At 37.2% G+C, this 116,982-nt stretch overlaps 1 protein-coding gene and 1 long non-coding RNA gene across 6 annotated transcripts; one reads left to right on the top strand and one right to left on the bottom strand.

Annotated features, from left to right (window-relative positions):
- The first annotated feature begins 23,322 nt into the window (after nucleotides 1-23,322).
- On the top strand, nucleotides 23,323-28,309 carry LOC129924778 (uncharacterized). Of its 2 annotated transcripts, XR_008776700.1 has the most exons (4): nucleotides 23,323-23,886; nucleotides 26,001-26,126; nucleotides 26,477-26,545; nucleotides 26,904-28,309. It is a non-coding gene; the product is annotated as an uncharacterized LOC129924778 (long non-coding RNA). The 2 variants fall into 2 exon arrangements; XR_008776699.1 differs by lacking the exon at nucleotides 23,323-23,886 and having other exon boundaries at nucleotides 25,231-26,126.
- Nucleotides 28,310-33,905: 5,596 nt separating this feature from the next.
- On the bottom strand, nucleotides 33,906-115,280 carry LOC106052775 (G protein-activated inward rectifier potassium channel 4-like). Of its 4 annotated transcripts, none has more exons than XM_013208219.2 (4): nucleotides 114,491-115,280; nucleotides 79,726-79,995; nucleotides 61,032-62,293; nucleotides 33,906-38,387 (listed from the first exon to the last, which is right to left on the bottom strand). In XM_013208219.2, exons 2-4 carry the CDS (start codon nucleotides 79,822-79,824, stop codon nucleotides 38,267-38,269), a joined length of 1,482 nt encoding a protein of 493 aa, XP_013063673.2. In that variant the 5' UTR covers nucleotides 79,825-79,995; nucleotides 114,491-115,280; the 3' UTR covers nucleotides 33,906-38,266. The 4 variants fall into 4 exon arrangements, with proteins under 4 accessions (XP_013063673.2, XP_055877592.1, XP_055877595.1 ...); XM_056021617.1 differs by having other exon boundaries at nucleotides 38,250-38,387; nucleotides 60,868-62,293; nucleotides 114,491-115,274; XM_056021620.1 differs by lacking the exon at nucleotides 79,726-79,995 and having other exon boundaries at nucleotides 38,250-38,387; nucleotides 60,868-62,293; nucleotides 114,491-115,272.
- Nucleotides 115,281-116,982: the final 1,702 nt, after the last annotated feature.

Below are 116,982 nucleotides of genomic sequence, written 5' to 3'. Positions count from 1 at the left end.
TCTTCAAAATGAAGGTACAGATTTCATGTACCATGAAGTATCATCTCAAAAGTTGACATTTTCTATTCTGAAGCATCATCTCAAAAGTTGACATTTTCTATTCTGAAGCATCATCTCAAAAGTTGACATTTTCTATTCTGAAGTATATTGTAGGATCGAGGAGTGGCTAAGACCTACATTGTGACATGCTGACTATTGCTGACAGTAGTGGTTTAGCATCCATGACGGGAAGGGTTCAATGAACCTCTGCCCACGATTATTAGGGGCTCACAGCCTGTGGTATAGCAACAATGGCGCAAAGGGGTTCATTGCACTTGGGCCCATGACTTTTGACTAGTTGGGCCCAACGTGAGAACTAACGGATGACACTACAGAAAAAAAATTTAAATGAAAAAAATTCTTTAAAAAAAATCAAAGCTTATATTAATGAATATCATTTAGTTTGGATTAGTCATGTAATTAAATTTGTAATAGATTTTGACTAACAATGATTAATCTGTGCGATTAGAAATATTTTTTTTTACAATTGTTTTTGTTTAGCGCAATTTGATGTTTTTAGCGTTCTCAATATGCTATGATTCTATCACTTGTCTGGACAAGTTAGAAAGGGGGAGAAAGAACGGGGTAAATGTATTTAAAAAAAAAAAAAGGAACGACCTGAATTCGAACTTGTGGGCTTAAACCTTCTCAGGCTGCTCAAGCCAACGCGGTAACCACTCTGCTAGCGAAGAGTCTATGAACATGGAAGATTATATAAGTTATCTTTTGTTTCTATTTCATGTTTGTGTTCACTAAGCCTCAGACGGCAGCCTAATATAAAGGGAACTAATTCAGCTTATACAACCATTTCAGTCAAGTACTATTTATTTCCCTTGTTTGAGATACAAAACAAAGTAATTTATTACCAATAGCTAATTAACTAATTGGTTAATATTTTAATGGGCCGTCTTGAATCCAATACGGAGAGCATAGTTTGTAGTAGCCTCAAATAATTTGGCCCGCTAGGTGGTCATCAAGGAATGATGCTCTAACAACAAGATTCAGATATTTTGATGTCCTAAAGTTTTTAACCCAAATAAGTTTGTGTTACTCATAGGAAATAGAAAGCCTGGAAGCCTACAGCACTTAGACTTAGAGGAAAATTAGAAGCATTCGATTCTATCGTTCTGCTTATTGTCGAGTACACAATTGTAAGCGCAGTCAGCAGTATGTTTCTAATGTTTGAAAGTGAGCAGCAAGATCTACATAAGGTAGAAAGTATTGGAATGTTTTTTGGTGAATGCACTACTACATTTGGATTACTCATTCGTTCTGTCACACATTACATTTGTCTTATTTTTGGGGGGAGGGGGCCCCGCAAAGATATTATTGAACCCGGGCCTACGGGTACATTGCTATGCCACTTGCTGACAGTAGTATTTGAAGCAGAGAGGAAGAAAGTGATATGGTCAGCAGACGTCAGGAGAGTGAGAGGAGTAGAGTGAACTGGTCACTAATATAAATATAATAAAATTGAAATACTGCTGTTTAGTTGTCTACCAGCAGTTTGGTGCTACAAGTCAACGACCGTTAATAACGCAAAGGTAAGTGAGTGAAATAATTTATTTTATCAACTATATTTCAACAAACGTAAACACTCTGAAGCTTTGATACATTTCTAAAACAGAAATATTTTTGTATTGAACTTGACACAATCAATTTACCTTTATCCTGCAAGACAAACACAAATATCGCACCACGATTGAAAAGCGATGTTCTTCCTAAAAGTTTGCATTTCAGGATATCATAACACTTAGCCAGGCAAACACAGACTCGATTTTTTTTTAAAGTCCTCTCGCTTTACAAGTGTCACATCTTGGTGTTAGCAATCGTGAATGCGAAAAGCTAATCTGCACATATGCCAACTATAGTACACCAATTAAACATACATTTAGCTAAAGTATTTAACTGAGAGCGTTGCACAAGGCAGCCTGGGCGTAATGCTGCACATCAGTTTGTAAAACTGTTATTGAATTAAACCAAATTAGAAACAACAAAGCTATTAGAAGGGAATCAATCCAAAAACAGTTCTCAGATAAAAAGCTGGAAAGTACTAATGAGTTACCACAATGGGCAACTCACTAATGATTTAATGCTAGATCAATTACTGTTGTAACACAGAGCTATACCCAACCCTGAGTAAAATTCAAGAGACGGCGACCCTTAAGGAGCTTGCAGCACACAGTTTTACACCTTGGCAGACCCCGAGAAGCCGCATCGGCATTTCCATTTGATATTATTGAAATGAAACTTGTTTTTTGTTATCACCTATTTTATGACCTTTTTTTTCCACATGACCGCATCTAAGAGTCGTGTAGACAGTGCAGTTCGATCTCGTATGTAGCATCCAGCGCCGCATTAAGTGATTGTTCTATTTCTATATATTATGTTATGACGCTATGAAACCATATAAGCTGAAAGAGCATGAGCATAATTTCACTCTGACAAAATATAAATTGAAATATTTTTGAAGACTGAAAAAACACTGAGAGATAAATTTCAGAATTGCAACATTAGCTATAGCTAGGCAAAATCGGAAAACATGGCTAATGGTATACGAGACCAAAACGTTGGAAAACCCTTGAGCCATAGTCTCTAAAGTTGCGTCCCTTGTAGTAGGAACTTTTTATTTTTATCGGTTATTCTCTCCCTTTTCATTATCTTTATTTCCACCTCCAGGATCATATCTGTCTTGATCTCCGGCCTCTTCATTAGAACGTGAGCCTCTCTTCAATTAGACCAAACCCCTCCATCCCACACTTCCACACACGCTGTTACTTTCACACTCTCATCCCAACAGCAGGAGAGCAGCTTTCAGTGACCAAATCGATGGTATCGGTGCCTCAAGAGGTTCCGGAAACACGACTTTGTAGTTAGGTCTGGTCAAAGAATGCCGTCGCCATTTTTATTTCTTTGGGAAAAGAAAATCAGTGAAGGGAAAACGTCTGGGCTGCCCAAGCTTTAGGGTCACTCAAAAAGTAAAAGTAAAGTTCCCCTTTCAGACCTTGTGGTCTATAGGGCAGATGATGTAAAGGTCACCTGTTTCTGACGCCTGCGGTTAACGAGGGTGTCATGTTGCTAGCACAACGACCAACCGCCTTTACTTTTCCCTAACTGATGTCAGGTACTCATTAGAGCTGGGTGGACTCAGAGTTGCCCAAAGATCCCGAAATTGAAAATCCCAGTCTTCACCAGGATTCGAACCCAGGACCTCCGGTTCGGAAGCCAAGCGCCCTATAGATCGCAAGGTCTGAAAGGAACTTCACTTTTTTTTTAACTAGAGTAAGAGATTTGGCTCGTCACTGACTCTTCTGTTAAGTAAGAAAACGGTAAACTCCACTTAATCACATATCTAAGTCAAAGGCATTTAGATCTGGAATTGTGCCACAAACATCACAGTGTGAATACATAATGACAAGGACACTTAGATCAAGAATGCGCCCCAAACATCACAGTGTGAATACATAATGACAATGACATTTAGATCAATAATTGTGCCCCAAACATCACAGTGTGAATACATAATGACAATGACATTTAGATCAAGCATTGTGCCCCAAACATCACAGTGTGAACACATAAGTTCAATGGCATTTAGATTTAGAATTGTGCACCAAACATCACAGTGTGAACACCTAAGTTCAATGGCATTTAGATTTAGAATTGTGCACCTAACATCACAGTGTGAACACATAAGTTCAATGGCATTTAGATTTAGAATTGTGCACCTAACGTTAAACAGATCGTCAATATATTTCTACATCTGTTCCCTGGCAGTGGCGCTGTTATTTCAGCCTTCATATCCCACTAACTGCCATTGATTTCATAAGCAAATATACAACGGCCAAAAATACTTTTTTTTTTTTCTGTCGGAAATTTAGGAATCAATAGTTGGTAATAGCACGTGATATAGTTCGCCTGGTTTTGACTATGTTCGCGTGTGTTTGTCAGAAGAGATTGTGTGTGTGTGATTGCTGTGTGTGTGTTTTATATTTAAAATGTCAAAAAAAGGTATTCCGCCCCCCCCCCGCCCCTCTTTCAGCACAAACCCATTTTGAACCACGCTCTTTCATTGAGTAACCCACTGATGTCCAACCTAAAAGGCCCGAGGGTCAAATGTGTGTCCGAAATGTAGGCCTATATGTTATGATTTGTTACATTTAAGGCAGCGGGGAATGCTTACTCCCAGTTACCTATCCTCCAAATGCCTCAAAATGAGATTGGACTAGTGGCAACGCCACAGCTGACTCCTTGGTCTATCTGGGAGGGCTAACACTACCTACCAAGCAGGCTGTGAGTTTCCATCAAGCTCTGGCTACAATCCCCAAAAAATGGAAAAGTGGTTCGAGTGCTGGGACAAGTCCCAAACAGCCCACGGAGTCTGGGAGAACATATTTCGCACCGCAATGGCCAAACTTCGACTCACGGAGCCCCCGCTTCGGGAAAGAAGTGGAAAGCGTGTCTCATTCTTTTTGACTGTCCCAGACTTGCTGATCTCCGCCTCGACAGGTCTGGGAAACCAAAAATTCTCACCCACATTTAGGTGACATTTACGTACTATGCAAAACTGGAGGGTATCTGTTTTGTTTCTGACATGGTGCCCATTGCCTTAGTAAAGTAAGTAAAGTTCCCCTTTTGCAAGCGACGATTTGAACCCTTGAAGCCCTCACTCAAATGGAGTTTAATGATAGATTGAACCAGTGAGAACTGAAGATACTGTACGAGAATGGTGGCGTATAATACAAATTCAATCATAATAATTATAAATAGTAATAATTAGAAACACAAAACAAAAGGATAAACATTTCAAGTAATAATAACAATTTAATTTTAAAAAAATAACCACGAAATGAGTAAATCTACCAAGACATTACCAGAGTGACCCATTAAAAGATAAAATGCCATTTTTAATCATAAATCCATAAATAACGCATTGTTTTAGACACACAATCAAAATGCTACAACCAAATATATCAAGAAATAAAATATAAAGAGTTTTGCTGATTTATCCATAAAACCTAACCGATCTGACATGAAAAGTGGTGGCACGCCAGCTCTCTCGCAGAGAACTACGATAAAGTTGTTTACATGCTAATAGAAATTGACAGAGTTGGCAGCTCTTTGTTCATTTGATACTTCCAGTTGTCAAGAAAGGTAAATCAACTATTGTGGCAACAATATCATGAAACGAGACATTTACTGCAACAACTACGACTGGAATGACGTATTTACACCCTCTGGCCTTGACGTCCTGACCTCCTACAATGAACATGTTGTAGAAAACATTACAATGGACCTCATTCACCAATCGTAAACAAACAACATTTAGCCACGTGATTCTCTAGCTCTTCTACACAAATTACGAACTAATTTTAAATACACAATTGATATCACGTGACCCTTTTTTTTTACGTTGTTTTATCAATATTAACAATGGACTAAATGTTGTTTGTTTACGATTGATGAATGAGGTCCATTGTAGATGTTTGTGGAGTTGCATTAAAACTTCTTATGGCAGTGGTACCAAACGGGAAAATGGATGGGGGAAATAGGGCCTATAAATATCCGACATCCGAGTCACTTTAAAAAAAACATTCATTCTAATGGAACTATGTCTTTGTAGCTTCATAATACTTTCTTGGCAGACGTTTTGAGCTAACGCCGCATTAGGGGCCGTAAGCTGGGCATCCCCATGAATCGTATTGCGGATTATTGGATTTAGTTTTGAAGTCTTCAGTTTTTGAAAAGATTGAGCTAAAATCACGAGGTCAAATAAAGGTGTAGAGGTCAAGGTGATATAAACACTGCATGGTTGTATTCTACACCTGATGTTGGTGGCACGAGCTAGGATTTCAAAACCAGCAATTGTAATACGTACACATACCAACAAGAACAAATTATTAATAGCATTCCTTCAATTCCTTGGAAGATTACCACAACTATAAAGAGTGCGATACTACTTACTTTATTGTCCGTATTTGTCTTACAATTTGTGCATTACACCAAACAAAAAACATTATAACTATAAGAAACCAAAGTGTACATTCACACCAGACTCACTCCTAATTTACATGTGACAAAGTTTATATCAGATAGTTCCTATTTAATGATTTGATTGCCAGGGGAACAAAAGAGTGTTTGTGTCTGTTTGTCTTTGCTATCGGTGTCTTGTATCTCTTTTGTGATGGTAAAAACACAGAATCCTGACACAAAGGGTGATTCTTTATTTCGAGGATCTTGTTAGCTTTTTATAGATGTTTGTCTCAAACAGCTGCCCAAATGGGGTTTGTTTTTGCCAATGATTTTACCAGCAGCATTTAGGACTCTATAAAGTTTATTTTTATTTTTAATACTCAGATTGCCATACCAGGCAGTGATATTGAAACTTAAAATATTGCAGATGTGAGCGTGATAAAACATAGCCAAGGCCTTTTCGCTAACATTAAACGAGGACAGTTTTCTTAGTAATCGTAATCTTTGCTGCCCTTTTTTTGCTGATATAATCAGTATTTGCAGTAAAATTTAGTTTTTTGTCTAGGATAGTACCAAGGTATTTAAAAGTTTGCACTATTTCAATAGTCTCTCCAGCTACAGAAACAATATCATTTTCCTTCTTTTCCCTACAAAAATCGATTATCATTTCTTTGGGTTTTTTTACATTTAATAATAAAAAAATTATCTTTACAGTATTCTTCAATGTGTTCTATTTCTCTGAAATACTCATTTACGTCTGAGCTCACTGAGAGCAGGGCAAGAAGAGCCGCATCATCAGCGAATTTTGTGAAGGAGCAAAAACTGTCATAAGAAAATGGCCGTTGTCAGACTTGAGCGGACTTGCGTACATTTTCTTTTTAATTAATCTTGATACTGGCAGTGCAAAGAATTTGAAACAGATCGCTGTCCAACTATCCCACAATATAGGTAGATCGGAAATTGAAAAAAAAAAGAAAATATGAAAATCTAAGTTTAGAGATTAAGTGACTATGGAAGCTATCTATAGTAACAATTTAAACTGTTGGTTATATCAACAGAGGGGATAATGACAACTGAACTCTCAGATAAATTCGAAGCCCTAAGCATTCCTTAGAGGATCTTTATTACCTGCCAAAAGGCAGTATACTACTGCTACAGTCCTGCCACATCATCACAAAATTTCTCAGTGGACTGTGTTAAGGGCATTACTGTGAATTTTGTTTCCTTTTAACGAAGCTCAACCCTGGCAGCGCCTGAGAGAAATTCCATAATAATAATGTTAAAAAAAGCACAAGTGTTTCGATATCAAACTTACAAACCAATAATTGAATACCAATGATTAATATCACAAAAGGAATACGTCACATAACATCGTTAGCTCTAGAATTACAATAAAAATAATCTTTTATACATACAAAACTCTTTTAAAATAGTTTTTTTTTTTTTAAACAGGACGACATCACGTGACAACATCAGACAGACGATAACATGGAAGGCAGAGCGGTTAAAAAACAAGGGAAGTAATCCAGATATATCATTTTATGCTTTACATAGACTGTGAAATTGTTAATAAACCTGACAACCAACGTCTCATGATAAATGTTTAAACTGATTTCTATCACCGACATTCTTAGCAATAAATGTCTTCCCATCATTCCTGTGTTTTGGCAGACATGAGCTTATTTGTATGGCTTCATCATTGGCCTTTTATTTTCATAGGTGAGTACATTCTTTGAACAACCTGCAGTGATGCCAGTTGCATTGAGTGGGTTAACGCCATCATAGTAGTTGAATGAGACAAACTACAACTATGTGTAGGTATATGTTTCACCCATTTCTCTCTTATTTCAGACATGTCATGTCATTAGTATATCCTACAAGTATTAAGTATTAGTTCACCATACAATTAGTGATACCATATACAGCCTGTATAGATGTTCCACGAACTACTGGAATAATTAACTAATAAGCCACCACGTGAATTAATCTCTCTTTAAAAAATAAGCAAAAAAGTGTTCCGCTAAATACTCAGAATGTGCGAAGTGTTCCGCTAAATAACCCTAACCCTAACCGCTAAATACTCAGCATGTGCGAAGTGTTCCGCTAAATACTCAGAATGTGCCAAGTGTTCCGCTAAATACTCAGCATGCGCGAAGTGTTCCGCTAAATACTCAGAATGTGCCAAGTTTTCCGCTAAATACTCAGCATGTGCCAAGTGTTCCGCTAAATACTCAGCATGCGCGAAGTGTTCCGCTAAATACTCAGCATGCGCGAAGTGTTCCGCTATATACTCAGCATGTGCCAAGTGTTCCGCTAAATACTCAGCATGTGCGAAGTGTTCCGCTAAATACTCAGCATGCGCGAAGTGTTCCGCTAAATACTCAGCATGCGCGAAGTGTTCTGCTATATACTCAGCATGTGCGAAGTGTTCCGCTAAATGCTCAGCATGTGCGAAGTGGTAAGGAAGACGGTTGGGAATCACTGCAGCAGAGCAAGAAACAACCCACTAGCTTTCTACTAGAGCACACATTATTTTATGTAATATTAAAAGTGGTGTCCAAAATAACTATCAATGATTAACGAACTCAACTAAATACGTGTTCACTACGACGCTTCACTCAATGCAAGTTTGCTTCGATAGTTGTTTTTTTATGGAATAAATTATATTGAGTACATGTTTGAAACATGTTCGCCTTTCTATGTGATAATACAGATTTAAAACTCAACATTTAATTAGCTAATGCACTTCCTATGACGCACGTTACGTTGTGTGTGTGTGTGTTTGTGTGTGTGTGATAACCCCAACCGTCTAAATATGCTGTCATACTTGTATGTATTAGTGCTGTATCAGTGCCGCTGGGTGAGCGGGAGAGGCTGGCGTTAGACTGATGCATTCGATAGACTAAATGCTAAATTGGTCATAGTCTAGTCATCGATTAGTAAACGGGATAGACATCTATGACCGATAACTGGGATGGACTGGGAAATATGAGAGAACTACTTGTGTATCTAGAAGTTAGAGAGAGATAGACTTATTGATTGCTATATAATGAATAATACTTGTATAGGGATAATACGTCCACATAGACATAGATAGATAGATAAATAGATGAATAGGTATATAGATAGATAGATAGATAGATAGACAGATACATAGATAGACAGATACATAGATAGATAGATAGAAAGATAGATAGATAGATAGATAGATAGATAGATAGATAGATAGATAGCTGCTAGATAGATAGATAGATAGATAGATAGATAGATAGATAGATAGATAGATAGATACCGGCAGATAAATCATTAACTTTAAAAAGTAAAAGAGAGAGAGAGAGAAAGAGAGAGAAGCAGAGAGAGAGAGAGAAAAAGAGAGAGAGAGAGAGAGAGCTTATAGCATGCTCAGAATAAATAAATATAGCTCCGAATTTACGACAGTGGGTCTACAAAGGGCGTTGCCCTCCACAAACTCAAAAACATACAATTTTGAAACTAAAATATGCATATTATACTATATTATATATATTTTTCAAAGGAAAGTGAAATTAAATTTACAAGAAATCTATTTCTTTCTTCCAAAATATAGCATGCTTTTATTACCGGATATAGCCTAAGTATTTTCATTCATAAGTGGATCTTTATTAGAATTTCGAAAATCGTAGGGGCTTCCACAAAAATCCTCCTCTACTTAATTTCGGGCCTGTGTTCATGATTCCATTTCATCCCGAGCTTGTTAGTGCGTTCATCATAGAATGTCTTCCTTCAGGGTTTGTTATTGAGTTCATCATAGGATGTCTTCGTTCGGAGTTTGTTGTTGTGCTCATCATAGAATGTCTTCCTTCGGAGTTTGTTATTGTGTTCATCATAGAATGTCTTCCTTCGGAGTTGTTATTGTGTTCATCATAGAATGTCTTCCTTCGGAGTTTGTTATTGTGCTCATCATAGAATGTCTTCCTTCGGAGTTTGTTATTGTGTTCATCATAGAATGTCTTCGTTCGGAGTTTGTTATTGTGTTCATCATAGAATGTCTTCCTTCAGAGTTTGTTATTGAGTTTATCATAGAATGTCTTCCTTCGGAGTTGTTATTGTGTTTATCATAGGATGTCTTCCTTCGGAGTTTGTTATTGTGTTTATCATAGGATGTCTTCCTTCGGAGTTTGTTATTGTGCTCATCATAGAATGTCTTCCTTCGGAGTTTGTTATTATGCTCATCATAGAATGTCTTCCTTCGGAGTTTGTTATTGTGCTCATCATAGAATGTCTTCCTTCGGAGTTTGTTATTGTGCTCATCATAGAATCTCTTCCTTCGGAGTTTGTTATTGTGTTAAATCAAAACTTCTTATCATGCGTCTCTGATAGCCTGTGACAACTAATCCAGCACCTATGCTTTTCTTACACAGAGAAGACTACGCTGGCTCGGTCATGTCACTCGCATGCCAGATGAAAGAATACCTAAAGACATACTATACGCTGAGCTCCAGAATCGTCTTGATCAGTCACACCAGATTCTCAAGACGAAACCAAAGCCATTGATTCACCTGGGCGCATCCATTGTCTTCCAAGACACAAGGAGCCATATATCAAAAGAAAGGGTATTTAATCCACTACAAGACGGAACGGCAGTCAGAATCCAACTTAATTCTAAGTGGAAACCAGGAGCAGAAGTTTCGAATCATTCTAAGCCTAGATCATATAATGTCAAAAGTGGAAATAAGGTCTACAGAAGAAACAGAAAACACATCAGAAAGTCTTCTTAGAAAGCAAACAGATTTGACAATAATTATGACTTTCCAGATGACATCTCAGAACAACTAGAACCACCTTCGATGAAGTCCAGTAGGGAATCGGCGCCGGAGGCGCCATTATCCCGTTGATGGTTAGAAAGGCTTTTATCCAACCACCAGGCCTGGACATGGGGTTCTTCACCCCTGTCCTGTCTGAGGGCACCCAACGGTAGGCGGCCATATTGGTTGACTGACTGGTAAAACCGGGCCGTGCCGTGTACACAGCGCGCCGTAACCGGTCCTGGCCCACTCGCTATAAGTGGCCGGGAACAGCGCTAACTGCGGGGAGCTTGTCTCATATTCCTATACTGCAACCGCCACTATTCCGTGCGAGGGCCGCCACTCCAGCCAACGGGTCACTGATGACGGCCCCCTTTGTGGAACGGCGTGGCGGACTTTTTGGACTGGGTTGCAGGTTACTTGTTCCATCCCCACCCCGAGTGAGATAAAAAAAACAAAAGCTCACCCAGGGAGACCTGCTAGAAGGCCTGGTTCGCTACTCGTACTTAGCCTGTCCAGATCCACCTCTGGATGTTTCCACCGGAGGGCCACGCTGAGGCGACGGGTAGCTGGAAATCCTCCGGACTAGAACCACCAGATCTAGAGAGTCCAAGATTACAAACAACACTAGATGTAGAGCCGCCAATACACACTGCTTCTTCTAATACCTCTAAACCACATGAACCTTACGTAACGCGCTCAGGCAGAATAGTTAACAAACCCAAGAGACTTGATTTGTGATTATCGGAATTAACTTTTAGTTGACTAGTTAGTTAGTTATTCTGATAAATAGATTTTCTGAATTAAAGAAGAGAGATGTAAAATGTTGGTATTATATGTAGGCCTACATTTGCACACTAGCGCGTCAGTGCAACACCGCTTGTGTTTACGTAATAAATGGAGTTCCTAATATGTCTTCCCTCTTAAACACTAGTTTGTTATTTGTGTAATACAAATATTCTACACTGAGTCTATTCATAAAGAACAGGCCTGGCCTTAGGCCGATTGCTCTAAACTGAGCCCCGCGCCGAGTAATTTACAATAAGCTTATCACTATCAGTCACAGGATTTTAAAGATGAAGGACTTAAAAGTTTTAACACATTTGGTGTTAAGTACCATTAAGGTAACTTTAATTAACCCACTGGCGTCTTTCCTATGCATGTTGTATAATAAATGTTAATATAATGATCTTATTAATAGTAATAGTTGCTATTCTAAAAAAATATCAGAAGAGGGGCCTTGCAAGCAGAGGAGAAGCGGGGGGGGGGGGGGAGAAACTGATGTGTAGGCGACATCGTTCCGACCACAGCTAATGTCCAGGCATTTATCCAATTTCCATGAAATGATCCTTAGTCGCTTTGTGACTAAAGGAGGCCATAGTGCTGAGTCTATTTCTAACGACTATTTGTACGTAGTTAGTGCTGAGTCTATTTCTAAAGAGTATTTGTACGTAGTTAGTGCTGAGTCTGTTTCTAACGAGTATTGTATGTAGTTAGTGCTGAGTCTGTTCCTAAAGACTATTTGTAAGTAGTTAGTGCTGAGTATATCCATTGTTCGAGATGCTCATGACTCTATCCAGAGGTAAAAAATAAAATAAATGTAAGATGCAAGCTCCATAATATCGATCGTTCTCCTTCTTCCTCTCCTCTCATGGTTTGGGGGTTGGGAGGGTTGAGACGAGAGGCACGCAATAAAAACAATTTGCAACTTCTTATAACTATGCTCTGTTTATTTATTTTAATTTACATACAGAAAAAAGGAGAGGGAAGAAAAGAAAGCCAACCAGACACAGACCTATATATAAAACTACATTTTAGGTCTACGGAACCAGACTAACTGATAAAAGAAAATTAAAAAAAAACTTAAAAAAAATAAAAAAATTAAAAAAAACAATACAAAGGTTAGGCCCTATATTAAGCGTACTTGTATCATTAAGTTTGGATTAGTTATGTAGTTAAATTTGTAATAGATTTAGACTAACAATGAAAAAGCATTTATAAAAAACTAAAAAAAAAATGGGGAATTCGAACTCATGGTTCAAGCTTTCTCTGGCTTCTTAAGCCAACACGGTAACCACTCTGCTAGCGGAGAGCTTATGAACATGGAAGATTGTAAAAGTATCTATTGTTTCTATGGTCGCGTCCTATTTTTCAGGTTTGTGTTCACCAAGACTCGAGTGACCGAACTATAAAGGTGTTGTTTGAGATACCAAACAAAATAATTAACTATCAATAGTTAATGAACTAATTGGCTATTTTTTTAGAAACTGATTATTTTTTGTCAGGTAAAAGAAATAATTGTGCAAAATTTCAGCTTGATCTGAGATAGGGTGTTGGAGAAATAACGTGTACAAACTTTTTACCAGACAGAGAATATATTGGCCTGTATATATATATATATATAAGCTTTGTAATAATAAATAAATACAATAAATCACGGTTTCCTCCCACGCACTCAACGCCACTGGTCAAGAGGGTAACTAGAGTTGCTTTGACTTAAAAAAAAAAGGAATATCTGTTTTCCCATTTTCAGTAGAACTCGTCCCGGCAAAATAAAATCAATAATCTATCAACAACCGCTAGTTTAAAACAAAATCTGGCTATCCTGTAAAAGAGAGTTCCTTACTTTATATGTATAAAGCTATATCTACATTTTTGTTGCTGAGTCTACTGATACGTGACTTAGCCACAAAGTTTTTAAGTGAAATATATTGATCACATTCCAAGCAGGAGCAGCTCACTCTGGTAAGAGCAATACACAAGTCAATGTAATTGTTGGCCTTGCTTTTGGATCAATATGCAGCCAAACGTCCTCCACGCAGTGTTTGATGACTTCAAATGTCAGAGTTAGTCTGGGAACGAAGTGTTGGATCTTACTGAAAGACTAAGCTGTCTTGGGCCATGAACTCAACGATTAACTGCTTGACAGGACACGCAACGGGGCCGCAGTGATAGTGGTCTAAATCTACTGAGGAAGCATAATTTCTTTTGAAGGGACATTGGCCTTTACTTCATAGAGATACAGATTTTGTTGAAAAACACACTAATTTCTTCGTCTACTCAATCGAGATCAGGAAGTCAAGGGAGCATACACTGGAAGAGGACGCGAAATAACTTTGTAATAACTTTGCTATGCACCGGCATTAATGCGCACCAGCGCACTATTCAACACAGTACAAAGATGTGACTGTTTAAAAAGAGAAAGAACCCTTCTTCCGCCAAAAAGAATTCTAGTGGACAGGGAACTAGAGAAAGAAAGGCGTCCTTCGTCTTGCCTGATACTTGGCGTTCGGACTTGAAGCAACACTGGAAAGTATGTTGTTGGTCTGGACAAGTTTAGGAATTGGCAACTTTCTATTTGATACATTTTACCTTTGTTGAAACTGTGGACAACTTTTCTGGCAATTTAAGATTTAGCTGCGAAAAGTCAGAGATATTATAGCCAGTATTGCTGTTTGTTTTCCTGCGTCTAAAAAAATCAAAGCCTACTATTATTAAATATTATCCTGCAGCTTATCCTTATATTTTTTTAGAGAACATCTAGTCTACAAAACCTGAAATTCTACGGCAAGTATAAATGTTATGGGACAGTTGTTTTTATAAAGATATATAGATAAATATCAAGATGAAAGGTCTCTGCTTATTTTTAAGTTATGGATCTGTGCGTAAATCAAGGAAGGGATCTCTGTGTAAATGATCAAGTTATGGATCTGTGAGTATTATCAAGGAGAATAATACTTTGCACATAATCTCTCTACATAGTTTACTTGTTATTGTTAGTAGGCACTTCAGAACGCTATTGACAAAGTAGATCTAATTATCATAATAACGTAATGGCATGGATGTTTTGGCAAGAGATAACCTCAAACGGAGTTTAGTCTCATCAAAGTGTCAGGCAGAGCACAGATTGAGAGAATCAGCTTCTATTTCCAGATGAAATCAATCACTGCAGAGCTATTGAACAGGCTGCTAGACCAATTTCTACGATTTCACGTGCGCTGACATTTCCTCACGTTCTTCTCATTCGCATTCATGGTACTCACGCGGACCTCTAGCCAAGGAGCTCAACCTTTTCTGTTGGTTTGGAGACTTTTTTTTTGTTGTTTTTTGTTGTTTAGGCGGGAGAGTGACGTTATTTTTGGGAAAGAGGCATGGGGGAAAAAAGTATTTTTTGATTACGTGAGATTGACATGATGGGAATGGCATTAGGACAAGTCTGTGTTTGTGTGTGTGTGTGTGTGTGTGCTCTTCATTAACATAATCTCGTGTGTATCTCGTGTGTATTTAAAAGCAAAAGAACGTGTAGGGATCAATGGTGACTGTAAGCAAGTCACTTTTCATACTGAACACAGCACAACAGAACCTTACAGCACAACAGAACCTTACAGCACAACAGAACCTTACAGCACAACAGAACCTTACAGGCACCGGGTACACGATACGTGGCTAAACACACACACACACACATACAAACCTGCCCAGTTGACCAAAGTCGTGAAAGGAGAGTGTTGTTGGCGGACGTTGACGTATAGAACCATTAACTGCTGGTAGACAACTAAACCACTGTAGGCGTATTATATTTTAACTTACAAACCTTGAAATAACTTAAAAATTATTTTTTTTTTTACTTTTGTTAATCTAGTCGTGCTAGTTAATTAGAGACCTAAACTCTGCAAAGTCATTGGTTTTCTTGGCTGACTCAGGCAACCCATTTCATGCACTACATAGCAAGATTTTTGGTGTAACCTATTTTGTGTTCTATAAAAAGTGCATGCCGTCCCCTTTAACCCTATACCAAATAAAACATTTTCTGATCACAAGCTATTGAAGCTTAATCATAACAAGGTAGTGAAATAGTAGTTTGCAAAATGAAGAAATCCGTCGTAATGTGGACAAGATAATTGTGCAGGGAGAGAGTTAAGCATAGAAGAATCAAGTTTTTTAAGCACTCCTGTTTGAAACATTTATTTAGTTGGCAATTTTAAAGTTCAATTTAGCGTCCTTGATATTGTTGAGTTGATCGCGAACATCTCCACTATTGGCACTTGTAAAGAAGGAGCAGTTGTACGAATTCTTCCTAACATATGGAATAAGAAATGTGCTTTTATATTTGTACATTTAATTCCATTTTACCTATTCTCTTACATTTTGTAAAAGACAAAAAAAAAAATGAAATGTTACACCCTGAGCGGCTGTACAGTTTTGCGCTGACATAATCTCGACCCCGAGGATAGGTGTGTCTGTGTCTGTTATAAGCCAGATTTTAAAAACGTTTATATGTAGAATAGTTCACTATGTTGTTTATGTTATAGAAATGTTTAGAAACATAAGCATATTGGTAAGTGTTTATAAGAATTTTAGACTGCGTATATGGCTCGGAGACATGCACACTATACAGAAAACAACTAAGACTTCTTCAGCGCTTCCACCAAAAATGCTTGCATCATGGACATACGGTGGCAAGACCGCACTACAAACAGCGTTGTCCTTGCGAACGCCGACATGGACAGTATAGAGGGACTTCTTATGGTCCGACAGTTACGCTGGGTGGGGCACGTATCCCGAATGGGAGACGAACGTATGCCAAAGGCAGTCTTTTTTTTTGGTGAACTAAAAGGTGGTCGACGTAACAGAGGCACCCCACGGAAACGCTTCAAAGACCAGCTTAGGCGTCAACTTTCCTTGGCTGACATAGAAGAGAGCACCTGGTGGCATGCGGCCTCAGAGCGAGATAGCTGAAGGTCACTCACGAAGGCCGCGGTTACACATGTGAGACCAAAAGAAAATCCGCTGATGAGGACAAACGCAGACAGCGAAAAGAAAATCTAAATCGACCATCTGCGGACAATGGTTATGCTTGCCCTGGATGTGGCAAATTATATAGGTCACAGCTGGGGCTGCGTAGCCACGGGAAATACTGCACTCCTCACTAATCTTCGGACTCGAAGACAATCCTTATTATTAGACTGCGTGAGAATGCCTGTCCCAGTCAACATATCATTGTTGGCATGTAACGATTGTCTAGCTGGGTAGAGAGGTGCTTGAACAAACTATTTACTTGAGGTGATACCCGCGAGTCCTTAAATGTCCACAACCAAACAACAGAACTAATAGTATAGAATAAAATAATCCGGCTTTTAAACACAAAACTGTTTTACAAAAATTCACTACAAGCCGTCATTTCGTCTTTCGTCCGTTATTTTCTTTAACCTATTTCCGTTCCAACTTTTTAACGTACTGTCGCGTCACTAAGGAAACAGGCTACCCAATGAAACTCAACTTCTACGCGTCTTGCTATTGAGTCATTACACAACAGTTTAGGATGCCCTCTCTTTACTGGTAGTATTTTGATTGATCAGAAAATAAAGGCATGAAATATTGATGATAAATACATTTTATAACGGGTCATTGGAGATATGGTCCTTTAAATTAATACCCGAGACAAACGCCAACTTTCTCATTTCTGCATTTTCAGAAAGCCACATTATTTACGTATGCACACATCTTCTGTTTATCGACTTTTCCCAGAATGCATTAGCTAAGTAGTCTAGAGTTTTATCCTGCGTTCATTCCTTCCCCTTGTGTGCCGGCTTAGTGAGACGGAGGAATAGAAGGGTTGGTGAGTAGTATTAAAGAGGGCCATATGTGTCTGGAACAATGGAACAGACAAACATACCACTCATACGCGCACAAACTTTTTGGAGTCTTGTTCACGCTTTGATGGTTTAGAAACATTTAATTGTTGGTTAGTGTCATTTTATACACTGATTTCATCTTAATCTATGTTAATATAGTTATCTTGTGGATTGAGACAACATTATCTGGATTGAGACAACATGATCTGGATTGAGACAACATTATCTGTATTGAGACAACATTTTCTGTATTGAGACAACATGATCTGGATTGAGACAACATTATCTGTATTGAGACAACATTATCTGTATTGAGACAACATGATCTGTATTGAGACAACATTATCTGGATTGAGACAACATTATCTGGATTGAGACAACATGATCTGGATTGAGACATTTTCTGTATTGAGACAACATGATCTGGATTGAGACAACATTATCTGTATTGAGACAACATGATCTGTATTGAGACAACATTATCTGGATTGAGACAACATTATCTGGATTGAGACAACATGATCTGGATTGAGACAACCACTAGCGGATCCAGAACTTTGGAGTGGGGGGGGGGGCGATTTTTTTCCAAACCCTAACCCTAACGCCCAGTAAACCCTAACACTATACATAAACGTGCGTACAGCACACACACACACACACACACACACACACACACACACACACACACACACATATATATATATATATATATATATATATATATATATATATATATATATATATATATATATATATATATATATATAAGCATAAATAAGCAGTATTTCTCAGTATTTTCATGCATTCTTCACTGCAGAAACGCATACTCCTGACATCTACAGCTCTTTATCCATCAGTGGATTTTCACTGCAGAAACGCCTGCTCCTGACATCTACAGCTCACTATTCATCAGTGAGTTTCGGGGCGTAGCCCCGACGCATAAAGTGTTTTCATGCATTCTTCACTGAAGAAACGCATTTTCCTGACATCTACAGCTCATTATTAATCAGTGGAGTTCGGGGCGAAGCCCCGACGCCAAAAAGCGTTTTCTTGCATTTTTTACTGCAGAAACGCCTGCTCCTGACAACTACAGCTCACTATTCATCAGTGAGTTTCGGGGCGAAGCCCCGACGCTAAAAGCGTTTTCTTGCATTCTTCATTGAAGAAACGCATTCTCCTGACATCTACAGCTCACTATTCATCAGTGAGTTTCAGAGCGAAGCCCCGACGCTAAAAGCGTTTTCTTGCATTCTTCGCTGAAGAAACGCATTCTCCTTACCTAAAGCTCATTATTCATCCTGTTAAAAAAAGGACCTTTTGAATAATATTGTACTTGAAATATATTCTAATTTGAATGTATACGCCCTTAATACATTGCAAATAAAACCGATTTGTTCCTTGAAAAGATCAGATACCCCACATATTTAGATTAAGGCTTTGAGGATCGCCGCCGAAAAAAAATTCGATAAATAATATTCAATAAAATTCAAGCATAGATTGTGAGTTAAAGTCCCAAATTTAACTAGAAAAATATTAGATTGAGTAGAGGTTGGAAAAAAGGCTACTCATCTAAATCGTGACTCTTATAATGAAAATTTTGTTTGAATTCTAACTTTTCCAAAGCAAAGTCTTTCTTAAAATAATTATGATAAATTCATGTGAAATTACATAAACTCTGTCTGGAAATGGGAGGGGCGGTAGAATGAAAACGATTTATCCTCGCTCCTTTTTATAATTTCTGCTAATAATTGCATTTGGCATTAAAGAATAAGGGTGGGGCCACTCGATACGAGAATTTAATTTATAGCATATATAAATTATATTAGTGGCTGATTTTTTTTTTACATTTTGTAATTTCTTAACTATAATACAAAAAGAAAAATTATTGCTTTGTCCGAGGAGGGAAAGGAGATGGCATGTATCGCCCCTTCCACCTTTTTCCTTTTATATTTACTAATCATAAAATTTGAGATTAGAGTGTGGTGCGACATAATATACAAATGGTTTCACATATCAATTATATAGAAATTCAACTATTTTTGTTCACAAACTATGATTCCTCCATAAAAATATGACCGCCCCCCCCCCACTCAGAGGGCTAGAGCGGGGAGGGCAGTACATGCAATCGCCCCCCCCCCTTTACCCCATCGAATCGGCCAAGATACCTGAAGTAGAGCGACATAATATCAAATTTATATATCAATGCAACTAATCTTGCTCACAAACTATGATTTCTCCATAAAAGTAGGACCGCCCCCCCCACTCAAAGGGTTTAGGTGGGAAGGGCAGTAGAGGTTTCGCCCCCCCCCCTTCCACACACACCAATCGGACAACAGGGGAACGACATAATATAAAGATCGGTTAAAATACCAATAACAAGTTTTAATCACATAGATATTTAATTGATTCTTTTGGCAAGCTGTGATTTCTACAAATAAATTGGACCGCCCCCCCCACTCAAAAGTTTATGGTTGGGGGGGGCGGCGGATTGATGCTATCGCCCCCTTCCGACCCCACCTAATCGGCCAACATACTAGAGAGGGGGGCGAAATAATCTAAACATAGTTTGAAATATAAATAATTAGTATATATTATTAACATAAGTAATAAATTTGTATACAAATTGTGTGACTTCTATACTAAAATTCGTCCCCCGGGGGGGGGGGGGTCGGCCGAGTGGGGGGGGCGATCGCCCCTACCGCCCCCCCCCCTGGATCCGCCAGTGGAGACAACATTATCTGGATTGAGACAACATTATCTGTATTGAGACAACATGATCTGGATTGAGACAACATTATCTGGATTGAGACAACATTATCTGTATTGAGACAACATGATCTGGATTGAGACAACATTATCTGGATTGAGACAACATGATCTGGATTGAGACAACATTATCTGGATTGATACAACATTATCTGTATTGAGACAACATGATCTGGATTGAGACAACATTATCTGGATTGAGACAACATGATCTGTATTGAGACAACATTATCTGGATTGAGACAACATGATCTGGATTGAGACAACATTATCTGGATTGAGACAACATTTTCTGTATTAAGACAACATGATCTGGATTGAGACAACATTATCTGGATTGAGACAACATTTTCTGGATTGAGACAACATTATCTGTATTGAGACAACATTATCTGGATTGAGACAACATTACTTGGATTGAGACATTATGGTCATAAGTAATGGAAACAAATTCTCTTCAAGTCACACTGTCAACATTGTATAGAAGGAAAGAAAATGTTAAAAAATTCGTAGACATTCGTTTTTACGATAAAAAATGTTTACATTTCTGAAGAGATATTTTGATATTCTAACTTTGCCAGATCTAACAGATCAGTAACCAGCCCGATCACAGGAGATAAAAAAAATGTAGCCACTAATTACAGTCAACGTAAGATGGAACTTGTATCCAATTTTAACTAATTTTTTATACTGAGGCTTTTGTTTCTGTTTTGGGAATCACTTAACATTAGACACATTCAGGCAGACTGCACATCATGGAAACAACATATCAGACAGACAAATCTTCAGACTACATATCAGACAGACAAATCTTCAGACTACATATCAGACAGACAAATCTTCAGACTACATATCAGACAGACAAATCTTCAGACTACATATCAGACAGACATAACTTCAGACTACATATCAGACAGACAAAACTTCAGACTACATATCAGACAGACAAATCTTCAGACTACATATCACACAGACAAAACTTCAGACTACATATCAGACAGACAAATCTTCAGACTACATATCAGACAGACAAATCTTCAGACTACATATCAGACAGACAAAACTTCAGACTACATATCAGACAGACAAATCTTCAGACTACATATCAGACAACATAACTTCAGACTACATATCAGACAGACAAATCTTCAGACTACATATCAGACAGACACAACTTCAGACTACATATCAGACAGACAAAACTTCAGACTACACATCACACAGACAAAACTTCAGTCTACACATCAGACAGACAAATCTTCAGACTACATATCAGACAGACAAATCTTCAGACTACATATCAGACAGACAAAACTTCAGACTACTTATCAGACAAAACTTCAGACTACTTATCTGACAGACAAATCTTCAGACTACATATCAGACAGACAAAACTTCAGACTACATATCACACAGACAAAACTTCAGACTACATATCAGACAAAACTTCATACTACATATCAGACAAAACTTCAGACTACATATCACACAGACAAAACTTCAGACTACATATCAGACAAAATTTCAGACTACTTATCTGACAGACAAATCTTCAGACTACATAGCAGACAGACAAAACTTCAGACTACATATCACACAGACAAAACTTCAGACTACATAGCAGACAAAACTTCAGACTACATATCACACAGACAAAACTTCAGACTACATATCAGACAAAATTCAGACTATTTATCTGACAGACAGACAACACATCATACTACTCAGAAACAAAACGCAATAAACAAAAACTTGACTCGGACCCATAGCAGGCGTGAGCAGTCCACCAGAAAGTGTACTCATGTTTTGTTTACACTTATTAAGAAGCCGAAACCGTAACACTGTAAGGAATGCCAGGACACTCTTCAAGTCCAACTTTTGAGAAGTTTCCATTCTCTTTAACTTCCTGTCTCTTGATTCCCAAACATTTCTAGCAGCTTATTTACACTCCAGCTTTTCTCCCGCCTCCAATGACAACTCGGTAACACAAACACATTCCACTGTATCTAAATCCAGCAATGGTGATCATAAATAAACAAACAGTTTCTATCAATAGTTTCCTTCTATTAGCATCGTTACATTTTCAACAGAGACTTGGAAGTTTACCAAAAAACATTGACATTGACCAATACCAAACTGTTTTATCCTTTGGAGTTACGTTTTAAAATTTTTTTCGTTTTATATTGTTCATAGTAATATTGTTACTGTGTCCGAAAATTAAAGAGTCTAGGATTAGAATTGATTGTCAATTATGAAATAAGTGCTTATTTTATCCATATTGCCAACCTTTAAACTGTATCCGTTAGTTTCCAGTTTTTTGGTTGATACAATTGAAATCCAAATAAATGTATAGATGCCTGCTTAATGTCTAAGAATTCGCAGGCACCCCCCCCCTTTACCCCCCCCCCCAAAAAAAAACAACAAACAAACCCAACATACTAATTAACATTTTCTTGTTTACTTTCATTGTTTAAAATGCAGGCATCATTTATTTTCTGTTCTGACCAAAGGCTCTGTGAATGTTTAATTTAGGAATCTCGTTGTTCACATGCAGAGCTAAACATTAAAAACTTCTACCAACATAAGTGAAACGGTTCAAACTTTATACCATAGACTTATATAAAGGCCTACTACTATACTATACTATAGCCATAGACATGCATAAATATAGACTGGCCGATTAAAGAGTTTTATGAAAAAATTTGTGACTTGCAATTTTGTGTAATTTATTATACAGCATTTTTGAGCAGTATAAAAGTGAAGTATTCATATCTTTTTCAGCCACACACCTATATATTGTAAATAAGGAGGCAGCGTAGTTTTGTTTAATCTCTAAGAATGAAGATCATGCAATTTTTCCATAGACATAAATAAATAAAGACTGGCCAATTAAAGAGTTTTATGAAACGAAAATTTGTGACTTGCAATTTTGTGTACTTTATTATACAGCATTTATGAGCAGTATAAAAGTGCTTTTTTAACTTTGATACACACCTATATATATATTGTAAATAAGGAGGCAGTGTAGTTTTGTTTAATCTCTAACAATGAAGATCATGCAACTGTTCATAATTCGGAACAACAGCTCCTAGTTTTTACTAGGGGAGTGCCGTCGCACATTTTTTTTCGCGCATGGTGCAATATGGAGAAATTCAGGAGGATGCAAAAGAAGAAATTTACTCCTCCAGTCACTTGGACTGACCTTCAATGAGAGTAAAACTTTCCTACGCTTTATTTTATTAGATCTCTAAAAATTTCATCCATTTTCTCACAATGTTTTGTGATTTATAAAATTTTCCTGAATAAGGGATCGTCACAAAAGTTATTTTTTTAAGGCCACCCCATTAAAATAGCTGTTTTCAGTACTTTCATATTTGGGTATTTTACACAAAATCTGGATTTTTTTTATGTACATGAAATCATTATCATCTGTCCCGCGTAACCAAATCCTCCACTTTTCCCGGTCACCAATGTTCTTAACAAGATATCAAGAGAGAGAGGCTGGTCCATTATTTGCGTAGTCCAGCCAGCTTTTCTTCTGACAAACCTTTTTTCGTTTATTCTCTTGAAGGATTTTTTTTTTAAGTTAGTCTTACAAAATACAATTCCAAACCAACTCATGCAGTTATCGTCTTTTCACAGTATTGAGGAGTCATCCTTTTTGCCAGCCAGAGTGTTAATTGGCAAAAGTAAAAAATTCATTATTTTTTTTTTTTTTAGTAAATATTCACAACTATATCTTTTATATAATAATATATTTTTTAAATAATAATATCTTTTATATAGATATGCTTTAATAGATCTAATAAATGATTAACGCGGTCCTACCAATATGGGTATATTAATACTTAAATCTGGGTATTTTAAATTTCGAATGCGCATTTTTTAAAAACCGAACTTATCTATAGATCAAGATCTCTTATATCTAGAATTATCAAGATCTACAACACCCAGACAGACTATGGACATGGTTCTAGATCTATTTAAAGATATTTAAAAAAAAATAACTCAATAGATCCAATAAAGTCATGATTTCCACTCTATTTTCTCTAGATCTAGACCATACATGAGATAAATATGAATGTTTATAGATCTAGTCTACGTCTAGAACTCTAGAATACTCTAGATCTTATAAGTGACTTAGTCTATAGGTGTAGTGTATTGTATAGTATAGTCGCTAGTGTATTGCCTGTAGATCTAGATCTAGTACCTGTACTTTTTAACTAATATTAGTAGATGTAGATCTATAATAATAATACTTTTTAATAGTAGAAAGTAGATTTATAATCTATCAATTCTATCTAATCTAGATCTAAATCTAGACTTCACTTTCACATCACACGATTATTGATACAGACAGTGAATGAAACGAATGCAGTGATTATATTATAGTTTATACTGATTATAGCTCTACCAGTTGATTATCATCATCATCATAGATAATAATCTAGACTAGTATTCTAGATCTATAAATAATCATAGTCACCGTGATTGGCGTGATAGTGCCCTTTTTAGTCAATGTAGTAAAGTCAAGATAGTGGAACGTAAACTCGAAGGTTTAATGCAATAAATATAAAGTATAAGTAGAGTCTATGAGTTAGATCTAGTATAAGATCTAGTTATTTTGTTTCTTTGTATGTCAATGTCTCAATTAAAATAATTAATATCATCAGCCATATCATTTTAAATATTAAAATAGTAGACATAGATTTCTATATTATAAATAGATAGATTAGATCTATAAAATATAATTTTACAAACTTTAGAAATGATTGATTTTATTTTTAATTGATCACCCTTCTAGACTAGATCTAGCATCTCTAGCTAGACTCTAACTTGTAGTTTGTAGATCTTGGAATTGGATCGAAATTCACCTTCCTAAATTGTCTCTAAAGTCTGTAGCTGATTTGAGAGGCCCAACAAGGCAAGCCGAGTCTATTACTATTAGTACTCTGTCTCTTGATCTATCTAGTAGGCCTACTTAGCTAGTGCATTTGCTATAGTCACTGTAGTCAAATCTTGACAACTAGTCTTCTAGATCTAAGCTTCTAGAATAATTAGATCTAGATCCAGTTTAGATTTAGAATATATAAAAGTATTTTACTAGCTAAAATACTAAATCTACTGATCTAAATTCTAGATAGATATACAATATATAGATCCAGTTTAGATTTGGATTATAAAAATATTTACTAGCTAAAATTCTAAATCTACTGATCTATACTTAATATTTTAGATATTATATGACATCTACAAAAATTATTATTAAGATATAATTATAGATTCTAGACTAGTTATTTATGTACATAAAATATATAAATTAAAGATAAAATTTATGCAGGCCTAGATCCCATAAATTTATAATTGATCCAGATCTATCAGTAAAAGTTACCTTCAATGGGAAGTTTTACCCAATCTAATCTATACAAGACAATTTATAATCCATGCCTCGCCTGCACCCCATAAATTAAATAATAGTTCCCATTCCATGCCATGCCCAGACCCATGAGTTCATGAAAAAATAAATGATGTGGTGTCAAGTTGGATCTATCCCCTGAAATTCAGCACTTTAATATAAAACTCACATATCTAGTTAATTATTTGCTATGACACTCTGATCAACTTGGACTTGTGTGATACATATATATGTTTCTTATCAGATTTAATGAATGAAGTTTTGGTGCATTTTAAGGCTACAAAAGTATCATCAGGTGCATTGTAACCATTGGTATTTTTCCTGGCAACATTTCTATTCTAGTCTGTGATAAATTATAAATTTTAAAAAATGTTTGTAATGTTTCAGTTATTAACAAGTAGAACCATGCCAACCAGTTCTGATGATGTACCAGAATGGCTCAAGGATCATACTTATACTATTTCTACTCTCTGGGCAGACATTAATAATATTGGCATCCATTCAATATTTATTGTAAGTACTACTATACAATTTTTAGTTTAGTTATCTAAAAGATGTTTTATGAAGTGTGATTTTCATGGTCAAGCAACATCCAAATATGGGGGATGGAATTTAACATTTTTCTCTAGTTTTTTTTTTATAACACTCTTACTCTTAAGCAAATTCATCTTTCATGAATGCCTAATATACTTGGCTGTTGTGCAGGCCATTCCTTTACAATAAACTGTTAGATGAAATTAGGCAAAATTATGTCTGATAATTTGTATGTTTGATACAACAATGTATTCAATTTAATAATATTATTTTTTAATTTTAATGTTTTCAAAAGAAATTAGCCATTATGCCTAATTGTATAATTACAGTTATGTTTGGAAATGCAAGAAAAAGGCATGCATTCCTGACAAGTCAATGATTGGTTGCACCTCTTAAAGGTAAGGTACTGCAATTTTTCCCTATGCACTTTTCTCATAAGCTGAAGTACTTGTATTTTTGAAAAACTAGTTTTCCATGAAAATGTAAATCATAATATATGTTATAGTTGCTTTTAGATGAGTGCAATGTTCATCAAATTAACTGAATATCTTCCTTCACCTTTAGTAATAATTCATAACTATTGAGGTCAGGGCCATGTCTACACATTAACACAGTAGCTCCTTTTAGGTACAGACTATTTTTAGAATGGCAAAATTATATAATTATACTTAATAACATATATACGTTTAGCATGGTCAACACATACGTCACAAATATTTATTTTTTTTAAATCCTTTTATTTATTTTTATAACTAGATAACTTTCTGTTATGAGAAAAGATGAGATTCTTGGACTCCTGCATAACACCACCAGAAAGGAAAATCCCATCATGTTGCAAAATAAAAGCCTTGGACCGATTTTAATTTAAGATATATATATTATGATGTAAGCTCTATACATATTTATGTATATCCTGTCATTCAGCCAACAGGTTTGGATTTAGTATTTTTTAAATCTGTTTGATATTGTACTTGAAAACTATTAATCTGAGCCCCATTAAAACAATAGGGAGTGCAGTGAATGAGTGGTAAAGCACTTGGCTTCTGAACTGAGGGTTCCTGGGTTCGATTAAGACTGGGATTTTCAATTTCAGAATTCAAAAGGCTAAGGATACATGGCAATAGTAAGGAATAAGTAAAGGCAGTTTGGGGAGTCATGGGTTTGAATCTCTGTGAAGACTCAGATTTAATTTTTTTTAGATTTTTGGGTGCCCCTGAGTCCACCTAACTCTAATGGGTAGCTGACTTTCGTTTTGGAAAGTAAAGATGGTTGGTTGTTGTGCTGGCCACATGATGCACTGGCCAAAGAATCAAATGACCTTAACATCATCTGCCCTATAGATTGTGAGGTCTGAAATGGGATTTTTTTTCAAAAGGTGGTTGGTTGTTGTGCTGGGTACATGACACCCTCACTAACCATGGGGCACAGAAACTGATAAACTTTATATCATCTGCCCCATAGATTGCATGATATGTAAGGGAAATTTTGCTTTTTAAAAATTAAAATAAGAATCTATCAAAAGTAAACATATAAAATATGGTGCATTCTCCTTAAAACTAAAACCTGGTGCGAAGGTTTAAAATGTTGGCAAAAAAAAGCAACATCATATATTCTTAATTCCCTTTGCAAAACTTACTGAGAAGAACATGCATGTTGTTCCATCATAAGTTTCTTGACAGAGGAAATCTTGTTTATATTAGATTTGAATTAAGCAAATTAAGAAAAAAATTATAATCATTATTTCAAATGGTTGTATCTAAACCTTGTGAACTAAGTTTCAGTTATAAGTATATTGAGATTAATGGATAATCATGAAATTGTTAAATAATTGCTGCTATCATTCCATTGACTAAAGAACCATAATTATTTTTTTTTTAAATTAATTTCAAAATGATTTTTTTCAAGCATAGAGTTCACATAGATCTTGAGTGAAATTTTTTTTTTATTTGACTAATGCTTCAATTTTATTGTATCATATTAGTTGTTAATTTTTATTACCCAGAATATTTTTAAAAAATGAGTACACTATTTTCATGTAATAATGTAACTTGGTATTCACACAATGCTCAAAATACACTATAATCTTTAGGCCATACAGATTTGTATAAATTAACTTGTTTAAATACATTGTAAATGTATATTGTTTGGATAAGAATAAAGTTTTTCTGAGACAATTATTGTTCAAGATTTGTTGATGCTCCTGCTTAATCAATTATATATATATTGCTATAACTTAGCCAAATAACCTCAACGAAAGGATTATAAAATAACAAAATAGAATGTTTAATAACCAAATAGGGAACTAGATCTAGAATTACACTAATCACAGCACAAGCGTCGTTTTCATCTCTAATCATTGGCCATCTTGACTTCTTCTCTTATTTCATGTCTCTGTCCTGTGTCTCATGGTGCGCAGTCTCACACCTAATGACAGCGTGCATTGTAGAGTCATAACACTGCCCCCTCCTTAAAACTGTTCGTCTCGAACAAAGTTTGCCCCGCCATGATAACGATGAAGCCGATCCACGTGAACAACCTTGAAGCTAGACCGTGGAGTCTTCTGAATTCGGTAGACCACATCGTTGATCCTTTTAACGACACGAAAGGGACCTTCCCAGTCTCTTTGGAGTTTTGGGGATCTACCTTTTCTTCTCTGGGGGTTATATAGCCATACCAGATCGTTTTCCTGAAACCCCGAGGTATTTGCACGTCTATCGTATCTAGTCTTCATTAGATCGCAGTTATTCTTCATTGTCCCACGAGCCAGAGAATGGGTTTCCTCCAGACGCCGTCTAAGATCGTTGACATACTCAGTAGCAAGGACTGGTGTGTCTCTCGGAAGTCCAAATAGCAGATCACTTGGTAAACGAAGTTCCCGGCCGAACAACATCTTTGCAGGGGTATATGTAGTAGAGCAATGGATGGAACTCCTGTAGGACATCAGGAACACTGGAATGTATGCATCCCAGTTGTCCTGTCGATCATCGGTGACCTTCGACAAGTATTGTTCTAAGGTACGATTGAACCGCTCTACCATTCCATCTGACTGCGGGTGTAGTGGTGTAGTGCGAGTTTTATTGATGCCTCCTTGTTGCCGCTCACCTTCAGCTCTCTACCTCTGAGTTCCTGCCTAAGTTCCTGTAATGACAGTTGACTAAGTGTTTTCTTAGACGCCATCTAGTATTAAAACGTTGATCAACTAAAAACAAAACTTATGTTGATTTACCCGAAAATGGACTCGTTCGATGTCCCATACATAGATCTAGACCATCTTCTCCCCTTTCGTTGAGGATCCCACTTCTGACACCAATTGCTATAACTTAGCCAAATAACCTCAACGAAAGGATTATAAAATAACAAAATAGAATGTTTAATAACCAAATAGGGAACTAGATCTAGAATTACACTAATCACAGCACAAGCGTCGTTTTCATCTCTAATCATCGGCCATCTTGACTTCTTCTCTTATTTCATGTCTCTGTCCTGTGTCTCATGGTGCGCAGTCTCACACCTAATGACAGCGTGCATTGTAGAGTCATAAATATATATATTAGTTTTAACACGTCTGATAATAAATGACAGTACAAGTTAGTGAATGAAAATTTGTCATTATTTCAGCTGCTTTAGGCCTACATCAATGTGACGTGCCAGTACTTTGATTGTGTCATATAACAATTTAAAGCAACATTTTGAAATGAATAATCTGTAGAATTGACAGTAAATACATTTAAGTGATGGGCTGTGATCTGCGTGAATTGAGAGCTGATCATGTATTGAATTTGTGTTTTTGATCTTTACTTCAAGTAAATGTTAATGAGCAATTAATTTTTAATGAATAAATAATTTAAAAAGAAACATAAACATTTACTTTAGTTTAATAATTTTTTTTCATCAGAACAGAATTTCCAACTTTGCATTCTTAAAATAAAATATAATTTATTTAGAGTAGAGTCAGAACACAAAATCATAGTTTTAAAATATTAAGTAAATGAAGCTAAGCTGTGATCTCTTATAAACATTTGTATATAGACTATACACAATTTAATTATTATTTTTCATCAAATTGCAGGAACTAGTACATGTACTTATGCCTATTTGACAATAAAAAACCTTAGTCAATGAAATAGTAATACTAGTAAATGAGATAAAAGTAAACTAAATATCATCAATGCTATTGAAGCCACACTTGTTGTTTTTTTTTATCTTGTTTGGTGGACTGCAATTAAAGTTGCTATTAATTTCACTGATCGTCTTAGCTGAAGTGCCAGTGTCGTCTCTTTGAATCCTAAGCTTATTTTCTTGGTAACTGGAAGTCCAGATATTTGGAGTTTCATTTTAAACACCTATACTTTCCGAAATGGCATTCCGATAGGCTAAACCATTTGCCTAACATGTCATATGCACGTAAAGAGGTACCACAGAAATGCTTTAAAGACAAGCTTAGGCGCCAACTTACTTTAACTGACATAGAATAAGAAAGCACCTGGTTGCATACAGCTTCAGAACGAGACAGCTGGAGGTTACTTACAAAGGTGTGGTATACACCAATGAAAATTAATTGCCGAGGGTAGACGGTAAAAAAAAAAAAAAACTGATTCTACCACAGGTGGACAATGATTATGCCTGTGCTCAGTGTGGCATAATATGTAGGTCACAGCTGGGGCTGAGTAGCCTCTGGAAACATAGCATTCCTCATAAGTCTTAGGAATCAAAGACAAGCCTATCATTTTTGTAGCATAGTTTGTAGCTTCTGTAAATGCATGAAATGCCATCACAAATGACACATGTCCTCTGTGAGTTTGATGGATTATAAACATCTTACTTCTTTGCCTTATATTAAATGGTCCTTCTCTCTGTTCCTCTAGGTACTTGCGTTTATCTAAATATCATTGATATATCGTAACATGTCATCAAAATAAAAGCTAGAATCTCTGCAACTCGTGTTACGTGTACAAGTCAGAAGTGAAGTCATCAATAACACTTGCCATTAAAAAAATAACAATTTAGATTAGTCAAATTAGTGACTGATTATTCGATTCATTTAGGCCTATAAATTTTTTATTTGAATATATAATGATCCTTTCCACTTTGTGACTTTACTAGTATACTTTGGAGTAGACTTGTTGAGCTAAAGTCGGAAGTACACATCGAGTTTTACTCATTACTGTGATCTACTAGATCTAGATATTATATAGAAGTAGAGAGAGTATCTCATCAATAGTAATAGATATCTGTCATAATCATATCGTGATCAGTAGGCGGCTGCAGGTTTATAGATCTATTCCATGACAAAAACCCTGGCTAGATTTAGATCTACTGGTCTAGACATCTATATAGATCTAACTAGAATTAAACTAGAAAACTGAATTAGAGAAGTAGCTTTCTGGATCTAAATCTAGAATCTATATTATTAATATTAGATCTAGTTGCGTCGAACGCTTAATTTTTGGTTGTTGTTTTTAATAAATGCACATAAAATACATTGTATTTTGGCAATAAAAATACCCAGTTGGTAGTCAAGTAATTCTAATAATTAATTAATGAATGACTATCAGTATTTGTTTTAGATCTATCAGATTTATATGACTATGACTTATTATTTATACTTATTTTGTATCATTCGTCCAAGAAAATCTAGCTCTAGATCTATTTCAATTTAGATTAGGCTATAGTTGTTTTTTTTTTTTTTTGTCATTTTATTTAGGCTACAATATTACCTAGATGAACTTTTTCTTTGTTTCCCACGAGACGTGTATGCCTATAGCCTAGTCCTTTCGATAATAATAATAATAATAATAAACGATTAGGAATGCGTAGCTTGGAGTGTCAAAACTGTAGGCCTATTAGGCCTCCTATTTTTATTTCGTGCAATTTAGTATATCGTAACAAATACGCATTTAGCGGAACGGTAGACAGGTCTTCATCCAGATTTAGTGTAAATAAACCAAACACAGAAACACTGAAAGATTGTATTTTCGGAATTTAGATTCTATTTTTTTGAAAAAATGTGGCATTTTATAGGGTGGTCGAAAAAAATAACTTTTGTGACGATCTCTTATTCGGGAAAATTGTATCTATTATATCAGATAGTCAGAAAATGGATGAAGTTTTTACACATCTAATCAAATAGAGCGTACGAAAGTTTTACACCCATTGCAAGGGACTGACGGAGTAAATCTCTTCTTTGGCATCATCATGGATTTCTCCACATTGCACCATGCGCAAAAATGATGCGCGACGGCACTTCGACTCTCTTAGGCTTTGTAAAAAACTCGAAGCTGGTGTTCCATTAGTATAGTTCCATGGCCAGTCTATATTTATTTACGTCTATGACTATAGCTCAACCTTCGTGGTCGAAGATGAGCACATTTCTCTTTTCCTATGAACACGAAGATGACTGTAAAGTCCAATCCTTGCTTTAAAAAGACGGCCGCATACGTGGCATGGGTGGGTTAGGTCAGTTGTAGATAGGCCTGCTTCTTCTCTCAGATTTTTTGTTGGTTTTTGATTTTTTAACACTACAAAAAATGTCGTGAAAATTTTTAAAAAGTTGAAACAAGGCGTTGTATTGTAAAGTAGTTATAAGAAGTAAAGTTTTTTTGTTTTTTTTCAACCCTAACCTATGTAACATATAATTTAATTTTTAGATCTAGATCTAGTAATTAAACATCAAAAATAAGAGTACTCTCGTCTCATAATTATTATTTTGCAATTTTTAGATACATAATCTAGAAAGATCTAGGTAATCAATCTAATTAAATGTACATAAGATGATTAAAATCAACAGACATGAATTATTTCAATCTAGGATTTTTGAAAAATTATCTCAATGGAAACAAACAGGAAATGGCTTTGTTTCATATATTTGCGTGAATATCTAGTTCTGTGATTAATATCCCATTCTAAAGAAAATCCGAGAAATGATTTTGCATTATTTCTAAACTTTGAAAACTAAATATCATTACTTTTCTAAGACAGAAAAGATTGATTGGGGCGACTTTCCTTAGAGCTTGAAAAAAGAGTTTACGTACATAAAAATCTATATATATATAGGTCTGTGAATCAATCAGTCGCGGATAAGAATTTGTTTCCGGTTTCCAGTCTAGTATAATATATAAGTCTATGCTTTATACATTTCCAGGATTTATTGCTATAATGTTATTTGTTTTCAAGACAATACTGATGACAAGGATCAGTTTATAGCATTATAAAGTAGACCCATTCCCTAGTGCTTTTAGAGCATGGAATGGGTTGCCTGAGCTAGCCAGGAAAACCAGTGACTTGGCAGAATTTAAGTCATTGGTTAATATGCATGACTAAATGCATGACGCGTAGAACGTAATCATCTTCTTTTTTTGAAGTAACGTCTGTATTATATACGATAAGATGACCATATTATAAATTAGGCCATATAGCACACAGTGGCGTTAACAGATCTATATAGTAGACCTAGGGAGATTATAAAAGGGTTTAAAGCAACGTAAAGAAGGTCATAAAACTTTAGATCTAGATCTATATACTAGGCCCTATTATAACAGAGCACAAAATCTAATAAATACATTCCTGGAAATATAAATATAAAAACTAGAAACGCGAAGGTAAGACTTTTTCGATGCGACGAAACAAATAGGGATCAAAGCAAATAAATTATTAGCCATCTTTAGATAATTTCCATAGCAAGTCCCTCTGACGAGTGATTCTAATGTTTGACATTCTGACAAGTGTGACACTGAATAGAAATAGAAAGAAAAACCAATGAACAGTTATTGTCTTTAATTTGTGTTTTAAATGAAATAGATAAAACTTGTATACATGAGGCTGATGTAAACAATATTGGATGTAATAAACATGTGTAAAAAAAATCACACGCAATGAATGGTGTAATTAACACATGTAATGAAAGATGTAATCAACATTACAAAATACAACAATAGTACATGTTATGAAATGGTCATAATAGTTTTTTTTTTACATACATAATATGAGTAGAAGAAAGGAACAAGTCAGAGTAGAACGCAACAAATGAGACCTGACGGTGTTAAAACAATACATGTAGAGAATACATTATCACACATGATAACTGATGTAACAAATACAGGTCTAGGTATGAAATAGTGATGGTGTTCATTCTAAACCAAATGTATCAATCAGATGTTATATACAGGTGCAAAGAAACGAACATGGCCCGTGTTTCAAATCACAATCTAATGTAGAGACTCAATTAAAATTAGAGCACTGAAGTCCTGGTCATTTAAAGTTCAAACCTGTTCAGTTGATGGTTTCTTTGACATCTGACGTGTGCTTGTTTAAGTTGAATATTCTGAAGTCACAATACATATCTATATGTAAACATACTGGTGGAAGTGGTTACCTGACCCAGCGGCTCGAGTTTGTTCATTCATTACGGACTTGATTTAAAGTCCATATTTACTTCGAGCAACTTACTGGCAACATCTCAGAGGTTACCCCTTCGAACAACTTACTGGCAACATCTCAGAGATATCCCTTCGAGTAATCCACGTGGACTAGCAGCCTCTCAAATATCCCTCCGCATAAAAAAGTGGACTAGTAACCTGTTGTCATCTACCCATTACTCCGCGAAAGCAGAAAATCCAGCAACCTCTCACAGATATTCTTCGGCGAATGCAGAGAATGCTAAAAATATGTTATTCAACTCTTCGCCATCTACTGTCATCGCTTGTTTCGTAGTTTGAAGTCAGCACAGTTTTGACTAGAGCACTCGCGACTTTTTAATAGTGGACATTGAAACACTTTCTTTTTGTATGCTATCAATGTTTTGATATGAGCGTTGTCATTCGATGCAGACTTATATGTAACAGAACTTCTTACGATTAAAATGGAACATAACTAACTTCAATAGTTGTTATACAGCTTAGTGTTGAAAAGGCGCATAATGTGGTAACCAAACTAGCAAGAGACTGGTATCAACTAAAACCCATGGAAACGCCTTGAACAATAAGAAAATGTAAATTTTCAGAAATTATCGCGATATCCTTATATGGTATTTTACCTATCAGATTGAAGCTTGCAAGTTTTTTCAGACCGAGGCTGGGATATATTTATAGTGTTAGCGCATACGAACAAAATTCAGGCTAGAGAGCTAACCACTGGTTTCGCTCTGTACCGTAACATTGGTGGTTGCATGTCTTACGTCAGATTAGGGAGATCTTGCTTAATAACCATCAGTAAAGGGTAAAAAAAAAACAAGAAGCAAAAAAAAAAGACTAACACAAATCAGCCAAGACCAGGTCTTGTTCAATGTTTCATATAGTACCACATACCAGACCAGGTCTTGTTCAATGTTTCATACAGTACCACATACCAGACCAGGTCTTGTTCAATGTTTCATAAAGTACAACATACGTTGATTTAAGGATGGTATAGAGACTTTGTAGGATAACTAAACTTCTTCATATTTGGACACATATTTGGATACTAGATCTAAGTACTTGTCATGGCTAACGGTGTGTTATCTTGTTGTCATGACGACAGACACTACAGTGTGCTCTCCTTGCAATCTGTGTCGTGTATGTAGATTGTTTACAAGTAGGCCGCATCATTTGTTTTTTTGTGTGCGCGAGAGACAAGTGCACATCTTGCGCCGTCACGTGACTGGATGCCATGGATAGCTTTGAATGCCATGGGATGCTGGGAAGGTATCGCCAGTATGTACACCGCGGATAAAGTGAATCCATGTGTTAGGGCTGGCATGGTTACATGTATTGTAGGATTCTCCTTTGTGACTTCCATCCAGACGATGTAATTCTTGCTATTAATAGAACAATGACATCATGTTACTTGCATTTCTATTAGTAGTACATAATGTATAAGTAAAAATCATACAATATTATTCATGAGCATACACGATTTGATGTGTCTGGAATTGATAGTTTCTGTGGTCCAATCTTAACATTGCTATTTCTGGCACTAGGTTGTTGGGACAACTTTAAGAGCATCTACTTTATATTCCTGACATAATACAGTAGGTTTATGGCGTCAATATATGCATGGCGGTGTGCTTGGGACTATAATTTATGCATAAGTTTTTACAAACAAAAATAATATACATATATAAAAATAGATGAACACAAGACTAGAATCACACGTTTTCTGGCATACTCGGCGTAGTTTCTTTTGACAACGCTTATATCAACTCACTCTGTCAGGTAAAAAGTTTGTACACATTTATTTCTTTCACACATAATCTTGGATCAAGCTGAAATTTTGCACAATTATGACTTTTACCTTGTGTTATAAGTAGGCCGTATAGGAATCAATTAAAAAAAATTAACCAAATTAGTTAACTAATGACTAACTATTGGTAATAAATTAGTCGCCTTTATAGGTCGTCGTCTGAAACCTAAAAAAAATAGGTAAAGACTATACAAACAATAGATAACTATACAATCTTCCATGTTCATAAACTCACCACCAGCAGAGTGGTTACCGTGTTGGCTTGAGAAGGCTTCAGCCAAAAGCTCAAATTTTGGTCGTCCCCCCCCCCTTTTTTTTTTTTTTTGATAATTTTTTATAAAGGCTTTTAATTGTTAGTCTAGATCTATTACAAATATAATTACACTACTGACCAAACTAATTGATACAAGTACGCTTAATATAAGCTTTTTTTTTATTATCTTGTCCTCTCTCTCTCTCCTTCGCTTGCTGTCCATTTATATCTCCACTCTGTCTTCGTCAAGCTCAGCCAGACCCTCCCCCCTCAATTCGTTAGCACTCGACACTATATAACAAATGACGTGTGCTCTTCAGTTGCAAACGTGCTTGCATATGTACCGTGCTGTGTCAACTAACCATAACTCCAAAAAGACTTCATCCAAAACAAACAAACACGCACATATTCCCAAAGCAGCTAATACACAAGTGATAAGAACAACTCATTGTACTAGATGCATATGAAATGTCCCATTAGTTGTCTAATGTCTTATTCCCAGAGTTGATCATTCTAATCACGTTTTAACGATGAAATCTCATTAGTCCTTCAGAAGTTTTGTATAATTGTGTTTCTCCAGCTACATTGCACTGAGGAATTGTTTTCAAAGGTAGTCACGGGTCAGTGGGGCTAAGCTCCCGTCGTGTATACACTTCCTCTAATTAGCATGCGTTCTGACAAGTCTAGCCTCTGGTCTGGTCTAAGCCAGGCGAAACTGTTTCTATTACCAGGTGAAGGAGGCTAGCGTTAAGTGACGCCAGTGAGAAGATGGACCGCAGTGGCTACAGCGTGGTCTTTTTCTCCAACCAGAACCAAGTATCGTGCTGAACTGACCAAGTAGCCAATATGTCCATCCTTGTTATATAGAGATGATGATTCCATTATGTCAATGCTTAACAACGCTCGGTCATTACAGTCAATGTAATTCCTCCCAGGGAAAGAGTGTACCGGCTTGAGAACATGTAGCAGACACTGAGTCTAGAACAGCGGTTTTTGATTTGTTGTTCGGGAATCGTGAGAAAAAAAAATTCAATATGTATCACCGAAAAAGTGTCCTTGGTAGAAACCTTTAAAGAACTGGTCAGAGACCCGGACACTCAATCTAAAATGGTCTTGTGTCTTATACCCCTCCGAATGGACACAAGTCAAACAAAGTTTCTTGCAGCGGCCTTACGCATCTCAAAAAAAGGACCAATCATATATTTGAAAAGAAATAATTCGCTGATATTATTGGCTACAGCTAGATGATAGGGTTGGCTACAGCTGGTTGATAGACTACGAATCATTATTTCGAATAGTTGAAGCGGTTGTCTTCCCTTCCAGATCATCGCCTGCTCTATGATGATTCGAAGTGATCAGGCGTGAATGCCAGGCCAGCAAACGTTCAAGTTAGGGGGCAGCACTTCTTCACACCAAGTCATTCGTTGCCCTCGCTTTTTTTTTGTTCTTTGAAAAGATTGCCTCTGCAACGGGTTTATGAACGCATCGTTGAACTCGATGCAATTATGAATGGGCAGAGCTGCGTCTGACTTGAACGAACACTCTTCAGTGTAACGCGATGGAAGTGTTAATTTGATTTTCAGAGTCGTTCACGGACTGCGTGACCATCGGCTGGAAGGCTTGCTCTGCACCCTGAAGAGTTTCCAGTTCTTTAGTCGAATTCTTCTACTTTGAAGAAATTTCTCCACTGCGGCCCTACATTGACTGGACTTGTGATAGAAGACTTGTTACAGAAGGTCGTCTCTTCTTCAAAGGCATCGGAATCCATAGATCTGTAACAGAAGAAAAACATTACATGAGCGAACTAGACAATGATATGTTCCAGAAATGTCCATTTCAATTAGGACATTCTTTTAATTCAATGATCACGGAAAAAGAACATAAATAGCTAAAAATATGTTCTCATCAAACGCTTAAATCTATAGAGTTCTCTAAAGATCTACAGCCACTACTGAAACAAGGCACCTTGGAAACAAGAAAATAAGTATCGCGTTTAATTGCTGGTTGTTAAGCCAGTAAAGAAACTAAATAGATTTTACTCATTGCCCACACCCGGAATTTTGACCAAGATTTTTTAGAATTCTACATTTCTGTTCTCACACTTTTGTCATTAAAAAAAAACAACAACAACTAATTTTGCCCTAGTCTATATAAAACAAAACGATTTGGTTCAAATTGATTCGTTCCATTAAAATATTTTTATATTTACGTGAATTTTTTTTTATAAACTATAGGAAAGTTTCAGGAAATCTAAACAATGTCAAGGACGTTTAATAAACCAAAACAAAGAGTCACAAATGGAGGAGCTTTAGACATTTGATTCTGCAGAGGTGAAAAATGGACAAAAAAACAAACAACTATTGTATCACTTTAAATAAACTTCCTATCGTCTGTACACCGGAGACACCAACAAGCAACCTTTTAGTTGTTTTTTTTTTTCTGATATAGATGAACATCTCTAATAGATGTAAACCTCATTTTAAATTTACCAGCCCAAGTACACTCATGTAGGGGCTATGTCATGTGATACTATGAACTTTTCATTTCTCAACAGTAGCTGATATTTAATAGATGACTCAATACTTGCTGACATAAAAAAAAATCGGGAAAGATATGCTTTTAAAAAATTAATATATTTCTTTATTTAGATCTCAGAAAAAATTACGGACGCAGAATTTTAAAGGGCCAAAAAACAATAACAAAAACAACAACAACAACAACAACCGGTAATTAAGTCTTATTTCATTGGTTTACCTGGCTGATTCCGGCAACCAATTCATAAGAAAGAAGAGCTTTTGAGAAGTTTTAAGTGATTGCCCTAACCACTGGATACCCTACGTCGTCCTCAGTGACTGCAAACCAGTAGGTCAAGGGTTATTAGTTTAGTATTCACCGCTAACATTTATATTAAGGGCCCTTCCCTCACCCCCCTCCACCCTGACGACTCGCTGGGTAGAAGATGAAACCCCTAATGGTTAACATGAAAGAAATGTTCAGTTTTCTAAGTACCCCCATGGACCGAGAGATGATGTGTAGTGGAGTCTGCTGACTCTGTTGAACAGGCAACACTCAACAAAAAAAAAATCAAAGCCAAAGAACAATTTATTATTTCATTTGGCTCAGACGGAGCCCAGAAGAAACAAAAAAAATCTAGCTGGCTAACTCGACCAGCGAAGGGCGATCAGAGAGCGACTTGTCCAGGAGTAATCAAATAGGGGGGCTACATAACTCGTTCGATAGTGCGGTATCGATTAGTGCCATGTCGCGTCGATTCTAAAAGATGGGGGTTAAGGCGAGAAGAGGGCGGACGAGGAAAGGGCGCGAGGGGCGTGCAAAGAATATAAAAAAAAAAATATAAATAAATTAGGGGGAAAAAAATAGCTCCGTGGCGGGAAAGTATGGCGAGAATAAGAGAGTGGCAGAGAGGGTGAGGCGTAATAATGTTAGGTGTCCAGTTCTCATGAACCTAAAGGGGGCGCCCTTCCCTCTCTCAGACACAACATCCAACGTTTAGAACTGAATCAGATAATGGGTTGGACTAACCCCAGACATGAAGTGAAGGACAGATAACGGACAGACTGAGACGGCCAGGAGGGAATGAATAAGAGAAAGAGTTAAAGAGAGGAACTCAATAACAGACACAGAATACAGACAGAAAATCGTTGGAAGAGAAAGATCTAGAAGCCAAAAGAGGTCAACAGGAAGCGGAAATAATGAACACTAAAAGTTTGTCAATAGAAGCAAGGAAAAGAAATGATAAGAGATAGACACAGGAAATAAGCTGAGGCACATGAGAGAAAACTTATTAGACAGAAAATAAGTTATTAGACGAATTAAGTTATTAGACCGAAAATAAGTTATTAGACACAAATTTAAGCTTGTCCGCCACCTAGGCATTATTATGTCCATTTATTTATTTGTTTCGTTAAAATTTTGCAAATGAAATTAGTAACCAAGTAAAATATTTTTTTAAAATATATAAAAAAAAAGCTTATAAGAAGGGAAAGAACACTACAATTACGGCCATTATTATCAACATCTTTATCATTTAAATACTGCAACATTTAATGCCTTTTTTCAATACAAAAAAAAACACAATTAATTAATTACAACTAATTAGTTCACTGATTGATACATTTTTTTGATATTAGACTGCGAGGAAGTCCTAAGCAGTGAAAAGGTTCTAGCCCCACCAGGGACCCACCAGAAAGTTAAAGGAGTTTGTCAGTTCTACCTCAGACATTACGTAACATTCTTGTTTGCGGGTGATCCGGGTCAAGGTCCCATTCAATAACGCAATCTCTCTCTGATAGTGTTGTTTTGTTGTTCAAGTAAGTTTCCGAAATTACATCATAAAAGAAGCCCAAACTTCCTGTAGAACGAGAGGTTGGGAGGCAGAGGGCAGGGTTCGAACGTTGGGCCATCGTGACAATAGTCCAGAGCGCATACAGCCGAGACCATTCGTTATGGAAGGCCTCAACACTGACCTGCAACGTCATAACCTGTGGGCAGTTTAAACCAATCGCTCTTTCTCCACGCCACAGGTCTGTACGACGTGGCAACGAGCTATTGGTCTAAACTGCCCACAGGTCCTGACGTTGCAAGTGAGTGTTGAGGCCTTCTCTATCGCATGGTCTCTATACAACACGACCAGGCAGCCATTGCTTGTTTAGAAAGGTCATGTGCCGACTAGTCTATACAATCTAGATCTATACCAACAAGGAAATCTGTGTGCGTGGCAAAATAAGTCATCAACCCAAGGAACAAGCAGAAGTGGAAGGAATGCTGGGCTGTCCTTCAAACTGACTTCTACACGTCTGCAAAAAAAGAGTTATCTACCCACATTTTCTCTCATTATCCGCAAGCACGTGAACTCGACTCGATGCTAATTACAGATATTGTCTCTGTTCTTGGAGACCTAGTTTTATGAATATTTTTTTCTTCTTACATAACTAGGTCAGCATTTATATAAAAAAGGAGGTCATGTTTATGTTTGTTTGTTGACACACCCTGGCATTAGACTTAATTATTATATGAAGCATTAGTACTTTCACCTTCAGGAGAAAAAAATACAATAGAATATGTAACTTGTAATCGTATGAACCGTATGTTAATGGTAGACCTGGAAGCATTTATAAAGAAGATACTCTAGAACCCAGATTGTTTGTTTAGGACAGAAACAGATGACTCGACACTAAGGACGCGACGTGGCGATTATTTTACACAAGATGAAATCTGGAGATAGATAGCAGACGATAATTTGCCCCATTAAAAATAATTTGTTATATAAAAGAGCCGCCCTGAAGATTCTATTCCTACTAGTAGATGTGTGGCTGTTAGCATTGACATTAATAGCTGACCATCAAACTTGTACATTGACATTCTATGTTTGTATCGATAACACAAAAATAAGTCATCTACTCTAGAAATAACAAAGTAAAAACTAACCTAATGTTTGATTCAATCAGAAATTTTCCTCTGCAACAATACCCCCCCCACCCCACCCGAAAAAAATCGTATTTACGCCCATGTTTAAATGTACTCTTAGAGTATAGAATACTCTAGTTTGGTAACATAGATTCAGACTTGGAAACATTTAATTTGATTTTTGGCACATTTAATGCCATGCCGTGCCCTTTATTGTTTTAAGGATTCTTTCACCTTGCCTAGTAAATACAAACCCCCAATCTGATTAAAAGATAAGTAGTCTACACTAGAATACTGGATCTAACTAGAAATATATATCATTGTTAGAGGTATAGTATTGATGGATCTAGTTAGAGATATAGTATTGATATAGTGTATAGGAAAATTGTATAAGTATAACAATATATACATATTAATATTGTCATAAATGAATTCTAGCTGTTCAGCTAATGATTTCTATTTAAGGCGGAGCGCAAAATGTTCCTCAACGTCTCTTTATATATTCGCCTCTTTACTGAATACACGCGGGAATTCCCACGGACGTGTGTTCAAAACACAGAAGACGGCCAGGCCCCGTTAGGCCAATAGGGAAACACTACAAGATCACCGTTAAGTGCCTAATACCTTTGTTTAATGTACTGGAGGGGAGACAAGAGAGCCCCGTCATGTCACGACCCAAACACTGTTGTGGTTAAGGGCCCCTTGCACTCATTTCCACATTACAGAACAAAAACCTTCCTACAAGTTACAGTACCAGTAAAAAAAAAAAAAAAAAAAGACAAAGCCCAAAGAAACGATAAGAAGATGGAAGAATGGAAAAACAAAAGGAGAAAAAGGGGGGGGGTTCGTACTTAGAAGGGGGGACGAACGGAAGGAAATGATCTGAAGATCACGTGGTGTCCTAAGGTCCAAGCGGACACAGAAAAGATGAAAAAAAAAAAAAGAGAAATTTCCCTTATAAAGTAATCGTACAAACGAATGCAGCTCAAAAAAAAAAAAGTAAAAAAAACAAAACCTTGTTGTAATAACTCTGCCTCCAATGCCCGGTACACAACAAATCAATCAGCAAATGTTAAGGAGGTACACAGCGCAAAGTTCACACTGATGTACCAGGAAGTGGTCCATGAAGATGTGAAGACAAAAGGTCAAGAAGGATAAGTGTCATTGTTTCTGAGGTCGAGAAATCAATTTCCTTGCAACTCTTAGACCCCCCCCCCCCCAAAACCAGAACCATGTATGTGTGTGTCAATGTGTGTGTGGGCTTGATGTTCTTGCAATGACAATGGAGCCAGGGATGTAAGAAAGTGAATCTCTACGTCGGCTCTTTAAAGAGCTAAAACTTAGACAACATTTTTGTTGCAAGCGTTAAGTCGTAGCATACAAACTAACACAAAGGCCTTGTATATATTCCCTATGATAAATACACAATAGAATAACTATAAGGCTTCTTATAATGGACTCTGGCTTCTTTAATCATTGTAACTTTTTCAATGAGTTGATCAAGTTTGTCAAGTCATGATGCACCTTGTCGGTGATTGGCACTCACCTAAATAAATGAAAAATTCACGTAGTGTCTTGGCTGCAACTAAAATACAATAAAACGAAGTTAACTTTCAAACAAGAAACTGACTACTGTCTAGGTCTCACATGTAATAACAGATGGACTACTGTCTAGGTCTCACATGTAATAACAGATGGACTACTGTCTAGGTCTCACATGTAATAACAGATGGACTACTGTCTAGGTCTCACATGTAATAACAGATGGACTACTGTCTAGGTCTCACATGTAATAACAGATGGACTACTGTCTAGGTCTCACATGTAATAACAGATGGACTACTGTCTAGGTCTCACATGTAATAACAGATGGACTACTGTCTAGGTCTCACATGTAATAACAGATGGACTGCTGTCTAGGTCTCACATGTAATAACAGATGGACTGCTTTAGTTCTAGATGTGAACACGCACTGATTTTCTTACACAACTTTGTCACAAAATGGTTGTGACAGAATACTGTAATCAGGATCTACTATTAACTTTGGTGTAAGAAAATGAGTCCCGAATGAGTTTTACTATTTGTTTGTTTCTGTGGCATTTTACGCCTTTTGAAAATGTAATTAGAAAGATAACTCGATAGCTATCCACGGTCACAGGTAACCACCAGACGCAGCAGCGTAATCAGCCTTTTCCATACTTCTGGTGTGTACACTACCTGGGATCAAGGACCCACACCCCCTTTATGATTGCCCCTCATGTGGATCTGCCCAGTACTTTTTTGTCTCCCTATTCTTGGTGTCTATTCTGAAGAGCCTCATGTGGCGCATACACCTAGTCATGGTACTTCCTTTCATCAATCTTCTATGCAAGTAAAAAGTTTATTGTAGTTCTACTGACTTACAGGGATGAATGTATCAGAGCTCATTAGAACGATGGAGCCAAATAGTAGCCTTACAATAACGTTACATTTACTTTCATCAAAAAATTACTCAATAAATAAACCTAAACACAAAAAAAACAAACACCCGAAACCTATGGTGCTGAACATATCAAATATCATATTTTATAGTTGTTGTTTTATAAAGAGAAATAAAGATGAAGTGAATATTTTCCCGAGAAATATTCGAGTGTAAACAATGTCCAGACGTGATATTTGAAGCTGACCATTGCTGAGTTGTTTATAAAGAACTAGTATGTGCTCTAGATGTCGTACTTCAAAGTGCACAAAGAACTGATTAACTCTTTCTCTCCGTAATTATTTACTACAATCTGGTGGAATCAACGTTGGTCTCGTCAGTTAGGAAAGAAAGAGTTAAATACATTCTAACATTATATAGCTCATCAACACTTCATATTTTCTGTACACCGGATACACCAACTAGCAAGCTATTTATAGTCATTCCCCACATATGAAAATTCCGATTAAAAACAAGATATCAAAGACATCTTTTCCTAAGAAATAAAAAAAAAACAACAACTAAATTAAACTTAAGCTCAAGAGATGTACATAAAAAAGTTCTAAATATCAAAATAAATATTTCATGGCATTGTTCCATGTCAAAGCATGATAACATTAACATTTGGTGGCGTTTAACAAAGTGATTCAGATGTTCCTCACTAGATCTGTTCTGAAAAGGTAGATGAACACCTTGGGTAAAATAAGAATAGCAGGCTCTTTGAAAGCAGTTACAATTCGTTCCGATCTAAGTTTTCCTCTTATGTTATGGACCTGGGTGGAGCTTATTGAAAGAATGTCATGAAACTAGCTCCCTCTCTTCTATGGTGCGATCAACTGGGCTGTGCGTAAAACAAATGCAAACAAAAATGAACTCAAAACAATCACAGAACGCAATTTTAAAGCTAGCGAGAACTATTTTCTATCGTTTGTATATTTCCCTTTTACACGCCTCAAATGTTACTTTAACATTGAAGATTATTCATTCGTAGCAACGAGGTATGGCGACGGGCAGGTTTCGAACCCGGGAATATCGAAACGGTAGTTTAAACCGCATACCTCACCACCAGTCAGTTTCTATGTAAGAAATGTGGAACATCATTTTGTCTTTTCTTAGATATACATGACGGACTAAGAAACAAGCATTGAACTATAAGGGAAAACAGAGGAGTAGCCATAACAGGACCAAAATGGATCATTCTAAACCTTCAGTCAAACTGGACCCGTAGATTTCTGGAGCCTTTTGTTTCCATCAACATTTTAAAGCACATTAGATTTGTTTGTTGTTTGTTTATTGTTTGTTTGTTTGTAAAATGTTTGACATGTTTCGGATGTTCCTTCAGAGTTGAAGATAATTACTTCCTAGTCCAAACCTCCCGCAGGACGACGGGGGATGGGAGCGGGCAGGGTTTGAACCCTGGACCATCGATAAATCTGAATGACAGTCCAGTGCGCAAACCGCACGACCAGGCAGCCATCCAGCCATTACGTGAGTCCACCTTGTCTCTGGAGCAAATATAGACAAGAGAAATGGATGGATCTGATTTAGTAGATAACAAACAGAAACACTTGCCTGACGTCAGTTTATGTTATTAAAAGAATGCAAATTTTAAAATGACTACAACGACTACTGTGGTAGAATAAAAGAGAAATAAATATTGATGTGATATAAAACATGTTTTCACTGCAGGGGTTAGACCACTTTGGACATTGATAACTTAAATCGATATATCGACCAAAAAGTCCCTGCAGCATTTCTATAACGATCTTAGAGACTTTCTACAGCAGCTACGTCCAAGTCATACAATTCAAACCAAAAGATCAACATTTCTTTTCAATCAGACCAGCTTGCTGTAAGGATACACCACGGAGTTGTACAACAATGGTGCCGAACCTACAGCCGGAGGGCAATATTCGGGGCGTCCGGCCCACCCAAAACTTCTACCCACAATGCATCATCATGAAACAGAAGAGATTCGGTTAAATTACGCTACAATTTTTTTTTTTTGCGCACTGCGGCCCGTGAGACAAGAGCCGGGAAATTTAATATGGCCGGAAATGGCTTGATACTATTGTTACCAAATGGCCTCCTTCATTCAGTAGGAAAGCGCATCTAAAACATCTTATAGAAATGTGCATATGCATCAGCTTTGGTCGGAAAGATGTCACCAACACAACAGTTCCCCCCTCTCCGTGCAGCTGATGTTTCCCCCCTAAAGAGAGTTGTGAGGTTGAAAAACCTCTCTTCAATATTATTCTAAAGCAAACTACAGTCACCAAATTCTATGACCGTAGCTAAGGGGGTTTTGAATGAAAAAAAAAAACTCCCAATAGATGATTTTGACGATAGAACTTCCCTTTTCGAGATAAAATCTAAAGCAAACTACAGTCACCTAATTCCAAGAGCGTAGTGAAGAGAGGTTACACATTTCTACCAGTGGCTGGGCTCCATTAATAAAGTGCAGTAAATAGTCATCTGCCGAAAGTGAAAAAGACTAAATGTGGCTCAACAAAGATGGCTAAGACGGATTTTAAGAGTCAGTTATAGAGATCGGGTCTCAATCAAGGAACCCTATGCGAATTGGGAGTCGACCCTTTGGTAGGGTTGTGACAGAGCGTCGCATGAGGTTTGCGGGACATGTTCTCCGACAAAATGAATTATGCATAATTAGAGTTGCGATGACATCCTAGTACAACTTGGCGCCACACTTTCATGGAGGTCCTCAGAGCAGGTGGGAAGAGGCTTCATACATTGCCAGTGACAGATTTTTTTGGAAACAGCTTGCATAATCCCCCCCCCTCGAAAAAAATTCCTGGCTACGCCCATGTCACCGCTCCTGATTTTTTTTTCTCATTGTTGACTCCCGAAGTGTTTCCCATCTCTTTGACATAGCTGTAATGCAGAAGAGGTTTCAATGAAGAGTTTTCCCTCTAGTATGTGGGTAGCCAGCCAAGGCTATTGGACCCCCTCCTGCCCGAAGCTTACTATCAGGCACCAGTGTTATAGATCTTGACATGATATTCTCTCAATCCTCACACCACATCCAAAAGATGAAACAAAAGATAGACAAAAACGACAACCTCGTTTCAAACTTGAGTTTCCAAATGAAATACAGTCAGGAGGAAAGGGAGATAAGGCAAACCAGCATCACAGACAAGTTACGCTAATCAGTGCATTGAATAGTTATCTATTGATTCCGAGCTTCAGGTGTAACAGAGTGATAGGAAGATGCAGAGGGAGGGGGGAGAAAGGGAAGATAAGACCAGTTTACTTAGCGCATGAGTGTGTGTCTCTGTGGCGGTGGGGGCAAGAGAGACACTAGATAGAAGCCATAGATTTCCAATACGGAGGAAATAAATAGGCGCGCACAGGAGGTGTCGGAATTCAATCGACTGGGGGATTCAACACAGGATGGAGTTTTGAACTTTAATCGTCCTGACATTAGTTGCGGGAAAAGGCGTGTGAGTGTGTGTGTTAGTGTGTGTGTGTGTCGAGGGTAAGGGAAAATGTCAACGCAAAGAGTCATGCATTCTTTGTAGGCTGGCAGGCAAAAAGTTAGGCAGGCTTGTAGGCAAGGAGTTAGGTAGACTTGTAGCAGGGCCGGCCTTGGATAATTGGAGGCCCTTGGCGACGTAAATATGGTGGCCCCAAATAAAAAAACAAAAATTACCCAAATTATTAAAAACCTGAAGCCCAAATAAAACAAGGTTACAAGGACAGTTTGTGTGGAAATACAAACTCAAAATCGGCCCCCGAAGTGGTCCACCTAGAGTCTTCACCAGGATTCGAACACGGGACTTCCTGTTCCAAGTGCTTTACCCCTCAACCACAGCATCTCCATATATTCATTTAGCGTTCACTTATATTTTTTCAAATAATAATTATAAACCTTATCCATACATTCAAAATTAATAACATGTAACATGTAATAAAGAGAACCCCAAAAAGATTTATTCTTCTAACAAAATTAGATAAATTGGCAACACGAAAAAAAAATTTCTACACCTACTTTAAGCTACAGTTGTGTACAAAAGACTTTCCCCTCGCAAATAAAAATTAATATCTCCATTGTCATTTGTCATACAAACTAGACAAAGATCTAGCTAGATCTAGACCTAGTTTTAGATCTAAATCTAGATTCAAGATCTAAGTTTAGGTCTAGAACTAGATCTAAGTGTACATCTAATTCTAGATCTAGAACTAGATATAGAATCTACTATATCTAGACTAGAACTCGTATGAATTTACACGTCTAATCTTAAAATTATTAGACCTAGGCCAATGTTATGATCATGAATAGTAGGCCTTTTGTTACCGGGTAATACCATTACTAATCATTACTAATGGTGTACTATGAATCCGATTCATTTCTGTGATAATATTGTTTACATAATAAATAAATCGGCACCCCTAAGCTGTCAGAAGATAAGTTATTGCTTTAATAATTAAAATTTTGTTCAAATTATTAATACATTTATTATAAATATATCTAGATCTGGGCTCTATATAGTCTTATTTAGACTGTCAAGTGTAGGCTCCTATAATAAGGATATGTCAAAACTGCGCTCTATTAAAGTAGTTCGTTATTTTTTAAACTTAGCCTAGAACTAAAACGAAGTTCGTATCAAAATTCTTTTTTAAAAACAACATTTGAATCAGTATTCTGTTCAATGAGTTAGTTAATAATTGGAAAATATATTTTATAATGAACCATCGACACTTTTAACCATCGCTTGGGACTCGTAGACAAGCCTTATTATTATTTCCAAAGGACAATCATTAATCAACTTCAACAACGTTTTACAAAGTACTCTTGTAGACAAAAAAAAAAGGCCTCTCTCTGATTGCCCTGAATGAGGCAGCAGGAGGGCATTCATGAAGGTATAGGGACACACTGTGAGGCCTAAAGAAAAGCAAGTGCCGAACACTTAGAAACTTAAATAGACCCCCAGCGGCCTAGCGCATCAGATATGGCAAAATATGCAGGTCGCAACTGGGTTTGCATGGTCAGGTGAAATACTGCACTCAGCCTTGATCTTCAGAATCAATGGTATTGTCTTGTGTGTGTGTGTGTGTATGCGTGTTCTCCATATTGCAGCTATGCAGATGTGTAGCTTATAATGTCAAGTCTAAGTACAGTTCTTTGCAGCCCAAGACCTCATATAGAGACGCACACTTATACATTGAAACCCACTCACCCTGGAAGGCAGAAGAAAATATAAACAAAAAAAAAACGGGGTCTGAGTGCATAAACCTTTTCAAAAGTGTATCACCTAATAAGATTCGTACGTACTCGAGTCCACCATTAGACTTTGCATTGTTCTTATCGCTTGGAACACAATTCGACTAATGAAATAGAAATAACTCCATGAGCAAGTTGAAACAAAATCAAAATGAATTACCCCCCTTGTCGTATTAGGACACGTTGATCGTATTATCAGAAAGACAAAAAAAAAAAAAACAAGAAACATCGCTTCTATAATTCATAAAACTAAATTACATTTCACACATTAAATCATACGGCTGTAAATTAAATTGCTCCCGTCTGCCTTTCCTCACACCTGCTACATTTTTTTTGGGGTGGTAAAAGGTTGAGGCGATAATTACTTAAAAAAAAAAGGAAATTAGATCAAAAGTAAGTTCTTGTCCTTCCAACACTGGCAACCCAGCTCAGCCCAGCCCCAAAACTTTCGTTTTTCAATTTCACATTATGCGTCTAGCACTTTCATGCGTTCAGCATTTCTTTACAAACCAAGAAAGATTCTCTTTAACTCTTTCTCTCCGTAATTATTTAACACATTCTGGTGGAATCGACGCTGGTATCGTCAGATAGGAGAGAAAGAGTAAAGAGTTTAGCGTGTAACAAATCTTATCTTCTAAATAATCAGTTTAACGTCATTTATAAAATTATAGAATAAAAAACATTTGTTTCGGAAACTTATTAGTAATTTAAGTTTAATGAAACAAAACACTAGACTTGTTTTGGAAACTTCAAGTCAACCAATGCGCATTAGCTGCAACCGATTAAGTCGCATTATTTATTTAGAAGATTTGTATTTGGGGAAAACAAATGAGGCGATAGAACTCGAGCCAATCAGGCATCGTGTGTCAGCATCGATCTTCAATAAAACAATCACTGATTGATATTGATCCTAAATAAGACGGTGAACTAAAATAAAAAAAAATGTTACACTTATTCCAGTGATTCCCAAAGTAGTCTACGAAAACTTCCAAGGGGTCTACGAAAGGGAAAACATAAATTGGGGGTCTATGAGATGTCCACGGGGGTCTACGATAATAGATTGTATTTAAGAAGGATGTGACTTTAATTTTTACATCCCATTAATGTAATTCTTTCATACAACAATATATTATGTTTACCTAATCCATTAGATATTTATCCTGCTATTCAAACGAAAAATTGTTGTATTTAATTTCTATACTTATTTAAATAGCTTAATTTTGTCTACATGTAACTAATGTTTCACAAAAAATAATGTAGATTTTACAGCTTTGATTATTTAAAATTGGGAGTCATTCCTTCCTTCTCAAACAAGCGGTTGCCTAAGTGCCCTTTTATGACAATATGAAACTAATTACACTAGAAGATCATTTGAGACAATGCCACCCTGACAAAACAGATGAAGATTTGGAAATCTTTCGAATACTCAAAGATACATTTCAGAATAGACCCACAGAATCTCTTAGACATCATATAGAGAAGATGATGGTTTGTCAGCGGCTTACTCGCTTTCTCTCCTTCTCCTTTTAGTAAAAACAGTTCCGCAGCCCCAATATTTGAGCCACACATGAAAGATCAAGAAATACACGAGAAACTGCTCTTTGCAAAAACTTTTACAATTAAGGCAAATTAATGAATGAATGAACTAATATTTAATGTTTGAAGGACTACTTCATAGAACAAGAAATTCCTATATGAAATATAATATCCATAGCAACGGATAAACTTGCTATAAAAAAACAATAACACATTTCCAGCGTGTTTGGTGATTCCAGTAATAAATATTAATTGTTATTTAATTGGTTTAAATTTGAATTTTATCAATAAAAAAGATAGATCTCTATAACTTACAGTGTCGCTTTAAATTAATTTTTCACTCTTTAACTCACTACAGTTGGAAATTAGTTTTTTTTTAAATGTTGATGAATTTAAAAATGCAATACAAAATATGTAGGGGGTCTACCGAAAATCAGAAAACATGGCAAGGGGTCTACGAGACAAAAAAGTTTGAAAACCACTGCACTTATTCAGTTCATTTTTTGTTCACGGCGTCAATATTCGAAATTCAATAAAGAGAGTACTGAATGTGTCGTCTCATGAACATTCATGTGTGAACATTTTGTGTGCACAGAGTCAAGAGATGGTCCAGTTCAAAACATTCTTACATTTGGTTTGTACAGTCAAGAGATGGTTTAGTTCAAAACATTCTACTCGCAGTACAAACAAGAAACAAAACAAAAAACAGTTTGAAAAAGTCCATGCCCTTATTTCTAACATTCGACCAACTCTGGTCAAAGTTTGGCTAACGGAACTAAATCTATATGCTAATTTCTCCACTTTAAGGACCTGAATACATTAAAAGCAGAACTTCAAAAAGGTTATAGACTTTTTAAAAAATCTCTGGGCCCTTCTCCCCCCCCCCCCAAACAACATCAGTAACCTATTTTAATACAAAACACAAAAAATCATGTTTTTTTTTCATTCTCAAGTTTTTAGCCACTTTTGTTTTCCATCGCGAGCTCGAGAGAGATTCAACGGCTGGTTGTTGCTGTTCTGAAAGTGAACTCATTTTGTTGTTAGAGTTAAACATGCAAACAGTTTCTACATCAACACAAAACATTTCGAGAACAAAAATTAAAAAGTCCCTGTATGAGAAGATGGTCTTGCTGACCACATAACACCCTCGTTAACGGTGGGCAACAGACACAAATAATCTTTGCATAATCTGCCCTATAAATCGCATGGTCAGATCCCATGGTCAGATCCCTCATGTCCAATAATAAATTGCCCAAAGCCAATGCATCATGTGATTACTTATATGTGGCAGTTAATATAGTCTTATGATTTAATTTAGTCATTAATTGACTGACTATTTGGACATGGTCTGTTCTCATTGTCAGCCAGTAGTGTGCTTATATAATATTAACACATTTGTTAAGAGCGATAATAAAAGTATCCAAAGAGAAAGACAGTTATAAAGGTATCATATCAAATTCTAAACCCTTCCACTTAAGGCGAACCTCTGTTATGTAACAATCTGCAGGTATTCATAGTCCAAAACAAAAACCAGTAATACAGACTCTACATTGTTTCGTCAACAGTCCTTAAAATATTATGGAACCATCTACGTCACATGCTATCAGCCAATGAAACAGCGCCTCAGTTCCGTATTTCAAATACAAACATTGACACAACGACAATATCGCATTAAATATCAAGAGACTTAAAACAAAAAAAATTATAGAAAAAAAATGTAACAAGCACATGCTGATATTGTCTCAAAGAATAAGTCCAATATGGCACGCCCATGGCAGGTTGTCCTAGTCCAATATGGCACGCCCATGGCAGGTTGTCCTAGCCCAATATGGCACGCCCATGGCAGGTTGTCCTAGTCCAATATGGCACGCCCATGGCAGGTTGTCCTAGCCCAATATGGCACGCCCATGGCAGGTTGTCCTAGTCCAATATGGCACGCCCATGGCAGGTTGTCCTAGTCCAATATGGCACGCCCATGGCAGGGTTGTCCTAGCCCAATATGGCACGCCCATGGCAGGTTGTCCTAGCCCAATATGGCACGCCCATGGCAGGTTGTCCTAGTCCAATATGGCACGCCCATGGCAGGTTGTCCTAGTCCAATATGGCACGCCCATGGCAGGTTGTCCTAGCCCAATATGGCACGCCCATGGCAGGTTGTCCTAGCCCAATATGGCACGCTCATGGCAGGTTGTCCTAGCCCAATATGGCACGCCCATGGCAGGTTGTCCTAGCCCAATATGGCACGCCCATGGCAGGTTGTCCTAGCCCAATATGGCACGCCCATGGCAGGTTGTCCTAGCCCAATATGGCACGCTCATGGCAGGTTGTCCTAGCCCAATATGGCACGCTCATGGCAGGTTGTCCTAGTCCAATATGGCACGCCCATGGCAGGTTGTCCTAGCCCAATATGGCACGCCCGTGGCAGGTTGTCCTAGCCCAATATGGCACGCCCATGGCAGGTTGTCCTAGCTCAATATGGCACGCCCTTGGCAGGGTTGTCCTAGCCCAATATGGCACGCCCTTGGCAGGGTTGTCCTAGCCCAATATGGCACGCCCATGGCAGGGTTGTCCTAGCCCAATATGGCACGCCCATGGCAGGGTTGTCCTAGCCCAATATGGCACGCCCATGGCAGGTTGTCCTAGCTCAATATGGCACGCCCATGGCAGGTTGTCCTAGTCCAATATGGCACGCCCATGGCAGGTTGTCCTAGTCCAATATGGCACGCCCATGGCAGGTTGTCCTAGCTCAATATGGCACGCCCTTGGCAGGGTTGTCCTAGCCCAATATGGCACGCCCTTGGCAGGGTTGTCCTAGCCCAATATGGCACGCCCATGGCAGGGTTGTCCTAGCCCAATATGGCACGCCCATGGCAGGGTTGTCCTAGCCCAATATGGCACGCCCATGGCAGGTTGTCCTAGCTCAATATGGCACGCCCATGGCAGGTTGTCCTAGTCCAATATGGCACGCCCATGGCAGGTTGTCCTAGTCCAATATGGCACGCCCATGGCAGGTTGTCCTAGCCCAATATTTTTATACATCTTAAGCCCATCATGCATATTCATTGGGAAAGATTTCTCCACGTCTGCGATTGTTGAAAAGTGATTAGAAAACACTCAAGCACAGTGGCCTACACACAAACACTCAGACAAAGTTGACAATTGATTAACCGGAGGAAATCAATATTTGAAAAAGCTGATTATTTGTGAAAATTTATCTAAACCTCGGCATTTTCTTGTTGATGTCTACATAATATAACTGTCTACTGATTAATGTAGTCTCATCTAGATGACTATTTAAAGTGAAAAGTTCCTCTTTCAGACCTTGCGATCTATGGGGCAGATAATGTGAAGGTCATTTGTTTCTTTGGCCAACAGTTAACGATCAGGGTGTCATGTGGCCAGCACAGAGACCAACCACCTTTACTTTCCCCACACCCACCTATAAAGGGGATTAATTCAGCTTATGCCACCACATCAGTCAAGTACAATTTCTTTCCATGTTTGAGATACACAAAAAAACACCAATTAATTACCAATAGTTAATTAACTACTTTTTAAAATTGATTCTTGTGTTGTCAGGTAAAATAATTAATTGTTCAAAAATTTCAGCTTAATCCGAGATTGGGTGTGGGAGAAATAACGTGTACAAACCTTTGACCAGACAGACAGAAAGTATGAGTTGATATATGCTTTGTAAAAATGAATTATGATCATCTTTCAGATAAACGGATGCAAAATCTCGGGATTATGTGAATTGTATTTATATGTTTTTAAAACTGAAAAGTATCAAATATTTTTGTTGGTGAAGAGCGAACTTGCCAGGCCTAAGAATGCTTTACTTTTAATTTGATTTTTTTTTTCACTATCGGAACAGAAAGCGTAAAGAAATGAGCTAGAAAGAAATAATGTTAATATCCAGTCTATGGTTATGTCTGCTCTGGATGCGGCAAAGTATTTAGGTCACAGCTGGGGCTGCTTAACTAGGGAAATACTGCATTCCTCATTAATCTTTGGACTCCAAGCCTTATTATAATATAATATATTATAATATAATATACGACTTACCCAAGATATATATATTTTTTTTTCGGTTTCTTTTATTTTAATTCTGTTTAAAAGAAATAAAGATATAATTTCAAGTATTCTGCTAACAGTGAATCGTATCTATAGTGGCGTGTAAAATCTCTGGATACTTATCAGTGAAGTGTAACATGTCTCGATACTTATCCGTAAGATAAGCAGTGAAAGCTTATCACAGGTGAGGGCGCCCTTTTTTGTAACGTACACGTAACGTATTCATTCCCAGCGCGTGTGTTGATGTCAACTCTCTAAGGGAATGTGTCCATCACAATCGCATTTGCAGTTCCGTTGACGAGGGAATGCTGGGACCTGACACTCAACGAACTCGAAAAGAAAAAAAACTGGGAAGGAGTTAACTATCTGTCAAATTGGTGCAGGATTCATTCGCAGTGATTGCCGCCCAATTTACTTTTGTACACAGAATATCTTAAGCCAAAAGGAGCCATACATACGCGCACTATAGTCAAAAGAGCTTTTCCCTTTATACAATGTGCGTGTGTTTCCAAGGTGATTATGAAGAAAGGGAGCATAAATTGTTAGATGACAAAGAAAGGGAGCATTAATTGTTAGCGCCTCTGTCATAATCTGTTAAGACCGCGAGACGACTCCAAAAAATGCCATAAAAAGGAGGTGTTTTGATAGTGTAAAAAGGCCAATACTTTTTACCTTTACCTTTACCATAACGGAGTCATATATATAATCTTCAATAGTAAAGTAATATTAAACAGATCTTGTTATCATGTAAGATGGTTTACGGGTCTAGGACTGCTTTCCTTGTAAGCAAACTGAGTCCAAGTTTCAACCAATGGTGTACCAGTGACGCACGGGCACACACATTAACCCATGAACACTTCGCATGGGTTGGAAAGTTTGTCTAATTGTTTCCAATCGACCGTCTGGTAATACAGAGCAGGAAGTCCGTTGGCCTGGAGACTGGTCTTTTTTTTTCTTCTTTCGTCTGATCTAAACAGTCCTGGGTCTTGCTTTAGAAGAGAGAGAGAGAGAGAGAGAGAGAGAGAGGAGAGAGAGAGAGAGAGAGAGAGATTCAGTAGGAGAGCGAGTGGTTATAAAAGAAAGCAAGAGGAGTAGAAGAAGAAAGATAAAGTATTTTTACGAAATCTAACCACTTGATATGCAATAATAGTTTTTTTACTGGCTGATTCATGCAACATTGTGACTAGTGCTCTAGTGGCACTTGGAAAGAAATAGTACTTAGAGCTATATGGATTAGTTGCAGTTGGTTAAAGACACAACATTTAACTATCAGCACACAGACTAAAACTTAAAGACATGGTGGGCCCTAAACAAAATGTTTACTGTCTCTTCCTCTCCACACGTTTGCAAAGTGAACTGGAAAGTCGTCTGACAAGATTAACACATATAATTGACCCATCTCTTTAAAAAAAATCATTATTACACAAGAAGGAGCACTTTTTAAACTTTCTTTTATTTTGTCCGGAAAAATTTGCTTTTTAAAAGTTAATGGATCTTTTTTTTTTCCTCCTGTCCTATTTCTCGTGACTTCTTTTGTTGTTGCCAAATTAAATTTCAAGTCTGGAAACTTGAACGCAGGGTGGCGGTGATAGCGAAATATTTACAGAGGCTTTTCTTTGATGGGCCCAGAGAAAGTAATTACTGAGGGAACCGTGTCAATGGTACAGTTTAAAGTACGCTGTAATTAATGAAACCACACAAGAACAGAGGTAAAGATAATTGATTAATTCAGGAAAAGTAAAGCATCTTTAGGCCTGGCAAGTTCAAAATAACGCAAGGGAGGTTACACATAGAAAGAATAGTTCTAATTGTACAACATTTATAGTTATCAAAATTATGGGATAGCTTTTAGCAGACATGATTTAAAATACGTGTAAATAGATAGAAGATCTGAAGTCTAAGAAACCATGCCTATTATAACTAATATCGGCCCACTTGAGAAGAAGTTGACTCATTTCAATTGCCAGAGTCAAAACATAACAAGAGATGGAGGATAACTAAACTGCATTTAAAATTAAAATGAAAATAAGTAACATTGGCTTGCAAGTAAATTGAAAACTTATTATTCGCTCATGGTGTCGAATTTATTAAAGGCTGAAAAAAGTTGGACACTGAACGCTGAGGCTGAAAGAAGAACCCAAGCCTTTGAGAGTAATTGCTACAGAAAATTGCTAGGTATCAGATATCAGGAAAAGATGACAAATGAGTTTGTACTTTTACAAGTCAACGCTCTGGCTGGCACAAAATGAAAGAACTCCTGAACAAATGAAATGACGAGCGCTGAGCTGGTTTGGTCATACTGCAAGAGACGACGCACTGACCAAAGTCATCCAGGAGACGGAACACGAAGAAAGGGTCGCCCAAGAGACAAGCTGGCTGGACAACGTGAAATAATAAAACGGCCACTCTCTTGATGTCCTGCTAAGAACAGCTGCTGACCGAAAATGTGAAGGGATATGGTTACGCGAACCGTCATAGCACCCCCTACAACGCAAGTCGAAGGCAGATGATGTAAACAAAGTGTACACAAATTGAGGTCCATAATAGCCCACTCCAGAGTAGATAACTATTGTTTAAAAATAGAATTAAAATCCATTCTGAACCAAAAATCAACAACATGATGCTGATAGTTAAGTTTGAAGAGACAGACCAGACCAGACTCTTAGAAAACGAAAAATAATGACTTTTAAATTTTGACTTTTAAATGGAGCAACCAATGAAAATGTACAAACTTACAACCTAGAAATTATTTGCATCTAATGGATCCCCAGAGAGAAGTCCTATTCAGTTCAATCACAGCTCCACACATACATAAAGATTACTTTATTTACATTGTAACAATTGGAACGTTAATAATGACCATGGAGACGAAGCCAATTCATGACTTAGTCCGGTGAAGATCGTTTATTGGGCTAATCCCAAGGCTTTTATTTTGTACAATGTTCATGGTACTCAGTTTTCTTGCCTGTTTTCTTCAAAGGAATCAAGTTAACAAGATTTCTGATAGGACCAAAATAATGATGGGGAAAAACAAAGGTCTATTGAATGAAGTTACCTAACATTCTGACATATACTGACATTCTGACATACACTGACATTCTGACATACACTGACATTCTGACATACACTGATATTCTTACATACACTGACATTCTCACATACACTGATATTCTTACATACACTAACATTCTGACATACACTGATATTCTTACATACACTGATATTCTTACATACACTGACATTCTGACATACACTGATATTCTTACATACACTAACATTTTTACATACACTGATATTCTGACATACACTAACATTTTTACATACACTGATATTCTTACATACACTGACATTCTGAATACACTGATATTCTTACATACACTAACATTTTTACATACACTGATATTCTTACATACACTGACATTCTGACATACACTGATATTCTGACATACACTAACATTCTGACATACACTGATATTCTGACATACACTAACATTCTGACATACACTGATATTCTGACATACTGAAATTCTGTCATACACCAAAATCCTGACATTCACTGACTTACAAATAAGACACATCCTATTATAGATATATGACAGTCTGTTATAAATACATCACTATTCTCTTTCTGACGTAGCGCTTTGTCCTAACTGAACACATCTAATATCTATACGGATAGATTGATTCCCTTCCTCATCTCCATTTCACTATCTAGTAGCATCTCAACTCTTTTGGCACCTAAAATTATAAGAGATTTAAACAACTTATTTATAATACTGAGGTCTGCAATAATTAAAAAAAAAAAATGGGGTGAGGGGGGGGGGAGAGATAGAAAGTCATTTGTATTGGTTATGATAATCATGTCTTACTATTTTGCATTATAAGTATGTGGACTTATGTGTTCGTCTTCAGCTCGCTGTGACTGAATGTGTGTTCAAGGTTCTTTAAGAGTGCACCAGTTCACGTATGTAACACGGGCTGCATGTTGTATTGACCGGTCATGAGAAGGGAGAGAATCAATACGAACTAGGTCTGTCGTAAAGCTATGACGTGAGTAATAGAACTTGATCAGGAAGTGAGTGAATAAAAAAAAAAGAACGCTGGCACTAGGAAACACCTACCACATAGGCCTGCTGTAATCTGGATGCATTCTAAGAGTGCTCTTTATTGAATGCCAGCACATGGCCTGCTATACCAATGTAGCAGCACTTTGGAATTTTGATTACATACTTCATATTCATAATATACCTTTACTTTTAGTTTCATATTACGAGGTCAAGGTTTACACTGTCTGTAGGGAACACACTTTATGTCACTGTATTGATACCTCTGGTACTTTGTAATTTCAAAGCAAATGTTTTCTATCTATCTATCTATCTATCTATCTATCTATCTATCTATCTATCTATCTATCTATCTATCTATCTATCTATCTATCTACCTATCTACCTACCTATCTATCTATCTATCTACCTATCTACTTACCTATCTATCTACCTACCTACATACCTATCTACCTACCTATCTACATATCTATCTACCTACCTACCTACCTACCTATCTACCTACCTATCTATCTACCTACCTAACTACCTACCTACCTACATATCTACCTACCTACCTACATATCTACCTACCTACCTATCTATCTACCTACCTATCTATCTATCTATCTATCTACCCACCCAACTACATATCTACCTGCCTACCCGTCCATCCATCTATGTCTGTCTATCTATTCACATTACATTTTATTACAAGTAAATAAACAAATTGAATAAATAAAAAATAAAAACTGCCCATTCCCTCCTTTGTTTTGTGAGTACTTAAGACCTATCCGTTACAGAATGAAAACTCGTTATCTGGATAGTATTAGTAAATAAAAGTCCCATTTAACTTTTTTTTTTTGTTTGGTTCTATTCTTTACAGTTAGATGAAGGTTTAATGCTAACTGTAATATAGTGAGTAGAATGGGTTACGTCGTGTAAGGGAAACCCGTAGCCTAGTTTGTATGGTTGGTCACTCGATGAAGTATACTCCCCCCTCGAGGTTGACTTTGCGGCCCGCAATTCGCAGATTTTGGTCTCAGGGTTGTTGTTACTATTTTCAATTGTTTTAGGCCATTTTTTAGCAGAGAAAAAAAAACCATCCACAACTACCCTAGCTACTAAATAACTTTAATATAATAATCTCAGTTGACCTAATTATTATGATTATCTTTAAAAACGTACTGATCGTGTGTACGTATAGTACTACTCTATTTATCATTATTACAGTATTAAGAAGTAAGACCTCCTTTACAATGTGTTTAGGGAGCCTAGTTTAGCGTGTAGTTTTTCTCGGAAGGGAAAAGCGTTGAAATACTGTACATCGCTGTGTCAATGTGAAGGTCCCAATAAACTTTTTTAGTTTTAGTAAGCACACAAGTATGCTGGGTTATAATGTATACACTTAGAGAGTGTGACATCAAGGCTGATCTCTATCACCAAAGAAAATTATCTCCCCTGTTTCTTACCTTTGTCTTTCAATTCTCTTTGTCAAAGCAAAGTTTCGGACAAATCTTGCGAGCCTAGGTCAGTGCTAGAACTAAGTTTGCTAGAATCAAAATCGTCCCCAAAGTAATCGGTTTGGGCCGCCCCGTGCCTTTTAATCACGTAGTGGCCGTTGTGTTTCAAGTACCTGTCCGACTTGGAGGCCAGCGACGTGTTATCCTCCTCTTCGTCCTCTTCTTCGTCCTCTAAGTCGTCCGGATTCCTGGTGGCGCAGAACGTCTGGTCCGGCGTCTGGCCGGCCGCCGTCATTTCGGCCAGCTCTTTGGCACTGCAGGTGGGAGTGTCCACGGGGATGGTGTTATGGAAGCGGGAGAAGTCGATCTGGTACTGACCGTTCTCCTTCTGAAACGTCACGAGCCTCTCGAAGCGGTGCCCCCAGAGGACCTCCCCGGGGAGGTAAGAGCTACGGGCCTGGGTGGTCATCCCCGTGCTCTCCACTATCCCTTCGAGGATGACGATGAGTTCGAACTGCTCACGGTAAAGGTCCTCAGGAGAGAGCTCCCAGAAGGGGCTGTCCTGGTCGATCTTGTGGACGATGATGACTGGCCAGACGAGGAACAACCGATCCCTGCCTTCCCCGAAGCCGAGGTCCACGTCGAACTGATACAGCGGCAGCACGTCGCCCTCTTTGGTGATTTTCTTCTTGATGAGCACGGCTCGGATGTGCGCCTCCACGATCTGCGACTTGCGCATGTCCCCGACCCGCAGGAGGAGGCACATGTCGCCGTCCTGCTTACAGATGCAAGCGCTCTTACTAAACATGAGCGTCTCTGCCCTTTTTTTAGGGCGGGAAAGCTTTGCGAAGACTATGCCTGTCATGAGGGCCTGGCAGATCACCCCGAAGCAGGACTGGAACATCATGAGTACAATGGCTTCCGGACACTCTTCAGTGGTGTGCCGGAAGCCGTAGCCTATAGTGTGTTGGGTCTCTATGGAGAATAGCAAGGCGGAGGTGAAAGACTTAATTTCCATGACGCAAGGGCGCCAGCTCTGGTTGCCCACATTGTCCAAGTCCCCGTGGGAGAAGCATACCAGCCACCAGATGAGGGCGAAGATGAGCCAGCTAAGAGTGAAGGCCATGGCGAAGAGCATGAGGTTATACCTCCACTTGATGTCCACCAGTGTAGTGAAAATGTCGGCCAGGTACCGCCGCCTCCTCTTGCGTATGTTCGTCTGGGTGATGTTGACCTCGCCGTTCTTGTACACCAGTCTCCGGCGCATGCGCTTGCTGAAGTTGGCGTTGGCTCGCCGGTTGGGCCCTTGCACCCCTCCGCCAGCTCCGCCCCCGCCAACAACACCCCTTGAGCTGTTGCTGATGGTCTTCCGCACGTGTCTCTGGGCGTACTCCATAAACGAGTCTTTCGACTCCCTCTTCGAGGTGTCCACCACCTGTGGAGTGAAACACAAAGAAATTATTAGCGTCTCTGACATATACCCCCATACCTCATGCGAAACTGCTCTGACAAGCTAATATCAACAGTAGCTATACATTTAAAAAACGAAAAAAAAACAACACATAAAAACATGTATAAAAACAACCAAGTATTGCAAACAACACACTACATGGTACATAATGCTCTACCAATTTAAAAAACAAACAAACCGGGAAGACAGCAATACAATACCAATGTTTGCTCTAGTGTTTTAAACAGTATCACTTTTCACGTGCCCCCTGCCCGCTACAGCTTTCTTATTCACTAATATAAGTTAGAGTTACAGATCTTAGCTAGAAAATATACGCAGAGCTTTAAATGTCTTTTAAGTCACTTTTCAATTGTTGAGTCCGAATCATAAAACACTTGCATTCGTTGTTTTTTTTTTATGTATGTTAAAAAATCATCGGTATGTGCTTTGATCTTCTCGAAGCTCAATCCGAATCAATTGTTTTTCTGACGTAATCTTTAGGTCTAAATATTTTATTGGAAAGTGCGACGGAAAAAAAACAACAACAACTTAAACTGCAACTGTCAAAGTTTTAAAAAGCTACGAAATAAAGAAATGCACAAATTTCAAGCCAAATGTTTCCATTTCAGTGCATTCTAAACACAGCGTTCAGGTGTAAAGGTTAGAGACATGCTCTACACACAACACTAATTGGAAGAGGACGTTTATATTCTGAAATTGTTTAATTGGACGTAGATACTCAAACAGCAGCATTAGAATACAAGAGTTCTTAAGAGAACACGTGAAACAAAAAAAAAAAAAGAACAAGCTACGCCCAGGTCACAAACTCCAAATATTCGACTCTGAAACATGGTCTTTCAGCAACATAATATTTCAGTAGCATGGTCTTTCAGCAACACAATACTTCAGTAACATGGTCTTTCAGCAACACAGTACTTCAGTAACATGGTCTTTCAGCAACATGGTCTTTCAGCAACATAATATTTCAGTTACATGGTCTTTCAGCAACACAGTACTTCAGTAACATGGTCTTTCAGCAACACAGTACTTCAGTAACATGGTCTTTCAGCAACACAGTACTTCAGTAACATAATAATTCAGTAACATGATGTTTCAGTAACATAATATTACAGTAACCTGGTGTTTCAGTAACATGGTGTTTCAGTAACATGGTGTTTCAGTAACATGGTGTTTCAGTAACCTGGTGTTTCAGTAACATAATATTTCAGTAACCTGGTGTTTCAGTAACATAATATTTCAGTAACATAGCTGTGCCAAGAATTAAAAAAAAAACAGGTGTTTCAGTAACATAGCTGTGCCAAGAATTAAAAAAAAAAACAGGTGTTTCAGTAACATAGCTGTGCCAAGAATTAAAAAAAACCCAGGTGTTTCAGTAACATAGCTGTGCCAAGAATTTAAAAAAAAAACAGGTGTTTCAGTAACATAGCTGTGCCAAGAATTTAAAAAAAAAAACAAAGTCCGAGAACTCTACTCTAAAGCTGTATTACACTTGAACGATAGAACGAGTGACTTAACCCTACATCAATGTCGTGAACACACTCTCATGACGTTACACAAACATAGGTCTGAAAAAAGTTTGACATGTTTCGGATGTTCCTTCAGAGTTCAAGATGATTAACTTCCTAGTCCAAACCTCCCACAGGACGACGGGGGATGGGAGTGGGCAAGGTTTGAACCCGAGACCATCCATAAGTCCGCACGACAGTCCAGCGCGCAAACCGCACGACCAGGCAGTCATCCATATAACCATATCAACAATGTCACCATAACAGTCTTTCAACGAAAGTCTTGGGACCTAATGTTTCCGAGCTGCGTGTCCTGGTCGAAACTTTGCCATAGTTCCCCTCCCCATTTCCAATTGGTGTCCGCCTTGCATTATGACGCAAGGAAATATCGTCTGCTCACACTTTAGTACACAAAACAGTCTCGACGAGATAGTCTCTTTGACATAATAATAGTTATATTTATTTGCTTACGTCACGGAGTGCTTGCGAGAGAAAGAAAGAGTAAGAGAGAGAGAGAGGGCAAACAAATAACAAGTCTCGGAATCATGAAATCCCAACTGATCATTTAGAGTAGAATTAATTTAGCCAATATTTTATGTGTATCTAAAAAGATTTTGAAGAGGCTACTTATCGACCAATGATGTATCCAATTCTTTAGCAGACGGTAGGGGGGAAAGAAAGTGGATAGTTGACTCTCAGCGAAATAGATCTAGAGACGTTTTAGACTCGGGTTTCCATTAGATCAATCGATTCTGTGGGTCAATACAAAAGATAGACGTGTTCCTCGCTGGAGACTATTGATGATGATCTTTCCTTTGTGGCGTCATTAAGTTCATTGCGAAATCATTTCTCTGGTGTGTTTTGAGGGGGCGAGAACAAGATGTGGGTGTCTAGGGTAGAGTAAGGTCACGTCGCCCAGTTTATGGATACGTGGTGAACTTTATGAGCATACAAATGGGTCACGTGATTTCGAGGCAGGCGCTGGACCTGAGCCTTACTTAAGATAGCATATGAAAACTACTAGTCGCGGTCTGAACCTGAAACTTACTTAAGATAGCATATGAAACCTACTAGGCGCGGTCTGGACCTGAACCTTACTTAAGATTGCATATGAAACCTACTAGTCACAGTCTGGACCTGAACCTTACTTAAGATAGCATACGAAACCTACTAGGCGCGGTCTGAACCTGAACCTTACTTAAGATTGCATATGAAACCTACTAGTCACGGTCTGGACCTGAACCTTACTTAAGATAGCATACGAAACCTACTAGGCGCGGTCTGGACCTGAACCTTACTTAAGATTGCATATGAAACCTACTAGTCACGGTCTGGACCTGAACCTTACTTAAGATAGCATACGAAACCTACTAGGCGCGGTCTGAACCTGAAACTTACTTAAGATTGCATATGAAACCTACTAGTCACGGTCTGGACCTGAACCTTACTTAAGATAGCATACGAAACGTACTAGGCGCAGTCTGGACCTGAACCTTACTTAAGATAGCATACGAAACCTACTAGGCGCGGTCTGAACCTGAAACTTACTTAAGATTGCATATGAAACCTACTAGTCACGGTCTGGACCTGAACCTTACTTAAGATAGCATACGAAACGTACTAGGCGCAGTCTGGACCTGAACCTTACTTAAGATAGCATACGAAACCTACTAGGCGCAGTCTGGACCTATTTGATGACTTTACAATTTTTTAGAGATTAGATGTACTAGCAAACCATTTCATTACGAATTCGAACATTACAATAGTCTGATCCCTTTGGATTGTGAAAATTTATTCAAAATGTCAAAACTAAAATAAGTTACATGTGCATTTAGTTTAGATAGCAAATGATTTTCAAGGGAGACTATACCCACGAGGCAATGCCACGACCCCATGGATTAGGGAACCATTCCTAGCAGGCATCCGATTACAGTTGGAACCAATCGATTCCCCGCATGTATCCGATTTTAACTGAAGTCAATCCACAAATTTCGAAGATCAAAAAACGTTTTAAAATTCATCAACTATCAATTCCTTTAATAAATACACTAATCAACATTCATAATAAAATAAAATTGTGAACATTTTCGTCCGCCCTCCCCTCCCACCCCCCACCCCCTTTTGTTATTTTCTAAAAAAAAATAATTATTAAAAACATTTGCTTCTGATTACATGTTATCACCCCATTCCTCATCCGACATGTATTTCAGATGTTTACAAATTACAGCGCTCAGTAAGGTCAGTTCAATGCATATCTAGCCAGGAAGGGTGGGGAATCTATCAAATCCTGTTAATATTTTGACTTATAGACAAGATTCCCGTTATTTTTTTTTATTATTTCTTTCCATTACAACAAAAAAAAAAAAAAAAACATTAAAAAAAAATATGATTTAAAGAATTCGTCATCATTATCTCCCCTATGTTAGTACAGGCACACATCTTTAGAGTAATTGCGTCACCGACTCCTGGTTTTTCCGGTCAATTTTGTAAACTATTTTTTTTTTTGACTCCACATGCAGTGAGGTACCAGACAGCAGATGTAGCCGTCAAGAAGATAAAGAGTGGAATGGTGCTGAAACATCTTCACTTCTCAAGCTCTGGTAGACCCAAGTACCCCAAGGGGCATTACTCTCATCATTTCTCATTATCGAGATTTCTTACAAGACAGGGAACATGCATTCATTTCACTACTAGCTACTTCAAGGAACTACACATTGATAGAATTTTAGTAAATGGAGGCTCTGGGAATGAATTTAGTGGAGGCCCCTACCCTCTTCAAACTTCAATTTAATGCAATAATTAATCATATTAAATCGAAAAGCACGTCATAATTGTGAGGACTAAAATAGAGTACTTGTAAATGCTTATCTCTTTCCCTGATTGTTTTTATATATAACATAATCGCTGCACCTAAAATGTTATATTTCTTACGTAAAGATTGAGGCCCTGGGCAAATCAGGCCCTGAGAGTAAGCCATCTTCAACTTTCCCTTACCAGCTTGAGATCCGTTGGTCAAAGTCTAAAACATCGTAGGTCTTTACTTTCCTCAAGTTTTTTTTTTTGGTTGGGGGGGGGGGTAAGGAAAGGATAAGAACGATTTCGTTAAATGGGGGGGGGGGCGATTCTTGATTAGCAGCGAGGTGTTAAGAATCAGGTGTTGACAAATGTAACGTTTTTTTTACCCCTCTTACAAAGGCTTCACTAGGAACGTGGTACTTCTTCCAGACCTTGAAAAGTTGTCAGTTTCAAAGTATAATGTTTACAAAAGTCTAGGCAACTCATCCAACTTTAACACGGACGAAATGATAGTTGTCACCTTTTTTTTTTGTTTCAAGAAGTTTTATTACTTATTTATTAGTTATTTGTTATTATTTGAGTGATGCACACTATATATGTATATATCAGTCGATTCCCCGAGTATCCAAGAACAAGATAGAAGCTAGAGAGTGGCTGCCTCAACATTTTAAAAGAACCTAAAGTCGGCATATCGACTATGACGTCACAAAAAGGAGAGGGTCAAAAGACTTAACCCTAAATCTGATTGGTTCAATGTTTTAACCGTTTCTTCCCTTGAACCGTTTACCTTTAAAAAGAAAAAAACTCACTTTGTAGAACTGAAGAGAATGTTTTTACACACGCCCTTCTAATGACAGTCGACCACCAGATTTCAACTGGGACCGTATAACATCCAACACTCGGGAACAAAGTGTTGCTATAACGGTGAGCCCCACTTCCACCACCTGGAGGGTAACACGGCAGAAAGATGTGCAGACGATTGTTTCTAACTAAGATGACGTTGAGAAGATTCCTTGATACCTAGCACCTTAGAGCACTTGGGCTGCCCGATTCGACCTACAGTGCACGTATAATTAACTTTAATTATTTGCTAACTTACCAACTAACTATTGTAAAATTTCATTTTAAACGTTATTCACAGTAATCTGCTCTCTAGTTACATATTGATTTGTCAATTGATTCTTCATTGCTAAATAACGGGCACAGAAATGATGCTCTGGTTTTAAAATGTATAGGTTAGCCTCACTTCCGTATTGTCCACACCGGATGCACCGAATAGCTTTGCTATATTTGGATCTGCCTTTATTTAATGACACTCTCCAAAATATTGAAGTATTATAATAATAGAACAACATAATAGATTGCCATTAGAATAACTATTAACCTCTCACCGAGTCGTTTATTCTGAATAAAGCATTTTATAGCACAAACAATTGGAAATAATTTTTTTTTTTAAAGCCACACAAAATGTGGTTAGAGAATAAAATAATCCATTCATTTAGTGCTGGCAGAAATATAATAGACTTCCATACAGGAAACACTGCTGGGCAAAAACAAACAACAAAAAAAAAAAACACAGAACGTTTGGGCCACGACGTCTTCACAGCAAGAAACAAACGAAAAAGGCAAACAACTCACATAGAATAGCTGTCCGATGTTATTTCCATCTTTTTTATTTCTATTTTTCCAGTCTATAAAATTGACTGCACTTCTATCGTCAACACGTTGGATATTTGATATACAAGTAATGGAGTGTCTATAAGTGTGTTTATAAACTGATGTCCAGGGCAAGCTGCCCTGCCTCGCCGTGGCGTTCCGGTGGAAACGATCGTGAGAGGGGACGATAAGGTCAAAGGGTAGCACAAAAAATACTCTCGTGGGGTTTCTAAGAGGGTGCGAGAGCATTCCTATTGCACTGTGCGGGGTTGTAAGAATTCCCACAACCTTTGTCAACGTCCGTCCCTCAAGGGACCGTTGCATAAATGACGCAAGGTCAGCCAGGTAGATTAAATGAATATGGCGGGGACCCCGGTGTACGTGGCCTCCGGCCGCGTCTCTAGTCCGCTAGTCTGGAGTGTCACTGGAAGTGAACGTCAAACTAAATACGATTTTAACCCAGAGTCTGACCCCCCCCCCCTCCCCGCCAGACAGAACGGTGTATGCGAGGTGTACACCCTTCATTCAGGTCAGTGACAGGGAGCTCTTGTTCGCTTTGCTGGCCTTAGGGTTCTAAGTGCTATGCACAACTCTACGCGACAATTTCAAATAAAATGATGTCGAAGATGCTATTTTTAGAGAAAAGATCTGTATGTTTAATTAAATTAACAAGCAAAAAAAAAAAATAAACTTAAACAAAGAAAACAATACAGAGTGAGGAGATTATACCGTTCAACTACTGCCATATCTCTTAATAATGCTAGTTTTATCCCCGCTTTTATATACGAAACAAAATAAATTAATTACCACTAATTGTTTAACTACTTATTTTTTAAATTGGCTCATGCATGTGTTGTCCCCGACAATGGTTAATTCTACAACTTGATCCGAGAATGGGAAGTGGGAGAAATAAGTGTTAAAGAATCCACACAGACAGACACACATACAGACAGACAGAGTTAGTTAATATAAGCTTTGTAAAAAACAGCAGCAATGACTGTTGACAGAGGAGAGACCTGTGCAGAATGACAAGAGATCATTAAAAATACTTTCTGATTAGCCTATATTTTTGTATTTCATATATTTATACAAGAAAATAGGAAAAAGAAGAGAAAGCGATAAGAAGAATGGACGGATCTGTCATTGAAGAGTTTCTATCAAAGGGAGACAGAGAGGAATAGAGAAAGACGGCCAACAGATCTTATGTGGTGCCCCAACGGGTCCAACAGACTAAGAGATAGTTTAAGGACGTGTTTATGTAGATGTTTTGAGATGTATGTTATTTAAAGTTTAGTTTGTCGCCAAGTTAAATTTCAATAGTTTCTTGAAATTTGTGTGAAGTGAATACAAACGTCTAGAGCTGGAGCAGCAAGTCTGGAGCTACAACACAACGAATCAACATATAACACGCTGAGAGACCAGACAGATCTATAATAAGTATCGCCATCATCAAAGGACATCCTATTCATCAGAGTTGTTGTGAGAAAAAAAAAGTCTTTGAACATAATGACCCCATCACTGTTCAAGTCCTGCCCATACTTGAGTTTAATCAGGATATTTTTTGGTCGGATACGCGCCTGTGTTATGTAAACTACCCAGAAAACTTTGTATATTGTCAACAACTATTAACACCTGTCACGCGGCCGTGTGTGTGTGTGTCTGTGTGTGTGTGCGTGCGTGCGTGTCTGCGCTCGAGATTATCTGCGACTGAGATAACATGTTGTGGGTGAGTCTGGAGGGGGCTTGAGTGCTCACCGCTACAAGACAGAGCCCTGTTTTGCGCACGATTGAAAAGTGCTGTGGGCGTGGAGATGGGACGAGCCCGTGAAATGATCCTGATAGATTGGTGTGGACTGGATTACCAATGCGTGCGTGTGTTTTGAGGGGTGCGAATGGATGTGTGTGTGTAATCAGGAGCTGAAACGGATATGCAATGATTTTTTTGTCTTCTCTCAACAAGATTTGGTTCCTCGCGGCAGGTCACAATAATAATAATAAAATAATTTAAAGTGGAGATTCTCTGTAGATCTGTGTGTGTGTGTGTGTGTGTGTGTGTGTGAGAGAGAGAGAGAGAGAGAGAGAAGGAGTTAGAATTAAAAGAAAAAGAGGAGCGAAAAAAATCTGAGAGAGTATGAGAGAGTGTATGAGAGAGTATGAGAGAGTGTATGAGAGAGAGTATGAGAGAGACAACAGAATATGAAGAAAATGAAGGAAGTTCTGACGCCAGGGATAAAATGCATAAAGCCTTTTAAAGATATGAAACAGCGAGAGAGGGGGGAGGGAGAAAGAGAGAGAGAGAAGAAGAGAAAAAGAAGAAATAAGAAAATGAAAGACGCTTTGAAATCAACGATAAATGAACCGTGTAGAGTCTGATAGAGGTGAAAAACAAAATAAGAGACAGTGACAAAAAAAAGAAGAGAGAGAGCGAAAGAGAGAGAGAGAGAGAGAGAGAGAGCGAAAGAGAGAGAGAGAAAGAGAGAGAGAGAAATGAAAAAAAGGATAAGAAAGACTCGGTCAAAGAAATATCTAAAAAAAGAAAAGAGAAGGAGTCCGAGAGAAACAAACAAACCAAAAGAAGAGATGGAAAGAAAGTGAGAGACCAGATGAATAGTTCTCATCACGTTTATTATGCAATAGTTTGGACAAGACAGAGATTCGATTCTACAACACGATAAACGAATCAGTGAGAACGGAAGCGTGACGTGGAGATGCATGCTGGTATTATTGGCAGCAGACGAGGACAACTTTGTTTAAATATTTAGATAAATTATGCGCCTACTGTTTGGGATCTCTCAACAATGGAACAAACAATATTCATCAATCTATTTTTCTGCTAGTCTTTTTTAAAAAGATCAAAATGTGTTGTGTTTATAATGAAAATCAAAGAATGGAACATTTTGTTTCGTTGCTATCTTAATCGAATATTTTAACAGTATTTTGAATTGTTAAAATCTAGATTTTTGACAATTTAAAATTATTAGAAAATTCAGGGAAAATAACAAAAGCGACGAGAGAAATATTAAGACCGATGTGATGAATAAAATCTGTACCGGAAGTCATATCCTCAAACACTGAATCAATTTTATTGATAGTATTAATATAATCTTCTAGATCATGGCAGTCCCCGATAATAGCCGCTATCAGCTCGTGATTTTCCTATTGCCGACGCATACCATTAAACCAATTAAGCGAACAACTAGATACGAGTACAACGTACACAGACACATTTAAAAGTTCTATTTTTTAAATATAAACTGAACTTTTTATAATCCCTTCTTTAATCAAAGACATCTAAAAATTATTTTAAAATCACTTCAGTCCTAGAGCTTAAAATAATAAAATCACTTCTTCAACCCTTAGCATGTTAAAATTACAAAATCACACCTCAATCCAAGACTACCTCTGAATTATACAATCACTCTTCAAAACCTAAACAAAGTTAAAATTACAAAATCATACCTCAATCCAAGACTACCTTTAAATTATACACTCTCCAGCCCAAGACAATGTTAAAATTACAAAATCATTACTTCAAAGATCATCCTAAGCATTTTAAAATGATGGAATCACTTCTGTGATCCCTAGATATCTAAAAAAAAAATCACTTCCTTAACGCCTAGACGTCTGAAAATAACTTCTTTAATCCAAGACATCTTTAAAAAAAATCACTTATTTAATCTACGACATCTTTAAAAAATCACTTCTGTAATTCTAAACATCTTAAAAAAAACACTTCTTTAATCCTAGATATCTTTAAAAAAAAATCATTTCTTTAATCCTAGATATCTTTAAAAAAAAAATCATTTCTTAAATCCTAGATATCTTTAAAAAAAAAATCATTTCTTTAATCCTAGATATCTTTAAAAAAAAATCATTTCTTTAATCCTAGATATCTTTAAAAAAAAATCATTTCTTAAGTCCTAGATATCTTTAAAAAAAAATCATTTCTTAAGTCCTAGATCTCTTAAACCGTATTTGACGTCTGGCAACATTCCTGGTGGCTGTCAAATCCAAATGTCTCCGTTCATGGACACGGGCTTCCTGTCTGACACGTCCACGTGCATCTAGTGCAACTGCTCTCAGAAGTGTACAGCAGAACACGAATAGCAAGCCCTTTTGGAAAGGTCAAGGCCTTAGACTACAGACGACTTCGACCCAACCAATCAGAAGTCAGTTCATAAATGTTACGAGGTTGCAAGAAGAAGAAAAGTTTTTGAACGTTTGAAGGTAAAAGAAAGAAGAAAAAAAACGATTCTTTTTTATGATAACTTTTATCTTTTATGTTACGGTTAGGGAACTTAGGAACCTGCAGCTACACTGACATCGTTGCTATAGTCAGTATACAAAACTAGCAAGGGCGTAACTCGTTATATTCCGATACACTACATATTTAGTGGACATAGACACACGCTTGGTTGAAGGTGAAGACTGCATTTGTAGGACAGGACGCCCCTGAGTCCACCCAAACCCTAATGGGTACCTGACATACGTTGCGAGAGTAAACGCGATTGGTCGTTGTGCTGGCCACCTGGCACTCTTGTTTACAGTCGGGCGAAGAAACCTCTACACGTGAGAGTTATACCATTTAATTTTCAGCTGACACATATACAATGTGACACATTATGATAAATACTAAGTCTAATATTATATAGATCTAGCTAGATCTACTTGATATAGACTATATAAATATCTGTATATTTTAGATTGTAATGGTTTTTGTATTGTCAGGTGTCACTTACCGACCAAACATTTCTAAATGTCTTATAGCCACCAGCTAGCTTCAGTAAGTACATGGGGACTTATCATCTCTGCATTAGACAACTTCGATCAACTGGAAGAAATGCTTTTGAATTTCGTTTCAGTGCGGGAATTAGTTTTCGTAGACGTCACATCCTCGAAGTTCATAATGAATAAGTTAAAAAAATATACAGATCGAAAATAAATGAAATAAAAACAAAAGGTCATGGGATTTGTTGAACTATATCTTGCTTGGATTCCTATTCGACTCACTCTCTCATCTGTCCCTTGACATTTCCACGTTTTCCGGTCATGGGCTGTTCTAAGCAGGACATTAAAAGAGAGGCCTGTCCTTTCGGTAACTTCTCCAGTGCATTAAATGCGCAAAAGAGGCTTTATAATACTAATAAGCTATTAGCCTTTTATTTATCGAATAGCGATTTGGAGACTAGAGAAGACTTTGGATGACTCTACTGGTTTAGATGAGAACTATTGACAGTGAGCACTTATCATTGAGATCAAAAGAAAAGGGACATTGAAAGATTGGAGCAGATGAAGAAAAGAGAGCTTATAAATCGATCATAAAGGATACATCGGCTTTTCTGTCTCAGTTGCGGCAAAATATATAGGTTTTACCGTTTTTAGGTGGCTGTTCTGGTCTCAGTAACAATTTAAAATTCTGCGCGAAACAAAATGAAGCTACGTTAATATCACGTGATGTCTTGAGCACCAATGGGCGTCAAGAAATTATAATGAAGCAAGGATGTATCCAGAATTTTTGAGTGGGAGAGTGAGAAAAGTGAGGATAATGTGTATATATATATATATATATATATATATATATATATATATATATATATATATATATAGAGAGAGAGAGAGAGAGAGAGAGAGAGAGAGAGAGAGAAATAGCGAGATAGCGACGGACAGAGCAAGAGAGAGAGAGAGAGAAAAAGACAAAGGGAAAGTGGGGGATTGAGAGGAATAGTAAGAGATATAGACAGAGAAACGGGGGCAAAAAAAAAAGACAGACAGAGCTAGAAAAAAAGGGGGGGGGGGTAGACAGAGAGAGGAAAATAGAAAAAAACAGAAAAGCAGACAGAAGAGGTTGGATGAGAGAGAGATTTTGAAATTCCCTTTATTTAACATGTTTTAAGAACCCGGAAGTTGTTTTTGTTTCCTGACCTTTGACTCCACTATTTCTTGTGTTCGCCACTAGTTCCCTGACTTCCTGAACTTCACACCTTTCCTGGTAAGAAGATGCTGATGATGACACTAACTCACCAATAAACTACGCCACAAGGTGAAGGCCGATCGAGCAGCCACCACTAACGGAAGCCATGAAACCGGAAGCCACTCTCGAGTCACAACAGGGATGGTGTACTAAATATCGCTTGGGGAGCGGGGCGCGGGAAAAAGGAGAGTCGTGTTTTCATGAAGGTGGGTTACAGGTGATAAGATTTGTTTTTTTCACCCTGAAAGATATCTAATTACCTTAGTAGCTAAACGTACCCACTTGGCTCGTAGCGAACACATACACAGCGATCACAAGGTCATTTTATAATATACATATGCCAGTGTGAGTGTAGTTGTTTGTGTGCATGTGTGTGTTGTGTGTGTTTAAGCGCTTAAAAACACAACATTAAGGACATGTACAAAGTTGAGATTATCAAAAGACGGAAGAAGAAAAGAGAGAATAACATTGTCGGTCTATTCATAACATTATGTCAGTCTATTCATAACATTAGGTCAGTCTATTCATAACATTAGGTCAGTCTATTCATAACATTAGGTCAGTCTATTCATAACATTAGGTCAGTCTATTCATAACATTAGGTCAGTCTATTCATAACATTAGGTCAGTCTATTCATAACATTAGGTCAGTCTATTCATAACATTAGGTCAGTCTATTCATAACATTAGGTCAGTCTATTCATAACATTAGGTCAGTCTATTCATAACATTAGGTCAGTCTATTCATAACATTAGGTCAGTCTATTCATAACATTAGGTCAGTCTATTCATAACATTAGGTCAGTCTATTCATAACATTAGGTCAGTCTATTCATAACATTAGGTCAGTCTATTCATAACATTAGGTCAGTCTATTCATAACATTAGGTCAGTCTATTCATAACATTAGGTCAGTCTATTCATAACATTAGGTCAGTCTATTCATAACATTAGGTCAGTCTATTCATAACATTAGGTCAGTCTATTCATAACATTAGGTCAGTCTATTCATAACATTAGGTCAGTCTATTCATAACATTAGGTCAGTCTATTCATAACATTAGGTCAGTCTATTCATAACATTAGGTCAGTCTATTCATAACATTAGGTCAGTCTATTCATAACATTAGGTCAGTCTATTCATAACATTAGGTCAGTCTATTCATAACATTAGGTCAGTCTATTCATAACATTAGGTCAGTCTATTCATAACATTAGGTCAGTCTATTCATAACATTAGGTCAGTCTATTCATAACATTAGGTCAGTCTATTCATAACATTAGGTCAGTCTATTCATAACATTATGTCAGCCTATTCATAACATTATGTCAGTCTATTCATAACATTATGTCAGTCCATTTATAACATTAGGTCAGTCTATTCATAACATTATGGCAGTCTATTCATAACATTATGGCAGTCTATTCATAACATTATGGCAGTCTATTCATACATTATGTCAGTCTATTCATAACATTATGTCAGTCTATTCATAACATTATGTCAGTCTATTCATAACATAATGTCAGTCTATTCATAACATTAGGTCAGTCTATTCATAACACTATGTCAGTCTATTCATAACATTATGTCAGTCTATTCATAACATAATGTCAGTCTATTCATAACATTAGGTCAGTCTATTCATAACATTATGTCAGTCTATTCATAACATTAGGTCAGTCTATTCATAACATTAGGTCAGTCTATTCATAACATTATGTCAGTCTATTCATAACATTAGGTCAGTCTATTCATAACATTAGGTCAGTCTATTCATAACATTAGGTCAGTCTATTCATAACATTAGGTCAGTCTATTCATAACATTAGGTCAGTCTATTCATAACATTAGGTCAGTCTATTCATAACATTAGGTCAGTCTATTCATAACATTAGGTCAGTCTATTCATAACATTAGGTCAGTCTATTCATAACATTAGGTCAGTCTATTCATAACATTAGGTCAGTCTATTCATAACATTAGGTCAGTCTATTCATAACATTAGGTCAGTCTATTCATAACATTAGGTCAGTCTATTCATAACATTAGGTCAGTCTATTCATAACATTAGGTCAGTCTATTCATAACATTAGGTCAGTCTATTCATAACATTAGGTCAGTCTATTCATAACATTAGGTCAGTCTATTCATAACATTAGGTCAGTCTATTCATAACATTAGGTCAGTCTATTCATAACATTAGGTCAGTCTATTCATAACATTAGGTCAGTCTATTCATAACATTAGGTCAGTCTATTCATAACATTAGGTCAGTCTATTCATAACATTATGTCAGTCTATTCATAACATTAGGTCAGTCTATTCATAACATTAGGTCAGTCTATTCATAACATTAGGTCAGTCTATTCATAACATTAGGTCAGTCTATTCATAACATTAGGTCAGTCTATTCATAACATTAGGTCAGTCTATTCATAACATTAGGTCAGTCTATTCATAACATTAGGTCAGTCTATTCATAACATTAGGTCAGTCTATTCATAACATTAGGTCAGTCTATTCATAACATTAGGTCAGTCTATTCATAACATTAGGTCAGTCTATTCATAACATTAGGTCAGTCTATTCATAACATTAGGTCAGTCTATTCATAACATTATGTCAGCCTATTCATAACATTATGTCAGTCTATTCATAACATTATGTCAGTCCATTTATAACATTAGGTCAGTCTATTCATAACATTATGGCAGTCTATTCATAACATTATGGCAGTCTATTCATAACATTATGGCAGTCTATTCATACATTATGTCAGTCTATTCATAACATTATGTCAGTCTATTCATAACATTATGTCAGTCTATTCATAACATAATGTCAGTCTATTCATAACATTAGGTCAGTCTATTCATAACACTATGTCAGTCTATTCATAACATTATGTCAGTCTATTCATAACATAATGTCAGTCTATTCATAACATTAGGTCAGTCTATTCATAACATTATGTCAGTCTATTCATAACATTAGGTCAGTCTATTCATAACATTAGGTCAGTCTATTCATAACATTAGGTCAGTCTATTCATAACATTATGGCAGTCTATTCATACATTATGTCAGTCTATTCATAACATTATGTCAGTCTATTCATAACATTATGTCAGTCTATTCATAACATAATGTCAGTCTATTCATAACATTAGGTCAGTCTATTCATAACACTATGTCAGTCTATTCATAACATTATGTCAGTCTATTCATAACATAATGTCAGTCTATTCATAACATTAGGTCAGTCTATTCATAACATTATGTCAGTCTATTCATAACATTAGGTCAGTCTATTCATAACATTAGGTCAGTCTATTCATAACATAATGTCAGTCTATTCATAACATTATGTCAGTCTATTCATAACATAATGTCAGTCTATTCATAACATTAGGTCAGTCTATTCATAACATTATGTCAGTCTATTCATAACATTAGGTCAGTCTATTCATAACATTAGGTCAGTCTATTCATAACATAATGTCAGTCTATTCATAACATTAGGTCAGTCTATTCATAACATAATGTCAGTCTATTCAAGAGATTCAATGTTCTTAAGGTAGTGGTTCTTATGTTTTCAACATTCTGCTCAAAGGATAAAGTTAGTACATGACTTTATCTACATGACTTTGTCTAAAATGACTTTGTATACATTGACTGTTTAAATGAAATTGTTTAAATGACTTTGGATACATGACTGTTTAAATGAAATTGTTTAAATGACTTTGGATACTTGACTGTTTAAATGAAATAGCTTAAATGACTTTGGATACATGACTTTGAATACATGATTGTTTAAATGAAATTGTTTAAATGACTTTGCATACATGACTGTTTAAATGAAATTTTTTAAATGACTTTGGATACTTGACTGTTTAAATGAAATAGCTTAAATGACTTTGGATACATGACTTTGAATACATGATTGTTTAAATGAAATTGTTTAAATGACTTTGCATACATGACTGTTTAAATGAAATTTTTTAAATGACTTTGAATACATGATTGATGAGTGAAATTCACTATTATAAAGATAACAAGCAAAACAAAACAAATATACTTTTATAGCAGTTAATATATTAGTCACGTAATTAAATTTGTAATAGATCTAGACTAACAATAATACATCTGTGCGATTAGAAATAGTTTTACCAATTGTTTTTTATCAGAGTAATTTCATGCTTTTAGCTTTCTCAATACACTATGGTCCTATCTTTTGTCTGGACCAGTTGGGATTGGGTGGAGGGGAGAAAGAAGGTGGTATCTGGGTGTACAAACGTTTTACCAGACAGACTGACAGACTGACAGAGTTGAGATGAGCTTTGTAAACAGAAAATTAAAAGCAGAACTTTGGAAGAATTGAATTAAGTCTGCTGGAGAACATGTTGCAATTAGTAATTACACAGCAACTGTGCTGATGGTCAATATGAAATTAAACAACAACTGTGCAGATAGTCAATTAGTAACCAACCCAAAAAAAACGTGCTGATAGACAGACAATTAGTAATTTCACAACAAATGTGCCAATAGTCAATGAAGCAATTACACAACACCTGTGTAGACAGTCAATAAGTAATCACACAACCGAGCATAGTCTACATATTAGGGTCTGCGTAGAATCTACTAACATCATAACATGTCAGTGACTGAATTTACCCCTAAAAAAAGTAAAGTATCCCCTTTCAGACCTATCTATCTGTAAAGCAGATTTGGCCCCTGGTCACTATTCAAATATACAAGAAAACAACGAGTGAGTATGCATTTTGACAAAAATATATCTGGAAAAGAAAACGTTCTATGAAGGAATGCGCCTTCGAATCAAAACACACACACGCGCGCGCTCAGACACACACAAAACTGTTCACTAAACATTAAGTCCATGTGTACCGTCTGACATGATCACCAATGTAGGCTAAATTACACATCATGGAACATTTGACATCATCTAATAACATACCACGCCAGAGCCTTCCTTTTTTTTTTCTACTGTAGCGCCTATAAAGTTATACAAACTATATCACCGATTATTAAGTCATATAAAAGTTGATAAATATTCTTTTTTATTTCAGTATTTAAAGTAGACATTAGGGAATTAAACTGTAAAAAAAATATATATAAATAAACGAGAAAATGTATATTTAATTCAAACAAAAGGGCCACTTATCAAATAGCATGTATCAAGCCAAGAGCTCAGCATGCGCATAGAGAAGCACCGAAAGATTGTTTTGTTACATGGATTTAGTTAGCGAGCACTCTATTGTTCTAATAAATCTGATTTAAAACTTAGGAGTTATTCGCCTTGTTTCTAAGTTCACTTTAGGAGAGACACAGCGTATATAGAGAACGACCTAATTAAAAAAAAAAAAGGTCAAGCCTACGCGCGATGAATGTCTCCCCCCCCCCCTTTGACGTCATACAGTGTAGGCGACCATGCCCAGTCTTCTCACCTTGCCATTGTCCAGCAGGTCCGGCTCCGGCATCGAGGCCGTGGGTCCGTTCATCGGTCCGTAAGAAGTCTCCATGATCTGTTTCAGGACAGCCTGCATGGGGGGCGGCCACCTCACGTCTCCAGCACCCCGCCCCCACCAGCTCCTCTCGCTTTTAACCTTAATTTACTCCCCTTGGGGCGACGGAGTGCTGAAACGCTTGGCGGGTCGGCCCTAAGCTGACAGGCTACAGAACCACTGCATGGTGTAATGTTGACAATACGAGATTCCCTGGTGACAGACAAGGAATACATCCGGTGGTAAAATAAACATTGGATGACAAATGGTGTTTTTCAATGTTAATACTTTAATCACTCAACAAGTCATTTATTATTAAAACTTTACCAGTCACAAACAATTAGCGATTGCCCACCAGCTAAGCCTTTTTTTATTATTAAATGCATATGTATATTATTTTTTTCGATCATTTATTCATTAATGAAAAACAAATCAAATCGTGGAAAGTACTTAAATAAATAAAAGAAAATAATATGATACACTTTGCAGTATTTATCATTACTTTTCTCCTATTTCATATCAAACAGGAAATGGACAAGACTGCGACAATAATAAATTTAGTAGATCAAAGTCAAAGCCATAGGACGATTTCACTTCAGTAAGAGAAGTTTAAGACTAGGAAGCAGAAGGGAAAAAACCTGAATAGAGTTATAGGCTTTGATGTTAAGTACGCTATACTTTTTAGCCCAAAATGTTGTGGTTTCTCTTTAGGTATGTTTATTATTTGGGCGAATGGATATATCCTAGCGTTACAAGTCGTTTAATACACACAAACATTCCAACTAGCAGTAGAATAAAACATGACACTTCAGTCCTATAGAGCTCAGAATGAAAAAGCAGACACTGACAGATGTTGTTGGTGACCTCCTATGGACATACTATGGTGCATCTCGTACAACACTTGTTCATGTGACTGTAGAGCCATAGTCTCGAGAGACATTGCCGTGTATAACGCAGGATGAGGTGGCATTCACTTTGGTGGTAGAGGAGCCAGACATTTTTCGTTAAAACCTCATTTTAAATGCAGGGAATCGAACACACGGATTAGGCATTCAAGCTGTACTTGTGAACTCATTCCTACCAAATGACTTGATATCACGAATATAATATATGTGTTTGTGTGTGTCTGTGTGTACCTATATATGTGTGAATGTGTGCTTGCGTGTAAAGAAAAAAAACAAAAAAGTGTTTGAGTGTGAGTCATTGTGCCAGTGTTTTTATTGACATCCTTGTATTGACTTTGACTCTACGTTCTGGCGCGAGAAAGCAAACAGTGAGATGGCAGGGATGGACAGAAGATTGTAGAGAAAGCAAAGAAAGAAGAAGGGAGAAAGAAAAAAAAGATAAGATATAAGAAGACGGCAGGTTGGGATCTCGCATCAGGTAGTAGAAACAAGTAGCACCAGGTAGCGGCAGGTAATTATAGAGATGTTTCACGCGGTTATGTTTCCTGCATCGTATCGACGCTGCCCTATGTTCTACGTTCACTGAAGCCTAAAAAAAAATACTAAGATAAGTCATTGAAGAATATAAGCACTTCAAAGGTCAATCAGTCATTCAAAGATATAGACTATTTATGGTTCAATAGTCACTACATCAGCCATACAAAGTTAGCATTAAAAAAACGCACGATGACAGAAACAGTCAAATAGGCGGATGGACAAAGGAATAGAAGAGTTTTTGTTCTTTTTTTTTAAAGCAACAACCTAATATACTAAATCAGTGATTCCCAAATCTTTTCCTTAACGGAACACTTCGCACATTCAGAGTATTTACTGGAACATTTTCCTTATTTTTAGAGGTTAATTCACGTGGCGGCCTACTAGTTAATTATTCCAGTAGTTCGTGGAACACCTATTCAGGCTTAGCGAAACACTAGTGTTCCAAGGAACTCAGTTTGAGAAACATTGTACTAAATATTCAATTTGTAGTTGTACCAATATAAACTCACAGTTTTCATCGTTGGGCGAATGGAGTCGTTAAAACAAAATATCAAAGAGATTTGTAAACAGGTGGATAGTGATGCCTCTAATAGTGATGCCTCTAATAGTGATGCGTCTAATAGTGATGCCTCTAATAGTGATGCCTCTAAGACGTTTGTGGCACGTGACAAGTGGGTCGGAAATTGATATGGCCCCAAGGCCCAAACGTTTGGGCACTAGTGAGTTCAACATAAATGAGCAGGCTACACATTCTACTTTTATTTTTTTTGTTTTCGGCGTCATGATTGAAACAAAAATTTTAAATAAAAAGGTAACAAAGATAGTTTATGTGGAAACACAGTCTCAAAGTCGCTCCCGAAGTGTTACAACCTTGCAGCTTCAAAAACTATGAACTGAAAACTAACAACAACCACAACCGTATCTCCGCCAATAGATAAAGAAGAGACATGTACGCACTATATACTACTTCATTGTTAGGCCGACTGACGATAGGATACCATAGGAATAATAGGAATGTTAATTTGTTATTACAGTGTTAATATTCCAATTGAATAGATTATTGTAACAATCTGAACGATATGGAGACAGACTGTACGTGTTGGTACGAACTTTGCCGAGTGCTAAAGAAACTGACTTAGTCAAGACAGAGAAAAAGAAAGCTGCCCTAAGACAGATACATATAGAATTCTACATGCACGAACTGTGGCAAACTCTGTCGCTCCAGAATTGGCTTGATCAGTCACATCAGATTCTGCCCCGTCTCAAGACCAAGACGAAACCAAAGCCAGTGACTCACCTGGTCGCATCCATTGTCTTTCGAGAGCCATATTATGAACGTGGCCTAACTGATGTTATTGATTGAATATCTAACTGATGGATTTTTTAAATCCCAATATCTCAATAAAGGCCTCAAAAGAGAATAAGTTATTTACAATTGTGCAGAATAGTGATTCCACTTTAGATAGTTAACGATTGTTATCAGGTTTATCAAATATATTCGACTAATTTACATGCTAAATGCATTCTTTCTCTTTTACAATAAAACTAAACAGATTATTTAATATGTAAGTAGCTTATATGACATAAAACACTTAACTTAATAATGCAAATATTGTTTACAATATTATTTTACAAAATAAAAACCCACCGTTTGCAAGAATATTTTTTAAAATTGATAAGAGGTGCCTTTCCAATAAATATAATCTCCAGCGTTTTTATTTTACCATTACTGGTGAATAATTGTAAAAAATGCTGTACATTTATGAAAGAAAAAACTGATTGCATAGTTAATTTTAGAAATTAAACGGTTTGCTTTTACAAAACCCAAATTTAGGTGCTGTATGATATTGGATTTTCAATATTTTTTATAGTTTCTGCGATCTAACCGGGACAGACGAACAGACCGACATAACAAAACTAAAAGAGGCTTTTCCTCTTTCGGTGGTCGCTAAAAGGTTATCGAAACGTTTGTTAAAAAAAAAAACACACACACTTGATGCCCCCTCCCCCCCCCCCAACCATGTGAGCCGAGCCACCGCCCTTGTTTCCGGTACTTTAACCCCGACTATGTACTTAGCCATTATTTCTACTGTAAAATCAATTCATCCTCTGAAATCTTCACATTCCTGACAGCATCGGTACGAGTCCACCCCCCCTCCCCCAAATTTATACACAAAATTCAAACGAAATGCCCTCGTTTTGGACCGTGTGTGTGTGTGAGCACTTCCAGAACGCATGTAAACACACCCTGCCCAGCCCCTCCCCCCCACTCCTCTTTCCAGCTTCCCCCCCCCCTCCCTCGTCGAGGCCACGTTCCCTTGTTGCTCTGCTGTTACGTCATGCAAGCTCTCCACTTACAAAGCGGTCAATAGAACATCTGACAGAGCAGCAGGCCTGTAATCTCTGACACAAAACACGCATCTTCAAGGTCATTCTCGGGTCAGATTTAAACTAGGATTTCTTCTTCACCCCCTTTTTTGTTTTTAGCTTGTCACTTCCAGGCCGTAATAGAACGAGTCGAGTTTCATTCTTATCAACAAGAACAAAGCAAGACAAATGTCATGACATTTAAATAGTCATTAATTTAAAAAAAAATACCGAGTTTCTTTTTTTCTTTGTTAGGGTTGGGGGGGGGAGAGGATTTTAGTTATAGAGATAGATTTGTATGCACATTATGACTTTGACATGTGTAAGCCTTCGTTGTAGCAGTAAGGAAGTGAATCCATGCCTAAGCAAAGGGTGTGGAACACAGGGATAGAGAGCACTCGCTTCATTGGTGGCAGAACGTAGAGAATCAATGAGGTAGTTCCGAATCTCTGACCTACTTTATAAAAAGTCACGTGACTGTGGTCTTATACATGACAATATCTTCCTATGATATGATGTAGATCTAGATTTAGTGGTAGCCTAGATCTAGTAGACCTACTAAATAATCATAAAAAATAGTGAATTATTGTAACATACTTTTTATTACTTAAAGATGTCTAGATCTAGACTAGTTTCATGTTTAAATTACAATGAAATCAATGAGGTCATTAATGTAAACAACACACCCACGTGACTGAGAAGAGATCCGGAACTACCCCATTAATCCATTTATGCCAGTCTCAGGCCGTTGTATGTTAGTATATACGTTCCTATACCTAATGCTTTGCAAGCTGATACGCATATATACAATAACTATTGTAAAATGTGGCTTTGGTCTCGTTTATAACAACTGTTTGAAGTAGCCCGATGTTCTCTTCCACAATGTATGCACATTTATAACTTGTCCGAAGCTGACTTCACCATATCCTCCTTTTGAGATCCACTTGATCTTTTCATCTAACATGAGGCACAAATAATGTGCGAAAAGAATTACACACTCCCTCCTCCAGCTAGCCCCCCCACACACACACACATACACCTGCTGGTGTCTTACCTACACTTAAAAATGACTCCGAGCCACTTTAAGCGCTATATCGACGAGCTGTAATTGTTTGTTTGTTGTTCAATGGTGAACCTGTGCTGTACAAACAAAAGTCAGGCGAATGAAAGTGTGTAACGTTCTAAGACAGACTAGGTAACACAGCAATGTCTCTTTTTGTCAAGAACAGCCTTCAGGTCTTATGAGAAATTCACCTCGCTATTCAAACACCTTTTGTTGACCACTATCAAAAAGAAAACTTGTGATAGAAATAATCACACACACACACATCGGTCTCCTAACAATACAATTGTGTTCCGTATGTAAAAAGAAAATTGTTTTGTTTATTTCTGCCTACTAAAAGTGTACCGGGTACTGTAAACCATGGTTTGACTAGCGTGTCATCCTGAATGACACCATTCACAGGCACTAACTTCAACCCATTGAACGATTTTTTTTTTTACAAAGACTAGGTAATTTAGTAAGCTGCATTTTATTGAAGTTTGCTTTACATGCATTAACTACAGAGCATAAATCTGTTGTATTTAACAAATAATGTTAGACAAGTCTTTGGGGAAAGATGGGGATCGCATTACAAAATCTGTTCAAATGGCCTTGGTTTGGTCTCATCACACAGTATCACGACACAGTACATGACACAGTATCATCACACAGTATCATGACACAGTATCATCACACATTATCACGACACAGTATCATCACACACTATTACAACACAGTATCATCACACAGTATCATGACACAGTATCATGACACAGTATCATGACACAGTATCCGGACGTTGTAAGAGTATTGGGAAGTTGAGAGACGAGTAAGCCTATAGAGAGAAATATAATGAACAGAAATACTACGAGGTTAGTATCAAGCCCGCCGCCAGGGTTGGGAACATAAATAGTCCGGGTAGCAACAGAAGGGAGGTCCCTTCACCTTTTTTTTTTATATGCATCTTTTATTTAGCTTATGGAAGGGATGGGCAGAAGGCTGAGGGGCCCACACATACCCAAATATTTCTATGGTGGGGGGGGGGGGGAAGGCTGTTAGTTATCAAAAATTGCTCTCTAAATCTATTAAGCTGAAGCAGTCCCTGATTTTAGTAAGTGGAGGCCGCTCTTCAGACTTAAATACAAATAATATTAGTTCATCTAAAAAAAAAAAGACAAGTTGGAGAGGAAAATGTACTGATAAATTAAATTAATTTCCCTTATCAAATATATTTAACATGCAAATTTTATTTTGTAAAAAAAAAAATACATCTTTTTAAATGTCGAGGCAAACTTAAAAGTCGAAACCCTGCCCAGCGGCAGTCTTGCACTTTGGTAGAACCGGCCCTGAGTTGCAGTGAGTAACGGGTAAAAAATAAAACTGTGAGAAATAAGAAAAGAATCAAAGGTTCTCTCAACGTGTCTTTGCTAAATATAGACTTTGCCTCAGGGAGACTGGATCAAGGAACGTCAAGTACTGGCCAAAACAAAACAAAAGCGACAAAACAGAAAGAAAAGTCGAACACTACAGCTCATCAGTTGCATGCCTAGTTTTCTGGGCTCAATAATACAATCTGGATCTCTTCAGCCAAACGGTAAGGCAGAGAAATGCCTCACCATATTCTTTATCATCATGGACAATCCTCATACATGACTTTATTTTGAAGGGAGAACTCTATAACTCTTATGAAGCAAGTCTCACCTTTTTTTGTTTTTGTTTATTAGCTTTGCTAGAACGCAATTTTAAAAACAACACTTTAAACAACACAAATAAAGTCACATAGAAAAAGAAGAGAAAGCTATTGGGAGAAATATGGGGGATGATACAAAGAAACCAAAAACGTAAGAAAATGGAAAGAGGAAGATTGTGACACATTTTGAAATCAAATGTGGGAGGTATACAATAAACATAAAAATAGATACGGGCACGACATGGCCTAAATTGTGCCGATGTGCCTGAACTCAAAACTCAAACTCAACTTAAATAAAAGCCAATTTAAAAAATCACAATTTTCTGTACGTTGTAGTCAATAAGAGTTGTTGTTTTTTTTCGGGTACGCAGGCAGACGTATTGATTAACATAAATATACTCCACCAAAAACAATATCATTAAGAACATTTTTTTTATAGGAGATCGAGCCAGCCTGGGACGTTCGAATCGATTCCGATCACGCGGTAGTGGGGGAGAGAGCGATATAAAGTAAACAACTCACAAGTGTAATCGTAATCTGATTGATTTTTTTTTTATCCAGGGGGGTATCGAGATGATTATTGGATGTCGATCTTACTGCAGTTGTCCGTGACTAAGTGAAATATCACCATATGGTTTGGGACACGGCTAATGGAAATTGCAACTATCTTCCTAACGGTTAGATCTGTCGATGAGCTGATTTCTGATTCCGATGCAGCTGAAAATGACATTGAATCAATTTACAAACAGGAGAATAAAAACAAAATCTGTTAAAAGTTTGATCTAGGCGGTTATTTAAGGAAACAAAATTGTAAGGGCCAAATAATAGCTGCACAAATTATTACAACTCTATCACTAAGGTTCTAAAGCCAAGGGGGACATTGACCTGCTTCACCTTGTCCTTGTGGACTCCAAGATGTTATTGGTCTAGTGCTAAAACAAAACGTCTTATCATTGATCTATCGCCGTTTCCCTTTGTGTTTATAGTCCATCTTTTTTCTTCCTCTTTAAACATGCCAATAACAGAAACACAATTTTAAAGAAATGTTCAGACCCCTGACTTAGAACTAATAGTAAATAAAAACACAGCATTTGTCTATATTGGAAGATGGAGTAGTAATAAATATATTTATTCAGTACTAGCATTCAACACCGGCTACGCCCGTTGATTTGTTCCCGGGGTATATAATGTTGTTGTTTTTATTTAAACCAGTATCCCCCCTCCTACTCTATATTTTTTTCTCCTCCGCTTTCAATAAAACGGTACGAACCTTCACCACAACATTTTTACAATTTGCATCCTTTGGATGTTCCGCTCTCCCACAGAGTTTTCTGGCAATCAGTGATCTTGAACAAAAATTCTACTTGGTTGTATTCATTTCTTTCGTTTATTTCGACATTGTCTAAATCTACGGAAAAAAAAGAAATGTGTTGAGTTAAAAATTAGGCCTATAATTTTTGAGCGAACAGGAAGTAGAATATTCTAGTTATTAAAAAAAAAAAGAATGAGAATATTTTTCTTTGTCGGCTTTAAAAAACATATTGGGCCGAAATCGCGAATAAAAGAATGTTTTTAGTAAATTTAACCGCTGCTGTTTCGATCGTGAAAATGTGCTATGCGCCTGGTACGTAAATGCAGGTTCCATTTTTCTATTTTTTCGTTCACCGCAAGTGGGAGAATTAGTGATAGTTGTTTGATTCAGTAAGGGCCCTTGCCTTAATACATATAAATATATGATGAACGTAGATGGGTCTATTTATACTTATTGTTCATAACTGTTAGGAAGCAAGCCTCACCTCTCATGCAATGGATGCCTGGTCGTGTGGTATGCGCTGTCGACTGTCGTCTCCGTGGTCCCGGGTTTGAATGCCCGCCGCTATCCCCTACAGAAATTTTGGGCTAGGATGCAATAATCTTTCATGTTGAAGGAAATTCCGAAGCATGTAAAACAAACAAACACAAAACGCAGACTACGTGTTAAATACCACTTAAGTTTGGGTATCTGGTGAAAGAAAGCTCACGAAACGAAACTGATAGCCCTCCCCAGCTCCACCACCCTAGTGCTGTACATGCTCTGTTCAATACAAATTCATCGTCTGCCATTGGTTGTGTATCACACAGTATACAATTGGGTTGATGTGCTATCAAAGTCCAGTTTATGTTTTTAGATGCTGACTTATGTTCCTGAGTAAGTTTAGAATTCGTTCAGAACTATTACCATTTCCTTACTGTTCATTCCATACGCTGACATTTTAAAACCATTTTCTGAGTCTCCGTGAACGAAGTACAGAAGTATTGATCAGCTTTGTCTTTTAAAAAGCATGTAACATTCTGTGTGCATTTTTTAACAGGAGAAATACATTCTCCAAACTCTCACTTTTATAGGACATTTTTTTAAACATTATTTTGTGGGCAAAGGAACCCTCATGGGAAAAGAAAGGGCTGGAAGTCCAAACCAAACAAGGAGGAGATCAGTAGAAACAAAGATGGCAGGATGGTCATGGAAGGGACGTAGCCCAGAACGGAGTCCGATGGCGAAGTACTGTTGCAGCCCTATGCTCCACTGGGATTCAAAATAAATGGGTACTTTGGCAACAGTTGTCTTTCAAAGGAGCGTCTCTTGTCATTGTTTCTTTTGTATATTTATGTCAAACTATATTTCAATGTTACTCTTTTCAAATGTTTTTTCTTCATGTTCCATTATATGGCTCTCACGTCTCTTCGCTTTCTATTCTTGATCTCTCTCTTATTGTATCTCATTCTTGATCTCTCTCTCTTATTGTATCTCATTCTTGATCTCTCTCTTATTGTATCTCATTCTTGATCTCTCTCTCTTATTGTATCTCATTCTTGATCTCTCTCTCTTATTGTATCTCATTCTTGATCTCTCTCTTATTGTATCTCATTCTTGATCTCTCTCTTATTGTATCTCATTCTTGATCTCTCTCTCTTATTGTATCTCATTCTTGATCTCTCTCTTATTGTATCTCATTCTTGATCTCTCTCTTATTGTATCTCATTCTTGATGTCTCTCTTATTGTATCTCATTCTTGATCTCTCTCTCTCTTATTGTATCTCATTCTTGATCTCTCTCTTATTGTATCTCATTCTTGATCTCTCTCTTATTGTATCTCATTCTTGATCTCTCTCTTATTGTATCTCATTCTTGATCTCTCTCTTATTGTATCTCATTCTTGATCTCTCTCTTATTGTATCTCATTCTTGATCTCTCTCTTATTGTATCTCATTCTTGATCTCTCTCTTATTGTATCTCATTCTTGATCTCTCTCTTATTGTATCTCATTCTTGATCTCTCTCTTATTGTATCTCATTCTTGATCTCTCTCTCTTATTGTATCTCATTCTTGATCTCTCTCTTATTGTATCTCATTCTTGATCTCTCTCTTATTGTATCTCATTCTTGATCTCTCTCTTATTGTATCTCATTCTTGATCTCTCTCTTATTGTATCTCATTCTTGATCTCTCTCTCTTATTGTATCTCATTCTTGATCTCTCTCTCTTATTGTATCTCATTCTTGATCTCTCTCTTATTGTATCTCATTCTTGATCTCTCTCTCTTATTGTATCTCATTCTTGATCTCTCTCTCTTATTGTATCTCATTCTTGATCTCTCTCTTATTGTATCTCATTCTTGATCTCTCTCTTATTGTATCTCATTCTTGATCTCTCTCTCTTATTGTATCTCATTCTTGATCTCTCTCTTATTGTATCTCATTCTTGATCTCTCTCTTATTGTATCTCATTCTTGATCTCTCTCTTATTGTATCTCATTCTTGATCTCTCTCTTATTGTATCTCATTCTTGATCTCTCTCTTATTGTATCTCATTCTTGATCTCTCTCTTATTGTATCTCATTCTTGATCTCTCTCTCTTATTGTATCTCATTCTTGATCTCTCTCTTATTGTATCTCATTCTTGATCTCTCTTTTATTGTATCTCATTCTTGATCTCTCTCTTATTGTATCTCATTCTTGATCTCTCTCTTATTGTACTCATTCTTGATCTCTCTCTTATTGTATCTCATTCTTGATCTCTCTCTTATTGTATCTCATTCTTGATCTCTCTCTTATTGTATCTCATTCTTGATCTCTCTCTTATTGTATCTCATTCTTGATCTCTCTCTTATTGTATCTCATTCTTGATCTCTCTCTTATTGTATCTCATTCTTGATCTCTCTCTTATTGTATCTCATTCTTGATCTCTCTCTTATTGTATCTCATTCTTGATCTCTCTCTCTTATTGTATCTCATTCTTGATCTCTCTCTTATTGTATCTCATTCTTGATCTCTCTCTTATTGTATCTCATTCTTGATCTCTCTCTCTTATTGTATCTCATTCTTGATCTCTCTCTTATTGTATCTCATTCTTGATCTTTCTAATTGTATTTTATTGTTTGAAGAACGTAAATAGGCTCTTACAAATTAAGTTCTCTGATTATCTTAAGCACGAAAACTCCGTATATTGTGTTCTAGTTTGTATTGAGTCAAACATAGCATCTTATCTTGTATAGTGATGATATCTACTGCTAGCGAATTTTAACTTGACATTGACTAAAGCATGATATATTTTGTAACTAGACAGAGCTTGATAATGACGCTTCTTGGACCTTATATAACTGATAGAAATACCAAGTCTATTTTCTTTTCTATAGTTATTATGTTATGTTTGGTTTAAATCACAAATTGTAAGACAAAGCTCCTTATGGATACTAAAGATTCTTATTATTATTATGTTTCGGACGTACCTACAGAGTTGATGATAATCTACTTCCTAGTCCACACCTCCCGCAGGACAACGACGGGGACGGCAGCGGGCAGGGTATGAACTCGAGACGACCGAACGACAGTCTAACGCGCATAGTGTCCGATTAGAAATGCAGCAGGAATGTATGTCTCTGTGGAGGGATAGTAGCAAGGGCGAACAAAATGTAGGTCTGAATGTGTGCAGTTGAAGACTTATCGTGTCGTTTTTTTTTTACGTAAAATGAAAGGCGAGAATAATCCCTGAAATCGACTTCATATGTTTATTTCCGCGTCACAGATCACAGCCATAATGACTGTCGATCGCCGCCGCCATGTTTCCTTGCCAGGGGAGGCAATCTAAACGTTTGCGTGAGTGTGAGTGTGTGTGTGTACGTGAGTGAGTGTGTGTGTGTATGTACGTGAGTGCATGTGGTCCCGGAGATTTAATGACACGACACAACAAATACCTGGAGTCAGAAAGAAATGATTACAGCGGGATGTGGGAAAGGTCATTGCGGTCAGACGGCCAATGTCGTGACGAGATGGGAAGTAGCAAGGAGAAATTTCGTAATGCGGGTGGCCAACATAGTTATAGGTCAAACATGATCTCTACCTACCCCCACCCCGTTAATACAATTCAAGAACACCCTTGAGAGCAACCTCTGACACCTTGTAGACTTGCATGAAGAAAGAACTGGTCAGGATGCATAGATATACTGGAACGGACATATCTCACAGAAGCAAAGGAAAAACTGACCTTAGCTGCTCAACTGGTTGGTCAAACATATATTCGCCTAATAAATAATAAACTAACTCCCCTGCACAGTTCCAATGTACGAACATATTAGCTCCAATGTACGAATGTATTAGCTCCAATGTACGAAAAGCATATTACTTCCAATGTACGAACACACTAGCTCCAATGTACGAATGTATTAGCTCAGCTCCAATGTACGAACACATCTCTTCCGATGAATTAAAGCATATGTTTCAATTTACGAGCAACTGTTTCAATGTACGAACACGTCTGTTCCTATGTGCAGGTGAATCTGTTCCGATGTGCGAACGATGTATGACCGCAGATGACTTCGATTTTGTTTTTACATTCTCTCGTACGGTTTAGCTCAGCCGTCGTTCGTAGCATCGAGTTACCCAAGGCATGCCTGAACTTGTATGTTGTAAGGAGAAAATAGTAACGCCCGAAAAGAAGCTCACCCCATGGGAGGATCAGTACAGATCGCCATTGGAGATTATCATGCTAAAAGCTAATCACACTAATCTGGATTTTAATTTTTGAGATGCAGTTTACTTTCTTTGAGTAAGGGTAAAAAAGATAAAGTGATATGAAGAAAGGAGGTGGCGATATAATGGAAACAAAAGAAAAACGCAAGAGAACTAAATGAGGAAGATTGGGAAAAATTTGGAAATAAATAGTCAAACTAGACAATGTCAAGGACGCCAGTGTTGCCAACTAGTGAATAAAAAAATTGTTTTACAAGTAGAAGAGCCTAGTGCAGAGGTTCTCAACCTGTGGGTCGCGACCCTCTTGAGGGTCGATTGACGATTTGCCAGGGGTCGCCAATGACCATCGAAAAAATGGATTGTTTTGTCTATTCTTCTATTGCTGTGTATGTGAGCAAAGGGGGGGGGGTCGCGGCAGAGTGGGGGATTGTAAAAAGGGGTCGCCGAGCTAAAAAAAAGGTTGAGAACCTCTGGGCCCTAGTGTTATGGAGTGTACGAGCGTGTTTCTTGTGTAACCATGAGAAAAGGTGAGCGGATGGTTTTGGTTGTGTAGGCTGAAGAGTTTCTGATGAAATCACGAGCTGGTCTGTCGTAGTTCAAGTTAATAAATACTGGTGTGAACGTTGAAGACAGGGGAGACCAGACGTGTGGACAGCAAGACGTAGATTTTAAGCCAAATAAAACTTGCTCTTATTTCACCGGTGTTTCTAAATAGATCTACTTTGAAGTTGAATCTATGTATAGTGTTACTAAACGTTCTACTGAGTTTTTGTTTCAACAGGAGGTTTGTTCAAGTTTATTGAAAGTTCTACATTAAGAATAGAATACGCGGGAAGAGTGGTCGAGAGTCCAAGTGCGCTTGAACTTGGCTTGGCTTGGCTAAGCATGAAGGGGGCTCGAGGTTCGACATCCGACTCAAGTTGTGTTTACTGAGCGCCTAAAGGCAGCACGGAAAACCTACTCCCAAATCCCCCTCCCCCCCCAGCTGGTCCACAAATGAGATTGGACCATAGCGCTCTGAGCATGCTATAAGCATGAAAGTAGCGCTATATAAAAGCCATAATTTATTTTATTTTACGGCTACATCGGTTTATTTCTACTATCTGTTTGGTGCAACAAAAAAAAACGACCAAGTAACAACACTTTGAAATTTGATTCTACAATTTCTGAAAAGTGCAAACAAATGATGATATGGTTTAGTCCCATACTTCGCTTATCAATATTTCCGTATTCTGTACACCGAAAACACCAAAAATCTGATGAATGAACTTCCGTGTATGAACATCTCTAATATCCAGCGTTCTGGTAACGAACTACTTTTTTTTTTCGCGCGCAAAAACTCGATACAACAAACTCTAGTTATCGCATACTCTATCCCCATTTAATTATCACTATATCAGGCAGTGAAATATGACCCCAAAGTGGACCACAAGGTGTACTTTTTATCTCCCTTAGATTGAACAGTAATTAAGAAAAACAAATTATACCGCAGTGTTAGCAGTTTTACCCGCCTTTATAAATACAGAGACAAACATCTCCCGCATATATTCATTCTTAGGGGAGGTGTGTAAAAAAAAAGGGGGGGGGGTGGGGTGTGTGCAGAAAAAGTGTACATAGTGTTATATTACAGCTGTGACCACCATTAACACAGTTAACCACAACATTGGGATAATGATGAAACATCAATGCGGCGAACAAAAATATATGCACATTTTTCAGGACCACAATAGAACCGAATAATACTAGTTTATCATACAACTTAATTCAATAAACGCAGTTGCCCCACACATGACGCACAATGTATTTGTTAATGAATTTAACAAAAGTTCGTAAACTTTTGTTCGACTCAAAGACAAATCAACAAATGCTGACCATCAATGCGACGAACAAAAATGTATGCAAATTTTTCAGGAACATAATAATGCCCAATTGTACTAGTTTATTGAACAACTTAATTCAATGTACACAATGTGGGTAACAAGAATGAATAGCCATTAGTAATTACATTTTTTAAAAGTTTAATGTTGTTCCACTCTTATGCTAATAGACAAATGCCGACCAAATGTAAGAGCCGTGATCTACAAGCCTATATAAGAATGACCAACTAAACCTTAGATGGACTCTACTGCCACTATACAAACAATTGAACCTAAACATTAGATGGACTCTACTGCCACTATACAAACAATTGAACCTGTTTGGGATTCCTAAACTCAAGATTTTTTTCAATATAAGAATAAAACGACCCGAAAATGAAGCACTTATTAGATATAGGCAGTTGACAAAAAGACACACTATGAATAAAACAACAAAGTTTGTAGTCATTTTAAGACAGGCTTCTAATAAACTTGAACATTAACTTGCAAACAAACACTCCTATGAAATACTCAGACATTCAGACACAAACTTAAAATGCTCAAAGCCTCAACAGAAAGTTTTCAACCAGGATTCGGTTGTCTGACTACGCCAGAAAAATCAATGATACACTGAAGTCTTCAAATAAGTTCGCACAAATTTAATTATTAATTATTTTTTCGACATCGTTAGTTTGAATCGAAAGCGAACAAAACTGTAAAATAAAGAAGCGTGCACCCACCAGCTATGTCCGATATTTTGAACCCGACACATTTCCAAAATGCTTGAGAAACAAAATATTTTAGAAATACATTTTCTAGTCACTTAATGATTTCCAAGTGTTCCAACTTGTATCTGTTCCTGGCTTCATTCATCTCCCTGTTCAGGCATAATGTTTCCTAGTCAAGACGTTCGGACAAAAGTTCCTTTTTTTTGTGTTCCATTTTGTTTGTTGTAAAGATCAGGTTTACATTGTTTTAAGCAATAAGTTACAGAAACACAGAAAAAGAAGAGAATGCTATATGGAGATCTGTGTTGGCGATATAAGTAAGTCTAATAAAAAAAAAGATTCGGGTTAATTTTGAAATAGACAAACTATACAATGTCAAGGACATCATTTTAACTATCACTGTTGACAACTAAATAATAGCAAGCAAGATATTTAAAATATAAGCTATAATCCATGTCTCTCAATATTGTAAGATTTATTCCCCATTTCTATTTCAAACAAAATTAATTAATTACCACTAATTAATGTATTAATTGGTTAATTTATTTATTGATTCATGTTTTGTTAGAGGCAATAAATAATGGTGCAAAGTTTCAACTTGATCCTAGAATGGTAAGTGGGAGAAATAACCTTGTACAACATTTGTACCAGACAGACAAACGGAGAGAGCCACTATGTGCTTTGTCTAAATTAGAGTCTGTCCTACAAGGGGAAGAGCTTGTGAGTTTTGACAGTTTTACGAGGTGGATATCTTGGAACCCGAAGTCAAAAAGTTTATTCGTCACATCACATTGACTTGCAGGTTTGGTCAGTTTCAATGCGATATTCGCTCAGTTTGTATCTTCAGCTGTTTCTTTGATACTTATAAATGTTCTTTTAATTTTGATTTGTTTCTTCGTCACTTTGATTTAGTCAACCAAAAACAAAACTATTATCGGCCCCAGAAAACAAAATAAAATGCTTTCTGAGTTCCACATCCATTACTCACGATGTATAATTTTGTATTTTATATTTCTAAAAATGTCTACTCCGGATTCTTCCCACCCTGAACAACAAGCCTTAAACAAAATTCCAGCTCTGAATCATTTTTTTAAATACGTTTAGTTCATACAGCTTTAAAAAAAAACACTATATAAGTTTCATTTCAAATTGAGAAACTCTGACCTTTGAACTTCTAGCTCTCTCCCCTTTCACGAGATTTTTTTGTTTGTTTGTTTATTTAAGGATTCCGACTGGGTAAAGTGTAATATCGACTTAATGTCGTGGGTTAATTTCCCTCGCTTAGGCTAATGTCACTTCTCTTCTCAGCCTCCACTTACACACACACACACATAAGCACAGATACCATCCCCTCTACACACATAGACATCATCTCCTAAGAATAAAAAAACATCACACGCAATATTCTTTCCCTCACACCCAGCATGAATGGGTCGGGCGAAACTGGGAGGGGAGGGGGTGGAGCCTTCACCCTCAAACATATTTCGGCTATTGGTACGGAGAAGGGAGCTGAGGCAAGATTTATAAGGCGCGGGATCGATACCTTGTTACCACTGACGTTGAGGCTGTATCAGACAATTATTTCACGTGTGCACAGTGGCCTTTCATTACGATGTTGACATTTCAGGGATGAAATCTTTCTTTTTTTGTGTGTGTTCATGTGCTACATGTAAACTTACAAGACAGGATTTAGATATTTCCGGATGAAATGATCGATTATGGAGCTCCGGGACCAAGTGTAGAAAAAAAATCAATATCCATTACAGCATTCGAACAATTCAAATCAGCAAATTTGAACTACCATTCAAATCAAGTTTTAAGCTTTCAAAAAAAAATCACACAGTCAAGATTTAAGCAAATTTACTTTCCAAGTAGTATTTTTAAAAAAAACACAAGTTTTAAAAATATACTATGCTATGTACCTGGTAGAAGGGAGTATTAGACCTGGAGAAAAGGGGATATCAGACCTGGGAGAAGGGAGTATTTGACCTGGGAGAAGGGAGTATTAGACATGGGAGAAGGGGATATCAGACCTGGGAGAAGGGAGTATTAGACATGGGAGAAGGGGATATCAGACCTGTGAGAAGGGAGTATTAGACCTGGGAGAAGGGAGTATTTGACCTGGGAGAAGGGAGTATTAGACATGGGAGAAGGGGATATCAGATCTGTGAGAAGGGAGTATTAGACCTGGGAGAAGGGAGTATTTGACCTGGGAGAAGGGAGTATTAGACATGGGAGAAGGGGATATCAGACCTGTGAGAAGGGGATATCAGACCTGTGAGAAGGGAGTATTTTACCTGGGAGAAGGGAGTATTAGACATGGGAGAAGGGGATATCAGACCTGTGAGAAGGGAGTATTAGATCTGGGAGAAGGGAGTATTAGATCTGGGAGAAGGGAGTATTAGATGTGGGAGAAGGGTGTATTAGACATGGGAGAAGGGGATATCAGACCTGTGAGAAGGGAGTATTAGACATGGGAGAAGGGAGTATTAGACATGGGAGAAGGGAGTATTAGACATGGGAGAAGGGAGTATTAGACATGGGAGAAGGGAGTATTAGACATGGGAGAAGGGAGTATTAGACATGGGAGAAGGGGATATCAGACCTGTGAGAAGGGAGTATTAGACATGGGAGAAGGGAGTATTAGACATGGGAGAAGGGAGTATTAGACATGGGAGAAGGGAGTATTAGACATGGGAGAAGGGAGTATTAGACATGGGAGAAGGGAGTATTAGACATGGGAGAAGGGAGTATTAGACATGGGAGAAGGGAGTATTAGACATGGGAGAAGGGAGTATTAGACATGGGAGAAGGGAGTATCAGACATGGGAGAAGGGAGTATCAGACATGGGAGAAGGGAGTATTAGACATGGGAGAAGGGAGTATTAGATCTGGGAGAAGGGAGTATTAGACATGGGAGAAGGGAGTATTAGACATGGGAGAAGGGAGTATTAGACCTGGGAGAAGGGAGTATTTGACCTGGGAGAAGGGAGTATTAGACATGGGAGAAGGGGATATCAGACCTGTGAGAAGGGGATATCAGACCTGTGAGAAGGGAGTATTTTACCTGGGAGAAGGGAGTATTAGACATGGGAGAAGGGGATATCAGACCTGTGAGAAGGGAGTATTAGATCTGGGAGAAGGGAGTATTAGATCTGGGAGAAGGGAGTATTAGATGTGGGAGAAGGGTGTATTAGACATGGGAGAAGGGGATATCAGACCTGTGAGAAGGGAGTATTAGACCTGGGAGAAGGGGATATTAGACCTGGGAGAAGGGACTATCTGACCTGTGAGAAGGCAGTATTAGACCTGGGAGAAGGGAGTATTAGACCTGGGAGAAGGGGATATTAGACCTGGGAGAAGGGACTATCTGACCTGTGAGAAGGGAGTATTAGATCTGTGAGAAGGGAGTATTAGACCTGGGAGAAGGGGATATTAGACCTGGGAGAAGGGACTATCAGACCTGTGAGAAGGGAGTATCAGACCTGGTGTCTCGAAGTTAAATTTGACTCAACACTTAGTTCGTGGTTCTGAAACTATTTCATTCATCACTACGTTCGTATTTTGTACACCGGATACACCAAAAAGGTTTGCTATTTTTGACCTTGCTCCATTTTATGAAAATCAAACGGGATCTCGGTATTTCACATTAGTGAAGACAAGGTTACTCTTATCTGTAAGTTGGTGTGTTTGTGAGTTATTTTACAAACTGGCAGCACGTGACCCTATAAGTATTCTATTAGTTTCAACTCTTTAAATAAATACGTCTGTAGAACGGTCAAGACAATTTGTAACAAAGATTATAACTTTAAAGAAATTTCTTTTTTTTTAATGCTTAAATAGTTACATTTTAATTATATTTTTATAAAAAGCATTAATTTTCATTAAAAAAAAAAGGGAAAACGAAAGTATATACATGACATTTTTTTTAATGTCGTAAAAGATGGGTGTTGTGAAGTGTACGTGCGTGTTTTCACTGTAACTATGACGGAAGCAGGGGGGGGGGAAGCAGTGGTGTAGCTGAAGAATTTCTGATGCAATCACGAGGTGGTCTGTTGTAATTCCAGTTAATGCCGGTGTGAAAGTTGAAGAAAGGGGAGATACAATTTTGTTTTAAAAGGAGTTTGTATTTCTTTCAAGTTCTACATCGAGAATTAAACTCGCCTACATAGGATTCATTATAAAGCTGTTTGGAGCTACCGACCAACGACGGAGTACCAACAGTGTGTGTGTGTGTGTCTTGAATATTGTGTGTTGAATATATTGTTTGTATGTACATCTCTATCATTATAGTGATAGTCTTTCTATTTCTCTCTCTACCCCTCTCTCTCTCTTTTTCTACCTCTCTCTCTCTCTCTCTCTCTTTCTACCTCTCTCTCTTTTTCTACCCCTCTCTCTCTCTCCCTCTCTTTAGTAATGTTTAGATTGATAATTGTAATCAAACTGAATTTCTTATTGTTTGAACCAATAAAATGATTTTATCTAAGAGAGGGGGAGAGAGAGAGAGAGAGAGAGAAATAGATTGAGGCGGAGGGGTATACTGTGATGGTTGTACTATTGGTATTCATTTAAATAAAGTTGACCTCAACATCTAATACAAAGAGCAAGATAGTCCCTTTGAAATTAACCACACCACCCACAGTACACTCCACAAAATTAAAAAAAAATCTCTTCAGGGTGACCGGTGTCTCTGTTCTCTCTCTAGTTCTGTAACTCCAGGCTTCAACGTTACTCACCCCCCCCCAACACACACACACACACAAATGTAGTATTTATTCGACTTAATCCATAGATGTCTGCATAGTGGTTTACGTTGTTATGCTTGATGAATGGAATGGGTTGCTTGAATAAGCCAGGAAAGCCGTCTTAGCAGACTAGAATGACACATGAAATGCGTAGGACCTAATTATCTTCTTATTTTAAATAACGTCTGTAATATATAAGATAAGATAAGTATGAAACAATAGATGAATAGCTTTATACTAAAGTGGAAAAAAAAAGTGTTAATTGAATTTTTTAAAATTTTTTCAATACCATTTTGGGGACATTGTGGCGATAATTTAATATTTGATGACAACAATATTTCTCTGAAACAAAAAAAAAACACATCCTTTCCATAATACTTCATTTTAAACAAGAAAATCATTTAAAAATACTTTTAAATTTTTTTTTTATACGAAGTGTACTTGTATCAATAAGTTTGCATCAGTCATGTAATTAAATTTGTAATAGATCTAGACCAACAATAATAATTAAGTGCGATTAGAAATAATTTTTTTTACCAATTGTTTTTGTTGAGCGCTATTACAATCTGCTTTTTCACTACGCTATGATCCTGTCACTGACCTGGACCAGTTGGGGAAATGAAGGGGGGGGGGGTAGGAGAAAGAAAAGGGTTATCTGTGGGAATTTTACCGTAATCGCTTTTCAAAAGTATTTATTTCAAAAAGGGAGGTGGGGGGAAACCACAAGAATTCGATCATTGCTCACGCATCCTCTTCTAGCCAGTATACTAACCACTCTGCTAGTGAGGTGCTTATGACTGTAGAAGATTGTATAGTGATGTTTAGTTTGTTTCCAACTTACTTTAAAGCGGCGACCTATAAAGGGGACTAATTCAGCTTATACCATCACTTCGGACAAGTACCATTCGTTTCCCAAACAAAATAATTAATTACCAATAGATAATTAACTAATTGGTTAATTTGTTAAAATTGATTCTCGTGTTGTCAGTCAGGTACAAGAAATCATTGTGCATCAACGTGTACACACTTTATACCAGAGAGAGAGAGAGACAAAGAGTTGATTTAAGCTTTGTCAAAAGGCAACTAAAAACTAGAATTACGTATAGTGTCGGGCAAACTGAGTCGTGGCCGCCCACCAGGCAATGCCGCCCACCAGGCAATGCCGCCCACCAGGGCAATGCCGCCCGATGAGAGAAATAATAAATGAACTGAACATTTCTCCGTCAAGGATCCTGGGATGGAAATAATCAAACCTGTCACAAAAACACACAGAAAAAAAGAAACAACAGGTCCCGAGCACGCACCTACTGCGTGATTTGTGTCACAACGGGAAATGAGGGACTCTACTTCTGGACAGGTTTCTAGCATGACGTCCTGAGACATTGTACATCTAGAGAAGAATGCATTCTACAACATTTGACAGCGAGACATTCAGAAAGAGAGAGAGAGAGAGAAAGCATTCGTTTGTTTGATAAAGAGAGTTCCGATATAAATATAAAATTCTTGGTCCTGACCACTATAATCACTATTGTTACCAACTTGACCCTTGGACAACTGAGCTATTTTCAAGATCCAAACCGCAGCAGTTAAATTGACTAAAACAGATTTTTTTTTATACGCAATTTCCACCATCTCTGCGTTTGAAAGCCGATATTTTCTAAAGTAGAAAGCAATAATTTCTTTCGCTTAAGCGCGTATAAACACGTTTTTTTGGTGAGTAACTTTCTTTCCGTTGTGTTATTTAGGTCTATTTTTTCACAGATCTAGAAATAATAAAATACTCTGAAAGACATAAAGATAAAGGCACATTGCTCGTCCCATATGCTAGGACAAATTTGTACAAATGCTCCTTCTTCCCTAGTGCTATTAGAGCATGGAATGGGTTGCCTGAGCTAGCCAGGAAAACCAGTGACTTGGCAGAATTTAAGTCATTGGTTAATATGCATGACTAAATGCATGACGCGTAGGACGTAATCATCTTCTTTTTTTGAAGTAACGTCTGTATTATATAAGATAAGATAAGATCTAAATCTTAATGTCATTTCCTCAAGCTGTAGACAACTCTCATAGTGAATGTGAGGGTTTGTTGCGATTATCTAATGTGTTTTGTACATCTGTATGAAAGCGTGTGAGTGTTAGGTGAAATGTACTACAGTTTGAAATGTAAAGATTGTAGTTAAGGATCATGCATAGAACATTTTTAAAACGACCAGGTCTAGACCTACAAATATGCCTCTGTTCTAAAGCAAAAATTAATATATATCTTATCTTATGAAATGCAGACGTTACTTCAAAAAAAAAAAAAGAAGATGATTACATCCTACGCGTGTTGTCAATCTTGTCATGCATGTCAATTAAAGACTTCTGCTTGGAGTGGGGGTGTATAATACTGTTTATGAAGATGGTTTATTCTAAATTAGGTAACTCTCTAGATCTAGAATCTAGATCCATGACTGACACAAATAAAAATAAATATTTAAAGAGTGAACTATGTTGCGTATATCAATGTTTCTATTTTTATAATGTTCCGAAGGAAATTGTTTCATTTGAAAATATTGTGTGAATATGTGTGTGTGTGGGGGGGGGTGAATTTTAGTGCAGGCTACAACTGATGGACCTAAGAAGTGTTTGTGCATACTAGGGGTTGGCGGGCCGTTCAATTGAAGGGTGAAAGAGACTAATGTAAAGGAGATACACCAAAAAGAGAGCTATGTATAGTTTTTTTTTTTCAGACATGTATGAACATCTATATACTGGTTTGACAATAGTAGAATGAAGGTAATTAAACAAATATTTTTAAAAGGTTAATATAATTGCCTGCAACAGATGTGGCAAAATATGCATATCGCAACTGGTTTGCGTGGTCATATGGACATACAGCATTCGTCCTTAATCCTCGGAATCGAAGACAGTGCCTCTTTTTTAGTACTATGTTTTATTCAAAAGCATTTAGAGATCTGCATGAACTTTAGAGATCTGCATGAACTTTAGAGATCTGCTTGAACTTTAAGAGTTATGCAAGAACTTAACTATCGTCAACAAAAAAAAGCTAATTATTTTTCAAACTGACGTTTTGAATTTAAGAACTGTATAGTAATAGGGAATGTCTACCAAGATAAGATCTTGTCAAATGATTAGCATAGCCGTTACAGTTGTCATTTCTCAAATTGCTGGTTGCCAATTGTGCTGTTTTCAAAGTTGACGTTTTAGATTATATGTTTTGCCAACTCCCGCTTCCCCTCTCGTTCCACACACCATAATTCAGGCGAGCACTTTAAACACAGTACGACCTTCACCTCTGAGACCAGGTCTTAGAAACCATCAACCAATCGATAGGTTCGATAACCCCCGGCTGATTGGCCTTGCCGCTCCCTTGCAGAGATTGGCTTTAATGGCTGGAACAAGAAGTCATTTTGACCCGCTTTACACAAGTCACGTGATGGGGACATGTACACAAATCCAGTTAGTTCTTTCCCTTTTTTTTCGATGCACTTCCTGCGGAAGTAAAGAAATTATAGTATTGGCGAATCACGTGATTTACCTTTTTTTTTTTTTCAAATAACTTTATAAAATCCATCGCACACTGGTCTAGTGATGTCAAAACATTGTACCACTAAGTATTGCATACTTATGCGTGATGAGATTGGTGAGCGCGATAGTACACGTTATAATTGTACAATCATTAACACAATCATATAGTCATAGATCAGGTTAACCCCTTCCCCTACGCCAACCTATAATTCATTTGTAAAAAGTCCACATTTTTTCTATATTTGTGTGGACTATTCCAAATCAATGGTACGAAAGAAACCGATCTAAATGATGTTACTGAACTGACCTATACAATTATCACGAGGCTCAACTGGCCTATATAACTGGCAAGCAATACACTTGACTATACAAATGGTGAGTGTATTGAACTGGCCTATTTAGATAGTACCCATGTTGAAAGGGCGCATACAACTGCCAAGAAAGACGAAAAGCAAAACTTGGAGAAAAACTATGGACATGCTTTGAAAACAAAAGACGCTAATTTAAAACAATAACAAATTGATAATAAGTAATCTTAAAATGTACAGCCATTATCAATGTTTCCTATTTTCAATTAAGTTTTCTGCATCAAATTAACACTTGACACTTTTGTTATGAAATGTTTTGAAAAATATATTCTTAAACAACTTGTAGCAAAAGTCAATAACAGCCTAGACCCTCACCAATTTGCATACAAAGCAGCGAGAGGAACTGAGGATGCCATTCTATTGCTTTTGGACCAGCTTTATAAGCATCTCGATATACCCAAAACATATGCACGAGTCCTCTTCGTAGATTTCTCCTCGGCTTTCAATACCATACAGCCACATCTAATGATAAACAAACTGAGTAACTTAAATGTAAGCCCTTACTTGCAAGCATGGGTTCTAAACTTTTTAACCCAACGGCCCCAGTATGTTAAAGTCAACAACACCAAATCGTCAACTCGAGTACTATGTACGGGTGCTCCACAAGGTTGTGTACTTTCTCCTGTGCTATACACTCTTTACACTAATGACATAAGAAGCATCTATGACTCAGTTAAACTCATTAAATTCGCTGATGATACTGCCATAGTCGGTCTTATTTCAGGAGACGAAACTCAGTATCGAAGCTCGATAGAAGAGTTTACAAACTGGTGCACCGACAACTTTCTAGAACTGAATGTAACAAAAACTAAAGAACTTATAATAGATTTTAGAAAGAAAAAACAAACTATACGTGAACTGCAAATAAACACTACATCTATAGAACAAGTAAAGGCATATAAATATCTAGGCATTATCATCAACAACAAGCTTTCATGGGAAGACCACCTTGGAACTCTGACAAAGAAAACAGCCCAGCGACTCTTTTTTCTATACAAACTCAACAGTTTTAAATTAAACAAGAAGATCCTTGAGACATTTTACGGCGCGACAGTACAAAATCTGCTAACATACGGAATAAGTTGTTGGCAAGGCAACGCCTCATCTAAACTGTTGCAACGTCTAGAAAACATCATTAAAAAAGCATCAAAAATTACACTCACAACATTACCACATTTAAAGGAACTTTTTGAACAAACGTGCCTAAGAAAAATCGAAAAAATCTTGGAAGACAACGGCCACCCGCTCCATCAGAACTACGCCAGGTCGTCGCGAAGTGGGCGACTGCTGTCAATCAAAACAAGAACGGAGCGGTACAAAAACTCGTTCGTACCTCACTCGGTCAGACTCTATCACCGCCACTCATTGATCAGGGAACATGAAATGCACCAAGATACCTGTGTGTAGTCGCTGAATGAACTCTTTATGTTGTCTGTTGTATTTATGTGTATTTTTCTGTTGTGTTGTCTTTATATGAGAAACGAGTCCTTGTAATCACAACAAATTTCCGTAAGGATCAATAAAGCAGTCTTAGTCTTAGTCTTAGTCTTAGTCTTTATGCACTGTCGATGACAACACATTAATCAATCTAACAATTAACTAATTAGTTAATCCATTATTAGAAACTAATTAATTTTGTTTTAAATCGAAAATATACTAAATCGGCGACGAGCAACCCGTGACAATAATCACACCTAGTCGCACCCCGATAAAAAAGCTAAAAATTTGAATCCAACAATAGACTACTAAACCTTCTATTTTCATAAGTACTTTAATAGGTCAGTGGCAAAACACGTCTACCATCCAACTCAAATTCAGAAAAAAAAAATTGCTTTTGAAAAGGCAGCATGGAAACTTTTTCCCAGATACCCCCCTCCTCCTCCAACTGGTCCATAAAAGTGATTGGACCATAGCGCTCTGAACATGCTATAAGCATGAAAGTTTCGCTAAACAAGTTCCATCAAAATAAAGGTCAACCAAAATTACCGATAAAATGACAAAATACATAAACTGACTTGACAAATTCCAAATTCATAAAGATAAAGTCCATTAATAATAATAAACTAAATAGTTTACCCTGGTTGGACAACAAAACTAGATAGTATTGCATGCATTTGGTTAAATTTTAAGCCAATAATAATAACTGACAAGACTGATTCAAAATAATTGATGAAAGGTTTTAATACAATGTTTTATTTTTTTAAATTATTTTTTCCCTACGTCACACTTCCTCTCTCTTTCTCCACCTTTGCCCCTCTCTTTAAGCTTACGAGTTGGTGACGTATCTTAATGTAGTGCACTATACATGATGAACAGAGCTACTAGATATATATTCAGAATACATTTGTAAGCAACATTTGTGTCAAACATACAGTGCTTAACTAAGAACTAAAGTTCTTTTTTTTTTGTAACTCAATGCCTTCAGTATTTCTGCCCGTAATGAAAAGTTTTCAGAGATCACGCTTGAATTGTACTCAAACGAGAGAAAGAGAGAGAGAGAGAGAAAGAAAGAGAGAGAGAGGGAGAGACAGAAGACAAGGGCGGTAATTGAAACTCATAACATGCACAGTGTCACGATATTGATATATAACTGTCAGTGTATGGAAACTTAAGCTGATTTATAGCCCTTATTTCTTTTGAAATGGTCCAAATTTTTTTAATGGCTTGATAGATCTAGTCGATGCATATAGATATTTGTACGTGCCCATAGACCTGGCTATGTGTCAGCCAGCAACCCGCCTGTTGATCGATTTCTGGCAAGCTTACAATGCCAATGTAGGAAATAGTTCAAGAATGTTATATGTCTCTTATAATGAATGTCTTATAGTTGCCATTCAGTGTAAGCAGTGCATTTAACTTGTTCATATTTTACTCAATTTTAGATGTCAGCATTAATTTTTACATATATTGTTGAGTTTACACTAGAGTCTCCTATAAAGCTAAATGTTTAGTGATACTATTAAAGTACTTATGATTTAGAAACGTTTATGTACGTTGCAGTACACGCTAGATACCGATCTGTAATGGAGTCCTTTGAAGTACAACTTTCATCGAGTTTATTCCTTCTTCATGTCAATACTAAGTAGCAAGCTTCTGACAGATGTTAGAGATAGGTCAAGAAGAAAAATGTTCACATGCCAGATACACACATTCCCACAGGGTACAACTTGTGTGTAAGATCAAGGCTATGACCTTATGACCTCTTAACTCTAAAAGTTCACGCCGTTTTACGTCACAACTCGAGCTTTAAATTAACTGGAAAGATTTCAACTTGTTTGTTTGTTTTTTACACGCAAAATAAACATTTCAAAATGAAATCAGCGCAATGTTTTTAACAACATGGGCTCAACTCAAGCATCTTATGACTTGTTAGACGATGTGGATCTCAAGGCGTACACCTACTTATTGCTGTGTCTAGGAACAGAGCTTCGTTGTTGTTTAGAATTGTATCTTGGCATCGATTTGTTTTTGATTTCTTTGTAATTGGCCTAGGAGTTCAGTCGAAGACTATTGCATTTCATCTCACGAAAAGGTTAGCTCCATCTGCTTGTCTGAACTAACTCTTCTGTCTAGGAAAGATCCCAGCAGATGTTTGTTTTTTTTTTTTACATTCCTATTACTGATGTCTTGAATCCCAACAAGCTCGGATTAGAGGAGAGACCGAAGGCCGAGAACAGCAGGGAAGCTCCCCCATTTCTTTCTCTGTACTACATCAGAAGTGCAGGTGTCCGCCTTAAAAAAACGACCCACTGAGTAACAGTATGTCGATCGTATCATATTTGTTTGGGGCTTTCTTCCAACCCCGTCAGTGCAATGTACTCGGTCCTTAAGCACCTTAAGCACCCCAATGAGGGTTCTGTTTCGCTTACTTACTGGCCTAAGCGGACTCCTCTAACGATCTTCCACGCGTGCCACATTGAGGCTGAAAAGCATTGCTCTGATATCTAAAACATGTCATGCAACCATTATAGAGTTACCAGAAACCTGCAAACTCATACGAGGTAACAGAGAAGGACAAAACCGTAAAAGAGTAAAAGACAAAATAACAGGCCAATAATGTATTTAATGAAAGCTGCCCGTAAATGTAGTTCTTGTAAAACTAGTAGACCTTAAGACAGCTAACAGCAACAGTACTACATTCTGAAATAATCTGGGACGTTGCTGATTTCAAAACTGTATCCTTAGTACCCAAACTGCTGTGTATGCGATCCGACCTTGGGCTGATACGCAATCTTTCATGTCATCCCACCCAAAGCTCCAGCAGCCACAGGAAGAACTGTTCTATGAGGTGTGCCCTGGTCCTCCGAAGACTGAAATGGCCAACGAGCATCTATTACTATATTAAAAGCATCCTATTTCTCAGGCGGAACAACTTGATCTCATCATTCGAGCCAAAACACTTCATATCTTCGTATCAATTTCAAATGCTCCTTCCTAAAAAATAATTACGTGTTTACGCGTATCCATGTGTTCATCTAGTTGTGCCTGTTTATTAGAAGAACTCTTCTAAGTCATTGATTTTCCTGGCTGATTAAGGCAACCCATTCTGTGGTTTAATGGCACTAGGAAAGAAGGAATTGTACGACTTTGTCCCAGGATAAGGAATAAGAAATGTGCCTCTTTCTTTGTGCCTTTCTGAGCATTGGCTTGGAAGTGCCAGCAAACTTTTCTTTACATTGAACATTGTGGAAATTTGGACACATCAAGCCCAATACCTGGACAGTGGGCACGACCCCAGAAAGGACTGCAAGGACATACATACATATTAGTTTGTTTTTTCTTTAAAGCATGTTTTGAAAAAAAAATAATTAAGCGTACTCGCTCTTTTACTTATTATTTATTTATCTTTATTAATTTTTTATTCCTATTTTATTATTATTTTACATACTTTGCTTTGTCCCGCCCCCCTCCCCCCCCCCCTCAATCAAAAAAAAAAAATCTGCTAGGCTACGAAAACATTTTCTCCCAGACACGTAGGTTTTAGGGGGGGGGGGAAGTTTTTCCGTCTGCGAGACCATTTGTGCTGACCTAAGCACTTTTTAGAATTTGCGTGTAAAGTGTAACTTAGACTTACAAGCTCGTGAGATAAAGGTTCAGCTTTTTTATTTGGCTAAAGGTTAACAAGAATATCATGTGACCATCACAGCGACCAAAACGTGGACAATCTCTCAAGGGAAATGTCCAGTGCAAAGAGGTTACTTTGTGATTTTGTTTTCCTTAGCTACAACACGTAACAACAGTGTAAACCCTAATCACTTGAAGTGCACAAGAAAGTTGGGTACACTCAGGACTATTTCAAAATTAAAGTCCAGACCTACAACAGGATAGGAACTCAAAACCTTTGTCTCGAACTCAAACCCATTGTTTCGAAAACCAAGCTGTTTAAGTACTCGACCACCACACCAACTCGTTTAAGAATTATTAGGTCTACAGTTTCCCGTTTGAATTGAATAAACAAACTTGGACGTTTCTCCACTTAGTTTAAAGTGAACTTCTTATGTCAACTTGAGTGAGACTGTAAAGTTGAGTGAGACTGTAAAGTTGAGTAAGACTGTAAAGTTGAGTAAGACTGTAAAGTTGAGTAACACTTGCATGAATGTAGGCCTACATTTCATTAAGATCGTTGAAATATTTTGTTATTTGTGGTGCACCAAAAATGTACATATCATTAACATCATTGAAATATTTTGTTATGTGTAGTGCACCAAGAATGTACATATCATTAACATCATTGAAATATTTTGTTACGTGTGGTGCACCAAGAATGTACATATCATTAACATCATTGAAATATTTTGTTATGTGTGGTGCACCAAGAATGTACATATCATTTACATCATTGAAATATTTTGTTATGTGTGGTGCACAATGAATGTACTTTTCATTAATATAGTTGAAATATTTTATTACGTGTGGTGCACCATTGTCAAACAAATTTCCTCCAGGATAATAAAGATGATTATTAAATTTTGAATACTTATAGCAGCCAAAACAACAAAACACTCTTCACTGTAGGATATAAGGGTCTACTACTTTATGAAATTAATCTTCTATCAGAGCACTGGCATGCAGTGACTTCACTTGTTTGAGAAAATTATCCCATGGCTACTAGCGTATTGCCCTTCAATCAACTCATTTTTGAAGACATTAAAATCCACGACTCATTAACACTCCTGCGCCTAGGGAATACGAATTGCCATTAACAAGTCCATAACTGTGGTAAGTGATTCGACCGCTGGCCGTGCTAAGTTTTATTTGCTAGATGTGTGTCTGTGTGTGTGCCTGCGCAACAAATATAATATTGATGATACATTCATATTATTTCTGTTCAACTCCCCACCCCCCTTTTTTTTTCGGTCTATAAATACACATGCCATTACCAGAGATACAATCCTTTGTATTTTTGAAAAGAGATAGTCTGGTTATTTATATATTTTTTTACAAAGCTTGTATCAACTTACTTTGTCTGGTACAAATCTTATACACGATATTTCTCCCACTTCCCATTCTCGGATCAAGCTGAACAGTTATTCATTGTTGATGACAACACACGAATCAATAAAAAAAAAAAATTAATATATCTTTATGTATATATATATATATAAATAAATATAAATAAAGGGAGATAAATATTGCAGTATTAAGAGATGTAATAGTAATTGTGCGATTTTTTCCCCTTATACGGGCTTTGTTGTGTTTTTTAAAACCTATTCTTTTATTTAGTATCTAAATGTTAAAGAAATCCCATTTGATGATTTTATATAGGAGATAGTGTAGGTATATTTTGGTGTCTAGATGTCCAGAACACCTATACGTTGATTTTATAAAATAAATGGCCTGGCAATTAATTAGCATCTGAATATCCATAGGTCTTATGTGGCTGTGACTTTTGTTGGGTAAGAATATGTGTGTGTTTGGGAGTAAGAAAGTGTAAAAAAAAAAGGGGGGGAGGGCAGCCCACGCGCTTGTTTATAAGAAATGAAATGCTATTTGTAATTCCCAGGTGAAGTATTTGAACTCTTCACCCACATTTAAGTTCGAGAGATGTTAAGGAATGGGGAGGTGGGCCATGCGGTCTCATTTTGAACCACAACAATAATTTTTTTTTTAAAAGAAGTTCTACTTAACATTTACATTCAGAAATCAATGCGCCATTACGTGTGACGAAATCAAGCTATTCGCGTTTTCTTCCCTTCGAGCCAGTGATCCCATCTGCTGCCTAGATTGAATGATTGTAATATGGTGAAATACATAATCCATACATCTCTATAGTTAAAAATATTTATGAGGGTATCAAGGAGGTCATTGATTCGATCATCCAATTGGATGTTTCTATATGCGATTGGAAGGCGGAGGGGGGTGGGTGTACAAAAAGCTGATGCGGTGGGGTTTCGGTGGTTGCGGGGAATGGAGAATGTGGATTTAAAATAATTTTTATTTTGTAATAAGTATAGTCAAGAGCAATATACATAAAGATAAACAGATAAATAAATAGATAGTCAGACAGTCAGAAGGACCGACCGAGAGAGAAAGAGCAAAAAGGAACATCGTTAACTCTTTCTCTCCTAATTGACGATGCCGACGTTGATTTGACTTCATTAATTTAACTCTTTCTCTCCCAACTGACGATACCAACGTTGATTCTATCAGAACGTGTTAAATAATAACGGAGAGAAAGAGTTAAATTAAGGTTTATCTTTATAAACTTTATTTTGTGTTATATGAAACAATGCATGCATTCCCCTTTAACTCTAGACCAAATGAAACATTTTCTGATAAGAAACAACAAAGTTATTGAAGCTTATTAATAACAGGGTAAAAAAAAAAAGTTCCCCTTTCTGTGGCCTATGGTTAACTCGGGTGTCATGTGGCCAGCACAACGACCAACCGCCTTCACTTTTCCCCAACTAATGTCAGGAACCAATTAGAGCTGGGTGGACTTAGAGGCGCCCGAAGATCCCGAAGTTAAAATCTTCACCAGGATTCGAACCTCGGTCTCCGGTTCGGAAGCCAAGCGCTTTACCGCTCAGCCACCGCGCCTCCAATCATAACACGGTAGTGAAATAGTAATGAGCCAACTGAAGAATTCTGTCGAAATATGGAGAGAAGGCGTTAAAATATAACATCGACACTATTTATAGTTTTCTTATGAATGCTTTAATCCTGTCGAAGAGACTGTCTAGGCTAATTGGATAAACCTAAAAACAAATATTTCAGCTCACTCAAATAACAATATGGCTCTGACACAAATTCCCTGACCTGTGTTGTTCTATATATTCAGAGACACACTTGATAAATGATCACGTGATAATTAACACCTTGTCATACATGCTGCCTGCTGTGTGTGTATGTGTGTTTCGGTGGTGTTTTAGAAGACATTAAGTTGATCTGGATCAGCCCCGCCGTTTAGTCAGATTTTTTTTTTTTAAGTAGACCTGTAGAATAATAGCATGGAAAAGGGAGGTAAATAAATTATAACCAGTTTTTAGAATGGAGTTGTGCCAAGGCAAAGAGCAGGTAATTTAAAGTGTTCCTTCCGTCCAAAGAGAGTTAGGAACTGCCAGTGTCAATAAAATTCCAGCTAAAGTTTTAGGCCTCTTCCTTTTTTGAAATCTAAATTTTTTTTTAGTGCATTGAGCACTAAACAATAGGGACCTTTGTTTTATTGTCCAACAACTAGTGGGGAACTCTTCATTCCGAGTATCATCTTCTGTAGATTGAACACATATACATACAACACTACAACAGACTGATTTATTTAGTCCTGATCATTGAATGTCTAGCATATAACGGATTGATAGATTTGCTTATAGCAGTAGGCCTTTAATATTAAGCCTATATTGTGTGGATAGTCAAGAACTGTCATAATGCGTAAAAACTGTTTTGTGCTTGGTAGGATTGGTAAACACAAGAAAACTAATATTTTTCTCCCCACATCGAAAAAGGTGCCGGTACTCCGTACCGGTGCGCACCGTCACAAAAAAAAAAAAGCACTGTATATACACTGTATATGTATACCGAGAAAGAGAGATGTCTAGATAATCAATCCAAGGCGGACTAGAACTATGTTGTGGAATGTAAAGTGGTGTTAGAATTAGGCCAGAACGTAGACAGTGATGGCGCCTGTAGTTGCGCTCTCTTCTCTGTCTCCGTGACACATAAGCATTAATATCTAATTATGAAGCTGTGCATAAGACAAGATCAATACTCTCTCTCTCTCTCTCTCTCTCTCTCTATCGGAAACAACACACTATAAAACATTTTTTAAAAAGTCTCTTACAACAACGTAGGCAATGTAATTGGAGACGATATTTTAACTCGTTGTGCAACGAAACTTCCGGTTTACACTAAACCCCACAATTTATGTGAGGGAGTTTGTTCATTTTTAATTTCAAAGGTACGCTTAATTCTACAGAGATAGCCCCAAATATTGGCCTTTGTGTATAGATATAATAAAGGTTATAGATCTAGGTCATCAGTAATGTAACGTATATAGATAGGTGGGGGGTCGGTGGCTGAATGACTAAGCGCTTGGCTTTCAAACCTGTGGTCCTGGGTTCGAATCTTGAATTTATAGGGCGCTCCTGAGTCCACACAGCTCTAATTGGGCAAAGTAAATAAAGTTGGTCGTTGTTCCGCGTGACACCATGCTCGTTAACCGTTGGCCAAGGAAAGAGATGGCGTTAATATTATCTGCTCTATAGATTGCAAGGTCTGAAAGGGGAACTTCCCTTATATATATATTTGATAGATAGATAGATAGATAGATAGATAGATAGATAGATAGACAGACAGACAGACAGACAGACAGACAGATAGATAGATAGATAGATAGATAGATAGATAGATAGATAGATAGATAGATAGATAGATAGATAGACAGACAGACAGACAGACAGACAGACAGATAGATAGATAGATAGATAGATAGATAGATAGATAGATAGATAGATAGATAGATAGACAGACAGACAGACAGACAGACAGACAGATAGACAGATAGATAGATAGATAGATAGATAGATAGATAGATAGATAGGTGATATCGCTAAGTAACTATAACCGAAATTGTTGGAAGTTACCGTATCATGCGTTTGTAATTAACAATTTTAATTTTATTCCCACCAGACGACTGAATTTATTCTAATCTTTCTATTACACAACTGATATATAAAACTCCTGTGGGTTTTTACAGATTAAAAAAAAAACGATACAACATTATACATATATATTTAGCTTTCTAAAAATATACGCTTCCTCTTTAAGAAAACATTGCGAAACGAAATATATAAAATAAAATCATCAAGATTTATTGCTTCCGTGGGTCAGTTCGTCTCGCATCCTAATTAATCCATATCCGGTCAAGATGCTGGACCTGACGGTTCTGACCCAAATCTCAGAGCGGCTTGTGTGGAATGGGCAAACACACGCTTGATGACCAATCCCTGGATTTAAAGGGCACATTGCATTGGCGTGAATAGCAAGACATATTTATGGGGAAAAAAATGATACGCGGCGCTCTGACACGTTGAGAAATCGAGAGAGAAAGGCACATAGTCACACTATGACGTAAACCGGTGATGAAATCTTTTGACGTCAACACTTAAAAGGTCACAGTGAATATAGATCTATATCTAAGTACTTTGTTGTATGTTAAGAAAAAAAAAACAATAAATGTTTCCCAATAAATAGATCTAGATCTAGATCATAAGAAGATTTTTTTAAAATATAGTTCTACAACATGGCATACAGAAGATTGAAAAAATAGAATATAATGAATTTTTTTCTATAAATAAAACAGCTTTTCAGCTTAAATTTCAAATAGGTCTAAGTAATTAACATTTACAAATAATCAATACTTCAAGTCACTTTCAACTTTAACATTTTACACCGTAGATTTCAAATTACGTAATTATTTGCTAAAATATACTCACGTAAAAAATCTGGCTATGTTTGAATAATCTAATCCACGGCACCAGACCTGCTCGAGTTCCAGCATTCCCGATATATCCAAACTGAGAATACACCTCACTCAAACTTGGCGAACCAATTTTCCAAACGCTCACGGAGAAACCACCATAAGCAAAATATACAAATTTCCAGAAAAATAAATTCTTAAAACAATAATTTTTAAGAACAGCAAAATTAGAATAACAACAGTTATAATCCGGGTAGAGAATTTGCGAAAAAAAAAATACAGGAACTCTGGCCAGACAATATCACAGTTTGCTGGCTAATGTGTGAAAAATAATTTACTTGGTTTTAATCCGGGCGAGACATTTTGGCTCGCATTTTAGTTTATGCTTGTTAGAATAGAGAGCACACGAATTTCGTTTGAATGTTGGACTATTTACATGTTAACCGGTATATCAGCCACTCAGACTACGACAATAGCCAGGGCATTGCTTGGGATCAATCAATGGGCGAGCAAGCAGCTAGTCTGCTAACATTGCGTGGCAAATCAGTCAGCATTTTTTGTCGTGTTATTTTTTTTATCCGAGTTAGTGTGTGAGAGACAGAGAACGAGAGACGGCAGGAGAGAGAGGGAGGGAGGGAGGGACGTTGATGAGGGAAGGGAGGGGAAGTTAAGGAATGAGAGATTGTTCAGTAAGGGGAGAGAGAGAGAGGCGAGTGGCTGCCTGCTCACGTCTGGGCGAGTACACATCACAAACTCAGCAATCAACAGGCCTCCGTGACCTATACCTGTCGTACATACGCGGGCCTTCGAATGTGTACATTCACACTGTAGTCAAGAGCAGTCCTTTAAGACAAAGCGTAAGAATGTTTCTTGCGTGCGCATCCAGATGCGTAATTTCGACACATTTTCTTTTTTTCGTGTTTTTTTCAGGGGAGTGGGTGGATGACCACCGTGCTAAATGTGGGTGTGTTTCTAGTGTAGCGCTCACTCACCCACTCACTCACTGACTATCTCACTCACCCTCTCACTGACTCACACACCTTCACACTGATTTATAAACAACTCGACACGCCCATCTTGTACATCTGTATTAATTATGTAATGTCCTTTAGCGAAAGTTGGCTTGATCGCAAGACACTGAAAAGGCAACCAACTATATAGTAACCAACTGTTATATATGTTAAAGGGGAATAAAAGATGGTGTAGGGTAGGTTTTAAAATTAGAGACAACTAAACTCCCCTTACGTTGTATATAGACGGTGTGGGCTCTAGCCCAGCTGGCTTAGGGGCAAAATAAGTAAATAACTTTTGCTATGTCTACTTGGTCGCCACTTACAAGAATAACCTCGTTTAGGAGATATATAGTGAGAGAGAGAGAGAGAGAGAGAGAGAAAGAGAATTGAATGTTTTTTCCAAGCTTAGATTAAATCACTAAGTCTGTCTGACTGGTCACAATCTTGTACACGTTATTTCCCCAACGGCCAATTCTCTAATCGAGTTGAAACTTTGCACAATTATTCGTTGTCAATGACAACACATGAACCAATCCAAAACAAAAATTCACTATAAGCGAGTTTTTTTTTAACGTATTTTTACAATACCTCTATTCAACTCATAACTTTAGGAACCTTTAACCTTCTGAGTGGGTAGGTGGAAAAACCTTGACACGAATTTCGAAAACGGCTCTAAGGATTTTCCTAGAACTTTGTTAGTTGCTATTATTGCTATTTATTGTTGGGAAAAGAACTATTACAAGCTATTTCCACAGGGAAATTTCTAGTTTGACCGTTATAATTTTTTCAAAATACATTTAGATTTGGATAGAGAATGAGAAAATATTTTTTTATCTGGCAAAAAGTTTTTACACTTTGTTTCTCCCACACCCAATATCGGATAAATCTGAAATTTTGCACAATTATTTCTTTTACCTGACAACACAAGAATCAATATAAAAAAACATTAACTAATTAGTTTATTAACTATTGGTAATTTCTTTTGTTTGTATCTCAAACAAGGAAAATAATTGGTACTTGACTGTAGTGGTGGTATAAGCTGAATTAGTCCCCTACATAGGTCGTTTTAATAGTTCCATTCATGTTTCCGTACATCTAACAAAAAAGGTCACGCATGCGCAGAGCGAAGCCTCCACGCACGCGCAGAAAGAGCTCTATCTTTAAAATCTTTTTAATATCAGCTTTCAGTCAGATATTTCTGAAAGTCTTGTTTTAAACGGCTATTTAGACACTGTTTTAAACGCTACTTAGACACTGTTTCAATCATATCTTTAAAATCGCAATCACATTAGATTCTGCACAACTTGTTTTCATTATTGTTTATTGATTGATTGAATATTTGAAATGTTTTGTCTGTTAAGGACCTATCCCAGTGGACTTGACCTATCCCAGTGGACTTGAATAGATAAGCTAGTAGGTAGACTGGAGTCTTCATGGATATTGCATTTGATGTGGCCACATGCACGTTTGAAATGAACGAACACTTTCTCGTTGA

This window comes from Biomphalaria glabrata, chromosome 2 (genome assembly GCF_947242115.1).
Source record: "Biomphalaria glabrata chromosome 2, xgBioGlab47.1, whole genome shotgun sequence".
Taxonomy (NCBI): Eukaryota; Metazoa; Mollusca; class Gastropoda; family Planorbidae; genus Biomphalaria; species Biomphalaria glabrata.
This window is presented reverse-complemented; position numbering and strand designations above follow the sequence as displayed.

Bases quoted from the DNA above. Each gene is read 5' to 3' on its own strand.
- LOC106052775 (XM_056021617.1), bottom strand. From the start codon at position 79,824: ATGCAGGCTGTCCTGAAACAGATCATGGAGACTTCTTACGGACCGATG. The intron at 62,294-79,725 runs GTGAGAAGACTG...TTCACTCCACAG, and splicing joins ACCTGCTGGACAATGGCAAG to GTGGTGGACACCTCGAAGAG.